We start from the raw sequence: 120004 nt of genomic DNA, 5'->3' as shown, positions 1-120004 counted from the left end.
CTTGCAGGGCTGGGGACGTAGCTCAGTTGTAGAACACTTGCCTAGCTTGTGAGAAAGAGGACCTAGGTTCAACTCCAGAACCATGCAAAAGAAAAGGAAAAAAAGAAAAGTATGCTTGCATATATGATATGATGAATCAACAAGTAATTGGTTGACTTTCTGATTAGTCATTGAATGGTTTCTCTATTTTTATCCATTCATGTTCAATCTATAGAGAATTCAGGTAAAAGTATAAAAATGACATGATTTCAAAAAGGCTGAAGGCTCAACAGCAATGTAGTTCCAAATTCTGTTGACTAAAAAGAATAAGAAATGACTCTAAATGGGAAGCAATAACAATAAGCACCCCTAACATGAAGGTTATGATCTATAAATACTTTTTCTTCTAAAGAAGAACCAGAACTCACTAGAAAAAAATCACTGACTCCAGGTCTGAGGTGGCAGATGGTACAAGATAAATTTAAAACAGAATACTGGAATGTATGGGAACTCAGTAGGAGTTGAAGAGCCTCCTACTGTCCAAAAGATGGGGCAAGCAATAAAGATAACAACAATGGTTTGATGGTTTTTAAAGAAAAATGTTTAGGTCCAAATTCATAAAGATACTTAAAAACAAAACTTGGGCAGTGGGTGCAACTCAGTTGTAGAACACTTGCCTGGCATATGAAAGGTCCCAGGTTTAATCCCAGCACCCCCCACCCCACAACAACAACAAATGTGCAAAACAAAAATCACTGGCTACCTTTGGGGGATGTTAAAAACCAATTCGTTATTTTATGAATCTGTAAATAAAAAGAATTAAGTATTTATTTATCTCTTGCTTTCCTATACAAATTATACTCAAGGATAACCAAATAGTTGATGAGGGGAAGTTTCTCTTTTTAGTATTCCAGTTAATAATTGAAGAATGACAGAATTAAATTACTACTATTTTCCCACCCCTAATGAATTAATGAATCTAGGTCTTATTAGTGGCTGCTAACAGCCCAATGGGACAGACAGTAGAACCTGCTAAATGAAGTACATACCATGTATGTAAAGTAGTCTTGCCATAAAATTCCAATCAAAATGTCACCAAGCTTCTAGAACAGTGTTACCTAGTAGAAAGAATGTGAGCCACATACATTATCCCTATCTTAATTCAAACTAGTTACATTTCAAGTGCTTACTAGCATATGTGACTATCATATTGGATGGCACAGCTGTTGAACCACTAAACTAAAGAAGTATGGAAACAGAAGGATATGATATCACAAAGATGTAATTGGTGAGATGGAGACTGGGAACTCTTCAGAAAAAAAAATTCATTAAATGTGATAATAGTACTGTGGTTAAATTTTTTTAAACTAAGGTTCCATACTCAAGTATTCATGGATGAAGTAGTTTGATGGGATCTGCTTCAAAATAATCCAGGTGAGTGGTGGAGATACAGATGAAACAAGACTGTATGACTTGATAATTATTTGAAGCTGGATGATAAGTACATGGGAGAAAAGGTCACACTAACCTCTTTACTTCTGTATATATATGAAATTTTCCATAGTTAAAAGACTGGACCATAGGGTAAGATATTTACAATGACACCACTTGCAGTTTTGAAAGTACAATTCATTAAAGATGCTGTGATTCTTTCTAAGCCCGTAAAGAAATGCCATAGCACAAAGGCAATAAATCAGGAAAAACTTAAAACAAAAACCAAATAAAGTTCACTTTATAAAAACCTTGCAAAGGTCAAATAAAAGGTAAGAGGAATGTTTTTTTCCTCTACCTAAGGATAAATGCTCCCTCTGCTTGGGTTTTGCTGCCTGATTCTCCAGAGTCCCTACCTCACATTCCCCGCCTTCACATCAATGCAGGTATCTTAGTGACAAGACTGTTCAGGCACCAAACAAAGATGGTACAATTCATCTTTTATTTCTGCTCCTACTGCAGTTCATCAGGGTAAATGGTGGAGCCTTCAAAGGAAAAGTCACCACAGGACTGTGGGGGTTACTTGAGGTCAATCACTTCAGATTTTAAGATTTATGAGCTTAGACACACTTTGGAAAAGTATGGTCCCTCATTCCTTGTGAACTCTGAAACACATAATGTGCAGTGCAAACAATACAAATCAAACAATAGAAAGAGACAAAGGCATTAGTATCTTGAACCCAGGAGTCCAACTATAAATCATTTCTAAGTTGATGGTGTCCATCCTTGCTTATCCAGAGTTGGATGTTGCAGACAAAGTTTGGTGTTTGAGATTCATTTTCCTGTAGCAAATGCCTGTTTAATAAATTTCAATTTTGGAATGAAAATGTTTCAGCAATGTGAAAGTGAAATGTGTTAAATGATTTAAGAGGCAACAAATTGGGGGCAAAGGCTGAAACTAAAAAATAAAAATGATGTTTATTTAGTTTTTCAGAAATTAAATAACAAAATTGGCAAAAATCAAAACAAACCAAAACAAAAGTTGACATGTTATATGACAGATCATCTCAACAGCATTTATTAATGAATATAAAAAATAAATTTTGTCATTCTTATTTCCTTTTCTCCCAACTATGACTACATGGATGTTTTGGGAAGCTTGAGTTCCTAAGAAAATTCCACAGCTAAACCAGCCTCCTACAATGTGACTGAGATTAAGGTCCCACTCCCACAGAGAACTTTCTATTCTGGGAGATTCTGAAAAAACTAGACTCCTAGGAACTTCAAAAACCAGGTGGTTTCACTAGAACGGAGAACATGAGGAAAATACAGTCATTGTCCATGTCCACTAAAACATGATCCAATTTGAATATGGGTACTCTTCAGATTTCCTAAGTTCTCTGCATGACTACTGAGACTAGGCCATCATGTTTTCTGGCAGCCCAGACTGTAGCCACTGCCATCTTCCTAACTTGCCATCTCCCAAGCTGCACAAAAACTAGGATTAAGAAAACTGAAGGCTTTTGACCTTTACCCCAGGGAGTTAGTGTTCTCTAGGTAGGAAGGTAAGAAGGTTTTTGCATCAAGCTTGCCTTTACGCTCAGTTATTGGTGACAGGCTGCTAAATCCACCCAGCACACACTTGTTCTGAGTATTTAAGTGTATTGAGTATACTTACCCATCACCATACAAGGAAGTTAGACTAAATTAATAAGTCACTCTAGACCAAGCCCCTCAAAACAGAGGCAAATTTAGTGAACCAAGGTCACTACCTGTGGTAATAACCTCAATTCACCTAGGTCCTTTCCTGAAGAACCATATTGTTTTTATGGTGCTGGGGATTGAACCAGGGCTTTGTGCATGTGAGGCAGGCACTCTACCAACTGAGGTATATCCCCAGCCCCTCCCCGAAGAACAATATTAATCTCCTGATTCAAGAGGTATCTCTGGCCAGGACAGAGCATATAAGAAAGCATAACTTTAGGCTAGGGCATTGACACAGGGAGTTTAGCAGTTATGGTTTAGTCTACAGCATAAGATGGCAACATCACTAATATTTAGAGCTGGAAAGAGCGTTGGCTGGACCACACTCCTGGAGCATCTTTCCTAATGCAGCTTAATGGCGGTTGCCCAGATGTCGTTGCTGGGGAGCGGGGGAAGGACCCATCCTTGGGGAACGGAGTTGCCTTTAGGATGATCGGATGGCACCAGGTACTGATCCCAATCATGCCTTAATAAGAACATTATAGAACAATTGTTTATTTCTGGTTTTTTTTTCCAAGCAAGATGTTCAATAATTCTATTTCCAGAACTGAGCTTTCAAATAACTAATGTATTGATCTACTATAGAACATGGTTTCCAGGACATACACAAAAGGTTACATTTCTTAAATGTATACATTTAGGGAAAAAATTCTGAAGAACTTACAACCTTATAGGTAACCAAATAATTAACATACAGCTGAGCCTCATTATTAGATTTTGTATATACAAATTTGCCTACTCACTAAAATTTATTTGTAACCCCCAAATCATCACTTATGGTACTTTCATGGATACTCATAGATGCAGAGTAGCAAAGAAATCTGAGTCACTAAAATACTTGTTGTGAGCTAAGGTCAAAGCAACACTCATTCTGCTTTCTTGTTTATAGTTCTTTCACTGTATATAAGTGTCCTTTTTGTGGTCTACTTACTACCATGTTCCCCCCTCCCCATATTTTTGTGCTTTTTACTGATAGTCTCTCTGTTTAAAATGGAGTGTAATGGTGAAGTGTTGGCTAGTGTGCTACATGTCAGAGAACTGTTGTGCCTTGTGCTTCATTTGGGCATGAGTTATAGTGCTATTAGCCATAAAGTCCTTGTTAATGAATTGACAATATGTGTTCAACAAAGTGTCTTTAAAAAGAAGACACACGAAACAAGGTACAATCAGTTGATGAAAATGAAACCAGAGGCTCGAAGGAATCTCTTAATCTCTTGTTTCCTTTAGACACAATGGTTTGGTACTCTGTAATTCAGTGTTCATAGTGACCTGATGGAACACAGCTATTGTGAATAATAATAAACTGTACTTATGTTTAAAAGCTGAAACTTGTACATGAGTTAAAAATAAACTCTTGGGGCTGGGGATGTGGCTCAAGCAGTAGTGCGCTTGCCTGGCATGTGGGGAGCGCTAGGTTTGATCCTCAGCACCACATAAAAATAAAATAAAGATGTTGTGTCCACCAAAAACCAAAAAATAAATATTAAAAAAATTATCTCTCTCACTAAAAAAAAAAAAATATATATATATATAAACTCTTCCCAGAAAATAAATTTGGTATGCTAAAGAGCATTCTTTCCAGAGAATCATAAATTGTAGTTTTGGAAGGGACCTGTAGAGATCACCTCTTTTGGTGATTTTCAAACCATATTTGAGGACTCCTAGACCCCAAAATGTTTTGAAGAATCTAGAATCAGCAAGATTTAACCTGCCTGGGAAACCTATGCATTCCATTTGTTTTATATACTGATTTCTCAAAAAACTGCATTTGGGAAGAATGATGCTGTTTCAGTTTGAAGGCCACATTCTAGTCCACAATCTCCATTTCACAGGTGAGAAGAATGAGACCCACAAAGCTGAAAACTTTACCCAGATCATGGATTCAGATGAGTCCCTTGTTTCCAGATCTCTGGGCTATGACCGGTAGGAACTCAGAAGTCTGCCTGAGTCTTTCTTTTTTTTTTTTTAATATTTATTTATGTATTTTTTAGTTTTAGGTAGACAAATTATTTTGTTTTCATGTGGTGCTGAGGATCAAATCCAGTGCCTCATCCATGCTAGGGGAGCACTCTACCACTGAGGCCAGTCTCTACAGGCAAGTACTCAAAGGAGGGTTTTTCTTCCTAGATCTGTTTAGCATCAGAAGAGAATCAAGAAAATGAAGCTAGGGCTGGGGATGTGGCTCAAGCGGTAGCGCGCTCGCCTGGCATGCGTGTGGCCCGGGTTCGATCCTCAGCACCACATACAAACAAAGATGTTGTGTCCGCCGAAAACTAAAAAATAAATATTAAAATTCTCTCTCTCAAAAAAAAAAGAAAATGAAGCTAGGGGCTGGGGATGTGGCTCAAGCGGTAGCACGCTTGCCTGGCATGCGCAGGGCGCTGGGTTCGATCCTCAGCACCACATAAAGATGTTGAGTCCACCAAAACCTAAGAAATAAATATTAAAAAATTCTCTCTTAAAAAAAAAAAAAAAAGAAGCCAATGTTTTAAATCCACAGAAGAGCTATGCAAAAGGGCAAGTCTCACAATTGAGTTTCAGTTTCTTTACCTGTTAAAATGGATCTAATGAGAACTAAACAAGACGTATGTGGCCTCCATGAAACTTGGCAACATCATAAACCTATAAGGAACTTAAAAAAAAAGTACAGTAACAGGCCTCAATAACATAAGCACTTCATTAAGTGCTTCTTGCTACCCAGGGAAAGACAAGAGAAAGAGCCTGCCCCTCTGACCTTATCTGGATGAGTGCTGGCAGGGAGTGCTCGGCTTGGAGGTAATACTGTCGGAAAGGCTGCAGGAGGTGAGCAAGTGGGAACTCATCTGAAAGAGAAAAGGAAGGAGACCACATCATTATGCTTGCTATTGAGGGTACTTGAGAAGCAGGGTGACTGAGCCTATGATTATGACAATATGATCAAACATGTTTTGTCTGTATCCATGATTTGCATGATATAGTTAAAGTTTCAAATCAGAAGGCGTCATTTGTTGCCTACCACCTCCTAGCTTAAGTGAAAAATCACACATGATAAAAAGAGGTGCCAATTTATTATTTTCCTTTTCTCTACTGGGTAAAGAGAACTTACCTGGATCCCCAAATAACTTGGACTCGATTTCACGTTTCTGAAGTAAAAATTTCTCTTTTTCTTTTCTTTGTTTCTTTTCCAATTCTCTTTTCCTCTCTTCCTCTTGTTCTCCTTCCAACATAACTCTAAGGGCTCTCTCTTCAGCTTCATATAGTTCAGAGCGTTTTTTAATGAGTTTTCTCAGTCGCTGAAGATGGTGCTCAAAAGTCTCATCTGCTGAGGCTGGAGGACAGACCCCTGGGCAAGAAGAACCAAATAGTATTTTAGATAACATTTTTTCTTATCCCAGAATCCATGTTCAAATGAGCAGATTCAATGTCTTACCTTTAGTATGAATTTGCTTAGAATTTGGACATTCTACTCGGTCTTCAAGGCTCAATTTAATCTTTTCGAATTTCCAATAAGGCTGACCCCTACCAAGAGAACCTCCTGTATCTCCTCCCTCTGCATCACACCACTTAATCTTTGGTTTTGTCTCTAATGGTTTTGATCTTCCAGTTGGACAGCAAGCTCACTTAAGGGAGGCATCTGTTGTAACTTTTTCATTGGTTGTGAAATTCCCTCAGCATCAGCTCTCAGACCTCATAGACAATTCTCTACCATTCTGAATTCTGAAAGAGCATACTCCTGAGGTAGAAGATACACATAATCAATCACATTGACTGATCTCAAAGCCTGTGGCTGACAGTGAGATGACCAACTGTTTGCCTTCTTTAGCCTTATGTCCCAGGAAAACTGGGGTATTTGTTAACTCTGATTAATCTTGGAGATCAGCTAACAGTACAATCAACATAACTAAAGCCACAACTGGGAAAATCTACTTACAGACTACTTATTAGGCAATATCAAAGAATTATTGGTCACTTTTTTGGTGTAATAATGATATCATAGGGGCCAGGGTTGTGGCTAAGTGGTAGAGTGTTTGCCTAGCATGCGTATGGCATTGGTTTCGATCCCTGGCACCATATAAAAATAAACAAATAAAATAAAGGTATTGTGTTCATCTATAATTACAAAATATTTTAATACTTATGTATTCTATTTTTGTGCATGTATGAAATTTTTCATCAAGTTTTATAAGAAAACATTTAAAATTTTAATGAATACGTGAATAGATTACAGTTGTGCATTCACTACTCTATTGGCCTTTCAATATAAAAGCTGCTGAAACTGCTAAGTGATTCCTTGTGGACTGATGTGGTTATAGTTCATTCTGTCAAACCTTGAATACTTTTCTTTTAATATTTATTTTTTAGTTTTAGGTGAACACAATATCTTTATGTTACATTTATGTGGTGCTGGGGATCGAACCCAGTGTCTCGTGCATGCTAGGCAAGCACTCTACCACTGAGCCACAACCCCAGCCCCACCTTGAACACTTTTAAAGGAAATTGTATTTATTAACCTAGCATTTGAAAAACCAGAATCAAGGAAGAAAAAAATTCCAACCCCACTGCCTCCATCAACCATTTTTATTTCCTTATATTTCCTTCTAATCTTTCCATCCATATATTAGCAAGTTCATTTAGTTCAACATAACATGTACTTAATTTTTACATCTCAATATTGATTCTCCCCATTTTTCCCCAGTACTTATAGTTATTTAGTGTCTATCCAATTTCAACAAATAAATGTTATCATAATACACTTAAAAAGCTCTCTACTACTGAACCTTTAGCTGTTTCCAATATCCTATTGTTACACAATTCTACCATGAACATTCTTGGGTGTGTTATTTTTTTCATTCCTAATATGTTATTTCTAAGAAATTCTCAAAGTGGAAATATTTATGAATAAACTTTCAAAAATTACCAAAATGTACTAAACAGCTTCCTAAAAGAGCTATACATTTACTTATACTGAAAAGGTAATGAATGAATATTTATTTGATGAATGAATAATTTAACAGTGTTTTAACAATTTATACTGCCACCTGTGAAACATAATACTGTTGGCTTTGAACACTAAAATTTCAATTCTAGCTGACAAAAAGACTAAAATAATGATTCCTCAAGCTTAGTAATTCTATTTCTTGTAAAGTTTTAATTGGCAATATGATTTTTCTCCCTCAATCACTCTATTAAATGATTATGGAGCTCATTCTCTTATCTTTACCTTCTAGGCTGACATTTCTCTGGATCATTTTCTCATACCTCTCTGCTTGAACATATTTCCATTCACTGATTCCCAACTATGAAACTCTACAATTCAATTTCATTTTCTACTAAGTTGCCAGGCTAGTACTTTCTGTTGGGTCTGGACCACCCACACAGCTCTCTTAACATCTCACTGACCACTCCTGGTGCACTTGACACACTCCTTTGGAAAGGGCACTTCTCATCCAGTCTTCCTCTCAACCCCATGTACTAGCATCATGTAGATTCCTTTCTCCTCCACCACACATACCCTTAGTCTGCATCTGTAAAACACAGATGTGTTCACCTCTATTCCCCTTCAGTCACACACTCTGAGACTTCATTCACTCTTTGGATCTTGGCATGATCAGAAAAAACTTTCCATCTCTGAAATCTAGGTAGATTATTCTCTTCTGTCTATAACTTTCTACCCTCTCAAGATTTTTAGTTCCTTCTCCCCAAATACTGTTAGTTTTTCCCAAAACCTCCAAACCTGATATATCTATCAGATTTCATCCTCCTTCCACTCCTTTTTTGAGCGACCACCAACATTTATGGTAACTCTATAAAGTAAAATCCCCAACAGCCCCAAGCTGTCTTGTGCACACTTGTCAGCTGCAGAGTACTCCTGGAAGAAGTCATTTAGGTGGGTAACGTCAATATATATAGGTTTATCAGCCAGACCCACAGTATCTCTCTGCAACCATCTAACCACCTTCCGTGGGTCTCCTGATGGCCTCACGGCATTATTTCAAACTTCCATGACTCTCTTCTCTTTTTTTTTTTTTTAAGATGCTTCCTTCTTTCTTTCTTTCTTTTTTTTTTTTTTTAAGAGAGAGAGAGAGAGATTTTTTAATATTTATTTTTTAGTTTTCGGCGGACACAACATCTTTGTTTGTATGTGGTGCTGAGGATCGAACCCGGGCCACACACATGCCAGGCGAGCGCGCTACCGCTTGAGCCACATCTCCAGCCCAAACAAAGCCCTACTTCTCTACTGATTCTCACCAAGCTGGCTATTCAATTTCCAAGAAAAAAACAGACTAGCAGTCAGGAAATCTATCAACCCTCCGCCCCCAACTGCACTCATATACCTTAGTTCCCATCTTTTCATCCTTCATTTTCATGCCTGAGGGAGATGGGTCCTTTTTACTTAGGTTAATATCTCCACCTGGTATCCAAATCTTCCTACCTTCTGGGAAAACCTGAATCACTATGTCTCCTGCTTCTCTTTGACCCTTCTTCCTCGCTCCTTCCCTCAGCACTTAAACATGCTCAAGTTTTCTCATGACTCTAAGTCACATAACACCCATCACTATTAGCACTAGACATATGGCCAGATACTAATCTTGCTCTCTGCCTTTTCTTTACAGGCAATCTTTTTTTTTTTTTTAATATATTTTTTTCAGCTGTAGGTGAACACAATATCTTTAATTTTTATTTATTTATTTGTATGTGGTGCTGAGGATTGAACCCATGGCCTCACACATGCAAGGCAAGTGGTCTACCACTGAGCCACAACCCCAGTCCCACAGGCAATCTTTTAATAAGCTGAATTTACTGTTTCTCTTATCTCCTATCTACTTTCTAACCTATTCTAGTCCAGTTTCTCACTCCCACCACCACTTTATGAAATGCCCCTGCATAGGTCATAATGACTTGTTGCATATTAATTCCCATGATGTTTTCTAGCCTTCATATTACTTCAGAAATAAAAAAAACAATAATATGAAACATTTACATAGCATTTTTATGTGCTAGAATTGCTTTAAGAAATTTACACACACTAATTTAATTCTCACAATATTCACTCATGGATAGGAACTACCATTACTACCCTTTAGCAGATGAGGAAAATAAGGCACAGAGAAATTAAAGTAAGGTATTCATGATTTTATAACCACTCTCAGCACCTGTCACTTTCTAGGAGGTATAGGATTTATGTCTGCCTCTAGGAGACTTCCTTTTCCTCATCTCTCTCTGACCTCCCTTGGTCTGTTTTGTGGTCTGCTCTTTGCTCACATGGATTTTGACATTCTCTAGGATTTCATCTTTTGAGCCCTTAGTCCTCTTAAGACCATTCTTACTTATGGCTACTTGCTGATGAACTCTTATCCAGGATGTATCAAACTCAAATGGCCCCCAACTAAACTGATATACCCCATCCAATTCTTCATCCTCTATATTCCTTTTCAATTAGAGTGGCATCAACTGGGCACAAGTGTGTATACCTATAATCCCAGTGACTCAGGAAGCTGAGATGGGAGAACTCCAAGTTGGAGGCCAGCATCAGCAACTTAGGGAGACCCTGTCTGAAAATTAAATCCCTGTAAAAAGGACTGGGGATATAATTCAGGGGTAAAATGCCCTGGGTTCAGTCCTCAACCCCCTTCCTGCCATGGGGTCATCTGATTCTGAGGGCTGAGTGGAAATTAGCTGCTCTGACAGCTGACATGCTGAAGCCAATCACTTAAGTAGTGAATGAGCCTAGCTGAATGCATAATAGTCACATCCCAACAAAACTTTACTAAGGGTCTAAAAGAATCACAGTTTTCATTTCTATTTTGAACCACACAGGGGGGAAATCATTTCGTACAGTGGCACCTTCTGATCTGTGTACTCTCAAATATCCCTGATGAATGTCAAAGGCTTATTACCTACTAAAAAAGGCAGTATATGGTCAAAACCAGGTGCAAGTGAGAGGAAGCAAGTCATCTCAGCCCAATCAGGGAAGGATGGAGGATGTTGCATCTGTAATCAATTTTGAAGGATAACGAAATCTTAAAATGGAAAAGATGGAACTGAGGGCCGACAAACAAACTGAACGGCAAGAGCAAAGACTGATAGGCAAATGGAAAGCATGACTGGGTAATTTCCAGAAAACCAATGTGGCTGGAACTAACCTTTGTGGAAAGGCTTGGAGGCCTGGCTATGGTGTCTAGTACTCCATTCAGTGGCAAGAGGAGACCAGTTAAGTCTTCTGAGTTCAAAAGGAACACATAGAGAAGCTGGGGACATCCATAGTCAAAGCACTCCCTGCCCTATTAAATCACTAAGATCTCTTCAAATACCAATAATTCAGGTTTGAAACACAAGTTTTCAACACTTTCTGAAGCAGCAAACAAGAGGAGGGAAACCTTTACCTTGGCACATGGCAAAGCTGACCAGCTACAGTGAACCCACTCAGAAAACTCTGGCTTGAAATACCCGTGGCAGGAGTGATGAGTGGAAGGCAAGAAAGTACAGTGGATTCCCACACTGTATTTCTTTTCAACTTTGTCTACCTGGGGCTAAACATCTTCTGAGGCTTTTTGCTTCAAAAGTTCTAAGCTACTGCTGACAAGTCCAGTTACCAACACTGTGAAAATATCAAATATTTTTTCCATTAAAACATTTGGAGTGGAGAGGCACTAGATAAAGAAGGAGAAGAAAGAGGGGAAGAAATGAAAGTACAAATACAAAGCCTTGGTTACCTTTCCTTGCTGCTGCTTCTTTCCTCAGTTTCCTCAATTTCTCCAAAGCTCTAAGAATGTCCACCATTCTTTTGGTGTCTGCTTGTTTTTTCCTCACTTCAGATAAGACTCCGTCAGCAGCAGCCTTGAGTTCCTGCTCCTGGAGGAGAAACAGAGACCACAAGACTCTGTATTAGAAACAACCTTACAACAGGGCTTATAGCTGCTGATTTCAAAGGATCAAACAGTCACAGGGTTAAGAAAGACTCTACTGAATCTATACTCAGTTTCATAGGCCTGGCACAACTACTCCCCTCTACAATGGTCCAATGAAGGCCTTATCTTCCTCCACTGACTGTATAACTTTCTTAAAGGAGAACCTCTCTTCTCTGCATCTTCAACACTGACACTTGGTCCTTGTTTCTTTCTGTTTCTCAAAGCTTGGTCCAGGGAGTATCTGCTCCCAACTTACTTTGTTAAATGGGGCACTCTCTTGTTAAAAATGCAGACACATTGGCCTAAAGATTCAGATTCCCAGGGAAGATAATGCTGTTTCACCCTTCTGCTTAGATTATTCCCTCAGCCTGGAACAGTATCTGATGCCTTCACTTACTTTGACATTTTTTTCAAGGCTCAGCTTACAAGTCATTATATCATTTGGACTGAATATTCCTTCTCTTGTCTCCTTATAGCACCTATAAATGAAACCCTAACACACACCATGCTACAATGACATGATCCTTCTGAGACTCTAAGATTCTCAAGCACAAGGGCTATGGACTACTCATCTCTATCCTTGGTATTGTGCACCGATTCTGGCACCTAATGGGCTCTTGTTAAATTCCAGCTTAACTGACTCAAATTCCCTTGGGTTAAAGTGCTGCCTGTCCAGACATTCTCCTTTAAAGCAATGATATTCTGAAGTGCAATGATACAGCTTGCCATTAATATACCTCACTGCAAAGTTATATTAGACTCCAGAGTAGCAGCAGACCATAAAGAGGAGGAACTGACTGGGGAAAGTGGAGGGAGGCGGGAATGGAACCCCAACAGCATTCAAAGGAAAAGAGAAGGCCTTAGTAGAACATCTGACCAATTTACATTTTCACCCTGGTCCTACTTAAGAGCTTGAGATGACAGGCTTAGAAACAGACAATTGGGGCATAAATCTGAAGTTAAACTGCCACAAACTGGTTGTGATTGTTGGCAAGTTAATCTCTCTTTGCCTCATTTTCGAATCTGTAAAACTGGTGAAATTCCTCCTATATCTTGGGGTTGTTATAAAAACTCATGATCTAGTTTATTTAATACCTTAGAGTAGCACCTAGTACATGTATAGTTAAGTGCTCAAAAACATGATTGCTAAACCTAGGGACATGTTTTATTTATTGATACTGGGGATTGAACACAGAGCTGCTTTGCTACTGAGCTACATCCCCATCCTTTTTACTTTTTGAGACCAGGTCTCACTAAATTGCTGAGGCTGGCCTTAAGCTTGTGATCATCCTGTCTCAGCCTCCAAGTCGCAGGGATTAAAAGTATGTGCCATTGCACCTGGTTGATAGATGTTTTAAAACCAGCAAGCAAATCCTGGGAAAAACACTATTGCTCCACCAGCCAATTAGGGTATGGTTCCTTGAGGCAGGGTCCCAAGTTCTCTATATTTTGCATTCTTAAAGTCACTTAGGGCAGTAAAGTCACTTATAAACCTTATAATTTTGGTTTACAGTCCTTTACAGTGCACTAGAGCTTTGTTTTGTGTGCCATACATCATTAACACGCAATTAGTATAGGAGTACCAGGTGGAAAGGGTGGCTAGCATTTTACAAATAAGGAAACAGGCTAAGCCCTGAGAAATGGCAGCTTAAAAACTTCACACCGCTCAGGTTCCAACCACCACCACCCCTACAGCCATGTCCTTCGCTGCTCTCACCCGCTTCTTCTCCTCCACCTCCTGTACGCACTTGACCCGCCAGCGGTCAATCTCCTGCTCGCGTTCCGCTGCCCGCGCGGCCTCTGCCTCCCGCTCGGCCTCGCGTTCCCGGGCTCTTTCGCGAAGCCGCAGCCGGCGGCGCCGGACCCTCTCTAGCCTCCGCCGCGCCTCGCCCATATAGGCGGCCTGGGACAGTGGCTGTAACCGCTCAGCTAGTTCGGTGCGCAGCGGCGCGGCCTGGGCATGCAATAGGGACCAGGCCGCGCCGTCGGCCTCCGCCTCGCGCAGGGCCTGACCCAGGCCACGAAGCCGCCGCACCAGGCGCAGAGCACCACGCAACCGCGCGCGTACGTCGCCTAGGCTGGGCGCGGCGGGCGCGCGCTGGGGCACCGGGCAGCCCGCCCGCCGGGGGGTCCCGAACACCGCCTCCAGCCACTGCCGGTCGCGCAGGCGCTGCAGGGCCGCGTCCCCAAGCACGTCGGGCGGCGGCGGCGCCTCAGCCCAGCGTGGACTCCAGGGCGGCCCCGGGCCTGGAGGCGGTGGCCTCGGGCGCTCGCCAGCATCGGTCCCCGGGAAGGGCCGGCACTGGGGCGGCGGCGGAGGCAGCGGCGGTGGCGGCACCGAGTAGAAAGCGCTGCCGCCGCCGCCGCGGGAGGCTTCCGCGGGGGCCCGAGGCTGCAGAGCCAGCGGAGGCTGGAGGAAGGGGACAGAGGCCCCCGGAAAAGGGCCGGGCCGCTGGGGAAGAGGCGGCGGAAAAGCCGGGGAGGGCAACGGCGGTGGCGGACAGCCGAAAGGAGTAGGAGGCGGGGGCTGCGGGGGCGGCGGGCCCGGGCGACCCGGGTTGAAGAAGGGCGGTAAAGCCATATTCACGGAGATACTGAGAAGTGACAGGAATTCCAGCGGTTCTCCGTGAGTCTTCCGGGCGGAAGTGACGTCTTGCGATGCGCGACTCCTTACGACATGTCCCTCCAAGAAGCGCAGTGCAAGGGTGGGCGTTGATTGCATTCTCATCTTTCAAATCAAAAAATACTCTTCTAAATATTCTTGATGCGGAGCTATGAGCTCCGTGCAAGTGAGACAATGAGGCAGTCTATTCGTGGAATTGTCTAGTAAAAGAAAACCCATTAATCATGCAACAAATGTCGAAGTGTAATGATGATATTCGACTTGGTCAGAGTTTTAAAGTTCGTCCTAAGGATTTGAGGCTTCTGTTGCGATCTGAAGGACAAACAGGAGTTATATGGCAGAGACAGAAGCATGGTCCAGATGGGAACAGCATGTGCTAGTGGATAGGAGTATAACTAGTGGTGGTGGGGGACCCAAGGGGAAGTGAAGGAATGCCCGTGTGTGTGTGTGTGTGTGTGTGTGTGTGTGTGTGTGTGTGTAGCAAAGACCTGAGGGTGTCACCTTAAGGGGGTTCGAGGAGACGTTTACTTAGACCTTCCAGGCTCTTGACACATTGCAGAAGAGAATTTAAGAAAGCATCAAGTTTTAGAACATATGAAGGTGTTTATTAGAAAGTGAAAGGTGAAGATAAGCATTTTCAAGAGCAGAACGCGGGTTTGTTTTGGTTTTGGTACTGGGGATTGAGCCCAGAAGTGATCCACCACTCACCTACACTCCCAGTCCTTTTTATTGAGACAAGGCCTCGCCAAATTCTTGAGGCTGGCCTCAAATCCCTAGTCGCTGGGAAACCCGAGGGCCACCATGCCTGACTGGGGCTTTTCTTTTAAAGGAAACTTTATGAAGGGTAGACGTGGTAAGGTTATGTGGGACCCTTGTCAGCCTGGTGAACTCAGTTCTTTGATCATAAATCACAAGCTGTTTATGGTTATCTGGTCTGTATCCAGGATTTTCAGCTTGACATTATCTCTTCTATCTAATCAATCTTTGGAATGTGTCTAAATTATGTACACTAACAGTGCACATATTTAATCAAATGAGGCAATTTTCATAGATGGGTGAATTTATAGTAACTCTTTTTAAAAAGATTTTGTAGATTTCTCAGAAATCTGGGAATGACAGGCCTGGGAGTGATATCTGGAGAGAAGGTCCAAGCTTGGGGCTTTTAGAGTTACAGCTATAGGCTTTTTTCCGGCTTTTTTCCTTCCTTTTTGTCTCCTTTTTACCTATCTTTATTCCTTCTATCCTACTTCAAGGGGAACCTCGTGATCTTGGGGAAGTGGACAGAAGATATAAAATCCAGAGGAAACCATTGATTTTAAGCAGTAGGTGAAGGGAAAACCATACCATTTGATTAAACTATTTTAAAACAATTGCAAATTAAAATGCAATTGTAAGAAGAAATACAGGGAGATCCTGTGTACTTTCCCCTAATGATAACATCTTGCAGTATTGCAGATTACATATTACAATTACATATTACAACCAGTATATTAACAATTGCTACAGTCAAGATACAGAATGTTTCTGTCCCTGCTAGGATTCCTCATTTGTCCTTTAATAGTCACACCACTTTTCCCCCTTAACCCACCTTCTCCTCAATCCCTGGAAACCACTAATCTATTCTGTATTTCTATAAATTTTGTCCTCACAAGAATGTTATGTATTTATATGTGGAATCATATAGTGTATAACCATTTAGGATTTATTTTTTTCATTGTGCACAATCCTCTGGGGGAACAAAGTGTTTAAAAGTATGCAGATCACTGTAAATTGTTGAGAGCCACAGCTGAAGGTGCCCCAGCAAACTTCCAACTGATTGGCTCACCATGGCCCCAGCAAACTTCCAGCTGCCAGCTGATTGGCTCCTCTGCGGTGATGCTCATTGGGCTGTTTCCCCGCCCTTTCAGACCACAGAGCTGCTCATTGGGGGACTCTTTTGGCTCTGCCCACGCAACCCAGCCAATCCCCCTCAAGAGCAGGAGGAGTGGGGGGTTGAGAGGCTCCTGTGAAGCTGGTGGTGGCAGTTGGGCTCTGAGGGAATTCCTGAAGAGCTTGTGTTTTGTGGAGTTTGTTTTCTAAAAATAAAGTTCTTTTCTGCTTGATAAGTGGCTCATGAATTGTGCCCAGCCAGACTGCGGCATTTGGTGGCCCCTACGGGAACGACTGAGGGTAAGTGATAAGGTAAACTGCTCGCCCCTGAGGGCAGGGTGAGAGGATGGGTAGCCATTTCAAGAATCTTCTTTCGTTTTGTTTGCTTTTGTTTTAAGTTGCCTGTCCCTGGAGATGGGTGAGACAGAAGAAAAACCACTCACATCTGAGGAAAAACTATTTGCGTCTGAGGAACAGATAGAGAGAAAGGATGGATGGACATTTCAGGAGGATAGAAAGGCTGATATAATGATTTTTTGTTGTTCCATTTTTGTTTCATTCTGTATCGGTTTTGTTTGGCGTTCATTATCTTGTTGGGTTGTATTATACTTATAGTAGAAATATGGGATCAGAGATTAGTAAAAAACAAACCGAAAGAGTGTTAAGTAAATTGTTAGAGGAAGGAGGCATCCCAGTAAAATCAAGAGCAGTCAGGGCATACATTGATACAATACAAAAATGTAGCCCATGGCTTTTTAAGGAGGACTTGTTAAATATATCACAATGGAACCATCATGGTGAAGATTTAAAAAGAATAGAAAAGCCCAGGAACTCTGCCAGTTGGCACATTGCCATTGTGGACGTTCGTATCTTGTTTGCTTAGTCCAAAGCCTTCAGTTCAGACAATGGTAGAGGAAGAAGAAGACATATTGATTCAAGTAAAAGAGAAGGTCTCTCAAGTTAGTCAGACAGAGGAAAAGATTCAAGTAAAAGAGAAGGTCTCTTGAGCTAGTCAGACAGAGGAAAAAATTCAAGTAAAAGAGAAGGTCTCTCGAGCTAGTTAGAGAAAGAAAGTCTAGAGCAGAAAAAGCCATCAGGGGAAAAGTTACAACAGGAGACTGCTACTAACATCTTTCTATCACCAGAGGACGTAAGTGTCCAACCAACAGCGCCACCTCCATATGCTGGGAGGCCCCCAACCCCCGTAGTTGATAGATGGGATCCTGAGACAGGACCTCAAATATTAGCATGCCCTGTATTTGAGCAGGCAGGAGGGCAGCGAATTCACCATGCTTTAGATTTCAAAACAGTGAAGCAGCTAAAAGAGGCTGTAACAACCTATGGTCCTCAAGCACCCTTCACTGTAAGCATGGTCGAATCCATTACCAACTTGAACATGACACCAGCAGATTGGACTAGTATGTGTAAAGCTGTGCTAAATGGAGGACAATACCTCCATTTAAGTACATAAGCCCAAGGTACTTTGGTGATATTCTAACAGGACAATGGAAAGGTCCTGACCCAGTGATTATCTGGAGTCGGGGGTCTGTGTGTTTCCACAGGGAGAACAGCAGCCGATTTGGATTCCAGAGAGATTAACTAAAGCGATTTCTACAGACCAAAAGAAGATGATTTGGCTCAAATCCATAACAGCTGATATCCAGAACTCCAGTTTGGCTATCCTTACATCTGCGACAGTGGTTCTCCCACACCTGGAGGCTAATGAAACTAGGATGCTTTTTTCAGTATCTATTTTATTATTGCCCTTTCCCACATCATGAAGTTCTATTTTGTTTTTTGAGCTCATTCAGACCTAGGTTAATGTTTTGACTTTGTAGTTTTTAAACATTGCAATGGAGATTTCACCTGTAAAAAGTTATAAGGCCTTTACTATTATGTTATGTGTTGTATGTATTATGTGTGCACACTTGTGTTTTGTGTTGTATGTTTGTATGTGCATATGTCCATATATCATATATGACGAGCGCTCATGAAAAAATGGATCCAAATATTTTTTTTTCTTATTCACGTGATTTAAATGGTTTAATTTAAATTGGGTAAATAGCTGTTGAGGATTGTTTTAATATGTGAACAAAAAAGGAGGTTAACAGATCTGTTTGTTTACTTTCACCTTTCCTTTTCATTATATTTAATAATTCTGTTCAGGATAATGTAAATTGTTCAGAAAATTGTTTTCTTTTAGTGCCTGCTGGAATGTTACATAATTTTTTCTTTAGCCATTATTGCCAGAATTCCTATCTTCATCCCAGTGCCGGTGAAGACAAAGATGACAGCTATCACTGAACTGCTTGCAGAACTTGCCTTGACTATGTATCACTTGTATGCATTGTGAACTATCTGTTGGTGCAGCGACTTGTGGTAGTGCCGGGGTATTTTTGCTGATGGTGTCATCGATGGTACAATTTTTCCAAAAGGAGCCGTCAATTGGCTTGGTGTATCCTCCTTCCTTCTGCTTGTGATGGTCATTCAGCTAAAATTTGGGGGCCACCAGAGGTGAGCCAAGAACCTCACCCCCCCACTGGTACAAAGGCCTGTCCACAGGTGTGGCTGTATGCTGGACTGGTAGTCAATGACGGGTAAGATCCAATTGCAATGGTACCAACCTAAAACAGGAGGCTGACGCCTTGAGGTCAGTTCATCTGATGACGGGTAAGGACCATATGTAGTATTGGACAACCTAAGGCAGGCATGGTCTCTAAGCCACATGCTTGTTGTTTAAACAGAGAGAGGGGATGTTGAGAGCCACAGCCAAAGGGGCCCCAGCAAACTTCCAGCTGATTGGCTCACCATGGCCCCAGCAAACTTCCAGCTGCCAGCTGATTGGCTCCTCTGCGGTGACGCTCATTGGGCTGTTTCTCCACCCTTTCAGACCACGGAGCTGCTCTTTGGGGGACTCTTTTGGCTCTGCCCACGTGACCCAGCCAATCAGCCTCAAGAGCAGGAGGAGTGGGGGATTGAGAGGCTTGTGGGAAGCCGGTGGTGGCAGTTGGGCTCTGAGGGAATTCCTGAAGAGCTTGTGTGGTGCAGAGTGTGTGTTCTAAAAGTTCATTTCTGCTTGATAAGTGGCTCGTGAATTGTGCCCAGCCAGACTGCAGGAACAAAGTGTTTAAAAGTATACAGATCACTGTAAATATATGAAGCACTATGGTAAATAGTCATTATAGTGAACAAAACAAGTTTGGTCTTCACCCTAGTGGGAATTATGGTGTAGTTGGAAAGATAAGTGAAAAGGCTTGGGAGATTTGCTATAGGATAAGGAATTCTCAGCAATATTTTGATGTTTCTAGGAATAATTCACAAGGAAGAAAACAGTTAATGTAATAAAAGAACTGGAGGCTTTGAGAAATGAGAGGGGATTATGGGACTCAAATCATACGTGAAGTGTTTATATTTTGGTAAGGGGGACCCTTCAGTTTTAACTAGAAAGATTGGATGATGCAGTTGGTAGGTTCAGAGATGGTTTCTCTATGAAATAATAACAGAAAGCCATAGTTGCTACCTATTTCTCAACTCCTAAGGTTCTCTAGTTGTTTCACACTTCTGAGATTCTGATTTTAACCCTTTTTTTCTTTTCTTATTTTAGTGACCCTGGGGATTGAACCCAGAGACACTACCATTAAGCTACATCCCCTAGCACCACCCCTTTTTTTAATAATTTTTATTGTTGGTTGTTCAAAACATTACATAGTTCTTGATATATCATATTTCACATTTTGATTCAAGTGGGTTATGAACTCCCATTTTTACCCCGTATACAGATTGCAGAATCACATGGGTTACACATCCACTGATTTACATATTGCCATACTAGTGTCTGTTGTATTCTGCTGCCTTTCCTATCCTCTACTATCCCCCTCTCCTCCCCTCTTCTCTCTCTACCCCATCTACTGTAATTCATTTCTCCCCCTTGTTTTTTTTCCCCTTTCCCCTCACTTCCTCTTGTATGTAATTTTGTATAACCCTGAGGGTCTCCTTCCATTTCCATGCAATTTCCCTTCTCTCTCCCTTTCCCTCCCACCTCTCATCCTTGTTTAATGTTAATCTTCTTCTCATGCTCTTCCTCCCTACTCTGTTCTTAGTTACTCTCCTTATATCAAAGAAGACATTTGGCATTTGTTTTTTAGGGATTGGCTAGCTTCACTTAGCATAATCTGCTCTAATGCCATCCATTTCCCTGCAAATTCTATGATTTTGTCATTTTTTAATGCAGAGTAATACTCCATTGTGTATAAATGCCACATTTTTTTTTTTTTTTTTTGAGACAGAGTCTTGCTAAGTAGCTGAGGTTGTCCTCAACTTGATCACTCAGCTTTCTGAGTCACTGGGATCACAGGTGTATACCATTACTGGTTTTAATCCTCATTTTTCACCGGACAATTCCTAATTATTCTTCCAGACTCATCTGGGCTACCACACCCCCACTATTATAATTCAATGAATTCTATGCTTACTTCCCTTAGAAAACTAGTAAGGTTCTTGAAAAGCTTGGTCTGCGTCCTTAGTGTCAGATTCCATGCAGGATATTTAAGTAAGGATTTGCAATAATGTTTAACATAAATTTTAATAAAACTTTCTCTGAATCTATAACTAGGAATATTTGTTAGAGGGACATGAAAGTGCCAGGGATTAACCAATCCCTGGAATAAAGCAGCTCATATAACATCTGTGCCCTTTTAAAATGGCACTGTTAGCCAGGCATGGTGGCATGCATCTGTAATCCCTGCTACTGGGAGGCTGAAGCACATGGATCAAAGCCAGCCTGGGCAACACAGCAAGAGCCCACCTCAGCGCTGCTCTGGCTGTCCTTTTTACTGTCAATGTAGAGGTTCCTGCATTGTTGTAATATTGACACACCACCACAATGGCTTTCATTTAGTCCTTTTGTTTTATTCAAATGCCAAAACATAAGTTCCCAGATACAAACTGTAGTTGTATTCATTTGTGTTTGATTTAAAAATATCAACTATGCTTTGTTAACAACTTGTGAAACCAAAGGTAAATTGTTGACCATAATGTCTCCCAGTCCATTTCTGGAGGATCTTAATATAACTACTCCCAATTTTCACTCTACAAAAAGGAAAATGATGCTATAAGAGAAAGATAATGAACAAAGTTAAAATACGAAAGATTCCTAAAGAGAATGTGAACCATTATTAGGGAGAATAAGGATAACTTTTTCTATTTCACACTATAGCAATCAGGCTATACTCTGCAAAAATGCATTTCTGGTCCTACCCCAGCCATAAATAGGTACCTCACATCCTTTTTATTATATCATAGCCCAAGCCTTCAACAGGATTTCTAATCTGTTAATAGCCTAAGAAAAAGTGAGTAAAAGGAAAACTAAAGACTAAAAACCAAAAAATGAACACAAATACTTAAAGGTACTCTGACTTAAACAATTTCAAATGAGACTGAATTGAACAATAATATAGAAACTGTGTCATTACAGAAGGAAAGAAAAAAAAAACTTAAAGGGTACCCAGTTTAATAATAATGGAATTAAATAATATAATTTTCATTTGTTAAGTCCAAAAAATTTCCTCTTTTAGTTTTGCTATATAATGAAGATTAATAACTTATATTAGTGTGAACACATTCACTTTGGCTGATGGCAAAACACATTTTCTTTAATGTTCTATGAAGCCAAAGAATTAGATGTCTAGCATCAAAACAAAACAAGAAACTAGCTTAGTACTTTGGGAAAGTACACATTATCAGGGTATTTTACTTAATTCTGCACATGGCTGTTACTATGACACTGCATGCTAGTTAAAAGAATGAGATGTATGGTCTTTTTCTGACGATTTATATCAGACTTAATTCCATCAACTCACCCTTAGTATTAAAAATGGCTCAAAGATGGCAAATAAATGAGACAAGTCGGTAAGAGAATGTCTTTTTTTTTTTTTTGTAAGTACCAAATGGGAAGTTAGTATCACACAATAGCAGATAAGACTAAGAATGTAGCTAAACAAATAATCAATTTATGGTCTTCAGGCTATTTTTTTCATGAAATTTTAAACTTCTTGAAACTACCTGGTCCAATTTGTAAGATGAATAAAATTCCAATATTTTCAGGAAATGAATGTTGGTAGAAAAAGGTAACACTAAAGAATGGTACCCAAATATTCAATTTTAAAGAATTTATTTTCCCATTTGTAGAGTAACATTATTGTAAAATCCACAGTTATTGCAATACCTGCATTGCTTAAAAGAACACCTAAGAATTTTGTTAAAGCATATTTTTTAAAAACTGAACCAAAATAATATACATTTTATCTCTAAACATTGTGCCATTAAAGTCCACATAATGTCCGCTGTATAAATCAATGTGATGTTACAATAATATACATGATCTGATTCTTATCCTAAAGGCTTCTGATCATGTATGATATCCAAGATAGATTCAATGCCTTTAATGTCAGACTGTAGAAACAGTTATGATCCTAAACATAAGAAGGAAAAGCTTTATATACAGGACAGAAGTCTGACAGTTTAGCTGTTTGCAGCATCTGCTTGGCGAGGCCATCCTTCTTCCTCAACTCCAGAGTCATACTCCTCTTCAGAGGATTCTTTTGTTGGGGCCCTATAATGAAAGTCATGTTTGTTTTTTAAATAAAAACTGAGATAAACAGGATTTCTAGATTCAAAGTAGCAAATTAATTTCCCTATCTAAAAAATCCACAAAACAAGCACTTTTAAGATTGCTTAGTAGTGAAATATGGGAAAAACTACAACACAGTTGCCAAGTACACTTTCCAACATTTTCCCTAATAAATTTCTTATTAAAACTATAACTTATGAGCCAGATTCAGTCCATTGCCTGTTTTTGTAAACAAAGACTTTCTGGAATACAGACATGCTTATTCATTTACATATTATCTATGGCTACTCTTGTGCCACAAGGGCAGTTGTGAATAGTTGCAATACGGACCATAAAGCCCTAAAGTATTTATCTAGCCTTTTATGAGAATGTTTGCGGATTCTTGGAACAGATCAAATAAAGTAGTGAAAGATGTCAAATTTGTCAACTGGTACAACTACTGAAAGAAAAAATTATGAACACAAAGTTTTAGTCTTATGAAAGATGAAAAAAAGTCATTTTTTCAATTAAGAATTATTAGTAAAGTTCATTTTAATCTCTTAATTTTGACTACTTTTATGTTTCTTTTGATAATTTTTCCTTACGGGGAAAATGGATGCTAATTTTGAAGATCAATTTTCAAAAAGACTCACAAAATATTATTTCATAGGCCCAGATTAGATTTTTCAGAAAATTCATAAGATTACTTCCTTTACAAAAACACAAGGATTATTATGCAATTTTAAAATGACAGACCAATAAACTATAATAATAAAGACCAAAAAGGATCTTAAACTTTAGATCTTTTCTGGTTTGAAATACACTTTACCGAATGTATCCTGGTTCCTTTTTTCCTTCTACTACTTCTTTGTCAACCTCCACGCATACAATATCAGAATTAGGGACTTCAAACATTGGTTCTAGTAACAATTTTTCCTAAAGATATAAAAAGTAATAAATTACATGGAAAACAGGTTACATACAAAATACTTTTGTTCTATAGGTCAAGTGAATCCATTCACTCAAGAAAGACTGTCTATTATACACTCAAAACTGAAATCAATGTAAAAATTTTCGCGTTCTTTATATAAAAACAGTTTCTAACCAAATTCAGAAAAATCTTTTTACAAATAAGCTATTTGTCTGTAGTTTTGCCTATTTAGGTCAACATGCATGTACAAAAAGACTATGCTTTCAAGCTCACATGTTAACTCAGAGCTGTCCTGGCTTATTCTATTATTGAGGAGATCAAAAGATAATCCTTACTTTGAAAACAGTTCATTCTAAATCACTTCTACCAAGCTCTTCAATTTCAAATGACGACTCCAAATGAACACTGGTCTCAAATGCTGCAGTGGATCTAAAATTGTTTACTACAGAAAACCAGACTTGCCTTTAGGTCAGGGCTTTGCCTCTGAGTGTTATTCTAAAGGAAAACACTGACTGAGGACCTCAAATTTTCTTAAAAATGTCAACTCTATTACCTTCTCTTCATGTTTATAAAACTGTCCTTAATCATTAACACTTTATTTCCAAGCCCTTATCAGAGAGTATAATCCCACACTATCTGTGATGGATGAAGTGTTTCAATCAGAAGTTCTACTAAGGAAAGGGAAATGATAGTTAGCAGTGAAATCATTAAAAGGGCCAGGCTCAATGGCACAACCTATAATTCCAGCAACTCAGGCAGCTGAGGCAGGAGAATCACAAGTTCAAGGCCAGCTTCAGCAACTTAGGGAGGCCCTAAGCAATTTAGTAAGAGCCTATCTCAAAATTAAAAATAAAAAAAGGCTAAAGATATAGCTCAATGGTAAATGTGCCTTTAGGTTCAATCCCCAATACCACAAAATGAAAAAGAAAAAAAATCCTTAAAAGGAAATAGGAACGGGGCTGGAGTTGTAGCTCAGCAGTAGAATACTCGCCTAGCATACGCGAGGCCCTCGGTTCGATACTCAGCACCACATTAAAATAAAGATATTGTGTCCAACTACAACTAAAACATAAATATTAAAAAAAAAGAGGAAATAGGAACATGGGCTTGCTTTGGGAGCAGGTTGAGTATACAGTAATTCATTGTACAGTCAGACATGGAGGGCAGGGAAAAAAAACTCTAGAGAGGGTAATGGCAGAAAAATAGTCTGTATATCTGGGAAGTATACAAAGTTTAAAAGTAGGCATGGTGGTACACACTTATAATCCCAACTACTAGGAAGGTTGAGGCAGGAAGATTCAAAGTTTGAGGCTTGCCTAGGCAACTTAGTGAGATCCTCATCTCAAAGTATAAAATAAAAAGGATTGGGGATGTAACTCAGTGACAGAGTACTTGCCTAGCAATATGTGAGGCCCTGGGTTCAATTCCCAGTACAGGAAAAAAAAAAAAAAAAAAGTGAGTTCACCTCATAGAAGAACTGAGGGGTAAAATGTCATGGTGTCTGCAACTTACTTTCAATCAAATAAAAATGGGGCTTTCAATTGGTCTCAGAAAGGGCTCAGTACTTAGAATAAAGGACCACATAGAATTTCTTCAAATTGTTCTATGATCCTGATTTTCTGTATTTCACTTATCATATTATGTATGTGTCCTTGTTTGCAAACACCTTAAAGTTCCTTTTTGTTTTCTGGTGCTGGGAATTGAATCCAGGGATTCATGCATGTTAAGCAAGTGTTCTACCACTGAACCATACCCCCAACCCCAAAGAACCTTTCTGGGGGAAAAAAAAAAAAAAAGAAAATCTGCTGTGACCTCCATCCTCTCTGTCCCCTCAAGAAAGTCACACAAACACATACAAAGAAACTTTAGGCTGATTCTGTAAATACATTTGCAAAAGCAAAACAGGAGGCTTAATAGTCTCAAAACTCATGCCAAGAAATAATCTATTTTAGAATAACACCAACTTACCATTATGGACCGAAGGCCTCGTGCACCTGTTTTTCGTTCTAGTGCCAATCTAGCTATGGCTTTCAAAGCATCCTCAGTAACATTCAGTTCACACTACAAATAGATTAAAAATAAAGGAAAACTTAGATAATCCTTGATAATATTTTCCTAATATAATCATATAGCATTTGAGCTATTAACTATAATTATCACCATTATTCTTTTTAGAATCATAGAATTTTAGAACTAAATGAAACCAATGCTTTGACTTTCCAGATAAAAAAGTTTTAGAGGGATAGTCTGATCCAACTACAACTCTGGTGGTAGTAGTCAAAGATAGCCTTGGGCTGGGGATGTGGCTCAAGCGGTAGCACGCTCGCCTGGCATGCATGTGGCCCGGGTTCGATCCTCAGCACCACATACAAAGATATTGTGTCTGCCAAAAACTAAAAAATAAATATTAAAAAATTCTCTCTCTCTCTCTCTCTAAAAAAAAAAAAAAAAAAAAAATTAAAAAAAAGATAACCTTGAAACAGGGAGACCAATTGGGAACCAAGGCAGAGGTCAAGAAGAATGATAAAGGAGCTTGATTTTAGGCAGTGACAACAGAGAGAAGATGACTGATATTTAGAGATGTTAAATTCATAAAACCCAAAACATTTACTATCTGGTTGAATGTGTGGGCTAGATTGACTTATCATGTGTTTACTACAGATATGTAGATATGAAAGCTAATAAAGTTTTATTTAGACACGTGTACAACAATATAAGCCAAGTGCCAGTAACACATGTAATCCCAGGGAGGATTACAGGGAGGCTGAAGCAAGAGGATCCTAAGTTTGAGCCCAGTCTCAGCAATTTAGTGAGACCCTGTCTCAAAATACTAAAAAGGGCTGTGGGTGCACCTCAGTGGTAAAACATCCCTGGGTTCAATCCCCAGTAGTAGGGGGAAAAATATATGAAAGTATATATAGTATGTGACAATAAAAGTATTTAGAATGTCAGTGATAAAGGGACAATGCTGTGTATTTGGTTTAGAGGGGAAGGCCAATGACATCATTTCTTTCTATATACATCCTTGGGCTTTACATCACAATGATGTTTAATTTAGAAAAAAAGGAACCCCTAAATGTCTATGTAACACAATGTGCCTTCCTTGATTCATAGATCTATACCTAGTAAGAAATAGACTTATACTTAGTGAGGACATTCCAGATGAACAGGATTCCTTTTTAAATCTGGAAGGCTAATTTAGGTATTTTAGAATTTCAACAGCGAGAAAATAATTAAATATGAAGAATAAAAACCTAACCTTATCCATGCTGAATAAGGCTTGGTATTGAGGAATAACAGCATTACGTGGCTCAGTTAGTATTTGTACAAGCGTTTTCTCATCTAGGCTATGCAAAGGAACCACCACAGGTAATCGTCCCACAAACTCAGGAATCATGCCAAATTCAATGAGATCTCTGGCTTCTACGTGACGTAATAACCGATCTTTTTCTTCAATGTCTTGGTGAGTATTTGATTCTCCACTTCGATTAGCAAGATCTGCAGCAGCTGCAGCCCTTCTGCCTTTTCCCAGATTAGATGGTGTTCCAAATCCAAGATACTGCCAAAGAAATCATGCATATTATAAACAGTAGAATAAAGCTTAAGCACTTTACATACATACCTCATGTGATCTTTGCAACAATTCTACAAAGAAAGTTTTATTATTATTCACATTTAATAAAGGCGTAAAACAGGCTTATAGAGATTAAGTCCTTTGACCAAAGTCTTGCTGTAAGGGGCAAACCAAGAACTTGGGTCTGTCTGCCTTCAGAACTGTGTCTGCCTAATCAATACAGGATAATCAACTCTCAAAGCATTCTAACAGAAGTAGATGTGTAAGACCTATTAAGTGAAGTCCCTTAGAACTCAGATAATAAAGTTGCAGAGTTTAGCCAAGACCACTAGACAAGTGTGCTTTCTAAAAGGTATAAGAAATATGAAAATTGAGATATCAATTTTTGTCATCAAAGTTAATTTTGTAGTACTATAAATTAGGATAATGCTTATGGAATAAACAGTCTTATAAAAAAATTATATACAAACATCAGATTCTGCACTGCTGTGGCTTTGGGACTTCATTTGGCATTGACATCCCATTGTTAAACATTCTACTAAAATCATGATTTGGGGCTGCATACACCAATCTATGAGTTAGAATAATTCAGATTTTACAAGGAACCTAAGGATGATTCTAACCCAATGCTAACTTTGTTGAATGAGGGTTGATTATTGAAAGGTTTATAGTCTTGATGCAGTCAACATAAAAGAACCATACTCCAGTCAGCTGTTAGAAGGTTTAATCCTTACACATCATATAGTTTATGTTAAAAGTACAAGAGAAGCATGTTATACAAGAACATAGCCTAAGCTAAAAATTGGTCCATACTGCACTAAATGTTTGTGTTTCCCCAAAATTCAAATGCTGAAATCTTAATCCACAAGGTGATGGTATTAGGAGATGAGCTTTTGGGACATGATAAAGTCATAGGGTGGAGTCCTCATGAATGGGGTTAGTATTCTTATACTAACTATACTATCCTTTGTCTTTTTTGCCCTGTAAGGTTACAGTGAGAAGATGGTCATCCATGAGGAAACAGGTCCTCAAAAGACATCAGATAAACTGGTGGCTTGATCCTAGACTTCCCAGTCTCCAGAATTGTGAGAAAGAAATTTCTGTTGTTTGCAAACCACCTAATCTATGGTATTTTATTACAGCAGTCCGAATAAATTAAGACACGGTTCCTCTGATTCTCCAAGCTGTGTACATGAAGAGTTGCAAAATACCTTTCATTCAATAATTTTAACATTGAAATTTATCTAACATAAAAGCATATATAATAATAAATCTATATACTCATAAAAATGTTAAAACTCAGGATACATGCCTGAAGACAGACTTTATCCCCAAAGGGGAAATCTTAAGAGAGAGAATATATAAAAGTATAAAAGTATTACAAGTACTATGAGAGATGACTACTGGGCACTGTGGCAGTAGAAAAGATCCACATACTGGGGAGAAGTGACCAAGAAAATCTTCACAGAGAAATTAATTGGTCATTTAACAGGTATTTGCTGACTGAATTGATATAGGGGAAAAAAGAGGCAAAAGCAAGTAGAATAAAAGGACTGTAAACAGTTTCATATGGTTGAAACACAGGTATATTATTTTTTATATTTATTTTTTAGTTGGACACAATATTTTTTTTATTATTTTTATGTGGTGCTTATTAGGATGGAACGCAGGGCCTCGCACGTGCTAGGTGAGTGCTCTATCGCTAAGCCACAACCCCAGCCCCCACAGGTATATTATTTAATATTGTATTCTTGGCTTTTAATGAGGGTTGATAAAAACAATACCTGCATGGGGTTCTTAATCTTCTGTAAAATCACTCTTGGAGAGTCTCATGTCTCTTTCTCCATTACATTAAGATTTATGCAACATATCCTTTTAAAACTCTCTCTCCTAAAAATCTGATATGCTTCCTCCCTTTTTCATGTAATAACTACAGCCCATGACTTCCCCCTATTTTTTTGTTTATAGGTTTGTAGCTAAATGAAGTAACTTAATTCTCAATGGGTCAAAACTATATCTAAATCTTTCTTTTACATGTTTTTTATTCCTTTCTGATATTACTTTTAATTGTTCTATACTACATGTTTCAGCATCAAATTCTTTTTAGAAGTATAAAGAAATATTAAATGTAAATTAATATGAGTAGTACATGGTCCCTGTTTTTGGTTACAGAATTTCAAATACAAGGTTATCTCTTACCCACACATGAAGAAAAAAAGAATTTCTTCTAATTTGTTAATTTATGCAGAATAGCAACAGTAAGAAAAATACAGTTCATAGTTAATTTATATTTTTCCTACTGTTGCAATTCTACATAAATTCTTACAAAAATAAAAATCTAACCTTATTCATGCTGAATAAGGCCTGATTACACGGCTCAGTTATTATTTGTAAAAGTGTTTTCTCATGTAGGGTATGCGAAGAAACTACCAAGGGAACAAATACTACTCTACTGCTACTTAAACTCATGCATTAAACTAGACACTGATAACCAAGAAGACTCAAAGAAAACAACACAGGGAACCGCTAATTTGACATTCATTTTGGTAGAATGTTATAATAACATACAAGTGAACATTTGTGGCTAGTTATTAAGCAAAACACAAACACATGAAAAATCCATGTGTGTTCTGTACTTCTTGCCACCATGTTGATGTTACATTTTATATAATCAATCAACAGACAGGTCATGAGCATGTAATTTGAAGACCTGAAGAAGTTAAGTCCCAGTCCCAGTTAAAAACAGGGCTTGCCAGGTACCCCAGCAACTCGGGAGGCTGAGACAGGAGGATCACAAGTTCAAAGCCAGCCTCAGCAATATCGAGGTGCTAAGCAACTCAGTGAGACTCTGTCTCTAAATAAAATACAAATAGGGCTGGTGATGTTGCTCAGTGGTCAAGTGCCCCTGAGTTCAAACTACAATACCAAAAAACAAACAAACAAACAAACAAAAACGGCTTAGCCAGGAACAGTGTTGTCCGCCTATAATCCTAGTGGCTTGGGAGGCTGAGCAGGAGGATGGTGAGTTCAAAGCCTGCCTCAACAAAAGCAAGGCACTAAGCAACTCAGTGAGACCCTGACTCTAAATAAAATACAAAACAGGGCTGGGAATATGGCTCAGTGTCAAGTGCCCCTGAGTTCAAACCTCGGTACCCCTCCAAAAACACAAAAAACAAAAAGAAACATCTATGAAACTAGGTAAAATGACAACCCCACTCCCAAATGGTTTCTTCTATTTGTAAATGCCAGCAGTGATTTATGATAGACTCTGGGAAGGAACAATGGAGACAAGCTGTTTAATAGACTTTAGTAAACATGGCAGAAGGAATTAATAAAAATTTTACTAATATAGCAGCTACCTCAAATGATAAGAGAACTCCATACATAAATATAAAATTGAATTCATCATATTATACTTTAAAAATGCCCACATCTAGTATTTTGAAATCCTCTAATTTACTGCTCTAAAATTAAAACAACCTGTAATATACTTCTGATATACTCTAACCCTCAATGACTGGTAGTCATAGATATGAGAACAGAAACTGAGTTTCCATAAAATCATTACATAACTTTCTTTTAAGATAAGAACTACTTTAAAATGTAACTACTTTAAAAAGTAACTCTGTAATGCTCCAACTCCTCAGAAAAACTTACCTTCTCATTTTTTCTTCTGCTGATGATTCTGTCTAAACCATTAAAAGCACCGGATGCAACAAACAGGATATTTGTTGTATCAACTTGTACTGTTTCTCCTCGTAGCTTTCGGGAATTCTTCTCTGGAACATTGACTATTGTGCCTTCCAGTAGTTTTAATAAGCCCTAAATAAAGAATGATTTATAGCATCACCATATATAAGTGCATTATTTATCATAATTTACGTAATGGCATTCAATGGGGAAATAATATGTGGTTATGGTCAATGAGCATAACTAATGAAAACTCCCACATAACAACTAACATAAAAAATCAAATGTACCTATCATCTTAATAATTCATGAATTTATTTGAAATGAATACAAGACTCCTGATGCATTGTAAGTGAGGAAATAGTCAATCTAAGAAGTTGTTTTTGATAACAAAGCCATAACTCTGACCAAAAGACAGAATTATGATTCTATAAAATGGTTCCTAAACATAGTGGGAGCATTCAAAATTTGAAAATAGTTGGTTTGTCTTTCATATAAATTAAAATTCTTTTCTACTCCAGTTTAAACTTTGGAAATATATTTTGAGATGCCTTCATAAAAATAAAATTATCTAGCACATATCTTTGTTACTGTTTAAAAAGTGAAGCAATTTGCTATACCTTTTAGTTTATATCATAATTAATTACCACTAAAAGGTTAAGTTGGCCAATAGATCATTGTAACTTCAATTATGACTCTGAAGGAATGGCACACTATTTGACACCTATCTTCTAACTAAGTGGAAAGAATAAAACATGTCTAGTTCATTCATGTCTAGTTAGAATCAGAACTTTTTCAAGAGTCTTCTAGAATGCTTAACTGGGCCTTTGAGGAATAAAAATAATAAAAATTAAGTTTTGTTTTTTCTGTTCTTTAAAATATTTTTAATTTCTCAAGAAAAGTAATTTGTTACATAAAATCATTAATAACTTTCTTTTAAGATCAGAACTACTTTAAAATGGTATGTGAAGTTTAGGGTGGGAGGAATAAAACAAATTAAAAAAAAAAATCTAATTGAATGTGAAACCAAACGTACAATATTTGGGAAGCTGATGTATTCCCTTCCTTTTAGTGGGCTTGAACAAAATATTCAACTGCTTACTTGCTGAACGCCTTCTCCACCTACATCCCGTAATTGATGAATGCCTGGCACACTGCCAATCTTATCTACTTCATCCAGAAAGACAATTCCTATAATTTAAGGAGGATTCTATTTATAATATGAAAATGATATACACAAGATAGCCTCAGCTTTAAAAGACTAGAGAACTACTGAGCAAGGTTGTTCAATTTTTCATACTTAACATATGCAATGGATTGATATATTAAAAACATACTGCTCTCTAATTCATCTATCGTTTTGTGCAAATACTTTGAAATTTATTCAATAATATCATTTGAGTATGATAAGCGAAGCTCTTTGATAACAGTTATCTACTCCACTAATATACTCAAGTTCTTTAATATGAGAAGCTGAGATACAGTGTGGAAGCATGAGGTACATGCAGTGCTGGCAGTAGCAAAACTTTAGCTTGCTCTTTCCCATCTACATTCTTGCATTTAAAAAATATTTATTTATTTACTTTATTTATTTACTTTATTTATTTACTTTTATGTGGTGCTGGGGATTGAACCCAGGGCCTTGCATGTGCTAGGTGAGCACTCTACCACTGAACCACAACCCTAGCCCCCTACATTTTTGTCTTAAAGGAATTTGGACAGGAAGCTGTCATGCTCTTCATGTAAATAAGTACACAGGATAGATGGAGAAATGAAGCATTTATGCCATCCTGTAGGTCAACAGGCTAAACTGTTTCTAGACTCACCCATTCTAAACTCACCTGCTCTTGCCCAAGTCCCCACTCCTGCCCCTACCCCAGCATTAGGAGTCTGGAGGGGAGTTAGACAAGGAAAAACAATGATAATGTTAAGGATCTAATGGAATAGTAACTTGACCCTAGCAGCCACCTTAGTGACCAAAAGATAAAGCAAACTTATTGCCCTTACTGAATGTGCTAGAAAGTATATAACAAAGGTACTTCTATAAAATTATAGAATTTTAACCATTAACTCAAAACAAATGTTGTTTCTTAATATTAATTTCCCAAAATATTAAATCTGGGGATAGACAAGCTATGCTGCCAACATACCTTGTTGTGCTTTTTCTACATTATAATTGGCATCTTGGAGCAGTTTGGCAATCACAGATTCAATATCTTCACCTACATATCCAGCCTGAGTCAAAGTTGTACAGTCACAGATAGCAAAAGGGACATCAAGGCATTTAGCTAAAGTTTGTGCCAGCAGGGTTTTACCTAAAAACAGAAACAGAAACTAAAAGTTTACTAAAAATAAATTGACAATAAGTTTTTCTACAAAAATGCAAAATAAATTTGAGTAGTTTATAATAAAAGTCATTAACTGGAAGATCTTTTCTCCACTATTATTCAGATCTAATTTTATCTTATTATTATTCCTGTTAAGAAGTTAGGAATTGGCCAGAAGGTCAATACTAACATCTCAAGGTCAGCTTGAAGCCTAAACAAGAAAACTGACAATGTATTTAGAAAATCAGTCTTAAATTTTCTTCATAAAATCCAGAATCCCTCAATCACAGATATAAATTACAGAATCATTTATATTCTATTTTTTTAAGTCACTAGTAAAATTTCCCAGGAAGTTATTTACCTGACCCAGTTGGTCCAAGCAGCAAAATATTACTTTTTTCAAGTTTTATATCATCATGAGAAGAATCCAATACTTCACCTCCTCGTTTTTCCTGAGGTATTTGTTGATTTACCTGTTGCTGCATTGATGCTCCTAAAGCATTACCATGTGGGCTAATTCCAGCAATCTGAAGCAATTCTGAAAAAAAAGCCAAAGGAATTACTAGAGCTGCATCTGAATTTTCTTGAAAATAGGCTCCATAAAACTCTATATCTAAAACTAAATTCCAATTTAGAAAAATTTAAATGTCAACATTTTTTCTTATCTAAAAAAGGAAAAAAAAAAACTCCAATTATGTCTAGCAAGAAAGGTACAACACAAAATTATACAAAGAATCAAGGAAAGAAAATGGATTCTTCCCACCCTCATTATTTAATAAATGTTAAAGAATGATATTTCACCCAAAGGAAGGCAGTAATAGTGCTAAGAGTCAGAAATCTTTAGCTAAATGTACAACACAAATAGCTATATGATCCTTGGCAAGTGTATGTTTATGGCACAATGTTCACTGTGATTCAAATAGCAATAATACCTGTCCTATTGATTTCAAACACAAAATTGAAAAGAGTAGATAAAATGCAATTGATTTGGGGGCATGCTGAAAGATGAAAATGGGATGTTATTATTTTTTTTCAGCAAGAGAAATGATGAATGGAAAGAGGAAAAAACAATTGGATTCTAGTCTCAATTCTGTTGCTTCAGGGATATGGGACCATGGAAAGACACTTAACTTTCCTGGACCTGCTTCCATATTTACAATGGGAAAATACTAAAACATATGACCTTTATAGTTTCTTTCACATCTCGAAATGACTGTATGAGTATCCAAAAAAACAAAAACAAAAAATAAAGGGGTTGGAGTGGTGGCTCAGTGGTAGAGTGCTCGCCTAGCATGCATGAGGCACTGGGTTCCATCCTCGGCACCACATAAAAACAAACTAATGTATCCACCTAAAACTAAAAAGATACATAAATAAATAAATATTTAAAAAATAAAAAAATATAAAACATGGTTAAGTCTCACTATTCCTGGCCCTATCTGAATCTCTGATTTTGACAGGTCTCAAAAGGGAGCTCTCTAGTCCGTTCAATATAGATACAATGCCTAATTAGACAGGATTAATATTGCTGGTAAGTATCAGTTTATCAGCTCAGGTCCCTACCAAAATGAATCTCTTTTTTTTTTTTTAAAGACATCCCTGTGGTGTCATGTAGAAATAACTAAGAAAGAACTGTGATTTCTTTTTATATATATATATATATATATATATATATATATATATATTTTTTTTTTTTTTTTTTTTAATTGTAGTTGGACATAACACCTTTATTTCACTAGTTTATTTTTGTATGTGGTGCTGAGGATCGAACCCAGAGTCTCGCACATGCAAGGCGAGCACTCTACCACTGAGCCACAATCCCAGAATCTTTTTTAAAAAAAGAATGAATCTTTTACAAAAAAATTTTTTGTAGTTGTAGATGGAAAGCATGCCTTTATTTTATTTTATTTATTTTTTTTATGCAATGCTAAGGATCAAATCCAATGTCTCAGACATGCTAGGCAAGTGCTCTGCCACTGAGCTACAGCCCCAGCCCCCCAAAATCAATCTTCATTCTCACTTTCTCTTGGTTGAGGGAAAGAATCCAACTAATTTTTAAAGATTATCCAAAATTGTAAATATCTAGATTATTCCTGGTTCTTAGCATTTGAGAAATCATTTGAGAAATATCATACTTGTTTATATTTCTGGATTTATTTTTAAGTTGTTTCTAAGAAATGGGTTAAAAATATCAGTGCTTTTTCAATGCATTAATTTAATCAAACATGGTTCAGTAGACATACCTTATTATGGTCCTATTCCATCTGGCTGTCACTTTTAAACTCTCTTCATACTTAAGGTAAAGGGTTAATCTAGTCATCAAATTTGTGCTCAACTAACATTTGAATTTAAGTTGTGCTCCATTTGAGAGATAATGATTTGTGAAAAATTCATAATCTGCATCAGGTAAGAAAACTCACTCTCCTATATGAGTTTAATTAAATTATTGGTAAAATCTTTTTTTTTAATTTCAGAAAAATCTACTTAGGAATTGTGACAATGTGGAAGGGGATCTGGCTGCATTTTAGCTGTGCTCAATGGAAAAAAAATGATTCAGATAAATAATTTGAACAAAATTACAAATGCTATATTAACTACATAATAGGTGTTTAATTTACTCAATGATTCAAATTTTTAAAAAGAGGAATAATTTGCCAGGCATGGTGGCACACACCTGTAATCCCAGAGACTCAAGAGGCTGAGGCAGGAGGATTTCAAGTTCAAAGCCAACCTCAACAAAAGGAAAGTGCTAAGCAACTTAGTGAGACCCTGTCTCTAAATAAAATACAAAATAGGACTGGGGGTGTGGCTCATTGGTTCAGTGCCCCTGAGTTCAATCTCCAGTACCAAAAAAAAAAAAAAAAAAAGAAAGAAACAATATTATGTTCCAATGATAGAGGAAAAAAAGTTATATCGGTATAAAAGTTGTATGCTGATCTCCAAGAGATTTCCAAAGGGTTTCAGGAGAATAATTTTGATTATATATGATTTTGGTCTAGTGGCCTAACTTAGAACCTAAAATCCTATGTAAGACTTTACTAAACTGTACATAATGATACATTAAAACAAGTAAATTGCTTTTACCTAAGTTATTCAATACTGTCAATTGTTAACATTTAATAACATTAAATTACTACATGTATTACAAGACAGGTCTTTCAAAATACTCACTACAGACTTTCTTTACTAATTCATACCAGTTCTACTAGCCATCAGTATACTTATGAATATACTGCTGAGTCAATATGTAATTATATTTTTGGACTATGAAATATAGATTATACATGCACTTAGTTTATTATTTAGATCTTACATTTTTATATAATCTAATTCTATTGAAATTGGTTAAATTTCTTAATTTTATCATGCACAATATATCAGCATTTCCATAGATTTAAAAATAACTAGTGACAAATATACTTTTCTTATATGCAGAAAATTCATGCCAGAGGTGATAAAACAGTTATATTATAATGGCTCAAATGTATGTGTAGTATACTTTAAAGAGTTGATATATAGTACTGCTTGGTTCAAAGGCAAAGGTGCAAGTATCAAACTGTCAATTTTCCTCTGTTATTTCAATTAATAAAGCAGAAAAACATGTTAACCTTATTATGACACCTCTGGAACCTTCACCTTCTGTGCAGCAGCCAAAAGAATGGTATAAATTTCAATGGTATAAGACTCTCTTTGATGTATTAGGTCCAATTCCAAACCCTCCATCAGACTATCTGATAATTATAGGTGCAAAGAGCTAGAAACAATGAACTGGGGCTTATTCATAATTTGCAAGACTTTAAATTTCATAAATACCAAAAAAGAAATGGAGCAAAGAGTAGCTGGAAGATACTTTGCCCTCTATTAAAGTTCTAATCACTTAAAGCAGGCCAACTCTAATTTTATATCTTTATTTTATTATTATTTTTTAACCAAAGATATAAAATAGCAAACTACAGATTTTAAAAAGAACCTGTTAATGTATTTATATTTATAGAGAAAAACTACATAAAATACTTTGTATTTCTCCAAGCTATGCTTTAAGAGTGTCATAACAGAAAAGATAAAATCAACTACTTGAAATAACCCAACTACACAAATTAGGTATGATAAACTGTTCCCAACTTAGTATCAACCATGTATGATAAACACATTTAAAAAATACACATCTTTCTGGTATACAATGAAATATATGTTTATCATTACTATCAAATGTTGAGACATTTGACTAAGGTAAATCTCAAAAGGAAGGAAGATTACAGAGGAGGATCTGAGAGATCACTTACTTGTAAATCTGTACTCATCTTCCCGTCTTCTTATTTCTAACTCTAAGAAAAAGATGGAAATAGTAACATGTGAAAATATTACATATTAGTTTAGTTTTGGAGAACAATGAGTATCCCATCTCTTGCCCTCTTTCAAATATATTTAACAGATGTATTCATTAACATTGTTTTTAGCTTTTCACTTCAGCCTTCCAAGTTCCTGGAAATGAAAAAATTTGTACACTATATCCTTTCTATATTAAACAAAACCAAACCAGGTTTAATGATGACTGCCTGGTTGCTAATATTCACATTTGTCAGATTAAAAATAGGCATCTATTATGAGTATAATGATTTAAATTCTCAATAAGAGTTAAAAATCATTCATATTATGAATATCACAACTGTTGCTCTTTCAGTACCTAAAACAATATTAACTTACTGACTAAAGGAAACAGAAAAATTTTTGCTCCATGACTAGACAGTGCCATTTGGACCTTATAAAAATGAAGGTTCCAAGTCTTCCATTAGTTATGACTCACACTTTCTAAAAATAAAGTAACTGATACTATCACATAACTATTCTGCAGTTCAACAGATGAACAAGTGTCTTCACTGAAATAAGTTGTTTATTTAGCAGCCAGCACTCAAGGTAATCAAAAGATATTATAGAGTTATAAATTTAAGTATTTAGCAGAACTTTCTCAAATTGTATAGTAATGACAAAAAAGAACCTAAAAGGACAGACTGTAGATATAAATCAGAAATCAGGACTCTCTGAAAAACAAAATAGAGTTAAATATTTACATTTTATTCATAGTTATTTTTTAATGAAAGAATTCTATTTATATAATATACATTACTGTCCACAGTAAGTTGAGATTATATGGTATACTGGTATTTAGAATCTAAGATTTATAAAATTTGCACTTACAATGACTTACAAATTTGCCCTTCACCTTGCACTCTGTAGTTTGGGCCCACAAAAGAAAGAGTGCAAGATATCTTGTATTAATAGTTACCATCTCCACATATCTCTGACTTAGGCAAATGAAATTCTGTATCCTGAATCCAAAAGAGAACTGATATTTTCATGGTGAACTAGTTGTGGTGAAGTCTGTAATTCAAAGACAATAACTCAATCTTTACCCCAGTGGTCTTCAACATTTTTTTTCTTTCTGGTAGTGCTGAGTCTCCCTTTACTAGGCAAACACTCTACCACTGACCTACACACCCCTTTCAAACATCTTTTCCTGAGACCTTTAACAAGAAATATTTTATTTTGTGACTTAGAACCCACATATGCATAACTTAAAACTTATCTACAAGTTAATGTACTCTGGCATTTTCTTTCTTTTGGTACTGGAGATTGAACCCAGGGGCACTTCACCATAAGCTATTTTATTTTTTTATTTTGAAACAGGGTCTCATTAAGTTGCTGAGCCTCTAACTCACAATTCTCCTGCTTCAGCCTTCCAAGTTCCTGGAATTACAGGAATGTGCCTCCATGCCCAGCTACTCTGGTAGTTTCTATTCACTCCTAGTTTTTTTTTTTAAAAAAAAAATGCTATTAGCATCCTGTCAAAATGACTTCATAATCCACTAAGGGAAAGCAACCTGCATTTTGAACAATGCTACATTGTACTAAAAAGCATTTTAGGCAGGCATTGTGGCATATGCCTGTAATCCCAGCAGTTTAGGAAGCTGAGGCAGGAAGATCACAAGTTTTGAGTCCAGCCTCCAGCAATTTAGTGAGGCCCTAAGCAACTTAAATAAGATCCCATCTTAAAATAAAAAATAAAAAGGGCTAGGGATCAGTGGTTAAGCACCCCTGTGTTCAATCCCCAGAAAATTATTTTAAGACAAAAGCAAGGAATTACAAAAAAAGATTAATTCTAAGTATAGTAATTTCTATTTTGGTCAATTATCAAAAGCACTAACCTCTAGGTGTTAATGATGTCTGCTTCTCAACCTCTGCCTGCTGTCTCAAATTGGCTGGGATATTATTATATATCCTCTTATAATGATTATACACAGCGACTGAAAGCACCTTCTTAGCAAATGACTGGCCAACAACATACTTATCGAGGTAGTTATATATCTGAAAAATGATTAGGTATCAATAAGTTACTATGAGTTATCATAAATCATACACATTATATGCTAAACATATTTGTAGAGTTTTAAATTTGAACAGACTCTCATTAAAAATAAAATGCTAAGGACATGATACATTAAGTAGAAATGATTCAAAGGTCTAAATCTTTAATGAACAAAAACCACATCATTAGTTTTCTAGCTTAACAAAGTATTACTGTTCCCTATTAGGGTTATGCTGATTTCTATTCTGTAAATAATGCCATAGATTCTATTTTTTTTTAAGTTAATATTAAAGTCATTAAAATACCTACCATGCCACCATATATCTAAACCTATCATCATTAATGTAAATAATCTAAAAATATCTTTTCTATACCTCTCTCAATCACATGGACATAACATTCTTCATAGATACTATATTATAAAACTACCCTTTTCAGAAAGAGACATGATAGCCAGGCACGGTGGCACACACCTGTAATCCCAGCAACTCGGGAGGCTGAGGGAGGAGGATCGAAAGTTCAAAGCCAGCCTCAGCAACGGCAAGTCGCTAAGCAACTCAGTGAGACCCTGTCTCTAAATAAAATACAAAATAGAGCTGGGGATGTGGCTCAGTGGCCAAGTGCCCCTGAGTTCATTCCCTGGTACCAGCCCCCCTAAAAAAAAAAAGAAAGAAAGAAAGGAAAAACAAAAAGAAATAAGACATTATACAAGTAAAAGGCATAAGTTATACTACCAGTTTCCATGTGTTTTACTACTCTGATATTAATCTTAAAGCATTCATTCATCTAAGTGGCAATCTAAAAGCCTTATTTTTAAAAAATTTTTTGTAGAAGTAGATGGACAGAATGCCTTTATTTTTTTTGTTTATTTTATGAGGTGCTGAGGATCGAACCCAGTGCCTCACTTGCCTAGTGCATGCTAGGCAAGTGCTCTACCACTGAGCTACAGCCCCAGTCCAAAATGCCTTATTTTTTTCCCCCTTGCAGTATAAGAGATTGAACCCAAGGGTACTTTACCCCTGAGTTATATCCCAAGTCCTTTTCCATTTTGAGACAAGGTCTCGCTAAGTTGTTCAGGCTGGACTCAAACTTGCAACCTCTCCCTCAGCCTCCCAAGGTAAATTCCTTCAGTTTTTAGTGAATAAAAATGAACTGATAATAATCACCAACCCTTGAAAATAGTTAAACTGCTTAGTTTCTAAACCTTTGACTCAGCTGAAGTCTACACAAATTAGGAGAGATACAAAACTTAATAGCTACACACACACACACTTTTAATGAGGTACTGAAAATTGAACCCAGGGATGCTCTACACCACCGAGCTTCATCCCCAGCTCTTTTTACTTTTCATTTTGAGTCAGGATCTCACTAAGCTGCCCAGGTTGGCCTCAAACTTGCAATTCTCCTGCCTGAGCCTCTTGAGTCAATGGAATTACAGATGTGTGCCACCATGACTAGCTCTTTTTTTAAAAAAAATTATTTTTTAGTTTTAGGTGGACATAGTATCTTTATTTATTTTATTTTTATGTGGTGCTGAGGATCGAAACCAGTGCCCAATGCATGCTAGGCAAGCACTCTACCACTGAGCCACAGCCCCAGCCCCACCATGCCTAACTCCTCTTAGCTACATTTTCCATGACATTACTGTTACATGACAAATGCTTTAGCTGCTACACAACTAAATTTTATTATAGATTTTAAAAAATATAATATGCTTCTCACAAATTAAATATATGAATCTCCAAATCTGTCACAGCACATTTGGGAATAGAGACAAATACATAGTATAAGATATAGTTTAAAAAAAAGATACACTGAGGCAGAGTGAGAAATAATTTAAGTGTACACATATCTGAGACACAGAGGAGTAAGTACAAGTCCAGGAGGCAGGGGCTCCTGGTTCTTTAAAACCACACATCATGTGCCCAAAGGAGCTACCATGTGCACACTCTGCCATGTTTCACAGAACCAAACCACACTCTATTTGAGACTTCTGGCAAGAGCCCACACCACAAAAGCCATGATTATATACAGGGCAGCCCTAGTAGTGATTGTGAAAAAAAATTACTTGACACTGTTATACTAAAAGCCTTTCTACCATAAAATAGACTAATTTAAGGGGGAATAATTGCAAACTCATGTTACTTAGGGGCCCAAGCTAACAAAATAAGTTAATAGCTGAACTTTTTTAAGGATATTATTTCAGACTAGGTATTAATACCATTTTAATAATCATCCAAATATATTTCATTAATACTAAGTATGGTAATCATGACAAGGGAAAAAGCAATGGACTCCAAATGTAAATTCCAACTACCAAATCTCAGTTAACAATTTAGTCAGATACAGCCTATAGTAAGAACTTATAGGTCTGGGGTTGTGTGGCTCAGTGGTAGAGCACTTGCCTGGCACGTGTGAGGCATTGGGTTTGATTCTGAGAACCACATAGAAATAAATAAATAAAGGTATCTTATTTCATAATAAAGACACATGTCCATTTACAGCTTTTGAAAAAGAACTTATAGCTAAGCATAGTGGCACACACCAGTAATTCTAGTGACTTGGGAATTCTGGGGCAGGGGGATTGCAAGTTTGCAGACAGCCTCTAAAACTAAGTTAAACCCTCCTGTCTCAAAATAAAAAGAATTATAAAAAGGACTGAGGATAAAGCTTAGTGGTAGAGCATACTGGGTTCAGTTCCTGGTAACAACAACAAAAAATTACAATACTTATTTATATACCAGTGTTAGGATTCAGTATAAACATGAGAAAGGAAAATAATGTAATGTTTCCAAGACAAAATATTATAAAAGACCAAGCTAAAACCTATACCTTCTTAGGGGGAGGAGGAGGTTTCTGTTGGAATGCCAATTTTACAGCTTCTGCAGCTGATTCCGGTTCTTTAATTATGCTTTTCTTTGAGTCTGCTTCAGATAGGACAACAAAAAAATGATGGCATTTTTCACACTTTACAAAGCGGGTGGATGCTGAAAAAGAAAACAGAAATCAGCAAAGGAACATTTAAAAATAATCCCAATAGTGTTTTTTAACCTTAAAAACTCACTGTAGACTGCATGACCAATGTGATACAACATGTATCATCAGAAAAATGAAAATTATACTGCATTTATGTATGACATATCAAAGTACATGCATTCTACTGTCATGTATAACTAACTTGAACAAATTTTAAAAATTAAAAACAAAAACAAAAACAAAAGACTCAGGTAAATGAAAATTTATGCAGTGACAAAGAGTAAGCTACAGTTCACTCCACTAGCCATGATAATAGCCTCATGTATATAAGAAGTATATTACAAGGACAGATGAATTCAGTAAACTCTTTATTCATTTTACTAGGTTGCTTCCATTTTGTGATATATTTCATTTTGAGATTATTTCAACTTCCTATTCATTAAAGACAGTTTCAAAAACCACTTTGAGAATATTCAGAAATCATATTTTACTAAGTATTTGAATGAACAGTGAACAAAAGTCAAGCACAAATAGATTAAAGTATTTTTCCACTGTTTTATTATGAAAAATTCCAAACTGTGACTTGGTAAACATTTCAAAATATTTCATAATTTACCCTAATTACTCCACTAATTCTAATTTTTCTTTTTTTTTTCCCCCAGTGCTGGGAATCAAACCCAGGACCTCATGCATGCCAGACAAGCACTCTACCACTAAGCCACATCCCCAGCCTCTAATTCCTATTTTTTCTGATTGAAAAATCACTAAGAAACTAACAAAATAACCTTGGTTATATTGATTTGATTTAAAGATAATCATAGTTTTTGAAAGCAACAAAATGAGGATAAAATGGGCTTCAAAATCATCAGCTATAGTTTATCTTTTTTTTAATATTTATTTTTTAGTTACAGGTGAATACAGTATCTTTATTTTTTATTTTATGTGGTGCTGAGGATCCAACCCAGTGCCTCATACATGCTAGGCAAGTGCTCTACCTCCGAGCCACAATCTCAGCCCTATAATTTATCTTGTGTTAAACCAAAAGTGACTTTTCCCCCCTTTCTCTTTTTTTAAAATTTGGCTATATATGTAATGTAGACTTATGGACATATGTTTTTGACATTCTCCAAGCCTAATCCTGTTATTGGTAACCAGGGACCTCAGAAAGCAGCATGGTAGAGCATCCCATATAAGTGCATATAATGAATACCGATTTGGAATGTCTAGATAATACAATTTTGTGGGATATTTGTGTGTGTGTGTGTGTGTGTGTGTGTGTGAGAGAGAGAGAGAGAGAGAGAGAGAGAGAGAGAGAGAGAGATCCAGTTAGATAGGTAAAAAACAAAAGACAAAATGAATTTTAAGAAAAACTGAAAATTTTTCTTCTTTGGGAAAATTATAAATAGTATTACCTATCCATAATTACCAAGCAAGCACACCTAATAACTGACAAGCACATCTAATCTTCACAAAATAATTTAAATGAGAGCTGGGGTTGTGGCTCAGTGGTAGAGCACTTGCCTAGCATGTGTGAGGCACTGGGTTCAATTCTTAGCACCATATATGAGTAAGTAAAATAAAGGTCCATTGACAACTAAAAAATATTTTAAAAATAATAATCTGAATGAAAAGAATAGAAAATTCCATATTTAAAAAAATAGAACTCACTATTAAATCAATCAATTTAATTTTTATTTTTCCAATCTTAAACACAAGGCAATTAAAGAATACAACCTGGATAAATTCTAGCATAAAACTTTAAACTCAGGGCTGGGGTTGTGGCTCAGCGGTAAAGCACTTGCCTAGCAGTGCAAGGCACTTGGTTCGATCCTCAGCACCACATAAAAATAAATAAAGATACTGTGTCCAACTAAAAAATAAATATTAAAAAAAAAAAACTTTAAATTCCAGGAGAGCTCATACATGTTTTCTATTTAATGATCACCTATAAATGTTAACCTAAAGAAAAAGATCGAGCCAGTCCAAGTACTTGCAATTAACACAAGCCCAAATACGTAACCACCATTTCCCATCAATGGGAAGAGAGCCAACACCTTATTTTATAATGAGGCAACAGTTTACAACTGTTACTGATGGTAAACAAGGAAAGAAGGAGCAGAGACGCCTCTGATCTAGTTTGGGCTGTGTGACAGGAAAATGTGGCCTAAGAACATAAGAACAAAATATTTCTCCAAGATAAATAGGTCACAGGGAAAGAGATTACACATCAACATATCACATCTCTCTTTGCTTGCTGTGGAAAGACTGTTTAAATTCAACTTGAATACTGTATTTGCAATATAATTTTACAGTGAAACATGTTCCACATATACCCAAGTTCAAGGAATGAATTTTATTTATCAAAATGCTACATAAGGGTCAAGAGTACTCAGTAAATTAAAGCTGAAGAAATTGATGTAGCCTGTGAATTCATTGTTATTCAATAAATTCTGACATTGTAGAAAGACAAAAAATGCTATATAAAGAAAAAATATAAGAATTTAAAGGCTTTTTTTTTAACTCCTCAAGGGGAGGGCACAAAATTTAATTTTGTTAAATTACCAGAGAATACACACTTTTTTCCTTTAAATGATTACTACAAGTATCATACTTTAGTCCTTTCTATAATACTGACACCAATAAATATGCTTGCAGAATATGCCAAAAACAAGAGCGACCACCTTAGTGAAAACCTTCTCAGAAGATTTTTTTCTTTCTTTCTTTTTTTCTTTGGTTTTTGTTTCTGTTTTGTGTTTTCTGTGTGTGGTGCTGGGAATGAAATAACACACTTATGCATGCTAGGCAAGTGGTCTACCACTGAGTTACACCCTCAACACCGAGAGATTTGTTTAAATCAAAGTTCCTCATGATTCCAAATACATTTCAAGGTCCAAAATAAAATCTTCAAGCCAATGTAATAATGTTTAATACAAACCTCAACAGACACATAAGTAAGCAAGCCTTCATAAGTATTACATAAATAAAAATAACTAAAGGCTCTATCTTAAATAAAAGAAACTTCTTGTTTGATAAATTATTTTTAATAGGTAAAAGAAAATAATAAAAACATTCTTAGATTTTCTTTGTACCTCCCTAATTTCTGATCATTTTCTACATATTCATATGGTACCTATACAAATTGTATTTTATTTCCACAACATCAAACAAGAATACCTGATGTCAATATCAGCTAAGAAAACAGCAAAATCTCTACAACTATTCTCTTAAGATGGAAGTGTACTTCAGGACCCATGAGCTAAAATAGTTTTCGCATTTTTAAAAAACTGAAAAATGACAACAAAAGTCATAAAAAATTCAAATCTAAGTGTTTACATACAAAAATTCATAGGAGCAGCCACATTTATTCATTTACATTATCTACTGTTGCTTCTGCACTTCAATTGCAGAGTAGAATAGTTGTAACAGAGACCAAATGTCCCATACAGCCTAAAATATTTACTATTTGGCCTTATACAGTAAAAATTTGTTGACTTTTGCTATACAACATTTAAAAGAAAAAACTACCCACAGAAAGAATACTTGCAAATCATGTATCTGGATATGGGTCTAGCATCAAAAATATATGAAGAACTCTTCAACAAGAAGATAAGCCAATTTTTAAATGGAGAAAGGATTTAAATAGCTATTCTTCCAAAAAAGATACACAAATGGCCAATAATCACATGAAAAAATTATGATCATCATTAGTCACCAGGGAAATACAAATTAAAAACCACCATTGAATATTATTAAACAGCCACTATGAATAAAAAGTAAGCAGTAAAGAAGATGTGGAGAAACTGGAATCTTCATATACTGATCAATTGTAAGATGGCACAAATGCTGTAGAAAACAGTCTGGCAATTCTATAAAAACTAAACAGTTACCAGCTGACTCAGAAATTCCATTCCTATCTACCCAAAAGAAGTAAAAATGTATGTCCACACAAAAACTTATGCATGAATGTTCATAGAAACATTACTCACAATAGCCAATGAGAAGAAACAATCCAAATGTTCATTAAAAGATGCATGGCTAAAAATGGGATATTTTCAGCCACAAAAGACAATGAGGGGCTGGGGTTGTGGCTTAGCAGTAGAATGCTCACCTAGCACATGCGAGGCGCTGGGTTCGATCCTCAGACCATATAAAAATAAATAAATAAAGGTACTTTGTCCAGCTACAACTAAAAAAATAATAATAATACATATTTTTTTAAAAAGACAATGAAATATGGGGCTGGGGTTATGGCTCAGTGGTAGAGCACTTGTTTTGCATGCATGAGGCACTGGGTTCGATCCTCAGCACCACATAAAAATAAATAAAGATATACATATATATAAAAAGACAATGAAATATTGATACATGCCACAACTGGGATGAACCTTGAAAATATGCTAACTGAAAGAAACCAGACAAAAATGCCATCTATTGTATAATACCACTATGAAATATCCAGAACAAATTCAGAGACAGAAACTAGGTTAATGGTTGCCATGGCTAGGAGGAGAGGAAGGTGAAAAATGACTACTAAGAGCTATGAGATTTCTTTCTGGGATGATGAAAATGTTCTGGAATTAGAGAATTCATTGTACAACTTAGGAATATATTATATTAGTCACTGAACTGTATGTTTTAAAATGATGAATTGTATCATATGTAAATGAATTAAAAATCTTAAAAGTGAAAGAATGAAGCCTACATGTATTAATATATATTATTCTCAAAACATTGCTTTTAGGGGGTCTGGGGATATAGCTCAGTTGGTAGACTGCTTGCCTTGCATGTATAAGGCCCTGTGTTCAAATCCCACCACCACCAAAAAAAAAAAGTATTATCTGATGTCAATATATGAAGGGATTACAAATACGATATGAACCTCTCTTAAGAAGGCATAAATTAATTGCTGCTTAAGATACTATAGAGAATGTATCTCTTTAATAAGAAGTTTGCCTAAAAGAATTCCAGAAAGACAAAACATTGCTTTTAGTGAAGAGAAGCAATTTGCAAAATATATGAAAAACAGACCACTTATATTTTTTCAAAAAGCATTATGTTCAATAAAGATATATTTCCAAAACCTTAACTTTATCTATAATGTCTAATTTTTTAAAAGGAGATTATATATATGTATTTAAGTAATTTAAAATAATGAAAAAAATTTTTTTAAATTTTTTTTAGTTGTAGATGGACACAATATTTTTATTTATTTTTATGTGGTGCTAAGGATTGAATCCAGTGCCTCACACGTGCAAGGCAGGCGCTCTACCACTGAACTACAGCTCCAGCCCCTGAAAAAAATTTTTAAATGAACAATTACCTAAATGAGCCATTCACAAAGGAATTACAAGTGACCAAAAAGCAAGAAAAAAGATGTTTACATACTTACTAGTATATAAGTGAAGATTTAAACAAAATAACCTGAGACCAAACAAAACTCTTTAGGATGAAGATGACACAGGTTTTAATGTGTACACACAAGTTTTAATGTGTACACACAGGTCCTTGGCATTCAAAAAAGACACATTCTGAAGAGATTTTTTATTGTGGGTAGGCAAAAACAAGAGAAGAAAGGTTTGTTATACTCCAAGGCCTGTAAGTAAAGCTCCAAGGAGAGGAGACGGTGATAGTCATCTGTATTTTCTGAGCCTGGCAGTTATATGACTCAACAGTTGTTTGCTTGGTAAATTATGTATAAGTGCAAACTCTTCTTTTTACTCTTTTCTTTCATATTTTCTACTTCCAAGTCCCCACCTCCAATTAGAATTCCCAAAGGAAATAAGCCTCAGCTTTGAATTGATTATAGTAAAGTAGTGTCTCCACCCTTGGTCTGACTGTTAAACACAGATTTGAGGACCCCTCTCAACATCTACAGAATCTTAATCTCTAGGGAAGAAGCCTTGAAATCTCTGTTTAAAAGTTACCCACGGTGGTTAATTACAAACTGGCAAGTTTTGAAAACATAAAAGAGAAATATTTAATCCCAAGAGGAGCTAGTTTACCCCTAAAGAATCTTCAGTTGGTAAGAATGTATGGGGTAGAAACTTCTGAAAAGCAAATTTTCACTGCTATGTGAACTAAAGCCTCAGCTTCTTCATTTATAAAAATGAAGATATTTTCTGGCTTAAGAAAAGTGAGGTTGCAAGATAAAATTATATATGTTGCATTTACTAAATTTAGTCTCTTTCTTGGCATTTACTAAATTTAGCCTCTTTCCCTTCTACTCTGAGAAATTATTCTTTGGGTCTATAAAGATTGAACTTGTTCCCTGAAAAAAGAAGAAAAGAAATTATTTCCTGATTAAAATATACATGAAATTGTTCCAATAAATAAACTGAGCAATTCTCAGATTCTAGAATTGTAGTATATCACATTTTGTGTGTGTGTGTTTCTGGGAACTGAACTCAGGGCCTTATGCATGTGAGGCAAGCACTCTACTTACTGAGCTATATCCCCAGACCCTCACATCAATTTTTTTTTTTTTTTAGAAACTTTTATCATTTGGTTCTACCACTTTCATTGTATATGGCAATCCAAATTAAATCATTCAGTCTGCTTTTTCTGTTTTGCCAGGCAAAAACCACAAAGATCTCTGTTACTCCAGCTATGAAATGGAATCACTTTAAAAGTCTTTCCAAAACTGGGACTGGGGATTTTGTTTAGCAGCAGAATACTCGATTAGCATGCTCAAGGCCATGGATTCAATCCCCAGCACCACAAAAAAGAAAAAAAAAAGGGGGGGCGGGTTCAAAACTGTAAAAACATGCTATGTATAGTACTCTTTCATATGGTGGTCAATTAATACTAATGGTAAATGTGAAATGGTAATTAAAGCCTCAATATTAGGGTTACAACATGGAGAATCTTCTCTAGCTAATCACAAAAAGTGAGAGTCCTACCAAACCCAGCCATCGACTTTTTTTTTTTAACCAATGAACCGTACAGAAAGCTGACATAGTCACACAGTGTAATTTACCCTTGAGTCATTACTTCAATTCTAAACCATACGGCAATGAGTTAATTGATTATTTGATAGATTAAAGAAAACATCTGCCAGCCATGGTGACACATGCCTGTCATCCCAGTGGCTTGGGAGGCTGAGGCAGGAGGATCGCGGATTCAAAAGTCAGCTCAGCAACTTAGCAAGCTCCAAACAACTTAGCAAGACCCTGTCTCAAAATAAAAAATAAAAAGAGCTGGAGATGTGGCTCAGTGGTTAAGCACCCTTGGGTTCAATCCCTAATACCAATAAATAAATAAATAAATAAATAAATAAACAAACAGAAAAATATCTGTACTAGCACCTTTGTATTTCAGACACTAACAGCAAAAGTTGAATAGTTGATCTCTCCCTTCTCTTGAATGAATCATTAATAAATATCTGACACTTCCTAGAATTAAGGGCTTACTCCTCTAGAGAGTTCAGAGAAGGAAATTACCTTAATATTTGAATGACTGATCTCTTAGTTAATGAAATGTTTAATAGTTATTTGAAAAATGTTATAATAAATATAGAGTAAGTTGGGCTGGAGTTGTAGCTCAGCAGGAGAGTACTTGCCTAGCACATGCAAGACCCTGGGTTCGATCCTCAGCACCACATAAAAATAAATAAAAGTATTGTGTCCAACTACAACTAAAAAATAAACATTTACTAAAATAAATATAGAGTAAGTCTTGGTTTTCCTATAACTCAATGATTGCATACATGAACACTAAAAAAAATCCAAATTTAAAATAATACACAGAATCAAAATAAAGATTTGGAGGGGTACTGGGATTGAACCTAGAGGTGTTTTATCACTGAGCTCCATCCCCAGTCCTTTTTTTTTTAATGGGGGCAGGGGTGGTGGTGGTACCGGGGATTTAACTCAGGGGCACTTGACCACGAGCCACATCCCTAGCTGTATTTGTAAAATGTTATAATAAATATAGAGTAAGATGGGCTGCAGTTGTAGTTGGGCTGGAGTTGTAAAATTTTGTATTTTATTTAGAGACAGGGTCTCACTGAGTTGCTTAATGTGTTGCTTTTGCTGAGGCTGTCTTTGAACTCACAATCCTGCTGCCGCAGCCTCCCAAGCCCCTGGGATTACAGGCATGCGCCACCACACCCAGCCCCAGCCTTTTTTATTTCCATTTTGAGACAGGGTCTCACTAAGTTGCTGAGGCTGGTCTTGGGGTTGCAATCTTCTTATCTCAGCCTGCCCAGTTGCTGGGATTACAGGCAGGCACCATCACACCTAACAAGAAACAAATATTTTTCTTAAATTCTTTTTTTTTTTTTTTAAAGAGAAAGGAAGAAAGGAAGAGAGGGAGGAAGGAATATGCTCCCAGAGAGAAAGGTCTAGGTCTCCATCCCTCTCTTAGAGAGACAGAGAGAATTTTAATATTTATTTTTTAGTTTTTCGGCGAACACAACATCTTTGTTTATATGTGGTGCTGAGGATCGAACCCGGGCCGCACGCATGCCAAGCAAGCGCACTACCGCTTAAGCCACATCCCCAGCCCTTTCTTAAATTCTTATACCACAACACAAAGTACTAAAAGCATTAGTGAGTTTTAGTATCTGGTGAACATTTAGAGAATCACCTAAGCTCAGAAGCAAAATAACTTTGGTATATATAATGTATATATTTCTATATATCTAATGACTTAAAAGGAAGGGAGGGGCCGGAGTTGTAGCTCAGTGGTAAAGCACTTGCCTCATATGTGTGAGGCACTGGGTTCAATTCCTAGCACACATATAAATAAGCAAGTAAAATAAAGGTCCATCAATAACTAAAAAATATTAAAAAAAAAAAAGAAGGGGAAAAGAAAAACATTAGAAGTAATACTTACACACAAAGGTCTCTACATGTGTGCATAAGTCACCACATTTAGGACAGCGCAGCTGGTTTCCACCTTTCCCAGAATTCCCAGAGCCTGATTTTTTACTGCTGCCCTCACTCACCGACTTCTAATGTTTGTGGAGGAGGAAAAAAGATTGTCAGATTATTAGTTTCAGGCAATCATTTTATATATACCTTAAATATAAGTGATGTAGCTTATAATTAATCTTATAATTTTTACAATTCCTAGAATGGAATTATCAGCATAGTTATATCCTTACTATCATTAGTTATCAAAAAAGCTATTTACCACAAAAATCAAAACACGTGTATTAATCTGTTGTTTTTTTTTTTACCCAGTATGTGCAACCATGTATAATAAAGAGTTTTCTTTCGATGACTCAATAAGCAATAGAGGAAAATTGTATTTCAGACAGTTACTGACACTGACAGTAAAAGTAGAAGAGTTATGCAGCTTCTACTACAAGGCAATATAAACCCAGAGGTTATACAGTACTATTATTATATTTAACTATTAAATGAGGGGAAAATGGGGCTATGGATGTTGTTCCACAGTACAGCACTTTCCCAACATGCCCAAAGCACTGGGTTCAACCTCTACCACTACAGGGGGAAAAAAATTTACATGGTTTTCAATAAAAATAAAACAATTACCTTATTTCCATCTCCAGAGCCATCTTTATTTGTCCCATCTTTTGAGGCAAAGTATGCTGGTGTTTCTGAAAAGGTTCTTAGAGGAGCTCGGCGCAGAATCTGAGTTTCAAAGGTCCCAAACCTTCCTAAAACTGGTACGTGAATGCGACTACATGAAATACCTGAAAATAAAAGGAAATCTATCAGTTTACCTAACCAAATATTGACATGCCGTAATAAATCCCCTGGAAACAAAAGTCCTTGAGCATAAAAGAGGCAGAAAAGTTAGTTTTCACAGCAATAGTACACACTAATAAAGAAAACAGTGAGTGATACCATCAGAGACCAAAGTCCTCTCAAAAAACAACCAGACCATAGCCTCTGAAAGACTCTTAGTAAGCAAAGAAATTGTTTCTGGTTCCATCCTTTCAAAGTGAGGTAAGACACCCCCCACCTTTGTATAACAATGTGTGGCTCTTTTAAAATGTGAAAGGAGTTCAACATCTGCTTTACCTGGAGGTTTTATTAAAAGACCATTTGTGCCCTATATTTTTATATAAATAAGCATGTGAGAGCAACAGCTGTCTGTGTCTTTGATTACATGGGGGTAATATATAAGACAAAGTAAACAAATTTCAATTATTCTTTTTAAAAATTAGGTGTTATTCCACTTATGAGGTACTTACTAGTCAAAGTTATAGAAATAGCAAAAGGAATGGTGGCTGTTGGGGACTGAAAGAACTGAAAGTTATTGTATCAATGGTTATAGAGTTTTAGTTTTACAAGAAAAGAGTTATGGTGATGGCTGTACAACATTGTGAATGTACTTAATTGGAGGAAAAACAGTTTAATGTACTATTCATTAAAGCATCCATATTAATGAAATATTTCAATATAAAGCATTGAGCAAACTAATCTGGGAGTTTTAATCCTTTTTGTGCCATGAATCTCTTTGGAAGTATGATGTAGCCTTTGGATTGATCTCTTTCCAGAATAATGTTTTTTAAATGCATAAAGTATAGAACAAAAGAAATTAATTATACTGAAGTACTTATCAAATTATTTTTTTGGACTAGGAATATGGCTCAGTGATTAGCATGCACAAGGCCCTGGGTTAGGTCCTTAGCACCACTGGAAGAAAAAAAGAACTTAAAATATGCTTCTTTATTTACAAAATTAAATAAGCTCTAACAGTTCTTTTAATAACTACTATGATTTTGAAGTAATAAAAAGTACAAACAATATTTTGAGATATCAGCGACTATAATGTGATATGAAAATACTTGAGATTTTGAGTAATGACAAATTCACAAATACTTCTAAGACTACTGTGATTTGTTGCTATATTCATAATTGAAGGAAATACTATATTTCAGTTAGAGACTACTGAAAACAAAGTTCACAAAATCTCTGAATCCTGTTCATAGACCCCTTGGGAACCATGAACTTCAGGTGAAGAACCCCTGAAAGCCAAAAAAGGTATGTATTTTTGTAAAGTATATTTTGCAAGACTACTTGGCAACAATGATAAAAGCCAGTTAAAAGTTAAACTATTTACAAAACTTCTGTCATGCAGATAAAGCTTTCTGAGTTTCAGGACAACTGCTTTTAAAAATAAGTATTAGAATTAGGCACACCCAATTTAGGGCTATTAAAAAATAGAAGTAGAAGGGTAGTTTACTCAATTTTATACTTGACTCTTGAACTAAGGAGTCTCCAAAAACATAAAAATGATTAATCTTAAATACATGAATGTTTTAAGAAATAGTGTGAAAGAATTAAAAATTACCATCTATTTTAGTGCAAGTGTGTAACAGTTGGTGAAATAGTAAATCAAGTTAAATTCTTGCTCAAAAACTTGGTCTTTGGCTGGGCACAGTGGCACATGCCTGTAATCCCAACTACTCAGGAGGCTGAGACAGGAGGATCACAAGTTTGAGTAACTTTGTGAGACCCTGTCTTAGAATAAAAAAATAAAGAAGGGTCGGAGATGTAACTCAGTGGTAGAGCACACCCCTGGGTTCAACCCCCCAGTATCACAAAACAAAAACAAAATGGTCTCTAATTTCTAACACAAATTGAAAAAAATTTTTTTCAACAATAACTCAAAAATAATAACAGCAACTTAACAGATGTTTTCCCCATTTATTTTTTTTAATATTTATTTTTTGATTGTAATTGGACACAATACCTTTATTTTTTTAATTTATTTTTTTATGTGGTGCTGAAGATCGAACCCAAGGCCTCGCATGTGATAGGAGAGCGCTCCACCACTGAGCCACAATCCCAGCCCAATTTTCCCCATTTATTAATCTCAAATTTCCATTTTATGCTCAAACTATTGTTTCGGGAGCTCTGAATATTTTTAATAAAGTAATATCTTTCCTCACGTTTAAAAATGTTTGATGGGGGGCTGGAGTTGTGGCTCGGTGGTAGAGCGCTTGCCTAGCATGTGTGAGGCCCTGGGTTTGATTCTCAGCACTGCATATAAATAAAGGTCCATCAGTAGCTAAAAAAAAAAAAATTTTTTTTTAAATGTTTGATGGATTTTCATTAAAGACATTCTGCTACCCAAGAAAAATCTTCGACCTTGTTTTTTTTTTTTTTTGTGTGTGTGTAGAGTCAGGGATTGAACCTGGCCCCCATACATGCTAGGCAAGTGCTCTGCCACCAAGTCACACCCCCAGCCAGAGAAATCTTAAAAAAACTTTTGTAGAAACCAGACACACTGGCACCCACCTGTAATCCCAGAGGCTAGGGAGACTGAAACAGAAGGATCACAAGTTTGAAACCAGCCTCAGCAATTTAGCAAGACCCTAAGCAACTTAGCAAGACCTGGTCTCAAAATTAAACATAAAAAGGGCCAGGATATGGCTCAGTGGTTCAGCACCCCTAGTTCAATTCCCAGTACCAAAAAAAGTTTTGTGAGAGACTCTGGATTCAATTCCAAGCCCTGCAGGAGGTGGAGGGTCTTTTACAATGCCAGAAATAAAGATGCTCCCTCGTTTATTCAGTTTGCCTTATTTAATTTGTATTATATTAGAGTGGAAAGAGAATTAAAATCTAGCTCAAATGTGAAATAAGCTAGACTCAGAAAATCAAGGGTGAATATTTTATCTCACGTGCGGAAGCTACAGAGGAAAAAAAAAAGAAGGAATAAAAAAGGATCTCACTAAAAATCAAAAGACCAATAAAGTAAAGGAAGATTGAAAGGGAAGGAGAGAGCAAAGGGAATACCTGAGGAACAAAATTGACCAAATTATGCTACGTCCACATATATATGACTATATCACAATGAATCCCGCTTTTATGTATAACTATAACGCACTAATTTAAAAAATAATAATAGGGGCTAGGCATATAGCTCACAAGGATGTTTGCCTAGCATGCACAAAGCCTTGGGTTCAATCCTCAGTACCACAAAAACAACAATAATGATAATAATAACAATAAAAAAGAAGGCCAGTAGAGGAGGTATCTGGGGGAGTGAAATTGATCAAATTATATTAGATGCATGCATAAATATGTCACATTGACTCCCACTATGATGTACAATTATAATGTACCAACAAAACAAAATCTAGCTAAAAGTTTCAAGATAGGTCCATTCCGTAACTATTATGAAAATTATATACGCTAACATACTTGAGTTCTTCACTTACACCCTACATTTCTAGTCTTAAAACAGCCAAATTCAGACCAAGCACTGTCATTCAAAAAGTTTTTAAATGGAATCAAGCATTTCTTAATGCACATATTTGGAATGCAATGTGATCTCATATATGCAAAATATATTAAATATACATCACAACTGGAAACACTAGCAAAAAATTTTTAAATTTGTACTTTACTATAGCTTTCATATTCAAAGAGAATAGTGCAGAAAAACACATTAAATTTGGTATACATAGCTCATCAGGAAAAGAAAACAGATCCAGTATCAAATACAACAAATTACTAAGCTTTCAAACTATCATTTGAAAAATTTTAAGTATAGCTTGGTAGGCCCATGGAACTAGAAACTATTTCAGAAGTTCTGAAATTACCACTTCTATTCTTAACTCTTTGAACTAAGAATTCTCCCACCATCTCATTAGAAAATTATAAGTATTTTGATGAGAAATTCTTAACTCTAATGTGTATAAGAAAAAATAATAAAATTTAATCCTGATTTTTCTCTTTCCCCTCTTCCTCTTTCCAAGAATTTCAAATAAAAACAATCCTCCTGGTATTAAGTCCCCTTTCTTGTAGGCTATATATAGAGACTTTCTACAATAAAAAATAAACATTTCAGTCACATGTGGTGTTGCACACCTGTAGACCCAGCACTCAGGAGGCTGGGGTAGGATCACTTGTACTGGAGTTAAAACCAGCCACTTCATTAGGGAAAACATAGCCATTTCATTAGGGAGAAAAAAAATTACGTAGTTAAAGCTTGGGAAAGTCTTAAATGTGTAAACCATCTGCCCATTTCATAAAAATATTAAATTCTATGATACTGGGTGCTGTCTCATATTTGAAGCTTAGTTTACTCCTTTTCAGTGAAAACAATAGTTCTATATTTCTGAAACCCCCTGGCAACTTATATTAATGGATACAGAAATAGATAATAAGCCATTGTGTTGATTTACCTTGTTGATGTATTTAAATTTTAAGGAAAAACAGTGACGGGTTTGAAATAAATAATTGCCTGTCCTGTGATTCATAGTTTTCAAGGACTCCTGACTAGAACAGATCAAAAACTTTTTCAAAGCAGCTCTGGGGCTATCTTTGTTCTATCTTTTAAAGAAATCTTGCTTTCTATGCTAAAAAAAAAAAAAAAAAAAATAGTGCCCCTGCCCAAAAAGAATACCAAAATACTTTATACACGCTAGAAATGCTATTACTGTCTGCTCCACCACATTTAAACATGAGGGTAAAGACTTATTCAACCACCTCCAGCATCAAAACGTCCTGACACATAATAGGCCTTCAACAAATGTATGTCAAATAAGTTAAAAACATCCATCATTTTCAAATGTTTATAAATATTTAACATACTTTACTATAGCTTTCATATTCATTTATATATCACTTTACAAAATGCTTCTGCCCACATTACTCTATGTAATAAACTGCCAGGATAGATAGACATTTAGTAAACAATAAAGTTATAATTAACCAAAAAATTAGGAAAGGGGGAGTTTTATTTATCCAAGGATCATAAACCGACAAAATAAAAAACGAGACGAATTAGTCTGGAAGTTAGTGACAATAACAGGTTCTAGCCTCAAAGATTTGAGGAAGAGAAAGATGGGTTCTTTTTCCGGAATTTCTTGGCTCAAGTGCCATTCTTTCGCAGCTCCTGATAAACAGAGAGGAGAGGTAAACATGAGCCACTCTAAAGATATCAAGACTCAAGTTCGGGGAAGCCAGCAAACGACTGCTGGTATGCACAAATATTCCAAAAAGAATTCCACCGGTAGTTTCCCCCATCTCCCCGGCTGCTTTCCTGCGGGCCCCGGGCTTTGCCTGGCGCCGGGAAGTATTGCGAGCTCTGTTTATGTCCGGGTGTTGACCGCCGCACAATGACACCTCGAGTGTTGCGCGGCCTGCGTCCGGACGTCCAGCTGGGCGCCTCGCGAGACCCCAAAGTGACAGCCCCTCACTCTTGCCCTCCCGGTGCCCCCGACAGCCCAAGGGAGACTCGGCCAGACTCCGGAAGAGAAGCTGCTTTCATAGTCGGCGGCCCCCGAAAGGACCGAGTGGGGTCTCAGGACACTTTTTAATGAGAGGAGCATTTTTGTGCCTCATCCAGAGTTCAGACCCCAAACTCTGGAGGCCCGAAAGCGAGCGGTCAGGCAAGAACACAAGGATTTTCTTCAAATTCGAGAAACACCTTCTCCAGAGACTGGTAGAGAGAGCCCCATCCCAAGGGAAAGTGTGGGTGGGTGCTGAGTAGAGCGCCTCACAACTCGCAACCCGCGAGTGAGAAACGCCTCGGGCCCTCCCCAGGGTCCCCACCCGCCTCAGGTCCACGCTCCCAGGACCGAGGGCTCAGACATGGGACTACTTCATTACCTCTCTGCGCGGAGGCGAGCGAGGTGGTGATGAGCCGAGCGGCGGCCGCGCCGCAGGTACAAGCACCGCAGCTGGACATCTCTACTGGGCCTAGGCCGGGGCTTCGCCCCTTGCTGACCTCTGGATCTCAGCAGTCGGGCTCCTACTCGCGGGGCGCGCTGACTTGGTCCTGAACTGTCCCGCCGGCCCAAGGCCCAGTGCAGGGTTCACCCGCCTGTCAGCCAGGCCTTCGGGCTCTTGGTCTCCCACCGCTGTCTACTCACTACAGTAGACACTTATACCCCCTCCCTTTCCCTCCACCCCCCCACCCCCCGCCTACCGGGCCCGGGGAGCGTGCGCGCGCCTGCGTCCTAGGCCCTGGGAGGGGGCGTGGGCACGCGCCGCGTGTGCGTGCGTGAGACACCAACGTGAGGCGAGGAAAGGGGGTGGTGACCTGGGCGCCAATGAGCGCCCTACGGCAAGCGCCTAGCCCCAACTGTCCCAACGCGGAGTTTTGGCGCCTGCCCCTTCATTCCAGAGTTGAAGAGAGACACCGAGTGCTGCCATGCCAGGAGTTGCCTCAACTTGTTAAGCTCTTCTCCTGGTCATTTTCAATGGTGGAAGGGAAGGTCAAAATAAGGCAGGTGGCTTGGGGAGCGGGGTGGACGGCGTTGAGTGTGTAGCTCAGCCGTAGAGAGTTCTGCAGAGCGTGCACGAGGCCCCGAGTTCAATCCTCGTTGCTCCCCACACTCAAAATAAAGTGAACTGGCAGCTTTTAGCCATTCCATAAATTCCTTCCCTCCTGGATTCCGTATCCTGTGTTCTTTGTCTTCTTATCCTTATTTTCCTTGATAGTGGCATGGGCGTGGTAATTTTACCTAATTCCCACTCCCACAACTGTTAAGGTGATAGCACCTCTTGCTCCTTCAGGCCTAGTGTTGGTAATGCTTTCAGCTGTTGCTAGTGCTTGAGTTCTTTACAGTTTTTCGAAGGTTTTAAAAATCTGATCACACCCTTAAGTCCCTTAAATCAGTCTCTTCATTAATCCCTCTTTTATTACCCTTTGGGTGCAGTCTGTAGGGCCTGCTTACTCTGGACAGCTAAAGCACATCAACCTGCTGCACTAGGTAGAGGATGGTGAGAAATGAAGGAGGCCAGTCTTCTATCTAGGCTGGTGCCATACTAATTATTTATCTTGTATATAAGAATCTGATCAACTCTGAACCCCAGAGTAATTGCTAGGTGAGCTTGAATGCCTTTAGTTCTGAGCTTTGGGGAGAGAGGAGTGGAGAGACTCAAACTGAGGCCAACACCAAGGCATACAAGTCAGTTAGCCCTCATCAGTGTCTCACGAGAAAAATGTGACTTCTAGTTTCCTGGGTCTGGCTATGAAAAGGGGCACTGGTCTTGGCCCAGGTCACACAGTTCTTTTTCTTTTGGGGCACTGACTCCTGCTACTTCCTCAGCTTAAAGTGGAAAACACCAGAAGAGAGCCCAAGCCTTCATTCAGCAAGACCTGATCATTCCCCAGCTACCTTAAGAATTTTGAGAGATGAGAGACTTCAGAGTTCCCTTAACCCAGTATTTTCATTTGTTTACTTATGTGGTACTGAGGATTGAACCTAGGGCCTTGTAGGTGCTAGGCAAGTGCTCTGCCCTTTTTCATTTTGAGACAGTGTCTTCCTAAGGCTGGCCTCAAACTTGGGATCCTCCTGCTTCATCCTCCCAAGTAGCTGGATTAAAGAATGCACCAACACACCCAGCTGCATCCAGTGTTTTCAAACTGTGTTACTAGAATATCGCAGGAGCTATATAGCTCAGTTGTCATCGTGAGGGCATCAAGTAGATGGGCCTCCTCTGCCTTCTACCCCACACCATCCCAAAGTCAACCAGAGAATCTCTGTTTTTATCTGTTCCATTTATTTGGGGTTTTGTTTGACAACAGAGTTTTTCTGTTTTGAAACAATGTTTGAAATTCATTGATTGTGGGACATTCTTTCAGGAATGAGCCAGGAGGGCCAATTTAAATTCTGTGCATCCCACCCCACCTTCTCTTTTTCAATTACATGTATGCACATTTCTTTCTCATTATAGAAATAAAGAAGAGATTGTTTGCCAACATCTATAGATGGCTATAAAGCAAGCTGAATAAAAGTGTAGTTAGGTCAAAGCCCAGTTGGGGACACCACTGCTCCAGGAAGCCTTCTCTCTATCTGTTCTAGGGACTTCTTCATTCAGTCAACAAATATTTACTGAGCATCAGTTACATACCAGGTGCTGAGCAAATAGAACTGAGCAAATAAAAATGTACCTTTTCTCATGGAGCTTCCATTCTAACGGGGAAAGACAGGACTATAAGTAAAATAAAAATATATACCAGTGGTATTATGTGGTAATATCTTTATATGTTGTATAATATATATTATTCCCAGAATGACTGAGCATTGGATTTGATTTATGGGTTGATGTTTTGTATGTTTAGCGTTGTGTTTCCAACTGAAGAGTGAGCTCTTTGAAAGCAGGTACTTCATTATATACTTCGGACTGAATCCATAGTACTAATTCCATAAATATTTGGATTGAGTCCCAACCATAGTTTTTGTTTACTGGGATGGGATGGTCATATATCCTACACATAAGCAGAGCAAATTTCAATTGACAAAGAGGTATTGGTAGACGTATTCTAAGTATTCTAGAAACTTATTTACAAGGTTTAATGCAAGTGACTGAGTGTCGAGGAAGGAAGTCCCTGGGGTTGCCTGATTAACAGTGTAAACTTTGCCCTAGAAAGTACAAAACAAAGTCAGCTGTACACAACTTAGGTTAACCTTTCCTCAGCCATGTGACCAAGAGTCATGTGGCTTTGGCATTGGGCTGGTGGTGATTTCATGACTCAGGCAACACAAATTTGGTAGTTTCAGTGCATCCTCTAAAAATGTGCTCTGACAAGTCAGAATACCTGGACTATCGGGATTACCTCCCAAGAAACCTGTATTGGATCATACTTTGTATTAGGTTCTTGGATGATAACAAGCCTTATAGCGGTATTCAAACTGGGGAACTTATACTATGGGATTCCCAGGAAGTATATGAGCACAGATGGGTGTCAAGTTTAAATAAAATAACATCTGTGTGGGAAATGGTTCAAACGTTAAGGACCATTCTTTGGCAACTACTTGAATGTTTGACATAGGAACGTGTTCCATTTTACATGTATATATTCCCTGACCTGGGACAGGTCATTTCTCCAGGGTATATCTGAGTAGCCATAAGATGGAGCAGAGCTTGGGGTCTAGACAAAGAGTAATGGAGCTCCAGAGACATCCTAGGACTTCTGTCTCACTTGGCATTGCATGAATAACCTCTAGTCAGATTTCCATCTGATCATCCTCTCAAGTTCTGGATTCAGAGCACAGGGCCATTTGAGATTTTCCTTGTAATAAAGTAGATTCTCTGTCAGGAAAATGATGGCAAATACCAGTGGTTACATTCTCTTTTTTTCCCCAGTGGTTACATTCTTATCAGTTCTTTGAAACAGAACATTTTCATATCACACATACATTAAGCTTTTAGGTTGATGATGCTTGAAAGAGAAAGTCAGAGCTGGGGATGTGGCTCAAGCTCAGGCTCGCACTCGCCTGGCATGCGTGCGGCCCAGGTTCGATCCTCAGCACCACATACAAAGATGTTGTGTCCGCCGAAAACTAAAAAAATAAAATAAAATATTAAGAAAAAAAAAGAAAGAGAAAGTCAAGTGCAGTTTTCCCTTAAATAGTTTTACTGGAGGAACTGACTCCTTCTCTTGAGTTATTTACCTTTTGTGAACTACCTAACTGAAGGCACATAGCTTTTAGTGTCTTCATTCTATGCAAAACTAATTTTTTGTTTTATGCTTGATTCTACCTCCCAACATTGTGAATGAGTTTCTCCAAGAAATATTTTTACAGATCAGATGAAGAAACAGGTACATTAAAAGGCAAGAACTTGATCAGGGTCACATAGCAAGCAGAAAGAAAATATAGCTCAATCTTTTGATTTTAAAACTGAATTTTTCATTCTTTTCTGACTCAAGACTCCTTTCAATAAACATAAAAATCTCATCCTCTCCACCAGAAATTCTGGCACTGCCTTCCTGAGAGCCCTCATTCTGCTGGAAATCATTGTATCTTCTTTTTTTAATTTTTATATTTTTTAGTTGTCAATTGGTCTTTTTATTTATTTATATGCAGTACTGAGGATTGAACCCAGGGCCTCACACATGCCATGCAAGTGCTCTACCACTGAGCCAAGACTCCAGCCCCTCATTGTATCTTCTGAATAAAAACATTTCTTTTTGATGGCTAAACTATTCCTTTATATCATCAGACATTAATCATCCCTGGCAAGATGTAAATATAAATGTTAAGGCACTCAATATTTATATTTTAAACAATAAGGACAGAAGCCAGGTGCAGTGGTGCATTCCTGTAATCCCAAGCAACTCAGATCTTTCTTCTGAGGCAGAAGGATCACAAGTTCTACTCCAGCCTGAACAATTTAGAAACACGCTGTCTCAAAAATAAAATGTAGGCCAGGTATGGTGGTACATGCCTGTTACACTAGTGGCTCAGGAGGCTGAGACAGGAGGATCGAGAATTCAAAGCCAGCGTCAGCAAGGCCCTAAGCAACTCAGCGAGACTCTGTCTGTAAATAAAATTCAAAAAAGAGCTGAGGATGTGGCTTAGTGGTTAAGCACCCCTGGGTTCAATTCCCAGTACCAATTAACTAAATAAATTAATTAAATGTAGAAAAAGGATGAGGGAGAGGTGCTGGGGATGTTGCTCAGTGGTAGAGCACTTACCTAGCATGTACCAGACCCTGGGCTCAATCCCCAGTACTGCCAAAAAAAAAAAAAGATAGCCTGTAATTGGTGTGACATGCAAAATAATACTAAGCAACTTAGGAAGTCTTGTCTCAAAAAATAAAAGGTGTGTGGGGGGTGTAGTTCAGTAGTAGAGCAGCCCTGGTTCAATCCCCAGTACCAAAACAAAACAAAACAAAATGAAAAAACCTTTAGAAAACGTTTTCACATTCACATTCTCATCTGATTATCACAACCTGGTGAGATATTGTTGTTAGCAGCATTCCTGTCTCACAACTGAGAAAATAGACACAGAGGATTTAAGTGACTTGTCCATTGTAACAGGAAATCTGAAACTCAATCTCCATATGGGTTTCCATTGCTTCCCTATTTCCTCCTCCAAAAGCTGGTGAGATTTTTGGAGTTTGTGAATCTCAACCCTAAAATATTTTACTTTTAGGACTAAAAGGCCATCAATCCATTATGGCACTGATCCCCCCCCCATCTTCTCTTAAAGAATCCTGGGGTATTCTTGTAATCTAAGCCCTTACCCTCAAGATTTTGATAAAATAGTCTGGATTAAGGCTCAGGAATCTATTCTTTATTGCTAGAATTGTGAAATGCTAAAGTTTACTTGTCAAAGTGGACAAGGTGTATTTTCACTGTGGTGATGGAAGCCTGTGCCTTTATTTCTCAAGGTCTCTTCCTTAGGCTCCCTCCAGTTGCCACCACTTCCACAGGGAGTCGCTATCTAGCCTGGTAGCATAAGAAGACCACAGAGGGGGTGCTTATCATTCCCTTGTGCCAGTACTCAGTGCTGGCCTTATAAGATGAAGCCACGCCCCACCCCTATGCCACTGTCCTTCCTCTTGATGCTTTTAGGGAGATGGTCAGCAGATGGCACTAATTCATCATGGTTTCCCTTTGAATTGCTGGTGGAGGAGGCAAGGTTCTTGAAGCTAATTCTGTGGAATTTTTTGGTATATCTAATCTCGTAGCCAGTGCTGATAAATATTTGTTTGTATTCTCTAAAAGACACAGATGTTAGAGGTAGAATCCAGCTGAGTCACTTACCAGCTATGTGATTTTGGGCAAGTTAACTAATCTCATAAACCTGTTTTTTAACTCTAAAGTGAAGTGCCCTTGACCTAGGATAATGTGAGGAATAATTGATTCTTTAGTTCATAGTACATAGTACATGCTTAATAAATAATAAAGACTGTTCTGCTGTATAGTGCTGTACTTTATTGCCTTCCCTTTATGTCTTTGAAAAAATTTTGCTGGATATGGTGACTCACACCTGTAATCACAGCAGCTCTGGAGGCTCAGGTAGGAGGATCACAACTTTAAGGCAAGCTTCAGCAATTTAAGACCGTGTTCCAAAAATAAACAAACAAAAGTACTGGCAGTATAGCTCAGTGGCAAGTGCCACGCCCCACCCTCATGCCAAATATGAAATAAATATATTAATCAATCCCAAGTATGAAATAAATATATTAAGTAAATAAAAATACCTTTTTAGTAATGATTCTTAACTAGCTTATTGACCATCTCACCTGACTTCATTATACTATAGCATTACGAGAAATTTGCTTAATTTTAAATAAAAAACTCAGAGAGGTACAAAGAGAGAATGTAATTTGGTTTATAAGTCTTTCAATTTGCAACACACACCTACATTAACCATAATATTAGATAATAAAAGTGATATTTGCTTCAGTAAAAATTATAATCATTTATAAATGATTGCAAGCAATATTTATTTATACACAAGCACCTACTAGGCTGTGTATAAATAAATGTATAAATAAATAGCTGTGTATAAATAAATGCCTATGGGTAACAAGGAAATGAAAAGAGAAGGCTTCTGAGCCACCAAAATAGATGTTATAATGTTGGTACATCAGTGTTTATGCACTTTGCTAATTATCTTCAGATGCTTACTCTTAAATCTCTTTGCTATAAATATCTTTAAAACACAGATTTGGTCATATGGAATTAATTTAATTTAATTAAAACTATATGGATATATTTGTGTTTTTAGCCACCTGAAAAGAGAATTAATGGATTAAATAACAGAGCAAAAAACACTATCTAAAATACAGCATAGATAAAAAGAAATGGGGAATACTGAATGAAAAGATTTTGAATAGTTCCAGACAAAATGAAGAAGCAATATTTGAAGAGAGAAGAATCTTCCAAAACTGATGAAAAACATTTATGCCTACCTAGAGTATGTGAATTCATGATTTGGAAAACACAATGTTTACAAGACAGGATAATAAAAATAAATAAACAATAATTTAACAGTCAAATTCACAACACAAAAATAAAACAATATATTTTAAAATATCAAAGGAGAAAAAGTTCACTTACAAGGAAGTAACAAATCAAGAGCAAAATGGATGTGATGTTACTTAACAGTGACAGGGAGAGCTAGAGGTTAACTCTCAGCCTGGAGCCGGGTAGGGGCAAGATTATTTTCAATCATGAGGATGAAATAAAGACATTCCAGGTAACTAAAGATAGGTAGAACAAAGATGGAGTATTGAAACTTCCTGATTTCAAAGCTTACAAAATTACAATAATCCACTGGTACTATTTTAAGAATAGACACATAGAGCCAGGCATGTGGCACACACTTGTAATCCCAGTGACTTGGGAGGCTGAGACAGGAGGATCCAGGAGGATCACAAGTTTGAGGCCAGCCTAGCAACTCAGTGAGACTCTATTTCGGAAATTTTAAAAAGGAATAGGAAACAATGGTGCCACCTGTAATCCTAAAGGCTAGGGAGGCTGAGGCAGGAGGAACACATCAAAGCCACCCTAAGCAACTCAGGGAGACCCTGTCTCTAAATAAAATATTATAAAGGGCTGGGGATATAGCTCAGTGGTTAAGCTCCCCTGGTACCAAAAAAAAAAAAAAAAAGGCGGAGGGATGTATCTCAGTGGTAAAGTGTTCCTGGATTCAATTCCCAGTATAAAACACACTCTAGACATGTAGAACAAAGAATTGAATTATAACTCCAACGAGGCGGGGGGACCTTCACATTTACAGTCAATGATTTTCATCAGCAGTGCCAAGACCATTCAATGGAGAAAGAAGAGTTTTTCACCAAGAGTGCCAGGTCAACTAAATATCCACATCCAAAAGAATGAAGTGAGATCTTTACCTCATACCATGAACAAAAATTAAGTAAAAATGGTTCAAGGACAAATGTAACTTAAACTGTAAAACTCAGGAAAAAAAATAGGTGTAAATATTTATAACCTTGGAATAGGCAACAGTTTCTTGGACCAAAAGCATAAGCAACCAAAGAAAAAAATTATAGAGATCATCAAAATTCAAAATGTTCAGGTTGGGATTATAGCTCAGTGGTAGAGCATTTGCTTAGCATGTGTGAGGCACTGGGTTCAATCCTTGGCACATAAAAGTAAATAAATAAAATAAAGGTATTGTGTCTACCTACAACTAAAAAAATATTTTAAAAGATTTAAAATGTTCATGTTGCCAAAAGAAAAAACTATCAAGAAAGTGAAAAGATAAACTACAGAATGGGAAAAATATTTGCAAATAATGTGCTGATAAGGGTCCAGTATCATAATATATAAAGAACTCTTACAACTCAATAAAAGGACAACCTAATTTTTTAACTGGGCAAAGGATTTGAATAGACATTTCTCCAAAGAATATATGCAAATTATCAATTACCAATGAAAAGATGCTAAAAAAAAAGATTCTCAACATTACTAATTGTTGAGGGAAAGTAAGTCAAAATCATGATAAGATACCACTTCATAATCACCAGAAAGACCATAATTTTTAAAAATCAGAAGATATTAAGTGATGTTGAGGATGTAGAGAAATTAGAATCCTTATACATTGCTGGTGGGAATGTAAAATGGTACAACTGCCATGCAAAGCAATTTGGCAGTTCCTCAAAAATTAAACATAGAACTACCTATATAACCCAGCAATACTCTTGGGTATATATCTAAAGAGAATTGAAAACATATATTAATACTAATATTCTTCATAATAGGCAAGAAGTGGATATAACACTAATGTTGGTCAACTGATTAACAAATTGAATATGAAATAACCACACAGTGGAATATTATACAGCCATAAAAATGAATAGAATACTGATTGATACATGCTACAACATGCTGAACCTTGGAAGTATTCTGCCAAGTGAAAGAATCCAGACACAAAACCATGTATGTATGATTGCATTCATATGAAATGTCCAGAATAGGCAAATCCATAAAGACAGAAAGTAGTTGCCAGAGCCAAGGAAAGAGCAACAGGGAATAACTGTTAATGGGTGTAGGGTTTCTTTCTGAGATGAAAATATCTGAAATTAGAAAGTTATGATGGTTGCACAGCTTTGGCAATATACTAAAACTCACTGGATTGTGTACTTTAAAATGGTGAATTTTATGGTTTGTGAATTACATCACAAAAGAAAATTTTTAATGCAGTGCTGGGGACTGAACCCAGGCAGGGCCTCACACATGTCAGGCAAGTGCTCTACCACTGGGCTATATCCCCAGCCTAGTTTTTAAAATGTAATAGTTCTATCAGTAACACACCTTCACCAAATATATTCTTCGGGAAGAAGAAAAATGACCTTAAAAGCAAGATCTGAGTCGGGCGCAGTGTCAGGAGGTTGAGGCAGGAGGATCAAGAGTTCAAAGCCAGCCTGAGCAAATTAAGGAGCCGATAAGCAACTCAGTGAGACCTTGTCTCTAAATAAAATACAAATTGGGCTGGGGATATAGCTCAGGGGTCGAATGCCCCTGGGTTCAATCCCCAGTACCAAAAAAAAAAAAAGCAAGATCTGACAAAATAATCACATCTAAACAAACATGGTATAAAATAATAATAATAAGCTTATCTTGAAGGGTTTAAAAAACCTTATAGCAGGACAATTCACAATAGCTAAACTGTGGAACCAACCTAGATGCCCTTCAATAGATGAATGGATTTAAAAATGTGGCATATATACACAATGGAATATTACTCAGCAATAAAAGAGAATAAAATCATGGTATTTACAGGTAAATGGATGGAGTTAGAGAAGATAATGCTAAGTGAAGTTAGCCAATCCCAAAAAACCAAATACCAAATGTTCTCTCTGATATAAGGAGGCTGATTCATAGTGGGATAGGGAGAGGGAGCATGGGAGGAATAGACGAACTCTAGGATGGGCAGAAGGATTGGCGGGGAAGGGAGGGGGCATGGAGTTAGAAATGATGGTGGAACGTGATGGACATTATTATCCAAAGTATGTGTATGAAGACATGAATTGGTGTGAATATATTTTGTATACAACCAGAGATATGAAAAATTATGCTCTATATGTGTGAAAAGAATTGTAATGCATTCTGCTGTCATATAAATTTTTAAAAATTTAAAAATTATAAAAATTTACATATTATTTGGGGTGCAATTTTTGTTGAGTGTTAAAATAAGTAAGTTCAAAAGAAACACTAAAGGAATAGAAAAAGTGTGAAACTTTCAAATCAATGGAAGGAAAAAAACTGGACTAAGAAAGATATTACTCAGGGGGGCTGGGGATGTGGCTCAAGCGGTAGCGTGCTCACCTGGCATGTGTTCGGCCCAGGTTCGATCCTCAGCACCACATACAAACAAAGATGTTGTGTCCGCCGAAAACTAAAAAATAAATATTAAAAAGTTCTCTCTCTCTTAAAAAAAGAAAGAGGGGCTGGGGATGTGGCTCAAGCGGTAGCACGCTCGCCTGGCCTGGGTTCGATCCTCAGCACCACATACAAACAAAGATGTTGTGTCTGCCGAGAACTAAAAATAAATAAATAAATAAATAAATATTAAAATTCTCTATCTCTCTTTAAAAGAAAGAAAGAAAGAAAGAAAGAAAGATATTACTCAGCCAGGTGAAATGGTGCACACCTGTAACACCTGTAATCCTAGCAGCTCAGGAGGCTGAGACAAGAGAATCGAGAGTTCAAAGCCATCCTCAGCAAAAGCAGGGCACTAAGCAATTCAGTGAGACCCTGTCTCTAAATAAAATACAAAACAGGGCTGGGGACGTAGCTCGGTGGTCGAGTGCCAATCCTCAGTACTCCCCCCATCCCCAAAATCAGGTAAACACAAATCCAAATACATGTATAATAATTATGTATTTATTAAACTCATCAGTTAAAAGACAGATTGTCAAATTGGATAAAATAAACTAAAACTTAACTATAATACTGTTTACAAGGAACATATCATTAGGAAGACACAAAATATTTAAAATAAAAGATATAAAAATATAAAAAAGAGGGGCTAGGATTGTAGCTCAGTGGTAGAGCGCTTGCCTAGTATGTGTGACTCACTGGGTTCGATCCTCAGCACCACATTAAAAAAGTAAATAAACAAAATAAAGGTGTTGTATCCATCTATAACTAACTAACTAAATAAATAAAAGATATTTAAAAAGATAACACTGAATAAATACTAACCAAAAAATAGTGGGGGTGAACTGGGTATAGTGGCACACACCTGTAATCCCAGTGATACCACATCTCTAATAAAATATAAAAAGGGGCTAGGAATGTGGCTCAGTGGTTAAATGTCCCTGTGTTCAATCCCTGGTACAAAAAAATTTAAAAAGCATGTAAGACCAAAGAACAAAACTATAAAAAAATAAAAAATTCTAACTCATAAGAAGGCATGAACATTCAATACTTAATATATACCCATTAAAATATCCTCAAAATGTTTAACCCCCAAATTGAGGAATCAGAAAAGTTACCAAGGGTACCATCTAGTGGAAGATTTCAGCATACTCCTAATTTATTGAACAGAACATGAGCCCTGCACCCAATGCAAATTATAAAAATTGTTCAGGTAGTAAGTAATGAAGCCAGATTCAACAGATTTCAAAGAACAGGTATCACACAGATCTTATCTGATAAATTTAAAAATCCCACCTGTGCAATGGCACACACCTGTAATCCCAGTGACTTGGGAGGCTAAGGCAGGATGATCACAAATTCAAGACCAGCCTCAACAGCTTAGAGAGGCCCTAAGCAACTTAGAAAGACCGTGTCTCAAAATAAAAAATAAAAAGGCTGGTGATGTAGCTAAGTGATAAAGTGCTCCTGGGTTCAATCCTCAGTACCAAAAATAAATAAACAAAAATTCTTCCTGTTTGGAAATGAAAAACCCTAAACTCTCCACAACCCTACAGTGGTCTGCTCACTGAACACATGCTGAAGAATTTATCTTTTGGGGTGTCTCCTCAGCTCACAAGGACTCTTTCTCAGAATTGCTCTCACCTACCCAGCAGTATAAAGCACTGTCCTTTGTGCTGTTATGGTTTGGATCTGGAATGTCCCCTGAAGAGTTCATGTGTTGGGCAATGCAGCAATGATCAGAGGTGAAAAGCGTAGATCATGAGAGCTGTAATCCATTAGTGGATTGATCCATTTGGTGGATTAATAATTTGCATGGACTGCTGGCAGGAGAGGCATGGCTGGAGGGAGAGGATCACTGGAAGCTATGACCTTGGGGATTATATCTGTCCCTGAAATCTTTTTCTCTTTCCTTCCTTGCTGCCATGAACTGAGCAGCTTTCCTGTCACACCCTTCTGCCATGATCTTCTGCCTCATCTTGTACCCACAGCAATGGAATCAGCTGCCTGTGTACTGAGACCTTGGAAACAGTGAGTCGAACATAAACTTTTCCTCCTCTAAGTTGTTCTCCTCAGGTATTTTGGTCACAGTCACGAAAAGCTAACACATGTCCCCACCCCAAAGTAGACTAAAGTGCAGAGGTAAACTTCACTGAGGAGAACCAGATTCTCCCTCTTCTCAAGGAATCTGCTTAGATAACAGACATTGCCCTCTGTGGCCCACTCTGCCATGGCCTCAATTGATTGGACTAGAGGTGGAGCCCCAATTCAAACTGGACCGATCAGATTTAATCTTCAAGACAGATCATGAGAAGGATGCAAATATGATAACCATCTTCTATGTGCACAGAATGGAGAAGGCTAATTTATCAAGAACCAAGGATTCCTATATAGAGGAGTGAAAGGAAGAGAATGAAAGAGATTGCCAGAGAGAGAAATCTAGAAATAGGAGAGAGAAACAGAGAAGTCACATCAGACAGATAATCTGAGAAATAGGGCATAAAGAGCAAGATCAAGTTAGAGACTGAGAGGGCAGAAACCACTGAGTGTGAGGGAGAATAAGAGAATCAAAACCAGAGAGTGATGACCTGAATCCTGATGGCTCTGCAGTTCCGGACTCCAGTGGTTTCCTGAGGTTAGCTGGCATTGTGTTCCTGACTCATCATCAGAAGACTTCCATGGTGCAGGCCCCTCTCTACTTCTTGGCTGTAACCAGTTCTCTTTGTCTGAAACCCCACCCGCCCCTGCTCTGCTTCCAGTTTTGCTTAAATCCTCTCAATCCTTTCAGACTCTGATCTCTCTGGGACATCCTGGTGACATATTTCTCTGTCACCCCAGCTGCTAGAGCTCTGTGAACTCTTGAGAGCATTCTGTTTGAAAACACCCCTGCTCATAAGCAGAAGCAGCCCCTTGGGCCCCCTACCTTCCTGTCTGTGCCTTTCCTCCTGCTGTCAGACATCCATCCTCATACACTTCACACCTAGAAACGGGTGATCAGCCACTGTCCAGCAGGCTGCGACTGAAAACCCAGGGCTTTTCTGAGGTGAACATTTGTCCAGCAAGAATGCAGTCTACACAGAGAAAGGAATAACCTGAGAATCAGCACGGTTCTGAATCAAAGCCATCCTGGGAACTGTGCCCTTAACCTCACTGAAAACCATGAACAGGACTTTAGAGACCATCTAGTTTCTAATCTAGACCTGTCCCTTCATTCATAGGTGAGGAAATTGAGGTCTAGGGGAAAGTTGCACAGCCGGCAAGGAGCACATCTAGCTTTGGAAGCAAGACAAACATTAAGGAATTGGGTGTCATGAGCTCAGCTCAACAGGGTTTCCTCATCTGAAAGAAAAGTATCTGCCTGCCAGCCCCTCCCAGCCTCTATCTGCTTGTGCCCCTTGTTCCTGATAGCTGCACCATCAGCAAGCCAGATCCTAGCTATCATTCAGATGTCAAACTAGATGTCACTTCCTTTAAAAGCTCCCCGAATCACCACCTCATCCAAGTCGGGTGCCCCCACTTATAGGATATTTTCTATTATTTCATATACAAGTCCTGTCTACTTGCACTCATGGCCTGGTATCTAGCAGGCATTGGACATATGTCATGATGAGTGAAGAAAAAAGTCAGGTACTAGCTGATGCTGCTGGTTTCCATTTATTCAGGCTCTCAACTGAGAACAGCAAGGGAAGGGCATGGAGTGGAGACCCAGTCAGTCCACCTTCCCCCGAAATTCCTCTCTATGAGTTGGGAGGAACTGGTGGTCAGGTTGAGGCAGCATGTCCTCTGACTCCTGAAGCAGTCTGTGCTGCAAATAGCTGAATACTGACCCTTTTGCCTTGGCAGTCAATACCCCCCGCTGCCCCCATAAGCCATTAGTGAGAGCTATTCCCTGGAAGCAGTGGGACAGAAGAGAAATTTGGAAATAGGTCAAATTGCAATCAAAGACCATAAGGAAGCTGGACCTGGTGGCATATGCCATCAGGTATCTGTCATTGCAGCTACTTGAGAGGCTGAGGCTGGAGGATTGCTTAAGCCCAGGAGTTGGAGACCACCCTGAGCAATATAGTGAGACCCTGTCTCTAAATAAATGAATTGATAAATACATACCACTAGAACTAGCCATGCCTGTGCTCACTTTCTCAATGATCTTTGGGATGGACTGTTCAACCACAGAATTTCTTTTTTTTTTTTTTAGAGAGAGAATTTTTTAATATTTATTTATTTATTTTTTTAGTTTTCAGTGGACACAACATCTTTATTTTATTTTTACGTGGTGCTAAGGATCGAACCCAGTGCCCCGCACATGGCAGGCAAGCGAGTTACCGCTTGAGCCACATCCCCAGCCCCTCAACCACAGAATTTCTGATTACAAACTCAACTCCTAGGGACTGGGCAGATGTTGATTTAAGAGTACAATTCTGGGGCTGGGGTTGTGGTTCAGTGGTAGAGCACTTGCCTAGCATGCGTGAGGCACTGGGTTCAATCCCCAGCACCACTAAAACAAACTAAATAAAATAAAGGTATTGTGTCCATCTACAGCTAAAAATTTTTAAAAAAGAATTCAATTCTGGCCCGGTGTGGTGATGCATGCCTGTAATCCTCAGTGGGAGGCTGAGGCAGGAAGATCATGAGTTCAAAGCCAGCCTCTGCAAAAGCGAGGCACAAGCAATTCAGTGAGATTCTGTCTCTAAATAAAATACAAAATAGGCTAGGGATGTGGCTCAGTGGTCAAGTGCCCCTGAGTTCAATCCCTGGTATCCAAAACAAAACAAAACAAAAAGAATACAATTCCGGCATAGGCCAGAAGTGGCCAAAAGGAACTATGCTGGGTTGGCCGCAGGTCAAGAAAAGTTGTTTGTCCTGATTATAATAAAGAATGCTCTCCCAGGGCTGGAGATGTGGCTCAAGCGGTAGCGCGCTCACCTGGCATGCATGCAGCCCGTGTTCGATCCTCAGCATCACATACAAAGATGTTGTGTCCGCCGATAACTAAAAAATAAATATTAAAAAAAAAAGAATGCTCTCTCCTCTCCTAATCCTTCTGGCCTCTTTACTGCCTGTTCTGGAGGGGTTGGGAGAGGAACAACCTGAGTGCACCTTACCCCACCCAACTCCCCACTACCCTGACTGTTGATGCCTACAAGATTGTTCTGGCACCAGCCACTGGCCTCTGATTTACTATTTTAAACTGAATGTCTTCTCCAAAAACAAAGCCCTGTCCATTTGGACCAGTTGTTTTACTCCAGGGACAGGGGTTATTATACACAGCAGAGATCTTTTGTCTGGAAAAGTGGAACATCTTTATAAGAGTTTGGAAAGAAAAAAAAAGAAAAGACAGACCCACAGAGCACCCAACATTTGGGAGTGAGGTCAGCCATCCCAGCTGGAGAAGGCAATGGGCTTGTGGGGAACTGAAGTACCACTTGGCCAACTTGCCTAAGCTATTGGATAAGCACCACAGTATTGGAAAGAAAGACAAAAATTGGGACATATTTTTAGTCTTGCTCAGGAGCCCAGAACATGCTCACAACTCCAGGAATCTCTGCTCTTCTCTGCAAATGGAAAATATGATCCATGAGAATAAACTTGACTGCTGGAGTGTGTGTCTGGTTGCCCAGCCCTTAACTTAGGGACACTGGGCCTCACAGGGCCTTGTAACTGGAGTCCATGTGCTTCTCTGAGTAGCTGGCTCACTGTAATGGTTAAAAGACAGAACAGTGGCCTCAGAATGAAAGTTCATAGTGACATCTGCCATGAGCAAGAGTAAAAGCAAATATGAAGGAGACACAACTATCAACCTAGTATGACTGAAGATACAAGAAGATATTCTTTCTGGAGTTGGTAGAGGAACTATGACTATCCTATTTCAATAGCCTAACTTTGTGCACTAGAGTTCCAAATTCAGCAAAGTAATAAATAAGTTCTTTACATTTCAAGTAAAAACACTGTAGTTTATTTCTTTATTTCACCGCCACCTATATGTATGAATTGTGAAGGAGGCCTTGCTTACATCTTGCAGAGCATGGCCAAGAAATATGCTTTATATTGGTTATTTGATCTTCAGCATCAGATTATCATTATTGCAGAGATGAGCAAAACACGCTAAAAGAAAAGGAAGTACACTTGCATTAATGGCACTCAATGAAGAACAGTCAAAGATACAGGGTTTTACCAGTGGCCAATTTCTTGTGTTTCCCATGGCAGATGTCAAGATGTCACATAGCACACAGAGGCTTTATTTGTCATTTTGGGGGCTATGTGCCAATCAGTGTCATGGGACAAAGACAATAAGTAAAGGCATGAAGAAACAAACAAGCAAATTGCACCAAAACAGATGTGTTTAAATTAACTGAGTGACAGTTTGTGCATCAGTCTCACAATGGCTGTCACGTGAGGTGGGGGGAGTAAAGTATGAAGAACCACAAGACTTAGTTGCTCAGAGGCTGTTGAGCATCTCCAGGAATCCTCAGAGAGGCCACCCCTGCGCGCCGGCGCTGGCCTTCCCTACTTGCCCGCTGTTGCCTCCTTGAGGGCACCCTTCCTTGCACAGTGCCTGCAGCAGGCAACCGGGCCGGGGTGCTTTGGAGGTACTGGAAAGCACTCTGACGGCCCACTTGCCTCTCTGCACAGTTAAAGGTGAGAGCCACTCCCACGTTGCTCTTCATGATTCTGGAGGAGCCATCCGATGTGCCATCAAAGCACCTGCCAAGTGCAATCTCCTTGGCCACGCGAGGGTCCTGGTCCGTGACAGTATAGATGCCATAGTTGTGTCCCAGTGGGTCCAGGGGTGCCAGCATGGTGTACTCACTAGTATCATTGTTGACTGCCAAGGGTAGGTGGTTGACCAGGTACTCATGTAGCATGGAGTTTACACTAGCTCGATGGCAGCTGCCCTGGGGGATGATCTTCACCAGTGTGCGGTCCACACGGTCCTGGTCATAGAGCATCCCACTGCACTTGAACTCCAGACAAGCAGATGAGACATTGGGCTGGTCCCTGTCCCGAGTACTCCTCACGTCTCGGATTCCGTACAGCTTCCCCACGGTCCGCCGGTGAGTGCCCCCCATGTTGCGCGATCGCACATTCACCTCCACTGGCCCCACGATCTTTACCTTGATGTAGCATGCCCTGAACTCCATTGGCTTGGGCCACCATGCCAGGTAGTCTTCAGTCCAGCTCATAGGGTCATCTTCATTGAAGGGAACTGTGTTGTAGTCATAGTGATCCCCCTCAATCTGGTAGAACCGAAAGTGGGCTGCACTGGGTGGGGCCTCCTCACATGCCCGGAGGTTCTCGAAGGCATAGATAGGCCCATTGCTCTCCTCAGCTGAGTTGGGCCTTGGCTTGGCCATGCTGATCTGGAAAGCTGTCTTTTTGACCCGTGGGTCCTCATGATCTGTCCGACGGTACTTGAGCTTATTGAGGTAGGGCTGAGGGACACCAATGGCATTTGGGTTGAATTTAGGAGCAGACTCCACTGCTTCCAGTTCCTCCCCTGCCAGGCTTGCCAAGACATAGGCAGAGTAGGCATCAGGGGACTGGTCATCACAGAAGGCAGGCAGACAGGCCCCATTGGGGCCTGTGATGACACTGTCAAAGCGACCCCAGGCCCTCGGGTTGGATGAGAAGCCAGTTCTGGGCTCCAGATTGATCACAGAGACTACAACCCCTTGGATTTGCTCACTGGGCAAGAACCTCTCGCTCCGGTAGGCCCTCACCTTGATGTAGCACCTCCTGCTTTCAGGGACATCCAGGTTAAAGAGCCTCCTCTCACGGATCTCCATGTTGCCCACCAGGAAGGTTCTTTCTTCCCTTTTGTTCCTCCTTTGGCTTTCAAATTTGAAATCGCCTTCTTCCTCCCACAGCCCTGTGTCTGGGTTGAGGGACCAGAGTTTCATTGTGGGCACATGCTCTGGCATCTTGACCTGGGTCGAGTCAAGGTGGACCTTCACCTTGCCAGCATTAAGTGGCTCTGAGTTGGCCTCATCTGTGAAGTCCACAGAGAACATGCCATATGTCCGAAGAGGGAAGGTGTCTCCTTCATCATTGATGAAGTTCAGGTCACTCTGGGTAGCTGTGGCTGTGGAAATATTCCGGGGATCCAGGAAGGTCACACTGGCCTTCACTTTTCCCATGTAGGGCTCTCCATTCTGCCTGTAAAAACTCTGGGCTGGGATCTCCAGTTCCGCCACAGGGTCTTCTCCAACCACCTCCCCAAGAGGGATGATATTGGTCTCCATGGCTTCCAGAGTGATGGGCTCTTTCCGGCGGAGCATCTTGATCTCATGGAACACAGCACTCCCCTTCCTGTTGAAGGGCAGCACTTTGGTAGTGTTGACAAATTTCTGCAGCCTGTCCACAAATGTGAGCACCAGCCTCTCAGTGTCCTGGGGGACATGGAGGGTGAAAGTGCCCTTGTAACCAGTCATGCTCACACGGCTGTTCCCCATGTACACATGGCCAAAGCGCATGGGCTCCCCGTTGTCAGCAGCACTGACACGTCCCCGCACAATGCTCCGGGTCTCTGTACACCGCTGGCAGCTGCACTCCGTGGCCACTTTGGTGGGCAGCGTATATCCACTGCACTGGATCTCCCTCTCCTCAGTTTTGGAGATGCCACAGCAGTTCTCCACAGCATCCCGGCACCTGATCCCATTATCCTGCTGCCCTGCACAGGTCTTGACCGGGCAGTGGCCCACATCATAGTAGAAGGAGTTGGTGGCATTCTGGAAGCAGTCATGGGGAAGCCGGATAAGGTAGCTCTCAGGGGTTGGGTTGCAGGGACTCTCATCAAGTGCTAAAGAAGAAATGTGGAAATGTTAAAGTGGAAGTTCATACCCTACACCGAGTACCTCATTGTTACCTCTTCTCAGTTTCCAAAGGACAATCCTTTGCAATATCCTTGGGATAGCCATATCTCTGACAGAACTCTCTGAGGGAACAACCATTACAAATCTCATTTTTTGAAGACTTTTTTTTTTAAGTTGTAGATGGGCACAATGCCTTTATTTTTATTTATTTATGTGGCTCTGAGGATCGAACCCAGTCCCCAAGCATGCAAGACAAACGCTCTACCACTGAGCTACAACCCCAGCCCACAAATATCATTTTATAGATGGGGAAATGGAATTGGTTGCTGACGTCACTAGAGTAGTGGTTCTCAATAGAGAGGTCTTGAACATGTGTGAGGGTATTGTAGTCATCACCAAAATTGGGGGCACTACTGGCATATGGTGGGCATGGCTTCTGATGCTCTAGGTCCAGCAATGCCTGGCACTTTTCTGCATTAAAAAAATATTCTGCATCCTGCATGACTTTCACATATCCTGTGAGACATTCAAAAAGGTAGAAACCCTGTTTAAAAGGATTTTAGCCTGGTATTTTTTACATGGCCCCAACACACTGAATTTTTCAAGAATGCAACTACCATATAAATCAATCTGAGACTGTACTTTGTTTAGCTTGAAACAACACCAAGAATTGTTCCTTATATCAGGAAAATTACATCCCTACAACAACATTACCCAAGGACTATGAACCACCAAAATGATACTTCTGTATCCATCAGCATTTGTAGCTATCAATTCATGGTGACTCTGGATGTAAGTACATATGTCTGACCTCTATCTTCTCAAGTCAATGTGCCAAAGCGTTTAGATATCGAAATATTACTATTTTATGTTAAAATTACTTTCTCTTTATTTTTCCTGTATTTTGTAGTTAAGGCCATGCACATATATATTTGGAAATTAGATGTTGTTACTCTCTATAAATTGAACTGTGGAATAGTTAAGATAGTATTTTTTTAAAAATCACTGTGCCAAACAGGAAGCATTGGTGAGATGAGCTGGGAACCACTGCTGGGGGCTCCATGTCTTTGTTGAGGTCCAAATTTTTGTTTTGCCTGTTGCTCAATTTTCTTGGAGTCTGTGAAATATTCCAGAATTCCTCCAATAAATTCTCTTTGCCTCTTGTTTTGTTTTGTTTTGGCCAATTACTAAGATATCCTCTTTCTCCCTCACTTTCCAAGGACAGATTTTTGATAGATCTTTGGCTTCTGAATTTCTTTCCCTCCAGTTCTCTTCTAGAAGCCAACTATAATCAGGTCACTGTTTCTTATAAAGCCCCCTCAGTTCCCCACTTCTGTACCTTTGCCCATGCCAGACCCTTCATCTGTATACCTCTACACACAGTAACTGCCAATTCTTTAAGACCAGGGATTCAAACATGGGCTGCAAATTAGAATTACTGGGGCAGTTTTTAAATCATGCATGCTCAGGCCATATCCCAAATTAAATCAGACTCTCTAGGGGTAAAAGGCAGAGATATCAGTAATTTTTGAAACTTTCAATAGGTGGTGCCAAAGGAAAGCCAAGACTGAAAACCATTACTGAAGCTCCAACTGAAAGCAGCCACTTGGAAATCAGGTCTCTCACTACTAGCATCCACAGCCCCATGCCTGTAATCCAGTCACTCGGGAGGCTGAGGCAGGAGGATTGCAAGTTCAAGACTAGACTTAGCAACTTAGCAAGACCCTGTCTCAAAATTAAAGGGATTGGGGATGTAGCTCAGTGGTAAAGTGTACCTGGGTTCAATCCCTGCTACTTGTTTGTCTCATTTACATTTCTTCACCCCTCCTCAAATGGTGGCTCTGTGACAGCAGGAATCAGGTCTGTGCCATCAGGTCTGTGTACCAGAAGGCATGGCACTTTGCACAGCTCACAAAAGCCTGAGCTTTTACTTCCTACCTATGCTCAGTGGGTGTTCAGTGAGCCTCATTGCAGATTCAGGACCCAGACATAGGCTCTTACCTATGACAGTCAGCTGGGCAACCTGGGACTTTACAGCCCCAGCATCACTCTGTGCCTTGCAAAAGTAGTCTCCAGCCTGGTCCTGCTGCAGGTTCTTCAGCACCAGCTTGCTCTCATGCTTGTAGAGGGAGGGATCCAGCAATGTGTCATTGTGGTACCTGTGAGTGATGAAGAAGTAGAGTAGGAGTGGGCAGTGGGAGGGCAGGTATATCTAAGGATAGTCCCAGGAGCAAGGAGTCAGGGAGACAAATGGCAAACGGATTCCTGCAGACATCAACATCGGCTGTGACATGCCTGAAGAGCACTGATTGGCTTAGGAGTCAAAGGAATTGGTTTGAAATCCCAGGCCTGCCATTTAACTGGTTGTGGATCCTTGGACAAATCGTCTCTCATCTCTCTGAGCTGTAGCTTCCTGCTTTAGCTTCCAGCTGACCTCAGAGAATTGTTGGGATTGTCAAACAAGGTAGTGGCTATAAAATGTTTGTGGAGAGTAAAAGACTCCAGCTCTTGGGGCTTCTGACACTGTTTTTATTGGGGAAAGAGGGATTGAGGAACCTGTACTTTGTCCTGAGAACATGCAGGTCAAGGACCCTGAGACCAGCGATGATCTGGGGGACCATAAGTTTGAGGGTACAAGAGGGCTTCCCAGTGGTCTAGGCAGCCTCAACCCTGCAGTTCCCACTTGTAAACACAAATATCCAGGCTACCTTACTTAGAACTTTATTCTATTGGTTTCTGGGTTTTTTTTTGCTGGTGGGGGGGTTGGGGTACCAGGGATTGAACCCAGGGACACTCAACCACTGAGCCACATCCCCAACCCTATTTTGTATTTCATTTAGAGACAGGGTCTCACTGAGTTGCTTAGCACCTTGCTTTTGTTGAGGCTGGCTTCAAACTTGCAATCCTCCTGCCTCAGCCTCCCAAGCCTCTGGGATTACAGGCATACGCCACTGCACCTGGCTTATTGGTTACTATTATTAATCCCTGACCCAATGCAAGAAACCTCTTGTTTCCAAAAAGAAAACTGGGAAGAGTAACTGGCAGAATACACACCAGAAGTACTTGTCGGGACTGGGCTTGCCTGTGGCCTTACAGCACAGGGACACGCTCTGCCCAACTCTCCGTGCTTTTGTCTCTGGGTTCGTCACGATGTACGGAGTCTCTGGGACAGAAGATGAAAAACAGTGTTTGGATTTTTTTCTTTGTCACAGGTTCTAAGAGCCTTGCTTTCTCAGGGTCCCAGATGGTGTTCAAATTGTATGGCTTCACCCTCACCTCAGGCCCATCTCTAATGGTCTGAATAGCTAAGGGAACCAGTCTAGAATGGAGTCTACTGCTTCCACCCCTCAGCCTGACCACTGAGCTGCATAACCAGCAATTTTTTATACTTTATTTTGAGACAGGGTCTTGCTAAGTTGCTTAGGGCCTCGTTAAGTTGCTGAGGCTGGCTTTGAATTTGTGATTCTCCTGCCTCAGCCTCCTGAGCCACTGAGATAATAGGCATTTACCACTGCTTGTTCCTATGGCCTGTCAAGCAGCTTGTAGGTGGACCTTGTGCCTGCCACGATTCCCAAGTACTACAACTGAAACAAAACTAGTGGTTTTGAATAGCACAATATTAATGTTCTGCTGCCTCCAGCAGTTTTTTTTTTTTGGGGGGGGGTTGTTTGTTTTTTACCATTCTGCACCATTTCTGAGCTCCCCAACTCCTCTATGACTTCCAAACCTTACACTATATTATAATTTTGGATAATGTGGCCAGGGAACAAAACCTATGAATATCTAGGGGAAGAACACGCTACAGAGTCCACACAGCAAATGCAAGCCTTTGCATTTGAGGTAAGAGTATGTCTATATTTGCCAGGAGGCCAGTTGGCTAGAGTAGAGTGACTCCATATTGGGGGAGTACTAGGAGAGGAAAAATAAAGAAATAAGGGAGAGCTAGATGATTTAGAGCCTCGTGGGCCATAGTAAGGATTTGGGGTTTTACTCTGAGTAAGCTGGAAAGCCAGTCTTAGCACGTCACCCCTCCTCACTCACCCAACCTCAGAGAACTTAGGTACCTGCTCTCATGAACTCTGCATTGATGGTGGCTGTCTTCAGATGACTCTTGGGTATTGTGAGCAAAATAGGGGCAAACTTGGTCTTCGTGATCTTCAGGGTGCTTTTACCATCAGGGCACAAGCCAGGGACTTGAAACCTCCCCTGGCTGTCTGTCTTGGTCAGCATCTTAGGCGTCTTGGTCAGCAGGTAGACAGTGGCCCCTGAGGCTGGGGCACCCCCAGGAAGGGAGACAGCCCCATGAAGCATGAAGTCCTGACACATGCAGGCATCACAGTCAGCATTCACCTGGCCCATGGAGCAGGTCAGGTCACAGGCTGTGGAACAAGAAGTCACATTAGCAGGGTTCATACGGATTAGGGCCCTCCCTCAGCACTTCCCAGCCTGTAGATTCACATGTGCTCCCCTTCTTCCTTAGGCCTTTGTTATCCTTCCTTATCAGCCTGCACAACTAATTCCTACCTATCCTTTAAAACTAAGCCCAAGACACCTCCTCAAAGGAGCTTCTCCGTATTCCTCTAAGCTATAATTATTGACCTTGTTCTGTGTTCCTAATTACTCTCTATATCCCACCTTGGAGCACATAATAGATATTCAATTAATACTTGATGAGTGAATGAAGGAATCTATCTCAGACTGACCCTTTAACCCATCTTTCTATGCTGTCTTGACCTCACCCACCACACCATGCCCAGTGCCAGAAAGGAGGGTGGTACCTGGACAGGCCTGGCTCACACAGAGCTGGCCCTCTTCAGTAGCCTCATCACATAGTGACACCGACTCTGCCAAGCAGGTGCGTGTGCGAGTCTGGACCCCAGTGTGACCACAGGGAGCTGAGCACTTGCTCCAGGGTGACCAAGGGCTCCAGATGCGCTCTGTGTCTTGGCGCAGGGACCCTGCAAATTGATCAGCAGATAATCTGACTTTCCTCCCCTCCCAAGGGGACTCTGTCAGGAAACCTGATCCTGAGGCTGTTTTTTCTATCTGGTAAGGAAAGACAGGGCCCCCATTTACATTGTAGATGTCACTGATATTTATTTTTATTGTAATGATTTTTCCAATACAGGGAAGTCAAAATCTTGAAGAAGTAGTGTCTCTAATTTGTGCAAAGGCACCATATGGGTTGGGATGGTCCTGAGTGGGGCTTGCTGGGTCAAACACTGGGATTTGATATGCTTCCCGAGGGCAGCACCAGCTTCCTTCTCCACCAATGTGGAAACAGCCATGTGCTTTCTGCACACAGGCTCTGGCCTGCAGTGACTCCAACATCCAGCCTCCTACTCCCCATCCTCCTTACCTCTGGTCTGAGGCCTGTGTGCAAGAATGAGGGCTCTGATCTTACCCAGGAGAACACCACTACCACTTAATGTAGCATAAGATTATGTGGACTAGCAGATCCCCAGGGGGGAAGGTGCCTATCCAAAGTTAGCAGGACTACAATTGGCATGGTGGTCCCAGTGACTTGAGAAGCTGAGGCAAGAGGATTGCAAGTTCAAGCCTCAGCAACTTAGTGAGAGCCTGTCTCAAAATAAAAAATAAAAAAGGGTTAGGGATATAGCTTAGTGGTAGATCATCCCTGGGTTCCAGTATGTAAAAACAGGCCGAGTGCCGAGGCACACGTCTGTAATCCCAGGGGCTGAGGAGGCTGAGGCAGGAGGATCGTGAGTTCAAAGCCAGCCTCAACAATTTAACAAGGCCCTAAGCAACTTAGTAAGACCCTGTCTCTAAATAAAATATAAAAAAGGGCTGGGGATGTGGCTCAGCAGTTAAGCACCTCTGGGTTCAATACCAGATACCAAAACAAGCAAACAAACCTCAAAACAAAAGCAAGCAGGCCTGCAGCTGACCATCACTAACAACTGAATTATCCAGTGCAGGGGTGGGAGAGTGTAAAGAAGCTGGACTCTGCAAACACAGACAGGATTCAAATCCCTGCTCTGTACTTATAGGCTGTGTAATCATGAAGAGTTACCTAACCTCTCTACACCTCATGCAACCTGTCAAGACAGGTCTTAGGCCTCTAAGGTTAGTTGTCAAGTTCAAATAGTGTGGATAGCTAGCATGGCATAGGAGCAAAAACAGAAACTAACACTTGGTGAATCTGGGTTCAGTCCTCTACATTCATTATTTCATTTAATCCTCATAAAAACCCTATGAAGCCCAGGCACAGTGGCATATTCCTAGAGACTTGAGAGACGGAGGTAGGAGGACCACAGTTCTAAGCCAGCCTCAGCAACTTAGCAACGCTCTAAGCAACTTAGCAAGACCCTATCTCAAAGTGAAAAAATAAAAAAGGACTGGGGCTGGGGTTGTAGCTCCATTGTAGAGCTCTTGCCTAGCACGTGTGAGGCACAGGTTTTGATCCTCAGCACCACATAAAAATAAATAAATAAATATAAAGATATTGTGTCCATATTTTTAATACTAAAAAAAAATTTTAAAAACATAAAAAATAAAATAAAAAATAAAAAGGACTGGGGATGTGGCTCGGTGGTTAAGCACCCCTGGGTTGAATTTCCAGCACCAAAACAAACAAAACCCCATGAAGATTTACTGGTACCCTTGTCTTACATATGAGACAATGGTGAGAGAACATTAGAAAATTTATCTAGGGAACACAGTTCCTCACGGTAGGTTCTGGATTCAAATCCCAGCAGCCCAACTCCAGAGACTATGCTCTTCACCACTGAGCGACACAAGCACAATACAATGGGGTGATGGGAGGGCTCCCATGAATACGGAACAATATTTGGGAGCTGATGGCACTTCTGAGTTGGAAGCATGGTGTGTGATGTTCAGAGTTCCTGCGGCCAGAGGCAGGTCGTGGCCTCTCCCGGTGTCGACACTGGAGGGGGAGGTAGTGGGTAGGGGTCCTTCAGACTCACCTGGTGGGCAAAGGAAGCGCACAGTGTAATTTGAACAGTTCTGGCCAGGACGCTGCTCTCTGTTAAGGCACCAGAAGCCCTCACGGGGACTACCATGGACCACCTGGCCAGTGCTGCCCGCAGGTATCCAGTCAGTGGTCCGAGCTTCTAGCTTCAGGGGACGGGCACACATACGATCTCCATAATAGAAGCGAATGGCATCCAGCCGCTCATAGTCACCCTGTCCGCCGGGGTGGTCAATGTTGAACCATGTTGTCCACTCACCTGGACCTGAGAGAGTTGGGTGGGGAAGAGCTATCTCTAGAGGCACAGTGAGCTCCAGTTCTCCTTTCCTGCTCAACCCCTGGGGTCCTCCCTGATACCTCTCACCCACCCGGCCACCCCATCATTTCAGGTCCTGCCATACTTGTCTCACCAGTATCTCTCCATCCCCTCTGTACCTGCAAGGCACAGTCCTCCATCGGCCTGGAGGAGCCATGGCAGTAACTCCTGCCTGGTCTCTCTACCTCAAGGGTCTCCTTCTACCCCATCTTACCCCTCCTCAAAACTGCAGTTGGGATATGCTTTCTCTGTGTGGCTTGAACCACATTACTCTCTGGCTTAAAATCCCCTTAGCAAAGCTAAGCTCCTGTTCTCTCTCCATCCTCCTGCCTCCTCACCTGCCTGTGCTCTGGCTCCAGGAAGCTCTGCAGCATTCTTAGAATAAAATAGGTAGCTTCATTATTCTTAGCTGTCCTATGCTATTTCTTTGTCTGGACAGAGATGTAGGCCAAATGCCTTGTAAAAGGGACTTTACACAACCAGGTGCAGTGGCACATGCCTGTCGTCCTAACAAATCAGGATGCTAAAGCAGGAAGATCACAAATTCAAGACCAGCCTCAGCAACTTAGCAAGACTGAGCAACTTAGTGAGACCCTGTTTCAAAATAAAAAATAAAAAGAACTGGGCACGTAGCTCAGTAGCAAAGTGTCCCTGGTTTCAATCCCCAGTCCCCACAGAAAGTGGGTTAACATGAAAGCGTCACACCCTGGTTTCAGAGATTCACTTAGTAAGCTCAGTAGAGACCCCAGCCCTCCAGGCCTTCCCTGCTCCAGCCATGACTCACTCTCCAGGGGATCAGCAGGCTTAGAAAAGGTGCTGGGGGTCCTCTTCCCAGTTTGGACTCTTCTCACTGACTGAGTCAGCATCGTCTGCCTCCCTGAGGGTCAGAAGGAGAAAAGGCTGAGTGAGGGTCTAGGACTAACGAGGGGTCTCTTAAAACACAGGGAAGCCGTGTGGTGTGGTGGATGCAGCATGAGTCCTGGCCATGGGGCTTCACCACTGCACCACTCACAGCTGTGCCACCTCAGAAAGTCTTCATTCCTCTGCACCTGTTTCCCCCTAAAATAGAAATGCATTAATAATCACTACATCATAAGTGATTATGGTGCATTATTCAGGGTAATAATAAATGGAAAGGGAACTGGCAAGTAGGGCGTGCTCCATGAATGGTAGTTCGCTTTTCACTCATGTTCTAGAAATGGGTAAGCAGAAACCGCTGGGCAGCCAATGGGCTGGGACTCCTGCTTTGGTGTCTCGACCTATCTTTTGGCAAAACTGAGCCTTTTCTCAACTGTAAAATGGAGATGTTAATTCCCACCTCATTGTGTGATTCTGGCATGAGGATTCCATGACTTAAAACATCAACATCTCTGAAGTGTACGAAGACAGAGCAGGAGCTCTGAAGCCTCTGCCACCTCCTAACTGCGTGACGTTGGCAAGCTACTTAACCCATCTGGCCCCGTGTTCTCTCCTTATAAAATGAGGATGATAGCAGTTCCTGCCTAAGGAGATTGCGGGGATTACAAATGTTCATTCATAAAATCCACCTAGAACAATGCCTGGCACCCGGTGTGCACAGAATAAGTGTTAGCAACGCTGTTAGCTCAATGCCCGGCACAATGGACGTCCATTACCCTTCCCTTGGCAGTCTGGCTTTGGGAGTCCACCCTCCCATAGAGGACTCATGGCTTAACTGGGTCAGTAGTCCTCGATTTTTTTGACCTCAGACTTGGCTGGTCTGTCTGAGGATAAATACAGGGTCCTCAGGTCATGGGCATTTCCGAGCCTTCCTCCATGTGAGGCTGAGTTGGGGGCTCTGGAATGGAAGGAGAAAGGCTAGAAAGCCTTGAAAGGCAATTAACTCCCAGGCGGGGAGCCAAGTCAGAATTCTCTGTGCTGCTTAACTGGGGTGATAGGAGCTCTTTTAATCAACCTAATCTGATTTCCCCTCCGATGGTTGAATGTTAATCATCTTCACAAACAGCAGCTGTCAGGGTGGAAGAGTGAGGCAGAAGGTGGGTGCACACAGGGGTTGGCGCTATGCTGAGACAGCCTTTGTTCCTGCATCTGTGGTCACAAAGCCTGCAGGGCATGCAGCTTTAAAAAAGGGGGGTTGAGATTTTTTCCCCCATGATCTGAGTATATAGTTAGAAATCAGGAGAGAGGGAGAGGTGGGAAATAGCATGCAGGAGCTCTACTGCCGCAGGAAGTCTGCAATCCCATCAGGCAACTTCTCTCTGCTTGTTTTTTTCAGAGTTCAAATTTATCAGAGGATGGGTTCAAGAGGACAAGAAGAACAGAGGGGTTCTGGAGTTTCTGTGAAATTTGGCTGTGGGGTCTAAATGAAACTGAGCTTTAGAACAGAAGAATTTTCATGAAACTAAAAACAGACCAACCCCTAAACCTGCTTCCAAGAATTCAGTGATCCCCTGTGACTCCCTTTTGCTCTGGCTGCCGGGAAGCTCAGAGCTAAATTTAGGACTCAGGTGCAATAACTTTCCCCTGTTTTTTCCTTCACCCTTCTCCTCATTTAAAAGTTTCTGTTCTTGGGCTGGGGCTGTGGCTCAGAGGTAGTGCACTTGCCTGGCATGTGTGATGCTCTGGGTGTCTTTAGACCTTTATTTATTTCTCAGCACCACATATAAATAAAAAAATAAAGGTCTATAGACAAGTTAAAAATTTTTTTAAAAAGTTTTTGTTCTGTGAGTTTTAATATGGAGAACCTTCTCAAACTTGGGAAGGGGAGGGAAGCAGGGCACAAATTATGAATACACCATTAAACAGCCTTAGATCTTAGGGCCTGTGTGTTGCATAATTGGGTGCTAGAACAGACATGACTTCACTATGGTAAATGGAGGATTTGGGAGCTAGCAGATACTTAGCCTGTACCCAACACAGAGGTGACTTCCAGGACCAGCAAGGAGAACACCCAGGCCTTTGTTCCCACCATTCTTTTCCCCAGGCCTTGTGAGAATGTGGCAGGAGATGGGCGAGGGTGTTTCAGAGTCAGCTTGTCTTAGGAATGTGGTTCCCTGGAAATCTTCTCAGATCCAATGACCTGAAAAGAAACAAAGCTTATTAGATCCCACATTTCTGAGTGCAATATTTCTTGACATGTCAAGGATGGAAGGATGGCCAGAATGCAGTCTTGTGGGAGTTATCTCCTCAAGTTGCAAAACTGAGCAGCTTGGGAGATGCAGAGGCTCAGAATCTGAGTTCAAAAGAGGCAGATCCAGTTTCCAACCCAGTGTCCCTATAGAGGTGGGTCACCAGGGAGAGTAAAAGTGAAGAGGTTCCCTGCCAAGGGAGGGACCAGGATTTATTTACAAGTCTTCCAGCAGCTTCTAGATGACTTGTAAATAAATCACTTTCAAGACCTGGGCTTGGGGGCCTTTTGTTCTGCTACACTTTGGTGGGGTTCACACTCTTGAATGGGGGCTAAATATAAAGACAGTGCAGCCCTGGCCCTGATCACCGTGGTCCAGCAATAGCAGGCAGCTGAAGGGCGCAGATGCCTCGCACACCACCTCCCAGATGTGCACGCGCTGCAGCTGGAACACATTCTGATTTGTTTTGTTGGGGCCTGGGTGGGAGTTCCACAGCCAGGAGCCAATTGAGGGAAAGCAGACAGGGTGCCTTGTGAGTGGCCAGGGCTCCCCAAAAAACGCTGAGCATGTAGGGGCTACAGGAGTGGGGAGAGGACAACAGGCCTGGCAATAAGGTTAGGGGACTGTGGGACGTGTGTGGGCTGGGCTCTCGGCAGGACATTTTTCTCTCTCCCCAGAGCTCTGGCCAATCCAGAATCTAACCAGTTTCTGGAGATTCAAAATTGGTTTCCTTCAATCTCCACAGAGTCTAGGGTGTGGTGGGAAAGGGGAGATGCCTCCTTTCTGAGAAAAAGATGGAAAAACTCAGATGTTCCAGGGGAAGGACAAACCAATTCCACGTTGCAGACCCTGTAGACCAAAAATCACTAACCCCTCCCCACCTGTTTCTTAGAGGAGGGAACAGAGTCTCAGGGAAGTCACTGCTTCAGTTGTTGCAGGCCTTATTCCAAGCACCGGGGAGCTGAGCAGGGGCCTGAGCATTCCGCAGGCCTGCACAGCACTCAGCCCAAGCCTGTTCCAGGCAAGTCTGAGAGGCTAAGGTGGCCTGAGGCACCCTGTGGAAAAACCATTTCCCATCTGGCAGCCCAGGGAGGTTTCTCAGAGTCCCACCATTTCCTCAGCAAATGCCCTGACATTCAGGCTCCCTGAACCCACGCTCCGCAGAACTCTTGGACAATGCACACTGGCTGGCCGCAAGAAGAAAGCAAGGCAACCAGAGGTATAGAGACCCAGAGTGGGGCCATGGGGTGGGGTGGGGGTCCCTGATCTTGGCTGGGGGAGGGCTAAATGGGGAAGAGACAGCATTTCAAAGCAGAAAGTAGAGTCTTCTCTGTTGGAAGATGATGGGTCAAAGAGAAAAAAAAAGAAAGAAAAGAAAAAGAAAGAGGGTGGCCAAGGGAGGCCAGGAGCAGCTAAATCAGACAGTTTGGTACAGGGATGGGCAAGAGAATTAGGAGTGCAGCTCACCGTGTCCTGAGCAGGACTCCTTAGCGGGGGTCCAAGTCTTCGCCTCTCCCGCAGTCCAGCGTGGGCCTTATATAGCACAGCTGGTGGCTCAGCCTGTGGCAGCCAGCCACTGGGAAGCAGCAGTGAAACCAGATCTGAGCATGAGCCTCCCTCCCCTCCCCACACTCCCTGCAGCTCACAGAGGCTGGGATTTCATGTCTAGATCCTTAGGGGGCATGCCATGGGTCTGATGATGGCCCAGGTGGGCATCTGCCTGGCATTCCACAGGCCAGAACAGAGAGGCAGGGGTCAGGAGGTAGGTTGGGCACTGAGAGGAGCCTTGGGAAAGGGCCAAGGAGAATTCTACATCTGGCAGCATTTCAGGGCTCTGGGGATGGTGCGCTCTTGCCTAAGCTTTGCTTGCTGATCCCCCACATTCCCCTGGCCCTGGCTCCCCCTTTGCAGAGAGAAAGCACTTTGCTAGCCTTGGCACATACTTCAAGCATTCTTAGGCATGCAGGCCACCATGGCCTCTCAGTTGGATGCATCTGGTCTCAGTTGGGCAGCTATTCAGCTTCTCTAATCTGAGGGAACCTCTGGGAACTTCCAAAGGAATGAGGGACAAAGGAAGTGCAGGACACAGAATATCACTTGGTGAAAAAAGTTCTACCTGACCCTCCCTACTTCCATGTGTTGGTTTGTACTCATGGGGACCCCAGATCCCCAGCATGTGGACTCTCGAAGACCAGACATCTCAGTGAGTAAATGTGAAGTCAGGTATGGGCGTTCATCAGCACGTGAGCAGCCAGTCTCACCCATAGGTGGCGTGAGCAGCTGCCTGTGCTCTAGGACTTCCCTGGTTCTTCTGGCACCAGCATGAGGTTGGCTGCCCATTGTCTCAGGCAGTGGCTCTCTAATTATAACATGCATTCAGATCACTCCCAGGGCTGTTAAAATACAGATTTATGGACCCACATTCAGAGTTTCTGATTCAGTGGGGCCTGAGACTTTGCATTTCTATCAAGCTCCAAGGTGATATGGAAGCTGCTGGGTTTTTGTTTTTTTTTTTAACCTTTATTTATTTGCTTGTTTCTATGTGGTCCTGAGGAACAAACCCAATGCCTCACCCATGCTAGGCACTGCTACCCATGCTAACACTGAGCTAGAACCCTAGCCCAGCTGCTGGTTCTTGAACCATATTTTTAGAAGAACTGCCAGCCACAAGGATAGAGCCCCAAGTGGAAGCAGAAGATGACGACCACAACAGGAGTCTCCTGCCTCCTGCCTCATGTCACAGGCTCTTCCAACCTGGCCTGGGCTTCCTGCCTTGTTCCAGCCCCTGGAGGTGAAGGTCTGTCTCTGGGACTAACCACACCAGGGTCACTCTTTCCACATAACCTCACTGAGCTCTTATTTGGGGCAGGATCTAGACTGGACACTGGGAAGTCATGAGAAGAGACCTGTGTTTTCACTCAGAGGAAAGAGCCTCCTGTGGAAATGATCCCATAGTGTGGCAGTGCAAATCTTCATGCCAGAGAGCCCTGTGCAGTTATGCACGTGCTCCTACCGCGTGTCTCTATATCTCTCTGTGTGTATGGGCCTGTGTATATGCCGTGTCTGCCTTTCTCTCTGTGTAAGCAGGGGTTTAGCAGCTCTGTTTTCTCTGGACATCACCCTAGCCAGGAGCTGTTGGGGAGAGGAGTGGGAGTGGAGAAAAGATGTTGAGCAACAATAGCCCCCCAGCAGCCATAAGACACAAATCTGATTTGCTTTCTCTCCTGGAGCCTTCCTTCCAGCCCCCAGTCTTTGGCCAATGGGCCTCATAACTGGCCCCAGTCTGGTCCAAAGTATCAGAGCCAACCCATGAAGCAGTTTCACCCAAGGCTTTGACAGCAGATGTTTGAACAGAGTGAAGCTCACGTAAGCTCTGCTGGTTTGAGGAATAGACAGACTGAGGCTGAATCACCATAGGCAGAACAAAGGACAGGAGAAAAATATGGACTTGGAAGTCAGAAGCCTCATGCTGGCTCTGTTGCTGATCCTGATGTGTGACCCTGGACTAACAACAACCCAAGTAACCCTGAGCCTCAGAATCCCCAAATGGGTAGTAGGAGTTGGGACTGAGTGAGCTCATAAGCCCTGCCAGCTCTGAAATTGCAAGGTTGGGTAACATACCTAGAAGAAACACACTAGGCTGGTCAGATATAGTATGTCTTTAGCTCAAAGTTGCCCCTGCGAATCAGAAAGGAAAGGAAGGAATGACGGTTCCAAGAAATGTGGCCAGGATCAGAAGGCAGGCCAGAGAAGCAACATGACCAGAGAGGCTAGATTTTAAAAAGAAAGATAGGAAAGGAAGGTGTAGGGAGGTAAACTATAGATCTAGGGATCAAGGTCAAGGTCATCAGCTATTTTCGAAGAGCTTATGCCATGGGACCCCACGGCATGTGAAAAAGGCCTCTCCTGCTTCCCAGTTGCCTCTCTTGTCTCTCTGTAGTGCAAGGCAGAGGCAGAGTATCCTATGGGGTAAGGATTTGGCAAAGTGGAGCCTCTGGGCCAGGATTCCTGCCTGGGTCTCCTTGCTTGGCCTAGCACTCAGATGCAGGCCTTCATTTACCTAGCCTCAAGTGGCCAATGGGTGTCATCTTGGATAGTACCAGTGTGAGGGACTGTGAGCTAGAATCTCTGGGTTCTAATGCCAACCCTGCTGTTTATGTCCCCCCAGCTCATATTCTGTCCCCCCTCCCAAACTCTCATCAGAGTCCTTTCCTGTTCCCAAGTTGGACTGGACTGGTTGTTGCACAGGGCTAGTCTGGGGGAATCTGAGCCTTCCCTGATCCTCTCCTTCCAAACTCCTTTGAGTAAGAGGCTTTTGCTCTCCTCAGCTGGGATCCAAGGACAGAGAGGGTTTGGGAAGTGGCCATAGGCCTAGACTGTCCAGGGCCTGGCCTGGAGGGGTCAGTCTCAGCCACCAGTCACCATCTGGGGCTTCTTCACACTAGGCTGGTCTCCAGCAGCTCCAAGCCCCAGCCTGGAACACAGGGGAATTCATCAATCAACCCCCACACCCCCGCCCAGGGAATGGAAGGACTAGGAGCCAGTTTAGCCACATGGCCTGTGACCCAAGCTTAGAGCCTGGGGTCCCCACCCTGCTGTTGAAAGAGAAGCTTGGAAACACATGGAGGTGGCTGACCTGATCCTGATGGTTCCAGAGGAAGGTGCTCTCTCTTTGATTGCCTCTCCCCTCCCCTCCTCTGTCGCCTCCCTGTGGCTCGAAGAGGTCTTGCAGGCCTGGGTAGGGACAGGACTCTGATGATCCTTGGAGGCTGGAAGCCTTGGCTGCAGCTCGGAGACCTTAGGGGCTACTGACCAACTGCCTGGGGGGCCCAGAAACCTAGAGTCCAGGGTAGTGGGGGCTTCCCCTCTGACCACGTGGCTCTCCTACCTGTCCTAGGCACAGTCTGTCACTGTTCTACCTCTGTTCACGTATAATTTTATTCCTCAGCTTCTCATCTTGAAATACAGAACTTTCTCCCTGCCAGTGTGATCAGTCTCCAGCTTACTGTCCTCTCTGACTACCCAGACCCATCTCGATTATTCTTTCCTCAGAGAGCAGATAACAATGTTTAACCACAAATATACGGCACTCTGTAATTTATGAAGCACATTCTCATCTGTAGCCTCACAGCCAATCTGCGAGGCAGGAGTGATCAATCATGTTCATTTTACAGAGGAAGAACTCAAGTTCAAAGAAGTGAAGTCCCTCAGATATAGTAGGTCTTTAGCTCAAAGTTGCCCCTGCGAATCAGAGGCCAAATGTAGATGGCATCATGAGGCCCTCACAGAAGCCACAATGGAAATCACACACCAACTGTTGATTCCTCAGTGAAAACATGCCTATAAGAGTCTGGATCAGCTGCCTACACATGTACCATACTTCCTATAACGACTTTTAATTCCCACAATGTTCCTACCTATGATTCAGCTCTCTATCACACTGTGGTAGATTAAGTATCACCACAAAGTCTTTGTAACTCTACTATGATGAAGTAGAGTTCTTTATTCACTCTTTTTTTAAATTTCTTTTTTTAATTGTAGATAGACACAATACCTTTATTTTATTTATTTATTTTTATGTGGTGCTGAGGATCAAACCCAGTGCCTCACACGTGATAGGCAAGTGCTCTGCCACTAAGCTACATCCCCAGGACCTTAATTCACTCTTTCTTTGTTGTTGTTGTTTAAATTCTTTTTTTAAAATATTTATTTTTTTAGTTGTAATTGGACACAATACCTTTATTTTACTGATTTATTTTTATGTGGTGCTGAGGATCAAACCCAGTGCCTCACATGTGATAGGCAAGTGTTCTACCACTGAGCTACAGCCCCAGCCCCTTAATTCACTCTTGACTTGAGCATTATGACTTGCTTAGAATCAGGAATAGGACAGAAGTTGTGCTATACAAGTTCTGGAGTTCAGGCCTCAAGAAGCATTGCAGCTTCTACCTTCACTCTCTTAGAACACTATCTCCATACAAGAAGTCAGTCTATCCTAGGGAGGACAAAAGAGCACACGGATAAAAACTGATGCCCCCACCCAATAGTCCCATATGTGATGTGGCCATCTTGAACCTTCTATCCCAGCAGTTACATGAGTGAGCCTAGGTGAAACCAGCAGAAGAATGGCCCAGTCAGCCCACAAAACTATAATAAATAATAAGTTGTTGTTTTAAACCACAGAGTTTTGGGGTGGTTTGTTATGCTGCAATAGATAATGACACACATACACTAAGTACAAAAGCTCTTTCAGTTATAAGTGACAAAAGCAAAACTCAGATTGATTTAAGCAGAAAAGGAATCTTAGGGTTCTCATGACTGAAGTCCTAGGAGAAGTTGGATCCAGGTACATAGACAATGTCATCAGAACTGTTCTCTTACCCAGTGCTGTGGCGCATGCCTGTAAACCCACCTACTTGGAAGACTGAGGTAGGCCAGACTCTGTCTCTAAATAAAAATAAAAAAGTCTGGAGATGTGACTCAGTGGTAAGGAGCCCCTGGTTCAATCCCCAATGCCGCAAAAAAAAAAAAAAAAAAGAAAGAAAAAATAATTGTTCTCTTTCCATATCTCAACTACTTCCTCTGTAATAGCTTTATTTTTGAGGAGGAGGTATCAGTCTATTTTTCCCAAATAACTATAGTAATATCTCCCATTTCTCATGTTCCTATACTATATGACTCTACTATGCCACAAAAATAGAGTCTATATACATATAACATATAGCATATACATATGTGCTAATTAAAATAATAAGGATAATAGAAGAGAGATCAGTAGAGTAGAGTAAGTGGATTAGTGGAGGGAAGAGGGAAGGGAAAGGGAAGGTTCTGGGGAAGGAGATTGAGCAAATGTTTATGTGTACATATGATTATGACATAATGACTCCCACTATTATGTATAATTATAAGGCATCAAAAAATCTAATTTCCCTCACAATGAATCTGAGCTGGCCTCTTAACTTGCTTGTAACCAATAGTTTGAGGTGGACTTCTAGGGCTAGGTCAAAAAATGGCATATAGCTTCCACCTGGATTACTTGGGATGTCCACTCTGGGGAGAGTCAGTTCTAACTGTCTTGAGACACCATACTGAGAGGCCTGGTGCAAGTGATCTGGTTGGTAGCCCCAGTGAGCCCAACCTTCCAAGCCATTACTGCCAAGGCACCGGGCATGTGAGTGAAGATGTCTTGGGTCCTCTAGACCAACTCATCCATCAGTGAAGTGTCACTCAGTGACCTTAATCAGTACCTCAAAAAGCAGAAATGTCCAGTCAAGTCCTTCATGAAATTCTGACCTATAGAATCTGTGGGATATAATAAAATCATTGTCATTTAACCCATTAAGATTTGGAGTAGTTTTTTACATAGTAGCAATAACTGGAACAGATGCTGAGTTCATGTAGTATCTCCCAGTAGCTCTAGGCTCCTTTCTAGCACATCTCAAATCCCCAGTGGAAAGAGCATCTCTTCCTCAATTATTTAAAAAATGTCCTGGGAAAGATTCTCATTGGCCCATTCCTGACCCAGTGCCCATAAGCAGGGAATAAAAAGCTCTGATCAGCCCCCTTCTAGAGCCAGGGGAATAGATTGGCCCCCCTGGAATTTTTTCCCCAAAGAAAAGTTGTGATACTGTCACCAGAAGTAGAAAGAATGGATGCTGGGAAGTAAAAATAACATGTGCCCACGGAAAAGATAGCCACAGGGACCCCTTTAATGGTTGTCAACCTTAGATTTACCCACCATTTGTTCTGTTGCAGACCCACACCTTGTAACCATATCCACACCCTCCAGAGAAGCTGAATGAAACTGAGCAACCACAACAACTCCAGCTTAGAAAATGGGAGAAAAAGAAAAGAAGCCTTCAGAAGCACACGTGCCACCACTGGCTGCTGCATGCTCTGTTAGGGTCTGCTCACACAGCAGAGGTTGTAGCAGGGAGCAGACTCCCAGAGAAAAGGTCCTGGGCCAAGTGTATGCCCCAAAACATGTCCAATAGAGCTCTCTACCCTCTGTTATGCATACTGTGGCTCCTTGACCTTGAAACAGGGTACCTCTGTGTCCCTATGGTGCATTCAACACAACCAGAGCCTTATAATTGCACACAGCATCTACTAGTGTTCACTATATTTTTAAAAAATATTTTTTGTTAGTTATTGATGGATTTTTTAAAATTTTTATTTCTTTGCTTATTATGTGGTGCTGAGAATTGAACCCAGTACCTCACACATGCTAGGCAAGCACTCTACCACTGAACCACAACCCCAGCTCCCAAGTGTTCACTATGTTTACAACAACATGTTCATCCCTCCAGAGGCCCAAGTACATTCACTTCTGACTATGGAATTCACACTCTGTTGCCATAATGCTAAACAAGCTTACCACCAAGTGTTCACAGTCACCATAGCATTTCTCTATTCCAGGGACGTGAACCAATGAGTTCATATTCTACAGGTGGTCATCATCGTGTCCCCACTGTGCCCTCTGTTATTATTCATGAGTGGCCCATTCACAATTTTATGTAGGATTAGGAGGTGCAAACTCTGATCAGAGTATCATCTCAAGAGTGTTCCCACCTCCCTGTCAGTTCACACCATGATGTGTTTGCCCTGGTCATCTGACAACTTGCCTGTGCTTCCAGCAGACAGCTGCTGTGCATCCCGTGACCTGGGGCCTCTTTTCATGACTCCCCTGAGAGGACCCAGATGGCTCTGGGTGTGGTGTGGCTTTAGCTCTGACCAAGATGCTGGCAGCCCAGAGGAGCCTGAGGCAGTGAGAGGAAGTGGTCTTGGTCAGGGATGAGGGGAGGAGGATGCCGAGTAGATGCCCTCGCAGGCCGTACGTTTTTGGGACACGTGGCTATCTTACTGGCTAGAACTGTGGAAAGTTGAGTGTGAGGAACCTTTCTCTTTACAAGCAGAATTTTTCACCCACACAGTGACTAGGCCATAAGGATTTGGTCCCTTCCCGAGGTCACTACCAAGACTCCAGTGCAGGGAAGAGGAAATGGAGGTTAGAGAGGAAGGGCTGGCCCTTGATGGTCAGGCCTAGAAAGACAGAATGGGACAGAGGGATGGAAACAGACACATGGCCCTGCAGAGACCATTGTTATAGACCATTTTCCTTTTGTTCCAGAAGCAAAGCAATGTTTAGGGTGCCTGAAGTGGGATATTTTTTGCCCAGGAGAACAAGATCCTTGAGGATAGGATGTTGGGTAGTGGCAGAGAAGACATAGTAAGGGGAGAGGAATTTGAATCCAACTCCTAATTTTTAAAAATTTAAGTGTAATTTTCTTACTGTAAAATTCAACCTTTTGAATTATATGGTTTTGACAAATATAATCACACAACTATTATCATAACCCAGATATAAAGTATTTTGCTGAGTGTGATGGTAAACGCCTATAATCACAGCTACTTGGGAGGCTAACTCAGGAGGATCAAGAATTTGAAGGCATCCTGGACAAATTAGCAAGACCCGGTCCCAAATTTTTAAAGGGGCTGGGGATTTAACTCAATAGTAAATCACTTGTGGTTAAAAAAAAACAACAAAAAAAAGGGGGGGGGGAGAAAGAAATAAAGGGAAAAGAAAAAGAAAGAGAGAAAAATATTTCCATTACCTCAGAAGTTTCCTCTACAATCAACCCCCCACTGCAGCCCCAGCAGCTGGCAGCTACTGATCTGTTTTCTTTCCCTGCAGTTTTGCCTTTTTGAGGCAAATGTCACATAAATGAAATCACATGATAGAAGCCTTTTTGAATCTGTTTTCTTTTACATAGAAAAAACATCCATGTTGTGTGCATCAGTAGTTCATTCCCTTTTTTTTTTTTTTTTGGAGGTTGGAGGATTGAACCCAGAAGTGCTTAACCACTGAGCCATATCCCCATATCCCCAGCCCTTTTATTTTAAAACAGGGTCTTGCTAAGTTGCTGAGGCTGGCTTTGTACCTGCAATCCTTCCAAGCCACTGAAATCATAGGAATGTGTCACCACACCCAGTTCATTCCTTTTTATTGCTAAGTAGTATTCCTTGTATGGATGTACCAGTTTGTTTATCCATTTACCACTTGAAAGACTTGTAGGTTAACTTGTTTTTAGCAATTACATTTTAGCTATAAGAATTTGTGCACAAATTCTACAGGTATTTGTTTAAACATGTTTTTCATTTCTTTTGGGTAAATACCTAAGAGTGAAGTTGTATGGCAAGTATATATTAAACCATATAAAAACTGTTAACCCACCAGGTACGGTGGCCCACCCTGTAATCCCAGCCACTTGGGAGGCTGAGGAAGAAGGATCAAGAGTTCAAAGCCAGCCTCCGCAACTTAATGAGGCCCTGAGCAACTAGGTGAGATCCGTCTTAAAATAAAACGTAAAAAGGGCTGGGGGTGTGGCTCAGTGTTTAACTGTCCCTGGGTTTAATTCCTGGCACAAAAAACAAAAACAACCTGCTAACCTGTTTTGCAGTATGCCTGTACCATTTACCTTTCCACCAGCAGTGCTGAGTAGGCTACTCAGTATTCTCATCGGCACTCAATATCATCAAAGTTTTATATTTCAGTGTTTATTTTCAGCCATTTTAATGTGTGTACAGTGTGATCTCGTTGTGTTTTTAATGCATTTACCTAGTGACCAATGATATTGAACATCTAATTTACCATTTATATATCTTTTCTGATAAATTATCTTTTCAAATATTTTGCCTATTCATAATTAGGTCAATTATTTTCTTATGAATGAGCTTCACATGAATTTTACATATTCTGAATATGCATATTATGAGATATGTGTTTTGTAAACATATTTCTCCATCTGTGGTTTATCTTTCCAGTTTATCAACTCATCAATTTTTACTTTATAGACTGTATTTTTGATTTTGGACCTAAAAGCCCAGAGTTGAAAAGATTTTATTCTCTGTTTTCTCTAGGAGTTTTTTAGTGTTAGGTTTTGCCTTTAAGTCTAGAATTCATTTTGAACTAGTTTTTGCACGTGATATGAAGTATGGGTCAAGGTTCCTTTTTTTGGCACGAAGATGTTCAATAGTTCCAGTACAATTTGTTGAAAAGACTATCCTAATTGGGCATGGTGACCCACACCTGTAATCCTAGATACTTTGGAGGCTGAGGCAGGAAGATCTTAGCAAGACCCTCTCTCAAAACAAAAGTAAAAAAGGGCCGGGGATGGAGCTCAGTGGAAGAGCGCCCCTGGATTCCATCCGCAAAATAAAAAATAAAGCCCCCGTTAACAATGTGACCCTGTGGCATTGATCTTAGCTCTATAGAGCTTTCTCAGTACACCAAGTTCAGTAGTGGGATAAACATCTCTCTTACCTGATCTCAAAACAGGGCTACTTAGCTCAAATAAGACACAGACTGTTCATTCAGTGGAATAGCTTTTTGGCCTTTTATTTACAGTCTCTGCTCTCTCCAGGATTCAGACATGAGTCTCTTGAGAACTACACCAGAGATTGCTGACTGTCAAGCACATTTGCTGGGTTCAGAACGGCCCCTCCCCTGCAATGACTCTCATATCTCCCAGGCGGCTTCTGGGCCAGACAGGTTTTGAATGTTTTTAAAAAATTTTTTTTTTAGTTTTAGTGGACACAATATCTTTATTGTATTTTTATGTGGTGCTGAGGATCAAACTCAGTGCCCCATGTGTGCTAGGCAAGCACTCTACCTCTTGAGCCACAACCCCAGCCCAGGTTTTGAATCTTTTACACTCATACAATCCACCTCCACTAAAAATAGGGAAGATGCCAGGAGAGCGCATCAGCAGCCTTCCCTCTTCTGCTGCTTCATCCATCAAAGCTGCTGTTGTTTTTCGTTTTGGCCTGAGCCTGATCATAGTCCGTGGAGAGAGCACAGACCAGGTCTCCTAATTTCCATCCTCTGATCTTTCCATTGTATCACTGTTGGCCCTTCATGGAGAATGGTGGAGTTGGTAGCTCTCTTTATTATCTTCCCTCCAGGACACCAGGAAGATGAAGGGGCTCTAATGGTCATGCACTTCTAAGAATAAGAATGATGACTCACTCAGGCCATCCTGAGAAAAAAGGGACTTGTAAAGGTATAAGGAGCTGGAGCGGGAACTCTAGGCAGGTCCTTGTCTCTCAGGTTCCTGGTGTTTCTCCTGCGATGTGTTTGCTTCTTTCTGTGCAGTTGGTTCCACTTGTTTGTTTTGTTTTGGTACTGGGGATTGAATTCAGGGACACTTGAGCACTGAGCCCATCCCCAGCCCTATTTTGTATTTTATTTAGAGACAGGGTCTCACTGAGTTGCTTAGCACCTTGCCGTTGCTATGCTTGCTTTGAACTCACGATCCTCCTATCTCAGCCACTAGAGCCACTAGGATTACAGATGTGAGCCACTGCACCCAGCTTCAACTTGCATTTTGCTCATGATAGGCTCATCTGGGGCTGTTTTGGGCCAGAGAACCAGCCTGAGCCAGTGCCTGCTCCTGGCCAAACACAGGGGTCCTGCTTCCCCAAATAGGAGTCAGGGAGGGGGCAGGTACAGCTAGAAGGGGACCTGAAGTGTGGTGGCACCACGAGGGTTACCAGCACTATTTGAGGTTTGTCCTCACATCTGAAAACCTCACACACACCCTAAGCACTCCAGCCCATACCTCTCTGCTCCCTGATCTTCCTGCTTTCCACTTGATTCCCCCCGCGTTGCAGTACTCTGTTCCCCCAGGAATGCTCTGTCTTCCCTTACTTGATGATGAGCTCCTGAAGGTTAAGACTGTCTTATTTATCTCTGTGTTCTTGGCACGTGGCTCAAAATAATATATTCATAGATCCCCATAGGAAAGGGGCTTACCAAGGCCGTTGACAGAGGAAGGAGCAGAGCCAGGGCAAGAGACTGTTCTCCTGTCTGTGTCTCTCCCATTCTACAACTTCAACACAAAGTCTGCCCCTTTGGTACTCACAACAAGCAAGCACACGCACTGAGCTTTTGGGAGTCAGTAGACTTGGCCAAGGGGGCCACCTCTACTCCAGCTCCTTCTCTCCTCTTCCTCTTCCACCACTGCTCCTTAGATCCCCTTCCAGACCCTTCTCCCATTTTTCAGTACAGCAGATGCCCCAGCCTCCGAAGTCCTGACCCTGCAGATCTCTATCCACCCAGCGACCTCATCTTCTACCCCCAGTTCTTATTAAAACATTTTCCTTACAGGAACAGCTCTCACCAAGACATCTGGTACACTAAACTGCCCCTTAATTGTGTCTGGTGTGAACGTAATGGGAGCAGTAGGAAAGGGGGACTCCCCATGGGGAGAATGAGTCCATCTGCTTGTGTTTCTATAAGTAAATCTTTTTCTTGAGATAACTCCCAAGGGCACATACCCAGACGTCTGCTTTGTGAAGCTTCTTACAATATCTATTTGCATCAAGACTCAGCTGAGGTAACCACCATTTTCTTTAGAAACCCTTCCTCGTGGCCCCAGGCTGAGCTAACTGTCCCTCTTCTTTCCCACAATCCCTGTGTTCTCCTCCAGCAGAGTGTTTATCACATTCTACTGACATTGTTTTCTTGCCTTCCTCCTCTCTATGGTGAGGCCCTAGAGGACAGAGGTTCTTGGCATGTCTTATTCCTCTTGGCATCCAAGCACCCAGAAGATCGGGAGTTATGTGTGGACTGGGCTGGTCTCCCACACGCCTAATGGGCCACACTACGCCCACTACCTTCCCTGGAGTATGGGGTACACCACACCTAATATGCCCATGGAGCTTCCCTTGGGGTCATCACCCTAGGACATTCCCTTGGCCCAGGAGATGGAGGCAGCCCAGGATACAGGGTGTGGGTGGCCTCTGGCTGACCCCCTCCACACCCCCAGGGCCCTCCACTGCAGGGATGTCCCCTCCTCTTCTCTGTACTTTCTGGCCCTGGCACGAACCTTGTTGGCGCCATTGGGCTTTTAATATTTTCCATTCCTGGCTGTTATACAACATTTCACCTCAAAAATGCTTCCTCCCCCTCACCAAAGGGCGCGCCTTTCCAGTGAGAGGAGCCGAGGCTGGACCAGTGGAGATGACCCACCCGTGTTTTGGGTCTTGGAGCAGCCACAGCCCAGTCCTGGAAAAGAGGTGGCAGAAAAGTCTTCCCAGCCAATGAAGTGAGAGCCCAAGCTGGTCTGAGGCGTCGTGGTGCTAGAATCACTGAGACAAAGTGGGGGACACCTGCTTGGCTCCATCTGAGTCCCCAAAGCCATCCCTTTCACCTGCCCTCTGGCCTTGGCCAAGTGGCTTTGCCTAAGCAAATTATTTGTAGGAGAATGACATTGCTTATCTTCAAGGTCCTTGTGAGTCTCAATGCTGCAGATTTGGATCACCTGGGGAGTTTTTAAAAGTACCCAAGTCCAGACCCACCTCAGAGACTGGTCACTGATGTGCCATGGGACTGGGAAATTGGTGTATTTAATAGCTCTCCATACAATTGTCACAGCTACAGCTAGCAAGGACTGCTCTGATGGGAAAGCACTTTCTAATGTGACTATAGGAGCTGGCTGCTGCTTTGATGATCAAGAGCATCACACCACCCATCTCCCCAAAAAGATGACCCCAAGGATGCCTGAGATCCCACTGAGATGGGGTACTGGAATATATATATGTGTGTGTGTGTGTTAAATGCATTGATGAGCTAGTAATGAAGCAAGGAATACTTAGGTCAAAAAGAAACAAAAGCTAGAATCCAGGGTCAGCTTTTACCTCAAAGACATTATTTGAACCCAGGGACCCTTAGTTTTAGATTTTCAGCCTATGAAATAGGACAACCCATAATACAAAGACAAAGCTTAATACAATCACTAATGGAGAAAATTGGTATCACTTTGATGACAGTGACTAATGGTAACCTTCCCCATGAGTTATACCTGGATAATTTTTCTAAAGTATACAGCCACTCAGAGGAGAGTGGAGGCCTGAACAAGGAGTGGGGTGGGGGCACTTGGAAAGGAGGGAAGGGTTATGGACATTGGGTAGCCAAGTTGCAGGATTCTTCAAGGATTCTTCCTTGAGAGATGAATCCACCTCCTAGTCTGGTCCCCCTGCACGCACATCTGAGTTCTTTGGGAGATACTGTTAATAAATATATATATATATATGATTTCAAAGAGCAAGTCAGTTCTGCTCTGGGAACTCTCAAAGCAGAAACATTTCCCCCTCCATGGTGGTATTCCTCACTGCATTTTTTTTTTTTTAAATAGCTCTCTGCATCCATCAAGACAGGAAAAGGCAGGGCTATGAAGAAGCCCTGCCTGGATCAGGGTGTTTGTGAACCTACATGAGTCACCACCTGAGGACTCTTAGAAACATGTAGGTAAACTTTGTAGGGGTGGAAGGGGCTCCTCATCCACCTCAGCAGGAAGACACAAAGAGCAGATGGAATGTGGGTGCCTACTCTTTCATTTTTATTCTAGTAACTTGTAAGTTATGTCCTTAGGCTATTAAGATCTGGGGGAATCCAGCTACAAAAAATTAAAAACTGACAAAATATCTCTTAGACTTGGTAATTGGTAAGTTCTTGGTGGTTTTAGGAGAATTTTCAGGGGAAGATGGCTGAAGCCATCTCAAAGGATAGGGAAGGAAGGAAAGGTAGGCAAGAAAGTGAAGACAGCATTAAGTGCCCTTCAAAGATATTTGGATAGAGGAATGAAGTAGTCACATAGTGGCCAGAAAGGGAAGGAGAGAACCCTTTACAAAATGGAAGACGCTCGAGCAACTTTGTTATGCTTAAGAGAAAGCACCAATGCAGAAGGGGTCAGAAATAAGGGGCGAGCAGAGGCTGATGGAGCAAAGTCTCAGCATCAGTGGAGATAAAAGGATACAGAAACTGAGGAAATTGTTAAGATGGGCAGTTCTCTACAGCAGGGCTCAGCAGGCTAGCCATTCTCAGATTCAGGAGAGGCAGACTGTAGGGGAAAGGCAGAGATGAGGGGAGCCCCAAAGAATAGGAGTGCAAGAGAATCAGAGGTACTAGAAAAGGAAGAATTCACATGACCCTCCAGTGATCCAGACTGAGGAAGAAGGAAGAGGGATAGGAGGAAGCAGAAAGACTGGAGCTAGAGGTCTCTAGCAAGTTAAAGATCAAGGAAGAGGTGTGGGGAGTTAAGATTGTCTAAGTAGGAAGACAGAAGACTATTAGGAACGTGACATTTAAGATTTCTGAGGAAGAGCACCTTATGCAAATTATTTAACCTCTCCAAGTCTCAGACCACTCGTTTGTAAAATGGTACTATAAAATCCTGCCCATAAAGCATTCTTTTCTCTATAGATTAAATGACCAAGCGTAAAAGTGTGGAGTCTGAAGAATGAAATTATGGCATTTGCAGGCCTGTAAATGGATGGAACTGTAGACTACCATGCTAAGTGAAATAAGCCAATCCAAAAAAACCAAAGGCCAAATGTTCTCTCTGATATGCCCATGCTAACACACTAGGTGGGGAGGGAAGAATAGAAGTTCATTGGATTAGACAAAGGAAAATGTTGGAACGGGAGAGGGGATGGGAATAGGAAAGACAGTAGAATCGGACATTACTATCCTATGCTCCTATATGAACACATGACCAGGGTAACTCCACAGCATGTACAACTGCAAGAATGGGATCCTACTTAGAATAAGTTATACTCTATGTGTGCATAATATGTCAAAATACATTCTACTGTCATGTATATTTAAAAAGAACAAATAATGGGCTGGGGCTGTAGCTCAGTGGTGAAGTACTTGCTTCACATGTGTGAGGCACTGGGTTCGAGCCTCTGCACCATATAAAAATAAAGATACTGTGTGTTCATCTACAAATAAATATTTTTAAAAATCTAGGAAAAAAAAGAACAAATTAAAAAAAAAAGAAGTGTGGTGTCTGGGACATGAGAGGCACTCAATATATGTGGAAAATGAAGGAGAGTGTGTCACTTTCCCTCTATGGACCTGTGTCCAATTCCTTACTGATTGTTTGATCTACTTGTTGAGAGAGGTGTGCTAACAACTCTCAACTATGTTGTAAATTTGTCTATTTTTATTTTGCTTCCATTGCTTTCCTTTCGCTTTATGTATTTTGAAGTTATGCTGTTAGGTGTTTATAAATCTGTGGTTGTTCTATCTTTCTAATGGACCTTTTATTATTATGAACTAACCCTTCTGTTTCTCATAAGATTTTTTACCCAAAATTCCATTTTTACTAAAATTAGTGTAAATATGTCAGCCTTTTATAGTTGGTATTTTATGGATTTTTCCCCCATCCTTTTAGTTTCAAGATTTCCAAATTATATTTTAGTTGTGGTCTCTCATAAGATAACAGTTTGTAACTGGATTCATTTGCTTTGTCTAGCCTGGCAATCTTTTTTCTTTTAACCATATCATTTAATCCACTTATATTTATTAAAATACTAATATTTGCTCATGTGCAAAGATATATTTGTTTATTTATATCTTATTATTTTATATTTTCCCAGATTTCTTTAACTTGCTTTGGGGGATGGGACGTTGAGGAAGAACCAAGGGCTTCATGCATGCTAGGCAAGCCCTCTACTACTGATCTACACCCCAACCCCTTTCATTTTATTTTGAGATAGGATCTCCATAAATTGCCCAGGCTGGCCTCAAACTTGAAACACTCACCTCAGGCTCCTGATTAGCTCAGATTACAGGTAGGCACCACCATGCCCAGCTTCTTCTTGATTTCTTGATTATTATTTTTTTCTTATTACACTTTTCTCCTTTACAAGTTTGCAAACTATAATTTTTTGCTATTTTTAGTAGTTGCACTAGACATTTAACATGCACATTTTGTCTAAGTCTAAACTAATCAGTATTTTTAATTTGTTATCAGATAGTACAGGAACCTTAGAATGAAGTCAAATTTCTCTTTTCTTAGCTTATACACTACTGCTTTTACATATTTGAATTTTATCTTGTTTTTAAAACCCTACTAACCATTGCTACTACTGTTTTTCAATGTTTGCTTCGTCTTCCCACATATACACCACTTTCTTTGTTCCACATTCCTTCCTGACTCTCATTCCTTCCATCTGGAATTATTTCTTTCTGCCTGTTAGTGGCAAATATAGTTTTTGTTATTCTCATCATGCCACTATATTTTCTTACTCTTAAAATATTTTTCTCTGGTTTTAGAATTCTTGCTTGATAGTCATCTTCTCAGCATACTGAAGATACAATTCCACTGTCTTCCAGCTTTTGAGAAATCAGCTGTTTTGGTCTAATTGTCACCAGTTTGAAAACAATCTGCATTTTGCATTTTCACAATGATATGGCTAGTAACAGGTCTCTTTTTGTCTTTTAGGTGGTATATTGGAGTTTTGAGTCTATGGACTAATGAATTTCTGGATGAGTCTTAGTCACTATTTAAATATTGCCTATGGGGCTGGGGTTGTAGCTCAGTGATATAACGCTTGCCTGGTATATGTGAGGAGCTCTTGGTTTGATCCTCGGCACTGCAAAATAAATTTTAAAAATAAGACAGGGGCTCTTCCCCAAATAAACATTGCCTCTGCCAATTTTCCCTCTCCTCTTGCATTATATGTTCCTTGGATCTTCTCACCCCCTTCTCCATGCCTTTGAACTGCATTTTCATATTTTCCATCTTTTATTTGTGCTGCATTTTAAAGAATATTTTCAGGGCTGGGGTTATAGCCCAGTGATAAAGCGCTTGCCTAGCACGTGTGAAGCACTGGGTTAGATCCTCAACACCACATATAAATAAATAAATTAAGGTATTGTGTCCCTCTACAACTAAAAAAAATTTCTAAATTAAAAAAAATTTTAATTTAAAAAAATATAGAGAGAATATCTTCAGATGTGTCTTCTAGCTCTAATTATACTGTCTGATATACTCAATTGTATCTAATCATCTTTTAAACCCAGTTATTATATTGGTAGACTTAGGGATTTTTTGTTTGTTTGTTTTGGTACTAAGGAGTGAATCCAGGGGTACTCAACCACTGAGCCATATCCCCAGACCTTTTTTTGTATTTTATTTAGAGACAGAGTCTCTCTGAGCTGATTTGCACCATGTGAAGCACTGAGGCTGGCTTTGAACTCTCGATTCTCCTGCCTCAGCCTCCTGAGCCACTGGGATTACAGACATGTGCCACCATAAACTAGTGGTAGACTTAGTTTTTTTTTTTTTTTTTTTTAAAGAGAGAAAGAGAGAGAGAATTTTTTAATATTTATTTTTTAGTTTTCGGCGGACACAACATCTTTGTTTGTATGTGGTGCTAAGGATCGAACCCGGGCCGCACGCATGCCAGGCGAGCACGCTACCGCTTGAGCCACATCCCCAGCCCAAGACTTAGTTTTGATAGTTTAAATTTCTAGACAGACATTCTATTTGTTCTTCTTCAGATATACTTGGCCTTTCATCAGTCTCTTATTCCCTGCTCAAATTTTCAAGCTTCTCTTTCTTTATTGAACAATGTGAAGGGTTTTTAAATTTTTTTTATAGTTGTACACAATACATTTAGTTTATTTATTTATTTTTATATTTTTAAATTTTAAAATCGAACCCAGTATTTCACATGTGCTAGGTGAGTGCTCTACTACTGGAGCTAGAGCCCCAGCCCCACAACGTAAAGGATTTTAAAAAATTTAAATGCATAACAGTAGGCAAAATTATTTAAAGTCAATAAATTTTCATTTAAGGAATTTCACATGCTGCAATTCCTTCACTGCTCAACAAAGTAACCTCAGTTCCTCTAAAGCTGAAGTTCAAGATTTACCTTCAAGATAGCCTTTTTAAAAAGAACTGATGCTTAATCCAGGTGTTCCATCAGCCCATAGTTATTTTATTTGGACTTTTAAAATCTCCATTTGAGAGTTGGGGATATAGCTCAGTTGGTAGAGTGCTTGCCTCGCATGCACAAGGCCCTGGGTTCAATCCCCGGCACCACTACCACCAAAAAAAAAAAAAAAAATCTCCATTTGAATTATGGATATATTGATGACAACTTGGGGCTGGGGATGTGGCTCAAGTGGTAGTGCGCTTGCCTGGCATGCGTGCGGCCTGGGTTCGATCCTCAGCACCACATACAAACAAAGATGTTGTGTCTGCCGAAAACTAAAAAAAAAATAAATATTAAAAAAAAAAATTCCCCATCTAGGATCTTTGAAATCCAATTTCTTCAAGCAATTTACTTTTGGGTCACTTTTACAATTCCTAAGCCATCACATTCAGGATACTACATACCTGTAGGATATGCCAATACTTAATGTAAAAAAATATTCATTAGATATTTCATACTTTCTGTTAGCTGTCTAGTAGTTCCTTCCCACAAACTTAACAAATGATCCTGTGAGTGAAGCAAAGCCACCGAGGTTGTCCTCTGAGGTGTTTCCAACAATGTGCCACTACAGAAGAAGCCCCATCAGACTCAGCCTCAACCTCAGGCTTCTCTTTTACTTGTAAAGCATTTAAACGTAATTATTTTTTGCTTGTCTGAAAAGTTCACTATCTGAAATCTATGCAGATTTGTTTCCACAGACTATTGTTTGCTCAATATTCTGTAGTTTTCACCTTGGAGCTGCTTATTTCTTTGAAATTATCTGAAAGAATTCCTTGAGGTGCAGGATGAAGAGGGTTTTTCCAGGAGGGTTTGCATTTGATGTTTGTGGGCATTATCAGACTGGGACCACTTTATTTTATTTGTTTTTAAAGAGAGAGAGAGAGAGAGAGAGAGAGAGAGAGAGAGAGAGAGAGAGAATTTTTTAAATATTTATTGTTTAGTTTTCGGCGGACACAACATCTTTGTTTGTATGTGGTGCTGAGGATCAAACCCGGGCCGCACGCATGCCAGGCGAGCGCGCTACCGCTTGAGCCACATCCCCAGCCCTGGGACCACTTTAAATCGAATGCTAACTTAAAAATTTCAGGATAAACTGGGTGCAGAGGCACATGCCTATAGAATGCTTGTAATCCCTGCTGAGGCAGGAGGATGGTGAGTTCAAAGCCAGCTTCAGCAAAAGCAAGGCACTAAGCAACTCAGTGAAACCCTGTCTCTAAATAAAATACAAGGGCTGGGGATAGAGCTCAGTTGGTAGAGTGCTTGCCTCACATGTACAAGGTCCTGGGTTCAATCCCCAGCACCACAAAAACAACAGCAACAACAAAATAAATACAAAATGGGGCTGAGGTTATGGCTCAGTGGTCGGGTGACCCTGAGTTCAATCCCCAGAACCCCTGAAAACAAAAAATTCAGGCTATTAAATATTATAGATTTGTGATTCTTAGGGAATGTTATGGTTTAGATATGAGGTGTCCTCCAAAAGTTCAATTTTCAGAGGTGAAATGATAGGGTTATGAGAGCCTTAACCTAATCAGTGGACTAATCCAATGATAGGGATTAAGTGGGTGGTAAATGTAAGAAGATAGGGTGTGATTGGAGGAGATAGGTCACTGGGGGCATGCCTTTGGGTTATGTTTTGTCCCTGGTGAGTGGAGCTGTCTCTGCTTTCTGATTGCCATGTCTTGAGATGCTTGCCTCCTCCACACCCCCAGGATGTTCTGCCTCACCTCGAGCCCAGAGTAATGGAGTCAGCCATCTATGGATTCTGAGACCTCTGAAATCATGAGCCAAATAAACTTTTCCTCTTCTAATCATTCTTGTCAGGTCTTTTGGTTACAGTGACAAAAAAGTTGCCTAAAACAGGTGATATTATTTTTCTCCTGAAAACAGGGAAATTAAGATAAGCATTTTTGGGGGCTGGGATGGTGGCTCAGCAGTAGAGCACTCCCCTAGCATGGGCGGGACCTGGCTTCGATCCTCAGCACCACATAAAAATAAATATTTAAAAAAAAATTTGTGAAACCTATTTAAAAAAAAGATAAGCATATTTTTTCAGTCTGTTGGGAGATAGTGGTGCTTACATCTGTTTTTATTAGTGTTCCCACTTTGAAGGGGCCTTGAGTTTTCCTCAGTAGAGAGATTAATTTATTTCATCAGCTCATAAAACCCAAATATTTTGCATAAAAGTCCCTAGTACCATTGCTAGCTTGAAATCCACCATGATGGGAACATTTATACCATGAATATCAACAAACACTAAAAACAGGGTCTTTGTCCATTTTGTGCTGCTGTAATATAATATCTAAGGCTAGGTAGTTTAGAAACAATAGATGTTCATTTGGCTCAGTTTGGGAGGCTAGAAAGTCTAGGATCAAGGGGATATATCTGTGAGGACTTCCCTGCTGCATCATAACATGTTGGAACTACACCACATGAGCAAGAGATTGAACTTGCAGTTTTAAGTCCTTTTATAATTGGCATTAATCCATTAAGGAGGGTGGAGCCCTAGACCCCACCTCCCAACAGTACTGTATTGGGAATAAAGTGTCCAACACATGTCCTTTGGGGGAACGTATTTAAACCACAATACAGGGTGCTTTAATTTGTTGGAGAGCCAGTTACTAGGAAGCCACTCATTCTCTGCAATCAGCTCATCCCCATGAGGCCATGAAAACTCAAAGTTTTCTGAGTTAAAAAATAAAAATGATAGTTTCAAACATGCAAGAGAAAAAGTTCTATAGATCTGCTGTACAACATTGTGCTTATAGTTAATAATGTACTAGAACCTTAAAAACATAAAAAGGTAGATCTCATGGGTTTTTTTTGCCACAATATTTTTTTTAATATTTTAATATTTATTTTTTAGTTTTTGGCAGACACAACATCTTTGTTTATATGTGGTGCTGAGGATTGAACCCGGGCCACACGCATGCCAGGTGAGCGCGCTACCGCTTGAGCCACATCCCCAGCCCCCACAATAATTTTTTTAATTAAAAAGTCAGGCATGGGTGAACAACCAATAATAAAAATTAAAAAAAAAAGAACAACCAATAATTTTTAAAAAAAAAAAAGTCAGGCATGGGGCTGGGTTGTGGCTCAGAGGTAGAGCCCTCGCCTAGCATGTATGAGGTGCTGGGTTTGATTCTCAGCACCACATAAAAATAAAATAAAGACACTGTGTCAACTTATAACTAAAAAATAAATTTTTAAAAAGTCAGGCATGATGGTATAGGTCTATAACCTATAATCCCAGTTACTGGGGAGACTGAGGCAAGAGAACCTCTTGAGTCCAAGAGTTCAAGACCAGTAATATACAAGACTCTGAATCAAAAAAATAAATCCATAAATAAAAATAGGAATAGAAATAAAAAATAAAATAAAAACATCCTTAAAATAAAAGTCTGTTTCACATCTCAGCTCATCTCTGGATTATTGAATTTGGGAGCCTGAATATTCCTCAATTTCTTGCCAGTTCATTAGTGTTTTTTTTTTTTTTGTACCAGAGATTGAATCCAGGGGCACTTAAACACCAAGCCATGTCCCCAGCCCTTTTTAAAAATATCTTATTTAGAGACAGGGTCTTGTTGAGTTGCTAAGTGCCTCATTAATCTGCTGAGGCTGGCTTTGAACTTGCGATCCTCCTGCCTCGGCCTTCCAAGTTACTGAGATTACAGGCATGCACCACCGTGCCCGGCACATTAGTGTATTTTTTTTTATTTTTTTTTTTTTAGAGAGAGAGAGAGAGAATTTTTTAATATTTATTTTTTAGTTCTCGGCAGACATAACATCGTTGTTTTTATGTGGTGCTGAGGATCGAACCCGGGCCGCACGCATGCCAGGCGAGCGCGCTACCGCTTGAGCCACATCTCCAGCCCACATTAGTGTATTTTTAAGTTCATGTTTTTTTCTTTTATTCAGAATTGTTTTCAGAAGGAAGCTTATCTATGGTAGCTTGTCCACCTTATTACCAGAAAATGTAATGATCTCAATTTCTCAATCTAGAATAGAGATAGTTGTACTATATTAGTTTTTGTTAACACTTCTGGGACACAAATTCTTCTGAGAATCTAATACCTGTTGAAGCCTGGAGAACTTCTTCCCAGAATGATAATACAGAGAGAAAAATGTATGTTCTTGCTCTTCTGAAACATCTATGGGCTTAAAGTTAAGAAGCCCCTCAAAACACATGCTCTCTGAGGTCCCCATCAAAGCTAACTTTTGACAGCCTTGCCATGTTTCCTGATCTAAGCAGGGAATCTCTGGGGCTCTCCCCTTGAGCAACTTATGAGAAATGCAGACCTTTGAGTTTCTGAACTGGGTCTTTCAGAATCTTCAGGACCTCTTAGGGAAGGAGAAACTGAGAGTTGTCAACTAAAGCCTACACAAAACTGAAACACAGGCAGTGTTCCTTCAACCAACCTCTTCTCCATTAATTCATTCAGTAAGTATTGGACCCCGTTCCCTCTGTCTACTTCTGCCTAACTTATTATCCCTAAATTTAGTGGTTTATGAAATAATTATTATAATAATTTTATCTTTATCTTGCATGGTTCTAGGAGTAACTGGACTCAGGTAGTTCGCACTCAATCTCTCATGTGGTTTGCACAGATGGTGCTATGATTTGAATTTGGTTTGATTATGTTCCCAAAGGTTCATGTGCTGGAAGTTTATCCCCAATGCGATGTTGAGACGTAGTGGAACCTTTAAGAGGTGGAGTCTAGTGTGGGGGGAATTAGATCACTGGGTACACTGACCTCAGAAGAGTACAGGATCCTGTGAGCTAAACAAACCTCTTTTCTTTATAAAGTAATCAGCCTCCGGTACTTTGTTAGAACAACAGAAAACAGACTAAGACAGGTGGCAGATAGGTTGGAATCATCTCAAAGGTTTCTTCAGTATGTCTGACAGCTAATGATGACTGCAGACTAGGTTTTCAGAGGGGCTTTTGGCTGGAATACCTCCATGTGGCCTTTCTCTAAGGCATGGGCATCTTCATAGCATGGCAGCCTGGTTCTGATTGGGAGCATCCAAAAAGAAAGTAAACAAGCCATGTTTTATCCCTCCCCCCGCCCTCTTTTCTTTCTCTCTCTCTTTGTGGTGTCAGGGATCGAACCCAGCACTTTGAGCATGCCAGGCAAGTGCTCTTCATCCAGCCCCAGGTATCACACAGCTAAATTCTGTTAATTAGATATAAGTCATTAAACCAGCACATAATTAAAGGAAGTTCAAACAGACTCTATCTCTTGATGGGAAGAATGTCAAAAAATCTGCAAACATGTTTTTTAAATCGCTACATATACCCCTTGTCCGTATTAAGCACTAGACAAGGCACCTGGGACAGAGTGGTAAATAATCCACACCCTGCCTTTGTGGTGCTTACAGTTTAGAGGTAGAATTAAACATTAATAAAATAATATTACAGTGCCAGACATGGTGGTGTGTGCCTGTGGTACCAGGTGGAAGCTGAGGCAGGAGGATTGCTTGAGCCCAGGAGTTCAAGGCCCACCTGAGCAACATAGTGAGACCCGGTCTCTTAATAAAAACAAATAAAATAATATTACAAATATACCTACAATATATATCTTGATAGTGCTACAGAAGATGGGGACAGGGAACCATAAGGATTTACATAACATACAGGAAACCAAGGGAGATTCTCTGCAGCAGAGAAATCTGGGTTGAGATCTAAAGCATCAGCAGATGCTAACTGGGTAAAGTAGGCTGAAGAACCTTCCAACAGACAAAACACCAGGCCAAGGCCCCACCACAGGAGGGACAGTGGCCTAATAGGCAACCCTGTGTCTGGAAGCAGCAATAACAGAAAGTATGATCTAAAATTGCAGAAGTGGTGAGCCAGGCCTCTGGGGCTCGAAGGCCAGGTGAGGGTGCTGGTCTTCCCCTGGAAAGTGATATGAAGAGATCCACAGCTTCAGGATCACTCTGGCTGCTGTGTGCAGGGCCCCTGCCAGATGTTGAGTCAGGACTGGGAGGACTGGGAGAGTCCTGTCTGCAGCACCTCCCCTCCCCATGAGGCTCTCCCACACATGCTCAGGCCAGCTGCAGCCTCGTCCCATAGTCCAGGCCTTAGACTGGAAGCTGGGCTCCTACACCCTACTCTTGATCTCTTGGGTCCCTCTTGCTAGACTAGACACAGGAAGTCCTCCTGTCTTGCGTTACTCAACTAGTCACTCTTTCAGAGCGTGTAAGTAGGTTTAAAGGCATGACTACAACCTAATTCACAGAACCTATAAAAGTGACCTTATTTGGAGAAAGGGCCTTTGTGGATGTAATTAAGGATCGTAAGATGAGAAGAACACCCCTGCTTATCTAGGTGGACCCTAAACTCTATGACAAATGTTCTTTTTTTTTTTTTTTTTTGCTGGAAAAAGCTTTAATTTTTATTTGGTCCAAGGCTTGGGAGGGGCTCCATGGTGGTTAAAAAGCTGCCTAGGGGTTAGAGGGAGAGGCTCAGGCCAAAGCCCTGATGCCAGGAGATGCAAAGGAGCCCCATCAAAGGCCACTGTACTCCAGGGCCTCTAGTCATGCTTGAGGGTGAGTCTTTCGAAGAGATACTCGCCCAGGCCAGCCTGGGGGCCTGCCAGACGGTGGAGGTTAGTCAGGTGGTCCCCCATCTTCTTGATGAGCTTCACCTCCTCATCAAGGAAGTGGTTCTCCAGAAAGTCACAGAGATGCGGGTCTGTGCGGGTAGAACCCAAGGCATGAAGATCCAAAATGGCTTGGTTCAGGTTCTTCTCCAGAGCCAAGGCAGCTTCCATGGCGTCCAGGGTGTTGCCCCACTCATCTTGAGAAGGTTTCTGCACGTCCTGGAAGAGGGCGCGGCCGCCGCGCTGGTTTTGCATCTTGAGGAGACGCTCGGAGGCCTCGCGCTTTTCCTCAGCCAACTCGCGGAAGAAGTGGCCCACGCCCTCCAGAGCCACATTGTCACGATCGAAATAGTAGCCCAGAGAGAGGTAGGTGTAGGAGGCGCGCAAATGCAAATTAACCAGGCGGTTGACGGCAGCCTCCACCTCGGTGGAATAATTCTGACGAATCTGGGAGGTCATGGTTGGTCGTCAAGAAGGAGCTAACCACAAAAAACAGAGTTGGCTGGTCCTGGAAGCAGGTCCTGGGCGAACAGATGGTCCCGGAGATTGCAAATAGAGATCAGATTGGAAGGCGGTTGGAAGCTGGAAGAAAAGGGAGTCCCCGGCTCTGTTCCGTCCAAACACTGTTGAAGCAAGAAGCAGATCCGTGGGACCTCCAGGCTCGTTGGTTCGACAAATGTTCTTGTAATGATAAGGCAGAGCCAGGCGTGGTGGCACATGCCTGTTATCACAAGTTCAAGACCAGTCTCAGCAACTTAGTGAGGCCCTAAGCAACTTAGTGAGACCCTATCACAAAAATGAAAAATAAAGAAAGGGCTAGGGATGTGGCTCAGTGATTAAGCACCCCTGAGTTCAATCCCTGATACAAAAAAGAGAGAAAGAGACTAAGGCAGAGGGAGATATGACTGAGACAGAAGAGGAGGAAGTTATAGACCACAGAGAAGGAGACTGGGGTGAAATGGCCTCTGGTCAAGGAATGACAACATCTGCCAGAGCTGGAAGAGTCAAGAACGGAATCTCCCCTCAAGCCTCCAGAGGAAGTGCAGCCCTGCCAACAACTTGAGTTCAGCCCAGTGATCTGATTTTGAGGTTTTGGCCTCCAAAACTGGGAGAGAAGAAATTTCTGGTTGTCTTAGGCCACCCATTTTGCAGGGTTTTGTTGTATCAGCCACAGGAAATCAATACAGCTCTATTGATTTGAACCTCCCCAGCTGCCCCTTCCTGATATGCTTTTCTGGTTCCCCCTCCTACAGGTGACCTCTAAATGTTGAAGTGGTCCAGGCACAGTTCTGACTTCTTTTCTTTTTCTCTTCTCTTTCCCTCCATGATCTCATCCATTCACTTGGCCTTAAGATTCAATTTGTTCATTAACATCCTCCAAATTTTATCTCCACCCAGAGCCTTCTCATGGAGCTCAGCCATTTCCATGGATAGATAAAAAAGAAACTTATTCCTCGCCCACCACCACCCACAAGTCTGTCCCTGGCCCAGGCTTCCCAAGTTACTCAGTGTTGCAGTCGGAAATGTGGTAGCCATCCTGCACCTCCACCTCCCTCCTACCTTACATTCAAACTACTGACAAGACATGTGGGTTAGATTTCAAAATATCTCTCAAATCTGTCCACTCCCCTTCACTTCCACTGTCACCTCAGCCACCATCATCGTACCCAGAAGCTGTGTCAGCCTCCCAGGGACTCCCAGCTTCTACTTTTACTCCTTCTCACTCAGTCCTTCACCTCACAGGAGCCAGAGTGATTAAAAAAATATATGAGATTGGGTTGCCATTTTTTAGAACAGCTTTTTTGAGATAGAGTTGACATACAATTAATTGCACACTTAATTTGTACAATTTAATGTTCTGACATATGTACACACCCATGAGATCTGTACAATCCCCAAAAGTATCCTCATGCTCCTTGGAAATTTAACTCTCCCCCACTTAATTCCCATCCCCAGGAATTCACTGATCAGTTTTAAGTCATTGTAGACTAGTTTGCACTTTCTAGAATTTCATATGAATGGAATAATATGTATATTTTCTTTTTATATGGCTTAATGATTTTGAGATTCATGTATCAGTAGTTCACCCCTTTTTATTCTGAACAATAAACTTTCCATTTGTGAATGTACTATGATGTGTTTATGCATTCTTCTGAAGGTGAACATTTGGGTTGTCCCATGTTGAGCTTTTATATAAAACCACTCTAAACATTTATGTACATGTAAGTCCTGATGTGGATTTCTACTATGGTTTTTCTTTTCTTTTCTTTTCTTTTTTAAAGAGAGAGAGAGAGAGAGAGAATTTTAATATATATATATTTTTTTAGTTTTCGGCAGACACAACATCTTTGTTTGTATGTGGTGCTGAGGATCGAACCCAGGCTGCACGCATGCCAGGCGAGTGCGCTACCGCTTGAGCCACATCCCCAGCCCTCTACTATGGTTTTTCTTGGGTAAATACCTAAGAAAGGAATGGCTGGGTCACATAGTAGGTGAATACTTAGCTTTTAGAAAAATTGTCGAGCTGTTTTTCAAAGTATTTGTGCTACTTTTTCATCCCGCCACAGTGTACAAGGCACAGTTGTTCCACATTCTTGGGAGTGATCAGTATGGTTGGACATTTAATTTTAGCTTTTTTAGTGGGTGTGCAGTGGTGTCTCATTGTGTTTTAATTGACACTTTCCTTACAAACAAGGAACATTTTTACATGAGTTAATCTGCTATTTGTGTATTTTCTTAGAAAAATTTCTGGAATTTTTGATCATTTTTAAAAATTTGAGTTGTCTTATTATTGAGTTCTATATATATATATATATATATATTTTGTGTAATCTAGATAGAAATCCTTTCTTATTTATGTATTCTAGGTATATAAAGAAGCTTTTTTTAATATTTATTTTGTAGCTGGACACAATATCTTTATTTATTTATTTTTATGTGGTATTGGGGATCAAACTCAGCTCTATCGCTGAGACACAACCCCAGCCCATAAAGAAGTTTTAAAAACATAATCTAGGGGCTAAGGATGTAGTTGAGTCGCAGAGCACTTGCCTAGCATATGTGAAGCCCTGGATTCAATCCCCAGTGCCACAAAACTATAGTTTATCAATTTTTCAATTTATTTGTAATTTTTGTATCATATCTAAGAACTCTTTGCCCAACCCAAGTTTATAAGGATTTTCTCCTATATTCTAAAAGTTTTATGGGGTTTGTTTACATTTAGGTTTGTGATCCATTTGAATTAATTTTTGTGTATGGTGTGAAGTAAGGGTAGAAGTTCATTTTTTTTCCCCCACAGAAATACCCAGTTGTTCTAGTACATTTGTTCAGGCCTGTCTTTTCTCCAAAGGCTGGCACCTTTGTAAAAACTCAATTAACAGGAAAACAATTCCATTTACAATACCTTCAAAACTAAAACAGAAATAAAATACCCAGGAAAAAACCTAACCAAGGAGGTGAAAGACTTCTACAAGGATAATTATAAAACTCTGAAAAAGGGGCTGGTGATGTAGCTCAGGTGGTAGCGCTCGCCTAGCATACGTGAGGCACTGGATTCGATTCTCAGCACCACATAAAAATAAAATAAAGATATTGTGTCCACCTAAAAATAAAAAATAAAAAAATGAAAAAATAAAAACTCTGAAAAAATAAATTGAAGAAGATACTAGAAGATGGAAAGACCTCCCATGATCATAGACTGGCAGAATTAATGGCTGTATCATCAAATTGATCTACTGATTCAACACAATTCTCATCAAAATATGAAGAATATTCTTCAGAGAACCAGAAAAAAAATCCTAAAATTCATATGGGAGAACAAAAGACCGAGAACAGCCAAAGTGATCCTAAGCAAAAAGAATAATTCTGGAAGCATCACAATATCTAATTTGAAATTTTATGACAAAGCCATAGTGACAAAAACATCATGGTTCTATCATAAAACAGACATGCAGACCAATGGAATAGAATAGAAGATGCAGAAACAAACCCACACAGCTATAGTCATCTGATTCTTGACAAAGGTACCAAAAACCCAATGGAGAAAAGACAGCCTTGGTAACAAATGGTGCTGGGAAAACTGGATGCTGATAAGAAGAACAAGGCCAGATCTCTCTTGTACACAAAGGTGTGCCTTTTCAAAAGTCAACTCCAAATCAATCAAAGACCTAAGTATAAGACCAGAAACTTTAGTTGGGCACAGTAGTGAATGCCTGTAATCGCAGTGACCCAGGAGGCTAAGGCAGAAGGCTCTCTCGTTCAAGGGGAGCCTGAGCAACTTATGAGACCCTAACTCAAAAATAAATAAAAAGGGCTGAGGATGTAGTTTAGTGGTTCAAATACCCGTACCACAAAGGAAGAAAAAAGAAACAGAAACTTTGTAACACTTGAAGAATCACTTTAACATATAGGCACAGGCAACAATTTCCTAAATAGGACTCCTATAGCTCAGGAAATAATAGCAAGAATCAATAAATGGGATGGCATAAAATTAAAAATCTTCTGCATAACAACAATAAAAAAGACAATTAACAGAGTGAAGGGAGAGCCTAGAAAAAGAGAGAAAATCTTTACCAACTACTCTTCTGACCAAGGATTAATATGAAGAATATATAAAGGACTTAAACTCAACAACCACAACAAAAACCCACTCTACAAATAGTCAAATGAACGGAACAGAAACTTCTCAAAAAAAGTACAAACAGCCAACAAGTATGTGAAAAAAAAAAAATGCTCACCATCTTTTAGCCATTAGGGAAATGCAAATCAAAACTACATTGAGGGGTAGGGATATACCTCAGTTGGTAGAGTGCTTGCTTATCCCTAGCACCACAAAACAAAACAAACAAAAAAAACTACATTGAGATTCCATCTCACCCCAGTCAGAAAGGCAAAAACAAGAATACAAAATAATAAATGTATAGAGGACACAGTAAAAAAAGGAACTCTTGGGCTGGGGTTATAGCATTTGCCTAGCATGTGTGAGGCACTGGATTCAATCCTCAGCACCACATAAAAAAATAAATAAAGGTATTGTGTCCATCTACATCTAAAAAAGAAATTATAAAATTTTTTTTAAAAACTCTTATTAGTGGGAATGTAAATTAGTACAACCACTGGAAATCAGTATAGAGAGTCTTCAAAAAACTAACAACAGAACACGATCCAGATATACCAATCCTTGGTATTCAGCATATTTTAAAAATATACACAATAGCTGGGCGCGGAGGTGCATGCCTGTAATCCCAGTAGTTTGAGAGGCTGAGATAGGAGGATTGCGAGTTCAAAGTCAGCCTAGCAACATCAAGGTGCAAAGCAACTCAAGTGAGACCCTGTCTCTAAATAAAATACAAAATAGGGCTGGGGGGGCTGGGGATGTG

The 120004-nt window shown here is 40.2% G+C and overlaps 4 protein-coding genes and 1 non-coding gene across 5 annotated transcripts; all 5 read right to left on the bottom strand.

Moving 5' to 3' along the window:
• Positions 1–2369: 2369 nt before the first annotated feature.
• Pdcd7 (programmed cell death 7) lies at positions 2370–14702 on the bottom strand. Its single transcript, XM_046426645.2, has 5 exons — positions 13780–14702; positions 11868–12006; positions 6260–6496; positions 5909–5996; positions 2370–3640 (listed from the first exon to the last, which is right to left on the bottom strand). The coding sequence occupies exons 1-5, from the start codon at positions 14641–14643 to the stop codon at positions 3517–3519; spliced, it is 1452 nt and encodes a 483-aa protein (XP_046282601.1). The 5' UTR covers positions 14644–14702; the 3' UTR covers positions 2370–3516.
• A 6739-nt stretch (positions 14703–21441) lies between these two features.
• Clpx (caseinolytic mitochondrial matrix peptidase chaperone subunit X) lies at positions 21442–58847 on the bottom strand. The gene is made up of 14 exons (XM_046426594.2): positions 58563–58847; positions 52524–52684; positions 51859–51976; positions 42880–43034; positions 39887–40046; positions 37967–38008; positions 34045–34221; positions 33507–33671; positions 32459–32547; positions 31324–31488; positions 27352–27651; positions 26061–26153; positions 23991–24097; positions 21442–23164 (listed from the first exon to the last, which is right to left on the bottom strand). The coding sequence occupies exons 1-14, from the start codon at positions 58639–58641 to the stop codon at positions 23074–23076; spliced, it is 1902 nt and encodes a 633-aa protein (XP_046282550.1). The 5' UTR covers positions 58642–58847; the 3' UTR covers positions 21442–23073.
• Positions 58848–74975: 16128 nt separating this feature from the next.
• Cilp (cartilage intermediate layer protein) lies at positions 74976–89822 on the bottom strand. The gene is made up of 9 exons (XM_046426587.1): positions 89698–89822; positions 88013–88181; positions 85908–86000; positions 84803–85072; positions 82634–82813; positions 81920–82234; positions 80910–81018; positions 79857–80014; positions 74976–77842 (listed from the first exon to the last, which is right to left on the bottom strand). Exons 2-9 carry the CDS (start codon positions 88071–88073, stop codon positions 75474–75476), a joined length of 3555 nt encoding a protein of 1184 aa, XP_046282543.1. The 5' UTR covers positions 88074–88181; positions 89698–89822; the 3' UTR covers positions 74976–75473.
• An 18665-nt stretch (positions 89823–108487) lies between these two features.
• LOC124080690 (small nucleolar RNA SNORA18) lies at positions 108488–108620 on the bottom strand. Its single transcript, XR_006847773.1, has one exon. It is a non-coding gene; the product is annotated as a small nucleolar RNA SNORA18 (small nucleolar RNA).
• Positions 108621–114405: 5785 nt separating this feature from the next.
• LOC124080598 (ferritin light chain-like) lies at positions 114406–115290 on the bottom strand. The gene has a single exon (XM_046426593.2). It carries the CDS (start codon positions 115083–115085, stop codon positions 114558–114560), a length of 528 nt encoding a protein of 175 aa, XP_046282549.1. The 5' UTR covers positions 115086–115290; the 3' UTR covers positions 114406–114557.
• Positions 115291–120004: the final 4714 nt, after the last annotated feature.

The sequence above is a fragment of the Marmota monax genome, unplaced genomic scaffold, assembly GCF_021218885.2.
Source record: "Marmota monax isolate L192 unplaced genomic scaffold, Marmota_monax_Labrador192_F-V1.1 WCK01_AAM20220418_F8-fsc00078, whole genome shotgun sequence".
NCBI lineage: Eukaryota > Metazoa > Chordata > Mammalia > Rodentia > Sciuridae > Marmota > Marmota monax.
The sequence above is the reverse complement of the archived record's forward strand: the minus strand, read 5'-3'. Positions and strand labels throughout refer to the sequence as shown.

Excerpts from the sequence above, each read along its gene's own strand:
- Pdcd7 (XM_046426645.2), bottom strand. The coding sequence starts at position 14,643 with ATGGCTTTACCGCCCTTCTTCAACCCGGGTCGCCCGGGCCCGCCGCCC. Across the intron at positions 12,007-13,779 it reads AGGTGGAGGAGAAGAAGCGG|GAGCAGGAACTCAAGGCTGC; the intron begins GTGAGAGCAGCG and ends TTTCTCCTCCAG. Across the intron at positions 5,997-6,259 it reads CAAGTTATTTGGGGATCCAG|ATGAGTTCCCACTTGCTCAC; the intron begins GTAAGTTCTCTT and ends TTTCTCTTTCAG.
- Clpx (XM_046426594.2), bottom strand. The coding sequence starts at position 58,641 with ATGTCCAGCTGCGGTGCTTGTACCTGCGGCGCGGCCGCCGCTCGGCTC. Across the intron at positions 40,047-42,879 it reads CTCCTCCTCCCCCTAAGAAG|ATATATAACTACCTCGATAA; the intron begins GTATAGGTTTTA and ends ATCATTTTTCAG. Across the intron at positions 38,009-39,886 it reads GACATCATTAACACCTAGAG|AGTTAGAAATAAGAAGACGG; the intron begins GTTAGTGCTTTT and ends TCTTTTTCTTAG.
- Cilp (XM_046426587.1), bottom strand. The coding sequence starts at position 88,073 with ATGGTGGGAACAAAGGCCTGGGTGTTCTCCTTGCTGGTCCTGGAAGTC. Across the intron at positions 82,814-84,802 it reads GCGCTTCCTTTGCCCACCAG|GGTCCCTGCGCCAAGACACA; the intron begins GTGAGTCTGAAG and ends ATCAATTTGCAG. Across the intron at positions 80,015-80,909 it reads AGTCCCGACAAGTACTTCTG|GTACCACAATGACACATTGC; the intron begins GTGTGTATTCTG and ends CATCACTCACAG.
- LOC124080598 (XM_046426593.2), bottom strand. The coding sequence starts at position 115,085 with ATGACCTCCCAGATTCGTCAGAATTATTCCACCGAGGTGGAGGCTGCC.